Source organism: Gastrolobium bilobum, unplaced genomic scaffold (assembly GCF_033153095.1).
Source record: "Gastrolobium bilobum isolate Gb01-03AN ecotype WA unplaced genomic scaffold, APGP_CSIRO_Gbil_v1 utg21083, whole genome shotgun sequence".
NCBI lineage: Eukaryota > Viridiplantae > Streptophyta > Magnoliopsida > Fabales > Fabaceae > Gastrolobium > Gastrolobium bilobum.
Window position 1 is genome coordinate 1 of NW_026899431.1, and position 117,643 is coordinate 117,643.

The 117,643-nt window shown below is 37.1% G+C and overlaps 4 protein-coding genes and 1 non-coding gene across 7 annotated transcripts; 2 read left to right on the forward strand and 3 right to left on the reverse strand.

Annotated features, from left to right (window-relative positions):
- Window positions 1–25,406: 25,406 nt before the first annotated feature.
- LOC133290414 (protein FAR1-RELATED SEQUENCE 3-like) lies at window positions 25,407–47,413 on the forward strand. Of its 3 annotated transcripts, XM_061488495.1 has the most exons (7): window positions 25,407–25,757; window positions 26,810–27,450; window positions 27,532–29,128; window positions 29,210–29,299; window positions 29,843–29,992; window positions 40,594–40,710; window positions 46,911–47,413. In XM_061488495.1, exons 2-7 carry the CDS (start codon window positions 26,879–26,881, stop codon window positions 46,953–46,955), a joined length of 2,571 nt encoding a protein of 856 aa, XP_061344479.1. In that variant the 5' UTR covers window positions 25,407–25,757; window positions 26,810–26,878; the 3' UTR covers window positions 46,956–47,413. The 3 variants fall into 3 exon arrangements, with proteins under 3 accessions (XP_061344479.1, XP_061344476.1, XP_061344477.1); XM_061488492.1 differs by having other exon boundaries at window positions 26,810–29,128; window positions 40,573–40,710; XM_061488493.1 differs by having other exon boundaries at window positions 26,810–29,128.
- Window positions 47,414–52,293: 4,880 nt separating this feature from the next.
- LOC133290416 (uncharacterized) lies at window positions 52,294–52,794 on the forward strand. Its single transcript, XM_061488497.1, has one exon. It carries the CDS (start codon window positions 52,294–52,296, stop codon window positions 52,792–52,794), a length of 501 nt encoding a protein of 166 aa, XP_061344481.1.
- Window positions 52,795–63,220: 10,426 nt separating this feature from the next.
- Window positions 63,221–65,301, reverse strand: LOC133290415 (pentatricopeptide repeat-containing protein DOT4, chloroplastic-like). The gene has a single exon (XM_061488496.1). It carries the CDS (start codon window positions 65,291–65,293, stop codon window positions 63,314–63,316), a length of 1,980 nt encoding a protein of 659 aa, XP_061344480.1. The 5' UTR covers window positions 65,294–65,301; the 3' UTR covers window positions 63,221–63,313.
- A 20,237-nt stretch (window positions 65,302–85,538) lies between these two features.
- Window positions 85,539–85,644, reverse strand: LOC133290419 (small nucleolar RNA R71). The gene has a single exon (XR_009748663.1). It is a non-coding gene; the product is annotated as a small nucleolar RNA R71 (small nucleolar RNA).
- Window positions 85,645–103,699: 18,055 nt separating this feature from the next.
- LOC133290417 (uncharacterized) lies at window positions 103,700–104,572 on the reverse strand. Its single transcript, XM_061488498.1, has one exon. The coding sequence runs from the start codon at window positions 104,570–104,572 to the stop codon at window positions 103,700–103,702; it is 873 nt and encodes a 290-aa protein (XP_061344482.1).
- Between the last annotated feature and the right edge of the window lie 13,071 nt (window positions 104,573–117,643).

Genomic DNA, 117,643 nt, shown 5'->3' on the forward strand with positions numbered 1-117,643 from the left:
ACAATACCTTCATTAACCATAAAATGGCACTTTTCCCAATTCAGAACAAGGTTAGTCTCTTGGCACCTTTTCAAAACTTTAGACAAGTTAATTAAACAAGAATCAAAACAAGAACCAAAGACGGAGAAGTCATCCATAAATACCTCTAAAAATCGCTCTACCATGTCAGAAAAAATAGAGAGCATACACCTTTGGAAGGTGGCAGGTGCATTACAGAGACCGAATGGCATTCGTCGGTAAGCGAAGACTCCAAATGGGCAAGTGAAAGCTGTCTTCTCCTGGTCTTCAGGGGCTACTGGAATTTGATTGTAGCCTGAATAGCCATCTAAAAAGCAGTAATAGGCATGGCCCGCCAGTCTTTCCAGCATCTGATCAACAAAGGGTAGTGGAAAATGATCTTTCCTGGTAGCCGTGTTCAACCTTCTGTAATCAACACACATTCTCCAACCTGTGATAGTTCTAGTTGGGAATGACTCATTGTTTGCATTTTTGACAACGGTCACACCACCCTTCTTTGGAACAGTCTGAACCGGACTTACCCAAGCAGCATCAGAAATTGGGTAAATCATACCTGCATCAAGAAGTTTCACAACTTCTTTTCTGACTACCTCCTTCATGATCGGGTTAAGCCTTCTTTGCGGTTGTCTCACAGGTTTGATGTTTTCTGCCATAAGAATTTTGTGTGTGCAAATAGAGGGACTAACACCCTTTAAATCAGAAATAGACCACCCTATGGCAGTCTTATGAGCTTTTAGAACTTCAACAAGCTCCTCTTCTTGACCAGGAGATAGTGCCGTATTGACAATTACAGGATAAGTCTCTTCATTCCCCAAGAATACATATTTCAAAGTATCAGGCAGAGTTTTCAACTCAACCTTGGGTGGCTTATCTTCTATATCATCAGCTTTTTCTTTAAGCTCTTCCACAGCAACTTCTTTGCCTTCAAAAGGAACATGATCCCGGGCTCTCAACTCATAATCATTTTCTTGTGGACGCATCTTCTTATGTTGCTCTTGAAACACTTCAACTTGAAAACAATCATCATTCTCAGCTGGTCTTTTCATTGCCTCAAAAACATTGTAATTGAGTTCCTCATCATGCATCCTTAATTTAATCATTCCCTGCTCAACATCAATTAGAGCACGGGCTGTAGCCAAAAAGGGCCTACCTAAAAGTAGAGGCTTATCACTTCCTTCCCCTGTATCCAACACCACAAAATCAACAGGAAAGATAAACTTGTCAACTTTGACAAGAACATCTTCAATGATCCCGTTAGGTTTCCTTACAGATCTATCAGCAAGTTGAAGAGAAACTTCTGTGGGTTTCAATTCTTCAATTCCCAGTGACTTATAAATAGAAAGAGGCATCAAGTTGATACTAGCCCCAAGATCACAAATAGCTCTGCCAATGGCAATATCATCAATAGTAATGGGAATATTAAAACTACCTGGATCACGAAGCTTAGCAGGAATCTTCTGCTGAATGAATGCACTACTTTTTGCAGTAAGTTCAACGGTTTGGCATTCTTGCAGTTTATTCTTCTTCAACAGATCCTTCATGAATTTTGCATATCCAGGCATATTTGCTAAGGCTTCTGCAAAAGGAATATTGATGTGCAACTTCTTGAAGATGTCTAAGAACCTGTCATAATGTTTGTTAGTAACCTCTTTCTTGAACCTTTCTGGGTAAGGTGCTTGAGCCATTATATATTCATGGGTCAATGGGCAGTTCTTATCAAAGAAGGATGGTTTTTCCTTTTCAATGACGGCTTCTTTCTCCTTTTCTTTCACAATTACTTCAGCCTCTGGTTCAATTGCTCCTTTCTGCTTCTCCGCTTGTTCCTTGTCTTCCACACGATCAAGAATTGGATTTGCAAGCGGTGCTACAACTTTGCCACTTCTAGTGGTAATAGCCATGCAATCTTCCTTTGGATTGATAACTGTATTACTAGGAAAAGTACCCGGAATTCTGTCTGAAACCTGCTTTGCAAGTTGGCCTATCTGATTCTCCAGATTCTTTATGGAAGCACTTGTATTTTTGTTGTTGGCTCTTTGCTCCTCCATGAAAGCATTTGAATGTTGAGCCATCTGTGCCACTAGCTTTTCCAATTCAGAGGGTTCCTTTGCTTGAATTTGTGGAGGCTGCTGGTAGTTATTAGATTTGTAATCCATGCCAGCTCCTTGAGTTCTTCGCTGAAAATTTCCACCACCACTTCCAGCACCATAATTATTGTTCCTTGAAAAGTTTGACGGCTGAGGCCGCTGGTCATACCATATTCCATTCACCTGTACTTGTTGAGGTGAATCATCTGATAACGAATTAGAGCATTCGTTGGATTTGTGAGCTTCCTGAGGAGTTGATTGAACATGAGACACTTGGAATTTTTGAAATCGCTGCTCCAAGCTGTCAAACTTACTATCAATCTTTTTGGATAACAGTTCAGCGAGCAAAGTGTCATTGTTTTCTTGTTTTATCACTCCTCTTTTTACTGAGGCTGGAACACTCTCATTTTCATCTCTTGCCAACTTCTTTATCAGATTGAGGGCTTGCTCTGAGGTACTCTGCCGAATAGAACCTCCAGCTGCACCATTAATCACCAACCTTGTTTCAGGAGAAATGCCATTAAAGAAAATTGCTACCTTTCTGTCATTGTCTCCCTCCCATTGTGGACACTTCCGGATAAGTTCTTGGAACCTATTCCAAGTTGCACACAATGATTCTCCTTCAAATTGACGGAAATTCGATTGCATTCACCAGCTGATTATATTTCTCCATAGAAAAGAAATGGGCAAAGAATTTGTTTGACAAATCTTCCCATGTTGAGATACTATTTGCTGGTTGCCTTTCTATCCATTTGAGAGCACTTCCCTTAACAGCAAAAGGAAATAGTCGGAGCCTGATAGCATCAGCTGGCACACCATTGTGCTTCGTGGTGTCACAGATCATCAGAAATCGATCTATGAACTCATGAGGGTCTTCCTCATCAGCACCAGAATATTGAGCTCTTGCCACCAAAGAAATCAATGATGGTTTCAACTCAAAATTGTTTGCTTCCACCGTCGGCCTGACTATGCTTGAGTTTGGCCTATTGAACACTGGTGTCAGAATACTTTCCAACAATCTTGGGGGTGGATTGTGGCCTATGCCACCATCATCGTTGTTGTCTCCTTCCATCTCTTGTTTTGGTTGTGCAGGTACGCTTTTCAAATCTTCCCAAATTATCTGCCTAGCCGCCTTCCTCAGTCTCCTCTCAGTCCTTGATATTTCAGGATCAAGCAAAAAGTCTTTAGATGGAAGTCTACCTCGCATAAAACTCAGAAAAATTTGTTAATAGCACCTGTAAAATGCAAACAAGAATAGTAAAATAAAATAAAATTCAATCTCAAAGATCAAAGATTATTTATAATATTGAAATTTTCAATCCCCGGCAACGGCGCCAAAAACTTGATGCTATCCGGCAAGTATACCGTTTCGCATAAGTAGTAAAGTAGTAAGAAAGATCGTCTCCTCAGGGATTGAAAACCAAGTACTAAAATAATCAGTCACTCTAAGTTGAAAAACTTGATCTTTTGTTGGGAAAATTAAATTGAATCTTAGTAACCATAAAAGTAAAGACTTATTTTTGAGTTTTTGTATTTTGAAGAATGAAAAGAAGAATAATAATGGAGTTGGTTTTGAAAATATGAGAAAGAATTGCAGTTAGGGAACACTCTCCCTATGTTCCCCACTTATTACTTTGGATTGATACAAAATACTTGTTTATATAATTTCTCAGATAATTATGATCTCAATATATTAATAGTTAAATCCCAATCCCTTGGTAACTTAACCCTTTAACCTCACTTAGAATCCTAATCCCTTAGTAACCCCTCATGAGAATTAAGCAATGAACACAATAATTCCAACATCTGCAATTAAATAGACATCTATCCCTAGTATGCATACCAATAGTTATCTTATCTCCTTTCAAGATCAGAAACCTCAATATCCCTATTTAAGGTTCTAACCCTCAAACTATTTTCAACTATCAAATTGATCAGGTTTAATAAAGAAAATATCAAATACGCACAAGATAAGATAAAGAAATTTATGTAAACGAGTACAATAATTTAAATCAATCCGTCATAACAAGGGTTCACATAGGGGTGTGACCCTAACTACAATAAAAGAACTTAGCCAGACATAGTCATATCCGACATAAACAAATATTCAAAAGAAAGCATAAAAACTATAATTACTAGAAAGAATGGAGAAGAATTCTTGATCTTCAGTCCTCTACTGCTTGCTCTGAGTTGTGAATTGGTTCCTTGGTTGTGCTCCCAATCTCCTTATTTATAACCACCGGCATTGAGCCCATCCAAGAGTTTGTATTTGATTTAAACTTTGTTTCCTTTTTTCATGTAACAACCTTGGAGATTTGATTGATAAATTAGAATTTCAAATCTTGATTCAATCTTACCACAAATCATCTAATCTTATCTCTAATTTGGATAGAGATCTCATTGCTGAATCAAAAACTTGATTTTTAAATCTTTTTCTTTTCCAAAATTGCCCCGTTGCAAAACACGGGGTCTGAGAATTCGCAAACTGACGCTCTCAGCGTCAACTTCACGCTTCAAGCGTGAACGCTTCTGTCTGAAAAATTTCTTCCACGCTTTGAGCGTGGATTTTGATTTTGCAAAATCCTCGTTTTGCTCCAGTTTGTTTGCTTTTTCCTACAAAATTAGCATAAAATCAGTATTCAATCCTTGATTAAGATTCTGACAAATTAACAGTGATTCTTGCTCTTTTTCTCAAGATTTCATCAACATTCTTTCTCTTTTTGGTTCAGATTTCCTTATATGCTAGGCGCATATCACTTTTACATTGCCAATTAAAACTAAAGAGGGGATCTGGTTAATTACAAAAATCAGAGTACACAAAATTTCTTAAACTTATTAAAAATATAAATTTCCTGATAGACCTTGCTGTCTTTAAAAATTCGTATAAAATCCAGTTCAACGATTCAAAAATATATTCTTTGTAATCTGGAAACTAGACATCTGGGGCTTCACATTCATATAAAATAATAGTGATTTGGAGTTTGTTTGCCCCTCGAAACATAACTCGCAAAATAAGAGAGAAAATAGTGGAAATATCACAAATGTCCTGGCTGGTAAAATTCATAATAAATCGATCTTTCAGAATTTCTTTGCAAAGTTTATATATAATGAAACTAGACACCTGGGGCTACGCGTGCATATAAATTATAAGAAAATCGGAGGTCCGTAGCCCAGTACGACAACTTACAAAGTGCTCGCAAAGACTTTTCAAAACTCAGCATTTAGATAACATGTCAAGATCCTTTTCGCAAACGTTTCAACATCTGTTTCCAAAATACTTGCTGGTCATAAAATCGTAATGCAATAATAAAATCATAGTTCACAGTAATAAAAGCTTCTCAATTTCATACAGGCATCCATAAAATATCACATCAATAGCAGCATGCCCAAACAGTAGAAGCCAACAGCAAATATCCAAGTCCTCAAAAGCTTTTACGTCCTCCTGCCATTTTGTAAAAATAGCAGCCCCAAAGGGGTGAGAGAAAATCCCAGTAGTGTGGCAACAAAACCATAATGCAACAATATTAACTAGGCACAAAATCATAAATAGTCACTTCAAACATTTAGTCATTTTCATCATATATCATAACGCGTATATAACGCCCTTTTTCCTTTACGCTCATAGCACCGTCGTGCGCGTAGCATCACAGTGGGTATTCCTAATGGCTCCCATGAAGGTGAATCCCACTGTGGAACCTATGCGGACTGAAGCCAAGTGTCCCCTCTCCTGGCACCAGGCATGCCTATATGATGCATGCTCAGTCACATGTCCTCAATACAAATATATATATATTCAAGATGTCATGAATCACGTATACATGCCATGTTATGCAACCACACCCAACAGAAAAATGTATTATGATGTAAAATGCATGCATATATCATATCATCCTTTCATATTCTTACCATTGGCTCATCATCATCATAACATACATAGAACAAATGTGAGCAACACATCACAATTCCATACACTAGCCAATAGTCACATTAGGTAATACTGCCTACACATACCTCGTACGTCAAAATTTAATTTACCAATTCACAGCGAAACAGTCCAACGTCTCAAGTATTTTTCGTACCTAATTTTCAGTATAATGAATCAGTGTACGTTCAATTTATTCCGATAATATATCAACAAAATTCCAAGCTTAAAGTCCCTATATCATTCGGCCATATGCTTATTTTTCCAAAATAATTATGCCTTCACTGATGTCTTCTTTAATGTTAAACAGTGAGAATAGCTTACAGTTCCTTAATATACGAAGGTTCTGTTTTAAGGTTTCTAGGAGATGCTTAAAATTTTCTGACTTATAATAACTATCAATATCTCAAAACAGTCCTAAATATATGGCCTTTTAACCCCTAAACAGAATCGGTTTGGTCTTCAAAAGTTCTTCCAATTTTTTAATACTTTGCTTATGGAAATAATTTCTAGTCTAATTAAATACAGCAATGGTTTCTAAAAGATAAATATAACATGCTGCCTAGTAAGTTTTACAGTGAAACAGTGGGCAGTGGATCATCAAACATCAGCATTTTTCAGCCCAAAACAGTGAGTAGAAATTATATGTAACAATATTTTACAGCACATGTTCAAGCACTTTACAGATGGATTTACACGGTCTCTTTTATAAAGCTAAAAAAACGATGCAAGGTTTAACAATTAATTCTTGCAAGGGCTGCATGTATTTAGTAGTTAAGACATCCATAAAACTAATAAGATTATGGTTAACATTTTACTTGTCTTCTCATACGAAATGGCAGAACCAAAGATAGGTAAAGAACCACATCCTAAGACATGCATTTCGGTCTATTGCAGTGGAAAAGAATAAGGACTTAGTGTCTACCTCGCGTCAATACCCAAGGGCAAATCAAGTTAAATAAAGCAGCAAACTCAGCTGCTACGCGCGCAAGACAAGGAGGAAGTTTTCTTGTGTTAAGGCCTACATGCAATGGAACCTTTTTTTTTTATTATCCAAAATGGTGAAGAAGATACAGAAAATGGAGACTCATTATACCTCCTTGAGTGAGGATATGCGGCTGGACAGTGGAACTTGATCAAGAGCTTAATGATGTGAAGTTATCTCTTAGGTTGCTTCTCTATTGATGCTACGATTCTTAAGGTTGGAGGAGGAAAAGTGAATGATACTAAAGCTACTAAGTTGTGAGCCTCAAGAAAGGTGGTCACGGTTTGGTGGGTAGGAGGTGATGTGATTTGGAACTCTTGTTCCTTTCTCTTAGGGAGCTACGGTTCTAGGAAAGAAGGATAATGAGAAAGAGAAGTTGCAAATGCTCAGCTTGTTTCCTCACCAAATCCACGCCTAAATAGAAGGAATAGTGTAAGTAAAACACTTGCATTTTGGCTTTTCCTTGCACGCATAGAGGAGAAAAAGGTGTGCAGAAATTTGCCCAAAGAAGTAACATGCAGGCTGCCCTTTATGGTGTTCATTGGTTGCATGGATTAAAGTGGAAAAATTATGGAAAATGCAACAAGCTATCAGCCCCTTTTTACAGCACCTATGCGCACATGTGAGGAGAGAAGTCAAGGTGTGATGCTGTCCACTTTTGACCAGAATTCAGGCTATGATTTCAGCCTTGTGGATAAGTCCTAGGCGTACCAATGGAAGGGAACCAAGGGAGTCTAGGCCATGTGGAGATTCCTAACCAATGGGGCTTTGCCTTAGAGAATTCCTTAGGATAAAATCAAGGTGACAAGGGTCTAGGGCTGACTTGCAAGGTTAAAATTTGCAATAAAACATCAGAATTTGTGACACTCCTCAAGCGCACATGTGTAGGTTTTAACCCAATGAAGTGTTTCCTAAATGGACTACTAGGATGAGACACAAGTACAACAAAGTTAGGCAAATTTTAGGCTGAACCCAAGGTGCTCCTCAAGGCCCTATGATTCGGCCACCTTAGACTTTTTAGGGACCAATACATTTGCAACCCACAAGTGCTACTACTTAGCTCCTAACCTATAAAATTTTCGATCCACATATGGTCTAAGTAACATCATATTTTCTTTTATTTTCTATGGTATAGTGTATACATTCCTATACTTTATAATCAAAGTTTCATATGTCTAAAATAAGTCCCTACTTATTACTATAATTCAATAATTTCCTAACTAAATTTTAATCCTATGCTAGTTCTCAACAAAATTGAAAGCCAACAAGCAATCTATATATATATATATATTTATATTAAATTTTCCACACGTGCATTCTTATACTTTATGGTATTTTATGTATTTCCCTAATTACGTGGGATGTTACACTTAACATGCCAACTACTGGTGACGCATATCAATAATCAACATAAGATCCTAGAGTTATAGAGATCACTCAACTCACCAACGAATTGTACATGCACTGCCTCGCATATACCAGATCACGCGTGGCCTTGCCACAAATTCTAAGTGTTACACACTCAGTCTCCCTCAAGAGAATTTTACATCCTCAAACAGAGCACCATCACGCTTAAGTAATGGCGTAAGGCATCTTTCCTCAATACAACACGACCGACACTTCCCATGGAAACACGCTTGGTCGGAAGAAGTCTTTCGCCGAAAGACCCTCAGAACGCTACTACAACTCAGCCCACTCTGGTGGCGACATCCGGTATGTAGCTAATAACAAGGCCCCACACCAGGCAACAATTCAATGGAGAACATTATCTCCTACTGTGGCGGATACTCAGGAATCTCCTAAGGAAGCACCTCGAGGAATTCCTTCACCACATGAATGCCAGTGAGATCCTCCTGTGTCCCACTCACCAAACCTCCCAACATGACATAACCAATGTCCCTGCTCACAAGGCTCTCCTAGCCCGTAGCAATAAAAGGCGAAGAACTGGCTGTGGAATCACACGGAGACATCACCACTCGCTAGGCACAACAATCAATCATCACACAATTTTTTAGGACAACAAATCCATATCCAGAATGATTTCCAAATTAGCCATCGGCAATCCAATCAGATCTACCGAGTAATCACGACCATCTCACTGAAACACGACATCTCGATGTACAGTGGAGGTATCACACTTTTCTCCGGTGGCGGTGGTTAACCGCAACGGTGGAGAAAGTACAAACATGGGCAACTCAAGCCCCACAACAATCGGGGTTGCAACAACGAATACGTATCCCCGAAATCAAACAAAACATCAACAACGATCCCCAATGGAAACAGTATCTCTGACAAGGTTCGGAGCTCGGTCCGACTGTTGCCGCTCCAAAGTATAAACTCGCCTCGTGGTAGGTGGCACAACAGGTGCCACTGTACACGCCATAAGAATCATCTGTAACGGAACTGTCCGAACCGCTGCAACTCTCACCATCGACGACGGACAATCTCTGGAGTATTGACCCTCCTGGCCACAGCAAAAACAGATCAACTGACCCGTAGCACAACGTTCTGCATGCTCCTTTCCGCACCCCGAACATCTAGGAGTGGAATGAGGTATAGCAAAACCTCCCAGCTGTGAATAAGTCCTCTTGAATTGACTAGGTGCCTGCCTAGCAGCCAACTGCTCTCTTTTTCCTTTTCCAGCAAACTTCCCGTCTTTCCAGGAAGTGGAACTACCAGTTCCTTTCACATCAGCAATCTTGGCCCTCTTGGCTTTACTCGTAATGCAGACATCCTCGATGTCCTTAGACTGTTGTACCAGTGTACCAAAATCTCTCAATGCAGTTCCAACAATATGTTCAGCAATCACCTCACTAAGTCCTCTACGGAACTTAGCAGCCAAAAAGGTCGGAGTAGGCATAGCCATCCGAAAGTGTGCAAATTTCACCAACTCATTAAACTTTGCCAGGTTCTCGTCAATAGACAATGAGCTTGCACCAGACGTCAAATTCTCCTTGCTTCCGCTCCTGCGCGTCATAGGGGAATATCTCCCAAGAAAGCGATCCTCGAAGAATGGCCATGTCATAACATGACCCTGCATCTCAAAAGCAAGAGAGGTGTCCGTCCACCTCTCATGGGCATCACCCTCCAACATGTAGGTTGCAAACATCAGCTTCTGCGGGTCTGTGCACTGCATGACCTGGAAGATCTTGTCTAACGCCTGTAGCCATCTCGCCGCAGCAATAGGGTCATAAGACCCATCAAAAGAAGGTGGCTTATGCTTTCGGAAAGCATTCAGCCTACGGTCGATCACGTCACGGTCCTCAGCAGGCTCAAAGTAGGGTTCCAACACCCCAGTAATATGAGTAGCACTACCAATGTGACTCAGGCACTCAACCTGAACACTAGGTGGAGGTGGCGGCGGTGGTGGCAGTGGAGGTGGTGGCGGAGGGAACTGGCCAACATCAGACCAGCCCTCATCTCCTTCAGCATGATCATAGTCATGTTCGCCAGCTGATTCGCCTCAAGAGCATCCTCTGTGGCCTTCTGGTTCGCTTCTCTGGCGGCATCCATCATTGCCACGTTAGCCAATCTAGTGGCCTCCTGAATCTCAGCCAATGTAGTCAGGATTAGGTCGAGTTGACCCTCAACAGTCTCGCGGGTTCTCCTGTGTATTACCATGACTCTGCACAAGTTACACAAATCATGAGTTGATCAGGCCCATGCAGTGTGATCACATATGCATCATCATAATAACACTCAACGGAGCAAACACACAAGGCAGACACAACCAAGCATCCTAGTTATTGCAATACATACAGGCTTTCCCCCGAACCATTGCTCTGATACCATAAAATGTAACACCCAGTATGCATCCGATTTGTTAACATGTCATCGTATTAAGCCACGCTTAATTAAAAATGCGGAATATCTTTTTCTGTTCAATTATGACGTCATTATTCTTAGCCAAGTTGATTACTTAATCAATTTTCATAAAACATTGCTTGTATATAATTGCAAAAGACAACTAACTGAAATACCTCATAATATAGAATAACGGTGTGTATCTAAATCACGGAACTACAACACGTAGCCCGTACCATAATCCTGATACATTAATACAACTCGATTCTAACTAAGTCATAGTCAATCAATAAGGCATGGACAATCCCCATGCTCACCAAATAAGGCAACAAGACCCAACAAAGTCACAGCTCAACAGTAACAACATAATCATAATATGGAGCTAATAGCATAATAGCAACAGACATAATCCAGCATCCAAGCATAATCAGCATAAGCAGGTAAACATCAATCAACTAAGCTCCGGCCTCCTGCCGCCCGAGGTCTCAACCCCAGCGTTACCTGAACCTGAAATGTGTGCCCCAAACGTGGGGTGAGATCTCTAAAAAGAAATCTCAGTAAGACAAGGGGTCCTCAAGGACTCTTCCGCCCCAAGCTCACTTACAAGTATAATATAAGTTCAAAAACAGTCATTTCAATGCATGTTCATGTTAAGGCATTTATATCATGACAGTACAATCTCTTGCTCGACGAGCTAAATACTACAACTCATTAATCATGTGATGTATGTAAATGTGGTTCGACTGGCCAGGGAACAGGATAGGTATACACGTCTGCGACCTATCTAAACATAAGAGTCGCAGTCTTATGCCTTACACACCAGAGTCAGTGTCTGATCGTGTAAGTGACAACATCACTTTCATACACTACATGTCTTACACACCAGAGTCGCTGTCTGATTGTGCAAGTAGTCAACAATTAATTTAATACATATCAGGCATATATCAATGCATATTTCATCCTTCATAAAAGCATACCATGCATATAAATCACCCTGCCATGGAGGTCGGTGGAACAAACAACAGACTAAATCCGAGGACACGAAAGCTTACCTTGCAAGCTAACTATCCAATGCCAAGAGTCCACACACCGCTCAAGGCCCACAAACAGCACAATCACAATCTGTTTGTATCATAATTCATCATCAATAATCATAGCACATAAGCTTATACATAAAGACAACGCTTCTCTTTTATGTTTTACGTCTTAAGGCTTCTCACAAAGCCACAAGCCCTTAATCACTTGATTCTGACTTAGTTTAATTATTACAGAAGTTTAACTCCATCAATCTAGGGTCAACTAACCCCCAATGGCCTTCTGCATGAACAGTGTATCTACTGTTCTTCGAAAACCCAGAAGATCCGGATATTTGTCGGGGGCATATCCGGATATCCCATATCCGGATATCCTTATTCGGATATCAGAAGACCCCATATCCAGATATTTTGCGACAGAATGCAGTTCTGCATTTCGCGAGATATCCTTCCCAAAGGTGACTCATTTCATGATTCCAGAAAGCTTAAACATGCATTTAATGGTGTGTTTAACATTACCCAACGTTAAGTTATGATCTTTAACCCATTACATGCATCAAGGCTTCATTTTTAACTAAGCAAACTCAAGATCAAGGTTGGTGACACTTACCCAAGCTCAAAACAGAGCAACAATTGCTCTTGGAGCTCCCCACACAGCCTCAATTACTCAGGCTAAGTTGGTTCACGAAAATGCACTACAAGGTGGGTCTTTTCTTCACAAAGATGACCACTTGGTGCTCCCACAACCAAGACAAAGCTCCAACCACCCAAGCAAGGAAGTCAGCCCCAAAACTCTTCCCCAAACAGTACCCTCAACTCAGCAAAACTGAACCTCACCCTCACAAAACATCCACTCAAGTGTTTACAAGGTGAAAGAGGAGGAAAAACAAGTAAAAGGTGACAACTTGGTCTCAAAATGGTGAAGAGAAGGCAAGGAACAATGGAGGCTGACCAGCACACCAACCCACGTACAAATGGTTGAGGATCAGCCTAGGATTGTGTGTAAGTGGCTATTTATAGCCGGTTTAAAGTTAATCACACAGTATTAGCACTAATAGCTACGGTTAGTATTTTGATCCCAAACTTTGGAATCTGAACCTACTCAATTTTCTAAGATTTTTCATATTTTTATTTTATTTTTCGCAGCACCTTTTCGGTACGCGTTTTTCCATAACCAGTATCAATTCTGGCACCAGTCCTTATTATTTCGACTTGAAACTCGTTTTACTAGTCCTATATATTATTCTAGGAATATTCATGTACTTATTATAATTTTCTGGGATACTTCACCGGTACTCATTTATACCGGGTAGCAGAACCGGTATCTGCACTTTTCGTCAAAAAAGCGACTTTCAGTATTTTTACTCACTTGCCATAATTATTAAAGCCTCATAATAATTATTAGGGTCAATTATGGAATTATTTCCTAATTCTCATATTTAATTAATTTTTTTCCTTAATTAACGGTGCGGGTTCTTACACCCTTCTTTTTATTGGACTTTCCTTTTGGCTTGAGAGGATTGGGCTTCACAAGCTCTTTTCTTTTACCCTTATCCTTGGTCTTGTAAGACCCACCAATAAGAAAAGCTTGTGTTTTATCCTTTTTTATAGAACCTCAGCAGTAGTTAACATGCTTAACAACTTAGGCAGTGTAACATTCATCGAATGCATATTATAGTTTATAATGAACCCACTGAAAGAAGGAGGAAGCGATGACAGAATTAAGTCATTAATTAATTCTGTCTATTATGAAGCCTAGACCCTCTACCTTCTCAATGAGCGCTATCATCTTCAGGTTATGGCGGTTAAAAGACATGCCTTCAATCATCTTGCACAGGAACAATTCCCTAGAGGTCTCATACTTATCATGTCTACCCTTCTTATCATACAACTCCTTGAGATGAAGGATAATGGAGGGAGCATCCATATGCTAGTGTTGCTTTAGTAGCTCAGGCGACATGGATGCCAGCATGATGCTACAAGCCAACACATTATCATCCATGTGTTGCTTGTGGGCCCCGAAATCAAATTCTACGAACCCATCTTCCCCTTCCTTAGGCGCAACAAGTAAAGCAGCGTCAGCGACATAAGCAATTTTTTTGGCCCGCGGAATAATTCTGACGTTCGGATACCAGTCCCTGAAATTAGGATCGGTCATCTTGTTCATTTCGAGAATAGTAAGCAGAGACAAATGATCCGACATATTATGCTGAAAGGATGTAAAGATTAATACTGTTATAAATCAGACCATATTATTAAAGACTTCAAATAAATGGCCCCTCCCACTATTTTATCTAAGTCAATGACCCTTATCCTTATTGACCTAGGGCTATTCTTCTTAAGAATTTTCGTAGTGGGTTAAGAGAACAACTATTTTCTTTAATCCCCGTCTGAGACCGCAAGATCAAATTAAACGATGGATTGATCATTATCAACAGTATCTCATACATTCTCTTAATATTAGGTTGACAACTCCTTGTAGCTTAGTGGTGCATCTCATGCAACCGACCTGACACTATTGCCCCAAGTACATAAGCCCAACTGAGCCTGTAACTTATGCACTTGGTCAAGCACAAACCATCATCCTAAGTGTCTCTACACTTCAAGCACTCATCTTACCCAACGAAATAGTGGGTCCCAACTGAGTTGTAGAGCGCCACCACTTAGAAAGGATTCAATTTTTACCGACGATGGGAGGCAATCATGCACTTAATAATTGTTCATTTTAAGGGTTCTTTTATTTTTATTAGGAATTTACCGAGTCTCATCAAACGCGCATATTGTACTATCATGCTCGTCGTTGCCCTATGTTATACATCTACAACATACTATACTAGTCGCTTTTGGACATGCATAATAGAAACATACACACACAATTTTATGACATGCATACTAGTCACTTTGACGTACACGCATACATTTATAGGCATAATAAATCACATTTATTTTGGGATAGTCATGGTACTCATGCCATCTTTTCCCATCAAGCTCCTTAAGTCGCGGCTCCTCCATGCCTAAAACGCCACTATCCTAAAACTCCTCAATGGAGGTCACTAGACTCAAGAAAAGAGAAAAAGGTGAGTGGGGCCAATGGTAATCCCAAGAAAGGGAGAGATAGCCGCCACACTGATGTGTGTGTTGGCTAGGATTTTAATGGAGAAAATTATAGAAGAAGAGTTACGAAAAATAAAGAATAATGGGACTATATATGTGGCGCCTCATTAACCTAAAATTAGGTCAATATAGCGCTCTCATCAAATCCCAATATCATTGGGTAAATTCTTAATTTTATCCAATCAATCTAATTGATTGGTTTGCCCAATTTTAGCCAATTAATTTAATTTAATTAGTTTCTTTAATTGATTGATTTTCAATCAATCTAATTGATTGGTTTCCTTTATTTTCTCCATCTTCATTAAATCTAATTTAATGACTATATTTAAATTCAAATTTCAAATTTCAAATTCAAAATTCAAAATTAGAATTCAAATTAATTTTATTAATTTAAAATTTAAATTAATTAGGTTACATCATGGATCAAGTCTAACTTGGCCCATGATGCCACCTACCTTCTCTTAGCCCAACATGTGAGCTTTACCAACTTAGGCCCATTAACCCTTATTGGGACCAAATCACATATGCTAGAATTCAAGACAACTTAAGATGTTTGTGTGTGACCCATCATGCCCAACATAGCCACTGACATAAATGGACTTGGGCTCATTAGGCCCAATCCATCTAATGACAACACAAAAAACTAGCAATGTGTAACACCATGTATTCACCCGGTGTATTAAACATACATATGGTAATTGCAAAGCTAAATAAATACGGAAGCTAACTTTTTATTTTCCAATTATGAATATATTAATTAACCCAGTTGATTTACTTATTCTTCTCAAAATAACGCCTGTATGTAAATTGCAATAAATAACTAACTGGATAACCTCATGACATAAATAATATCAAGTCACGGAACTATAACACGTAGACCAGACAACATCCTGATACATAGTACAACACAAGTCTGAGATATATGTAACTTATACAAATGTGGCATGGACAACTCCCATGCTCACCAAATATAACAACATAAGAATGACATGTCTCAAATACAAAAGCCATCAAATAACAAAGTATGATAATAAACTAATCATGTCCATAAAGCAGCATGTATAAATCAGCTCAACTCCGGCCTCCTGTCGCCAGAGGTCTCAACCTCAGAGTTACCTGTACCTGAAAATGTGCCCTAACACGGGGTGAGATTTCTAACAAGAAATCTTAGTAAGACAATGGGTCCTCAAGGACTCTTCCGCCCCAAGCTCACTTACAAGTATATAATAAGTTCAAAAAGCTAAATACAATGCATGTTCATGTTCAGCAGTATAATCATAACATATACATATGAATGCTCAGCGAGCCAAGTGCTACAACTCATATCTCATGTGATGTATGCAAGTGCAGTTCAATTGGCCAGGGAACATGATAGCGTTTATGCACGTCTACGACCTATCTAAACATAAGGGTCGCAGCCTTATGCCTTACACACCAGGGTCGCAGCCTGATCATGTAAGTAATCAAAATCACATCCATACATTACATCAACAGGCATATCCACTTATCTCAAGCATATATCAATGCATATATCATTTTCATTAAAGCATATCATGCATATAAACCACCCTCCCATGGAGGTCAGTGGAACAAACAACAGATTAATCCGAGGACCAGAAGCTTACCTGTCAAGCTAAAACCTCAAGCTAAAAACTCTAGGTCACCAAACAGCAAGGTCACAGTCTGTTCATACCAAAGATATCATTAATATTCATAGCCCAAAGTTTCATCAAGGTCCTACATAGTGTTTAAGACTTCCTAACTTGTTTTAAGTGATTTTAGGCTCAAACTGCCAGAAGTATTCGAATACTCCTCGATAAGTATTCGAATACCTCATGCTCCCAGAAAGTATCCCAATACTTACTCTAAGGTATTCGAATACCACAAAGTATCCGAATACTTTTACTACAGTATTTGAATACCACAAAGTATCTGAATACTACCCGATAAGTATTCGAATAGCACAAGTATCCCAATACTTTTACTAAGGTATCCAAATACTTTCATTCCCAGAAAAGTATCTGAATACTCCTCGATGAGTATTCGAATACCTTCTGATGAGTATCCGAATACTCCACAAAAAGTATTCGAATACTTATCAGACAGAATGCAGAAACTCGTGCAGTTTCTGCATAATCTCCATTTTAAGGGTCCTCCCACGATTTTGAGTCCAATGTCTCCACAAACAGAAGTTCCTTACCACTTATTAGACATATATTAATGACCCTTAACGTAAATGATCAAAGTTTCCCTTTCTAAAGAATCTCACAAGCTAAAATCAAGAAATTTCAAAGGAGGTGAACATGGTTTACCTTAAGACTTGTGAAAACAGAAAAAGGAAGTGACTTTGTGATTTCTATCTCACTCTACTGTGCAGCAAATGTGAGACCATGAAAATGCTCCTCAAACTTGGCCCCTTACATCAAAAGATGGCTCCTTGAAGCCTTAAATGACATGAAAATGGCTCCCGCAATACAAACCCAAGAACTCAGCCCCTAAACCACCCCACACAGCAGCTACTATACAGAAAGCAAGAGTCTTTCTCCCACCCAAGGCATACTACTAGGTGTTTACAAGATTGAGGGGGAAGAATCAATGAGAAAGGTGATCTCTTGAGGGATTTCTATGGAGAGAAATGCAATGAGGTGGTGGAGAAAAGGTGGCAGCAGCCAAGAGCACCAGAAAACTCACGTAAGAATATTAGAATCTGACCTAGGGTTTTGTGCCCTTTAGTATTTATAGGTCCACTTAATTAATCCGCTAGTATTAGTTCTAATAGCTCCTCTAATCATTTTAATCTCAAACTTTATATTATGAACCTAGCCATTTTTCTAGGATTTGTCATATTTTTATTATAATTTTCACAGCACATTGCCGGTACGCATTCGGTATTAGTTCTGACATCAAAACTCATTCTTATGACTCCAAACTTGGTATTCTTAACCTAGATGTCATTCTAGGAATATTCATATAGTTATTATAATTTTTCGGGATACTTCACCGGTACGCACTTATACCGTGAAGCGGAACCGATATCTGTACTTTTCATCAGAACAACGATTTTAAGCATTATTTTTCCTTTTCAATAATTATTCTAATCTTTCTATATTATCTAAAGTCAATTATGGAATTATTTCTTACATTCATAATCAAGTTATTTAAATTCTTAATTTAACGATACGGGTTCTTACACAATGTTTTGTTGTCCCAGAGCTAGTTGAGTTCATCAAATGATCAACCTATTATACCTATTTGGTTACTGTGTGAATTGTCTTTTCATCTCGGTTATCCGTCGCATTGACCTAGGCCAAGGACAACGTATCAACCCCTACGGTCTAGGGTTAGCTTTTGCTGAAACATGGAATCTTCATTTACGAACTCTAAAGAGTGGGCCATCTCATAACTTCTTTACTATGCATAGATTCCTGAGTCCCGTCAATGTCATCTTTGTTGCACCGGTCTACGGATAACCTAATCTCTCACAAAGATTGACGAATTCCTTCAACTTGTCACACTAGCCCTAAGTCCTTAGGGCATGCCCAAGATCATACCTACGAGTCTCCATGTTTCAAGCAGACAAGGTATACATTCAAAGCAAGACTTGCAGAGCACAGGTCTATGTGACAACGTCAGGTCTAAGGAAAGACACACCCAAATAATAAGAGACATTACCTATTGATACTATCTGTGAGATTTTCTTGTAGTGTCTCTTTGTGGGTCAGTTCAGTTGAGCTATTCTTCAAAGGTCCACCCACGAGTTAGCTAAGATATCTCCATGTTTGTAGCTCACGAGGACTCTACCTTGCATCACCATACAAGTAGCTGAGTCGTGCTAGTCTTGATTACTCAGTCACATTTCTATTCTTCTTTATTACTACGAAAGATTTGTACTTCCATTATTTGTCTTTATTACTACGGAAGATATTGTACTTCCGTTATCCTTCTTTATTACTACGAAAGATTTGTACTTCTGTTATCCTTCTTTATATTTGTCTACTTTACTTGTCTTCTCTACTCTTTTACTTGTGATTTGTCTATTTATCTACCTGAATGAAACACATCACATTACAAATTCACATCATAATATCGTTGTACATAAATTAAACACATCATCAATATATCTGTCTATATGAATGCACATGTATGCATCTATACTATCTCACTGTCAATCATATATACAATTTAACCATCACCCTTAATGGAATTTGGTGGAACAACACGAACGAAGAAAATTCCAAAATCAAGAGCTTACCTGAAAAAGCTCAAATCCAATGCTTACTTGAATCTCGTTCTCCAACCTATTGTACCATCTAAAGTATAATTAATACCAATTCATGCCACCACACAAGTCATAGACAACTAGCCCAAGTATTCATATTTATTACATATTACTATTTTCACATGGATAGTTGGTAAAACAAGGTTTTTAATACATACAAGACCCAAATAGGACCTCACTCATTTTCTTTGTTTTAAATACTAACAATCATCATTAAATGTCCTATGGATCATTGTTTTACATAGCCAGTGAATTAAACACTTAATTTGCACATTTCTCCCTATGTGGCCGAAATGCACACTTTTATACAATATTGACATCCTGTACCATTTTACTCACGAAATCTTCATTTCAACTCCGATTACCCTGAATTTTTAATATGTTATAATAGACAATATAACTTTAATTTGCAACAAATCACGCTTCATTTGCAGTCCTATAGCTTCTGAAATGATTTTTCTAAAATAGCAGCTCCAAATTGACTTATAACCAAGCTCATGCATCATTTTAACTTCTTTTGATTTTTCCACTACTAAAATCTTAAATCCAATCGTACCATGACTTCAATTTCACTTTGAGATTATTACAATCACATGGTACACCCTATTTAACACTATATGGCTGATTGGTTCATTGAAGAATCACTAATCCCACATGCTTGTTTTTAAACTTTTCTATAGATAGTTTTACATAGATTTAATAAACAACCTCAAAACAAATTAAAACCACATGAAGCAACATCATTTAATCATGATATTATCATACCCTAACCAACTATAAAACACTTCACACAATAACTTTTAACCATAAAAAATAAGAGATGATACCTTATTAAGCTTCCTTGAAAGCTAGGCTACACTTTCAATCCAAATACTTGTTAAAACCCTAACTTTCTCTCTCTAGGTGAATAGTACCAGCCCTCTTTGAATGAATGTTTCTCTTACTACAAGGCTCCTCATGAAGAAAAGAAAGAGATTTTAGGTTCACAAGGCCAAAAGCTACAATTTTTGTGTAATAGGTTTTATCTACAAATGCCTAAAACCACTTGAACTCTTTTGCTCTTTCTCTCACCATGCTCACAGCCTCAAGGAGAAAGGAAGAAGAAGAAGTGTGTGTGGGGCTCTCTTGGAGAAAAGATGACCGGTTGTAACTTAGTGAAATATCTCTAAAGTTACTTAACTTTACAACTTTACACACTTGCTTAACTCCTATTGGTCTTTAAACTTCCCACTTGTATTGTCATCTTCCAATACAACATTCTAGAACTCTTAGTCATTAAGGAACCGTCACATTAGTGCATAGATGACTAGGCTTGCTTACTTGTCAATTTTTACACCTCTAGACTTTCAAACTTTACATTCATTGGTCCATTTGTTCAAGACTAGTCAAACTTAATTCTCATTGGTTGGTCTTCACTTAACTTTGACCTTCTTGAATATATAACATACAAGTCACAAAGAACTCACTCATCCATAAAAAATCATGTAAAGAATTCACAAAGTTAGGTCATGTTACTAACTTGACAACTTTGTAATAATCTTTGACTTAAATCAAATTCCATTGGTTTATTAATTTCCATACTTTGACCTATTTTTAGAAATTAATCTAGACATTGTTTGATCATAATAAGATCACTTTGAACCCTTGAAATTAACTGTAGAATTTAATTACATTATCAAAATCAAGCTTTGACCTCACCTTGGTCAATTACCAAACTATTCCTGAGTTTTTACATAATGACATCTATGTCCCCACATATACCTTATATTTATATTAGGGTCTTATTAGGCTTATCTGATATGAATTGTATCCTTGTATATCTTATCATCTTGATTTCATGATCAATTGATCATTATTTAACACAATTTGTCACAATTCCCTTGAACATACACTACTTGATTCCTTGTTAACTTCACTTGATTTTTTTAAACACTTGCTTGATTTCCTTGTTTAACCTAACTTGATATTAAAGGTTGTTATAGATAATGGTAGGACAATGAGCTAGAAGAAAACTCCTTAAATATAGAGCTTACCTGTAAAGTTCCCTATCATGCTACTTGATCTTCAACTTTACTTTTCCTGGTCACACAATATGATCACAAACAATATACCATTAATTTCTAAATGAGTGTCACTTATAATTTAACAACTTACACCTAGATATTAATTTATCAATTAAACTAGGTGACATAACTACATTCTCTTAATAACTCCACTTGAATTTAAACAACCTTTTAGATTATTAGTTCTTTGATGGTCGAATAGTGGCCCCACAATTTCCATATTAATTTCAAGCTTTTCATTCTTTATTCTATGTTCATTTCAACATTTAATATTAAGTAGTCATCATTTGAACAACTTACCAAACTTTCCAATGTAATTAAAACCACTTGATAGTCGAATTATGTGTACCCCTAATTACACATTTTCCATGATTTTTAATCATTCTTTAAAGATTCCTCACTATCAATTACCACTTAGGTCATTGTATATTCATTTTCAATGACATTTTTCACATTAACCCTAATTGTCCACTTTACTAATCAAGTGACCTAATTGGGTTTACAATTAATCCATTCATCATTTCATTTACCTTAATCCACCTTAATGTCCAACATTATTAATTCAATTGTGATTAGATATCATTCCCTCCAATTTATTTCATTGAGGCAAAATTGGCACATAGGCAATTCTTGAGTTTTGAAGTCTTTTTCTTACACAACAAACATTCCATTCATCTAACCACTTATTAAAAGTACCATTAAATATTTTAACATCATGATAGTAAATTTCAAAGTCCATTTGTTTCACATGGCCGAATTGACACGTGTGGGTTTTAATAATTTTTCATCCATCTAAACTCAAATCCAACCACTTCAAACTTTTCGATATACATCATTATTTGTGTTTTCATGTAGTCTTGAATTTAAGCACATGACACACTTGTTAAAGTATGCATGGTTGTGGCTCTACTTGTGTAGATATTTATAATTTAGTTTCCAATCAATCATGGATCCATCTATTCTAGGCTTTCATATATACTTATCTTTATTTATGATTCCATGTCACATATAATTTAAACACATCACATACTCCTTGGAGCATGCTTGGCCAAAACCTTATATAGGTAAATGTTCAAGATGTTTCTTCAACTTAAGCTTAAATCCTTTTACCTTAAGCTTGTAATTACACATCCTTGATTTATATATTTTCATGTATACTTTAAATCAACCACATGATACACTTTTCCAAGTGATCATGGCTGATACTTATATATGTCATGAGGTTATTCAGTGTAGTTAATTATTACAATTTACATATAGACGATATTTTGAAAAAGAATAAGTAAATTCACTTGACTAATATGAATGGTTTCATAATTGGAAAAATTTAGCTTCCGTATTTATTGAGTTGCTCTATTACCATTTATATGTTTAATACACCAGGGTACACACGGGGTGTTACACGCTTAATATCATAATCAATATTAACAATATCGGTACGTAATAGGTTGTTACAAGATGGGTGGTAGTAGTCCATTGGTTGGGCTTCAGTTCGAATGTTTGTTACTAGCCATGAGAATTTGGGTGGGATTAGGAATTTAGTGTTTCCTAGAGACAATGCCAAATGTTCATATGCGAACAAAGAAATCTAGCTAAAGTGCTGTTTGTATTTATGAAGTGGAGGTAGAGATGCTGGCAATAGGAAGCACAATACCTCTAGCCAATAGTTTGATGGTATGAATCAAGGGTTTATGTGTGAACACTTGGAGATAATGAGTGCTTTGGGAATAGATTAGGCTATATTCAGAATGTAGTATATGGGACTATAACTGTAAAAACGGGCCAACCCGCCTCGTTAGGCCCTAACCTGCGCGAGATAGGGTCAAAAAGCCCGCAAATGTAAAAACCTGCACAGGCTAAAACCCCATACAACCCTACGGATTAGGGCCAGCCCGCGAGCCATGAATTAATTATTTAAAACAAGAGTAAAGTCCCTTTTGGGTCCCTAACAAAAAATATGATCCTCAGTTTAGTACCTTACAGAAAAAAGTTGTCGTCTGGTCCCTATAAAATTCAAAGTGGACCCATTTTTGACCTTTTGAGGGATTAATGTAGGTCTTTTTTGAATTTATGAGGGATCATAATTTCAACTAAATAGGTCTACTTTGAATGTCTTAGGGATCTCAGTACTAATTTTTTTGTAAGGGACTAAAGTGGAGACCGTATTTTTTGTTAGGGACTCAAAATGAACTTTATTCTTAAAACAAAAACAACATTAAGTTTTTATACCAAAAAAAAAAAAACAACATTAAGTTCCTGCAATGTCTGAGCACAGTTATCCAATGGCTTGTAGTGAATTACTGTGATGAAACCAAGAACCCTTTGAATGTCTATTTTATATTTTATATTATTTTCTTACTATCCCACGTTCTTCAATAAATATGAAGCAATATGTTATAAGCTTTTTCTTTAACTCTATTTTTTAGCCAAATTTTTTTTATATGTTATGTTCCTATTGAAATTATACTCCAACAGCACAAGTACACACATTCAAAAAACAAGAAAAAGAAAAGAAAAGGAAAATACAATTCCACAACCTGAAGATCTTTCAACTTAACTCCAGTAGTAACCGATACCAAAAGCTTGTTCTTTGTGAGAAGCGCTGCAATTTCAAGACAACGTCCTTCTTTGCAACAACACAAAAACCATCGAGATAAAAATGCCAGTCAAAAATTTGAAAGACTAGTCACTGAGAATGAAACCATTGAAGTACCTAACTGCGATTTGATAGAGAAAATGACGACATTACTTTTGTCGAAGAAGAAAAAATTGGAAGAGCTACCAAATAAAGAAAAAGAACCAGGAGGAAAAAAGATAGATTTTAGAGAAATTAAGGCTGGCCCGCGGTTAACCCAACCATAACCCAAAAGATGAAAGGGTTATTAGAGCTAAGCCATTTTTGGCCCTACCAATTGAGGGCTGAAAAAAGATAGGGTTGAGAATGGGGCTTGAAAGGCTTTTAACCCGTATTGACAGATTTATATTGGACGGTTAAGGAGGTGCAAAGTGGCATGAGTGAAAGAGTGACATTCAGAAGATCGTGGGTCACAGACCCATGTTCGAGGTTGGTGGGTTTAAACAGACTCACTGCTAATTCGGCTTCCGAATGACTCAGAGTCCGTTTATTTTCCCTAACTTTTATCTCTTTTTTATTTTAGAAATTGTTTTTATAAAAGTTAAAGTTATTTATATTTTTATAAAAATATTTTTTGAAAAAAAAAATTAGCTTTTGACTTCTACTTTTTTTAGAAGTTAAAATTTTTAAAAAATAGGTTTTTGGGGTTTTTTTTGTGACTTTGCTTTTTTTTTTAAAAGTAGATATCTAAATGAACTAAAATTGAGAATTGCTTTTTTTCAAGAAAAAAAGTAACTTTTGGAAAAAAAAAGCCCATCCAAACGGACTCTTAGTTGGAAGCTCTTAGCCAAGAGTAACTTGGAGCCCATTTGTATTCACTTATCAAAAAAGTCTTTTTATAATTTTTTTATTTTAAAAGTATCTTCTATAAAAGCTACAGCTATTTAAAATTTTAAAAAAATATGTGATTTTTGAAAAAAATATTTGACTCTTGATTTCTGCTTTTTTTAGAAGCTAAAATTTTTAGTTTAAAAAAAACATATTTTTTATTTTTTTATGACTTCTATTTTTTTTAAAGCAGACATCCAAATATACTTTATTCAGGAAGTCCTTTTTTTTTTCTTAAAAAAAGATAGCTTTTGAAGAAAAAAAACTTATCCAAACATGCTCTTGGGCCTTAACGCCAGAAGTCCTTTTCGGGATTCTCCTTGAAAAATAATTATTGTTGTTAAAATCTTGATTTATCACGATTTTTTTTACATAATAATTTTTTAATTTTCTCCCAATTTTACTTAATATCTCGATGTTAATAACATTGACAATAATCCTTTTTATGTAAAGAAAAAATCATCATTGATTTCCCAAAAATAGAAATATAAAATAACTATATAAAAAATAAATAAAGAGAAGAAACGTGATGATGGAAATTAGTATGTTAAGGATGCCACACAAAAGAAATGATGCACTTGACAAATCCTACCACAAAACACGAAAAAGTTGAACCCACACCACTTTGACAAAAGGGAAAGGTGTTTGGTCTAAACCAAAACTAGCCGGTTGATCTATATCGAACGGCACATATCACGCGTGTACTTATGTCACATCGAATCTGTGTGACACGCACTCACGCTCCCCTTCCTCTCTTTCTCTTTCTCTTTCTGTCTCTGCAACTCTCGGTGGTGGAGAAACCCTAACCACCTGCAAAACGCGGTCGTTACGTTCCCGAACCTCACTGTTCTCACGAGTTTCCACCACTGTTCGGAAGATAAGTGCTTTCCAGGAATTCGATTTCCTTGGATTTTTCAACTCTGAAATTTGAAGATTATTGAATCAATTTGTCGTCAACTCCTAATAATTTCTGAGGGCTATAATCATTGCTGTAAGTTAGGGTTTCCAATTTCTACGTTGATTTGCGCAAAATCATTTGGTGAATGAATTCTGTAATTGTTCTCGTTTCTGGGTGAATTTTCAAGTTTCAAACTTATTTGTATTTGCTGGCCATAATCATATGTATTTGGGGCCTTATTAATTTTTATAGAATTGTTGAGATATATAGTCCCACGTTGGTTGTATGTGCAACTAATATAGAGTTTATAAGGCCTTGGTCACTCCCATCCTTTGAGCTAGCTTTTGGAGTGGTGTATCCCAAGGTTCTTTACATAGTATCAGAGCCTTACCGCCCCCCACTTTCTCTTGTGGCTTTTCTTAGCACAGGTAGGCTAGGCCTGTTGCATTGTCTCCTCTTCAAGCCCAATGGGCTCTCGTGTGATATATAGTCCCACATTGGTTGTATGTGCAACTAATGTGGAGTTTATAAGGTTTTGAGCTAGCTTTTGGGGTGATGTATCTCAAGGTTCTTTACAAGAATGTTTATTGTTTCTTGTTTTCTTTTTACAGAAGTTTTTGCAGTTTCTACAATTTTTAAATTGTCACGATTAATTTATTACTAAATCTGTGAATTTTAGTCATTATTATATTTAGCTTACACTTATTTGACATTGAAGTGTTGTGTTATTACTTATTGGCTTAGTTTGGGTATGTATAGGATTCCTTTTGGACCTGTGCCTGCTTTCTGAACCAAGTTGGTTTTGAATTGCAATTTAAACACATAGAAGACTGGGTTCTAATCAGACAGAATAATTTTATGTCATTTCATTTTCATGTAAGCTTAATTCGGTAAAATTTTATCTGAACAAGCTTACTTTTGGTAGTTTAGTAGTTCTTTTTCTTTGTTTACCTCCTTTTAGTTATTGAGAATGTACAAGGATAAAATGATTTAACATGTGCAGAGGAAGTGATGGAGGAGTTTTTATAAAGAAGCTTTGAGCAGTCTTTGGAGATCATTATTTAATCTTCTTGAACTGCATATTTTAATTTTGAATTTACTCGGAGCACATGAAACTTAGATAACACTTACTTTCTATCTGATAGGGTTAAAGCATTCCATACATTTACCCATGAAATACGCACACAGTAACATAGCGCTATAAATTGTTTCTAATGGAAGTTCAAGTGATAAACGTCGAAGAAGGATGTGGTCATCAAGCTAAGGCAGATGATGGGGATGCAGAACCAAGCGACAGTGATGTTAATAATGCTGAAAACTCTGGATCTCATATTGAGGTTGGGATTTCTGAGCCATATGTGGGTATGGAATTTGATTCCGAAGATGTTGCTAAGACTTTTTATGATGAGTATGCTAGACGCATGGGTTTCATGACTAAAGTTGGCCCGCGTAGTCGCTCTAAAGCTGATGGAGCAAATATGTATCGGGAGTTTGTGTGTGGTAGGGAAGGTTTGAAAAAAAGGTTTAATGATAGTTGTGATGCAATGATTAGGATTGAGTTAAAGGGTCATAATAAGTGGATTTTGACAAAATTTGTGAAGGAGCATGGTCATTCCATGGTGAGTTCAAACAAGGGGCATAACCTTCGGCCACGTAAGCATTTTTCTAGTGTTGGAAGGACAATGCCTGAAACTTATCAAGGAGTGGGACTTGTTCCAAGTGGTGTCATGTATGTATCTATGGATGGGAATCGCATTTCTACTCAGAATACTCGTGTAATTAGGAATATTCATGCTTCTGCTGCTGGGGATCCAAGCCACCCAGTTAATAATTCTACATTGATGAATTACACTGTTAGGCCACCTTTTCAAAACAGGACATTGGGAAGGGATGCTCATAATCTGCTTGAGTATTTTAAGAAAATGCAGGCTGAGAACCCTGGTTTCTTCTATGCTATACAACTTGATGAAGAAAATCATATGTCTAATGTCTTTTGGGCAGATGCAAGATCAAGGACAGCTTACAGTCATTTTGGTGATGCAGTTCATCTGGACACAACATACAGAGTAAATCAATACAGAGTGCCATTTGCTCCTTTTACTGGGGTAAACCATCATGGTCAGCTGCTTTTGTTTGGTTGTGCACTGCTTTTGGATGACTCTGAGGCATCTTTTTTGTGGCTCTTTAAGACATTTCTGACAGCAATGAATGATCGCCAGCCTGTCTCTATAATTACTGATCAAGACAGAGCAATACAGACAGCAGTTTCACAAGTTTTCCCACAAACTCGCCACTGCATTAGCAGGTGGCATGTCTTGAGAGAAGGCCAGGAAAAGTTGGCCCATGTATGTCTTGCGCATCCAAATTTCCAGGTTGAACTTTATAACTGTATTAACCTGACAGAAACCATTGAGGAGTTTGAGTCATCTTGGAATTCTATCCTTGATAAATATGAACTCCGAAGAAATGATTGGCTTCAGTCGTTGTATAATGCTCGTGCTCACTGGGTTCCAGCATACTTCCGTGATTCTTTTTTTGCTGCAATATCTCCTAATCAAGGATTTGATGGTTCTTTTTTTGATGGTTATGTCAATCAGCAGACAACATTGCCATTGTTCTTTAGGCAGTATGAAAGAGCTTTAGAGAGCTGGATTGAGAAGGAAATAGAAGCAGATTTTGAGACAATCTGCACAACACCAGTCTTGAAAACACCTTCACCTATGGAGAAACAGGCTGCTAATCTTTATACAAGAAAAATATTTTCAAAGTTTCAGGAAGAGCTAGTTGAAACTTTTGTTTATACTGCAAATAGAATTGAAGGAGATGGGGCAAATAGCACATTCAGGGTTGCAAAATTCGAGGATGTCCAAAAGGCATATATTGTCACATTAAATCATTCTGAGTTGAGAGCTAACTGTAGTTGTCAAATGTTTGAGTATTCAGGCATTCTTTGCAGGCATGTTTTAACTGTTTTCACTGTGACAAATGTCCTTACATTACCATCCCATTACATCTTAAAACGGTGGACAAGGAATGCCAAAAACATTTCTGGTTCGGATGAACGTGCTGTTGAATCACACGGACAAGAGTCTCTGACATCTAGATATAGCAATCTATGTCGGGAAGCCATCAGATATGCTGAGGAAGGGGCAATAACTGTGGAAACATATAATGCTGCGATGAGTGGTCTTAGAGAAGGTGGAAAGAAGGTTGCTGCTCTGAAAAGAAGTGTTGCCAAAGTTACACCTCCTAGTAATCAGGCCAGTGGGACTGCTTATGATGACAGGAAAACTGCTGCTTCAACATTTGATACAACTCCTCTTTTGTGGCCACAGCAAGATGAAATAGCAAGGAGGTTTAATCTTAATGATGCTGGTGGTCCTATTCAATCAGTTGCTGATCTAAATTTGCCACGAATGGCCCCAGTATCTCTTCATCGAGATGATGGTCCATCTGAAAACATGGTACTTAAAAAGAGAACCATTTTTTTATTAATGGAATAGGATTCCATGGCATTGATATGGTCCTTGGGTTCTTTCATGTAGGTGGTTCTTCCATGCCTAAAATCAATGACGTGGGTAATGGAGAACAAAAACTCAACTCCGGGGAATAGATTAGCTGTTATCAATTTAAAGGTATGCTCATATTAACCTCAAATTAGGGAAAAAACTATTGTTATATTCTTCATATAGTTTAACTTTAAAATTGGTTGAGATATCAGTACTTTATTTGCATGGGTATAAATATCTTTTGTAGCCTTTCATTTGGCAAATCACTTTGCTTTTGCCCTCTGACCCCCTCTCAACATATTTGATACCCAGTAACTAGATTAAGTCCTTTAATATATTTCTCTTTTTTTTTCCTCTCTAACTTTTTTTTGTTTTCTTTATTTTTTTCCTCTTATTTCTTTATTTTTTTTTCATTTTCTGTATTTTTGTTTTTACTTTTCTTTTTTCTCTTATCTATTTTTTTCTCTCTTATTTATATTTATTTTCACTTTATTTTTTTTTCTTTCTAATATTTTTCTTTTTTTAATTTGAATTTCCATTTTATTTTATTTCTAGTGTCTTTTTTTTCTCATCCTCTCAATCTTTTCTTACTTGTCATTTGGGTTCATCTGCTGCTAACTCCAACTAGTTCGAGATAAAGGTGTTGATGTTGACATGTTAATATTGCAGTTGCAAGATTATAGCAAGACTCCGTCAACAGAATCTGAGGTTAAGTTTCAGCTCTCAAGAGTATCTTTGGAACCAATGTTGAAGTCTATGGCCTACATCAGTGAACAGCTTTCAACGCCAGCCAATAAAGTTGCTGTAATAAATCTAAAGGTACGTGATTTTATTTTTTAAACTTACCCTGCTTATATATTCACTTTCTATAAGTTATGCTGCGTTATTGTTCTAATACTAGAAAAGTAAAGATCAATGTAGAGTTGGCAAAATGGGTTGAACCCGACGGGTCAACTTGCCAAAACAGGGCAGGGTGGATTATATGTTTCAACCCGCCCTGCATGTAGGTGGGTCAAAGTGGGGCAGGGTGGGTCAGTTTTTTTTTCCCAATGTAACTTGTCATCTTTATATATTTTATTGTTTCTTCACAAACATATTCACCTTACTAGTATCATCTATGTTATATACGACACATTTGACTTTATATTTGAATATGTTGTTGTTTTGTTACAAAATTGCAACATCTATGGTGGTCTCCCATGGTCAATTCACTATCATTATAACATAAGGTTGAACTGAACAAAATAAAAGACAAGCATTTTTATGCAAAATACTATCATTAAAGCAATTTTCTAATAATAATATTTGTACAAATTTACACACCAATTCAAACTTCTCATTTAATCCCACAAGTCATTAGATAATGTGGTAATCCCAATATAACTATTTTTTTTTAATATTAAATGACACATTAGGAAAAAAAATTTATTTTTTATTTTTTTAGGTGGGTTGACCCACCAACCCACCTCAGAATGTGGTGAGTTGGTGTTTTCAATCCACTCACCAATGGCAAATCAACCTATCCCATCCCATTTTTGGCGGGTTGATCCATTTTGCCAACTGTAGATCAAGCTACTTTAAACATCTGTGATAAAAATAAAGCAATTTTCTTCATAATAAATTGCTTTAGGGATTAAGATAGATGTACATGTGTTGATTTACAAGTAATAATTTTTGTTGAGGATTCCCTCTTAGTTGCTGTTGATTTGGTTATTAAGGAAGGTGATTACTTATTACATTAAATTTTCAATATATGACAAGGGACACACAACTTATTAATTGTATGTCAGGAAGCTGGTGATAATTGTTATGAGAAGCATATTGATATAGGCTATTAAAAAAGTGTTAAAACTTATTTTGTTTTCTTGATTTCATCAAGAATGTAATCTTATGGGATAAGCTAATTAAGGCAAATAAATTCAAACTCTTTCTTAAAGCATAAAACTTAATTGTTTGGCATTAATATCCTATAATTGGTTTCATCAAATTTGTGCAGAAAAATATAGAATATGAAGAGGAAATAATACTTGCACTTTTGGGTGAATTGCTTGGCTTAAAACAGACCAAGCACTCTACATCTATTTATATTCAAAAGGGAGAATAAATACAATAAATGCATCTGATATTTACAAGAGTCTTTCACTCTTCCTTAGTGATTATTTTCGAAGTATCTCCATTAATCATGCTCCACTATCTCCGTTAATCATGCTCCACTATCTATATTAATTACAAAAGCACCCAATTAATTTATTTTTTATAATTTCCCACACTCCCCCTCAAGCTGGAGAATAGAGATTTTCAATTCCTACCTTGGACACTAGACTTTGGAACGCAGACTGCTTAAATCTTTAGTGAAAATATCTGATACTTGATGTTCTGAAGCTACGTAGGGAGTAGAAATCAATCCATTCTCAAGTTTCTCTTTAACGAAGGGTCTGGCAACTTCAATATGCTTGGTTTGATCATGCTGAAAAGGGTTATGAGCAATGCTAATAGTAGACTTGTTATCACAATAGAGCCACATTGGTCCTTCCCACTTTACTTTTAAGTCTTCAAGAAGAATTTTTATCCACAACTATTCATATATCCGTTCAGCCATTGTCCTGAATTCTGCTTTTGCGTTAAACCTATCAACTACATTCTGTTTTTTAATCGTCCAATGAATGTGCAATACCCAATGGTAGATCTTCTGTCACTAGGCGAACCAGCATAGTCAGCATTGGTATAGGCTTCAGGTAGAATTCCTTCATTTCTTTTAAATAAAATACTTCTTCCCGGTGATCCTCTACATAGGTCCATGGTTAGCATTTTTACAGAGATCAAATTAGTGAATAGTTTTGGGTAGGGTGGCAAAATGTGTCGGCGGATCGGGTTCATGCTATGTCAAGTCTGACCCACAGGTCAAATTGTCCGACTCATACACATGTTTTTGTTCGTAGGTCAAAAATTGAAACTCGGACACGACCCGCCGTGAGTTGCTGGTTACACAGGTTGACTTGCAAAAGTTGAAAAATTGAATTTTTTTTTATGAAAAAATTAAAAATAAAAGGGAAAAATTGAATAAAATATGTAGTTGACCTGTGACCCGCAATGGAGTATGTCAGAATCACAAAAATTTTAACTTTTGTTTTTATTTTGACAAAAACATTTTGCGGGTTGATACGCGGGCCAACCTGTGACACGACATGACACTAATTCGTGTTATTTACCCAAACCCGCACATGACCCGTTTTATCCCACGGGTAGACACGTCTTGCATTTTGATGTGTCATGACACGGTTTGCCACCCCTAGTTTTGGGACCTGAAGAACTTTTTTCAAAACGATGAGTGGGCTGAGATGGACAGTTCCAATTCCAGCACCCCTACCCAAATATCCATCAGCAGTTGAAATTTTTCTGCTACTAGGACAAGGGACATATTCAAGACAAGGGAAGATAAATGGCTCGTATCATTTGTGGCTCCTGAATCCGGTATCCAGGAGTTAGATAGGATTGTCCTAGAGGCACTTAGTCCAAGGCTGAAGATACAACCCAAGTATGAGGTAAGAGTCAAGATAGTTGCAGCAAAACAAGGTTCCAAAATTGTTACAGAATATGCCAATTATTTTAATTCTCTTTGGCAAGAGCTAGATCATTATTGAACTATAAAGCTAAATGCTCAGAAGATACTGCAGTTCTCAAGAATTTTATTGAGCAGAATCGAGTTTATGACTTTCTTATGGGTCTAAATTCAGAATTTGACCAAGTTCGGATTCAAATCCTTGGAAGACCTGAACATCCATCTCTTAATGAAATGATTTCAATCATCAGAAGTGAAGAAAGTAGGAGGGGTCTAATGCTGGAAACTAAAATCAGTGATAGTGCCGCAATGATTGTTAATAAATCTGGATGGAAGCTGGAGGAAGGAAAAACAGGTACCACCAAAAAGGACAAAGTCGTGATAATTTATGGGGTACCTATTGTAAAAAAACCAAGGCACACTTGTGACAAGTGTTGGAAGTTGAATGAAAAACCCCCTAGCCAATAATAGGGATCCAAGAACAATCAATCTGAAAAGATCACAGGCATATGTTGCAACATCTGCAAAAGAATCATCTCAACCAGATTTAGAAAGTCTAAAATCTGATGAAATTGAAAGGATAAAAGCCCTCATCAATAGTCTTGAAAAGGCCAAAGGTAGCTGCTCCCTTGCATACTCAGGTAAGTCTTCAATGTACTCAGGAATTGATTATTGAAATCACTTCATTCAAAGATTGAAGTAATGGTCTTCCAAGGATTTGTGCAACACCCCGTCGGTCCCCAGTGTATTAACATACATATGATATTAGGCGCAACATGTTTAATTAAATAAATATGGAAGCTAATTACTATTATTACGATTTGCCTTGTAATAGTAAGTGAATAAACTTTTTCCTTTTTCCTTATGTTTTGCAAAATGCGGAATTAATTTAACATTAACCCATTATGCTATCCGTTGATACCGGTTTACTTAACACATTCCATTATGTAAGGTTTTGTTGACGTTCCTGTCCTAATTATCCTACGACATTTTCTCGGTAATTACATCATGGACAACTTACACAACCAAACATATAGGCATAACCTAGCCTATCAATCTATTGTGTAGGCTCTTATAACACATGAATATGTCCTGTCTCAAAATAATAAGCATGTAAATAATTACATTACATAACCAAAACAATATAAATACTCAGTACTATAAGCTTATACATGTTCTCGGGCAAAAGTAAACATGCTTATTCCAAAAGGCATAGACAACCCCTATGTTCTTCGTAAATATAACATAACATAATACTTCAGATGGCATTCATGTCTCATACAAATATATGCATATCAAATGAAGGCAATAAATGTCTCATGTCATGCTATAATCTCTATGTCGGCCTCTTGCCACGAGATGCACCAACATCATGAGTCTTAGTACTTGAAAATATAGCCCCCACATGGGGTTAGATAACAATCTCTGCAAACGAGGGTCCTCGAAGGATTCCTTCGCCTCTAAGTTCACTTCAGGTATAATCTTAACAAAAACAGTATAATCATAATAAAACAATGTATCATCATAAAACAATATAATGCGTCAACATATATATATATATATATATATATATATATATATATATATATATATATATATCATGCATGTGCAGTAATAAATCCTACTGGCCAGAGAAAATATATGGATGACTTACGCAACATCTTGTTACATACCAAGTATAAGGTATCACCTCATACCCCACACTCAGGAATTACCATCTTGTGTGGAAACATCCACACTTAGGGATTACCATCTTGTGTGAAAAACACACCAACATACATACATATGAATGCATTATACAATATCTCAATTTAAAACAGTATACCATATATATATATATATATATATTCACATATACCATCCTCCCATAGAGTTTGGTGGAACAAACAGAGAATTATTCTTGAGGACCGAAAGCTTACCTTTCACAAGTATATCCTCCAATGTATCCTTGGTACCCAAGAGATCACAATCATAGCAACCTATTTCAAAGATGTGAAGGCAATTAGCATATACACTAGTCTACCACATTCATTTCAACCTTATCTTTTGCCATCTATAACACTTGAGGCTTTTTCCAAAGCCACAAGCATATGTTACTTAATTTATGACTTAGACTCATGTTACAAAGGTCTATTCTAATATCTTAAGGGTCCTATATCATTTATCAAGGTTCTGTTTGGGAAAAATATAATTTCGCTCGAAAATAGTGCAATATCCGGATATTCATCGAGGGCATATCTGGATTTTTCGCGACAAATGTCCAGAACAACAAACCACGCAAAAATATCCATCAAGGTGCCATTTTTACTTTTCCAAAGATTCAATCTATCCTTTTCATACACGCGTTTAATAGTTATCATCTAAGTTAGCAAAGATCCCTACTTTTCACAACCCATTTCATGTTATTCTCATAGGAACACAAAGGGAATGATTGGGTATTTACCCTTGCTTCAAAACAGCAAAAAGATGAGTGATTTCAAGACTTTAGCCCACTCTCCAGGTCTGTCAGTAAGGTGTACGAAATAAGCCTTGAATAGGTTTGTTCTTTCACAACAAGAGACCTCAACACAAGTGGTGGAGATGGCTTAGCTCTCAAAATGAAGGAGTGACAACCCCAAACCCAAAAACAGCATGCTAAGGCTCCAAAGATGAGACCTTTCTTCTCCAAAACACCTAGCCCTATAGGGAAGAAGGTAGGTGAGGGTTTTTGGCTTGTTTCTTGGAGTTACGAAGAAACCCTAGGAAAGGAGAAGGAAATCAGCCATGAGAGTGAGAGGGAGGTGCTGTCCACTTGGAGAAAAAGAGAGAAATGAAGTGATACAATAGGAAGGAGGAAGAGTAGATCATTTAAGTGAGCCCACTAACCCTAGTAGGTAATTACTCACTTAACCCACTCATTAACTCTCTTCCTAACTTAACTTAGGCATTTTTATTGTCGTTATAATTTCATAAGATTGATGGAATAATATTCACTAATTTATTTCAAGATTCCGGGGAAATTTTTGCTTACACGCAATTTAACCCAAAATGACACTATTCACACTTTTCTCAAAAAGGTGCTTTAATTTAAGATAATTAGATTTTTCATCTAATAATTCTCATGTAATTATTATTAACTTTCTAAAATTTCTATTTAACGGTTTGAGTTCTTACAATTTGAATCCGAACTTAATTTAAGATAATTATTTTTAATGATCTAGCTCTTGCCAAAGAGATTTTAAATTTTAAATAATGGGCATATTCTGTAACAGTTTTTGGAACCTTGTTTTGCTACAATTATCTTGACTTATACCCCATATACTTGTGTTGTATTTGTAGCCTTGGAATATGTTTGTTCAATAGCATCCCAAGTGTCTTTTGCCGAAGAGAGAAACATGCATGTGTTACTTATTTTTGGAACCATGAAATTCCACAACCAAGCCATTATCATGGAATCCTCATCATCCCATACTGTGAACATTGGATCTTCAAGTCCAGGACCACCTCCTGTTAATGACAAACATTGCGTACTCATGATTTTAAGGATAAGATGCTTAGAGATGTAATGAAGTCCAATCACTAGGTTGCACTCATATGAGTGAGCATTATAATCTGGTCATAAGCTACCTAAGAAGGGTGTATATCAGACAAAGAAAGAACAGAGGCCACGCCACACACACAAAAAAAAGAGGGCAGGAAAAAAAATAGGGGCAAGAAAAAGAAGCCAGAAAAAAAGAAAAATAGAGGCAAGAAATAAGAAGAGTCCAAAAAACAAAAATAGAGGCAAGAAAGAAAAAACAGAACCCAGAAAAAAAAAATGCAAGAAAAAAAAAAAAAAAACAGAAGCAAAAAGCTTACCTGCAAATGCGAGAGAGAGTGAGAGAGCAAGGCTGAGGGAGACGTTTCGTTTTGTACAGAGGAAGAGCAGATGTGCGAGAGACATAGAGGAGAGAGTGAGACGTTTTGTTTAGTATAGAGGTAGAGACGGAGTGGGTTAGTGTTAAAACACAAAAAGACTATAATACCCTTAAAAGTTTTCTGTTACACATATAAAATAAGGGGGAAATTGTATTTTGCTTCGTGTCCACAACTAGCCCATGATTCAGCTGCGATTTTTCCGCAAATGCAGCCGCAATGGCTATTATTGCGTTCCGGTGCGATGCGGTGTGGGTTATAGCGGTGAGGAACTGCAACGTGCAAACGTGACTCGCGGCGCAATTGTCTATAGTGGGACAGACTGCTTACAAATTAGATTTAACTGCAAATTCCGGCATTCACCCCCTTTCCATGTCTCTTTGTTGAAAATGGCCCTGTCCACAAGCCATAGCCTCACCCTCTGCCCTCAATACTTTCCAAGGAATTGGAGCTTCTGGTGCAGCCTGAAGAGGTGTTGCACTATTGAGTCACTAGGGATGGAACTATGGAAGTATTGATTAAGTGGTTGCATCTGCTGGAATTTGAGAGCACTTGGGAATCTTCAGCTTTCATTCAACTTTCCCACATTCCACCTTGAGGACAAGGTGAATGTTTTGGATGGAAGTATTATAAGGAGACCTGTCCTACGGGCATACCATAGGAAGGGATGTGGAGGATCAAACCTCGATTAGTTAGAAAGAGTGTACTGTGTGTAGAATTGTAGGTCGTGGTAATTTGGACCACGTGTTATGTAACACCCCAAATTCTAACAATTTATAATAGCATAAATAAATTCAAGAATTATATAAATAACAGCAGAAGTTCAAAATAATCAAATTTGGGAAATGTTATCGCCGCGCTTGTACTATTGTCAAGCGCAAGGCTAGACTTTATTACATTAAAACAAAACTAAAACTAAAGTCAAGAAATAATTTAAATTTAAAAGCTTATTAAAAACACATCTTTAAATCCTAGAGCTAGCCAGAAAAGTCTGCTTCGTCATCCTCTTTCAGATAAAATGAGCCAATGCTGATCTTCATGTTCTCGGGACAATTTGTCACTTCATACAGCTTTTCCATGTCGCGAATCCAGTTTTCAAGAGCAACTGGATCGATAGTCCCTTTGTAAGTGGGTGGATGATGAGACGCCACTCTCTTAAAAATGGTATTCTCAGCATTAGCCTGATGGACATTTTGTTGTCCAAGTGCTAAAGCAAGATCTTCAATGGCCCTCAGACGTCGGTCCATTTCGTCAGCAGCAGCGTTGTTTGCAACCATTCTAGAATTATTATTTTGGAATAAATGGAAATAAAGAATAAATTTACTATTATGTGATTATGAAAAACTTTCCTAATATATGATTTGCAATTGAATTTGAAATTATGATACTTTCCAAATATGAGATTCATGATCATGAGATTTATGATTTAAAATTGTGATACCCTTTAAAGAAAATTTTCCAAATATATGATTTATGATTATGTGTGATTGTGATTAATTAATAGTAATCCTAATCCCTAGGTATTTTTAAATTATATTTTATGTGAAATTTGGTATGTGTAATCCTAATCCTTAGAAGTTTTAGGTTAATTTTATATGAATTTTGATAGGGTAATTATGATCCTAAATATATCATAGGGTTGTTTTATATAAAATATATTGTATGTAATCCTAATCACAAATAATTGTGTTGACCTGTATATATAATTACGTTTGTTATAAATTTGATTTTATTGGTAATTACTATCTGCATATATATATTCGATTACAAATGTTTTCTCAATTTGCTTTTGCCGAACTCGGTACTGCATGTATACACTTTGTTGCAAATTTCTTTCCTTTTCCTCGATTTCTGTGCAATTCTTTAATTGAATTCAAATTGTAATTGTCGTTGCTTTTATATATGTATATATTGTTCACAAAACAAAATTCTCCTTTCTCGATTTTTGCGCGTCACTTTCAATTAAATTAGATGTTCACCATCTGATTCGTTTCTTTCAATTTACTTATATTTGCAAATTAGTATGTTCTCGAGTTTTGCTTATGTGCATATGTTTGCAATTTTGTTTTTTTCGATTTACGTGATCAACCTATTTCAAATACATGTTTTCAGTTATATGAATTTAGTTCCAATTGTTCTTTTTGAATTATGTTCTTTACTCTATAAATTGAGGCACTAATATATATGTTATTTCTTATATATATATATATATATATATATATATATATGTTTTGGTAAATTGGAAATTAATTGTTCGCTGCAGAAAATAGATATTACATATATTTGAAATAAATTGGGAAATTTTGTTATGTCTGTATTTAAAAAAATTTAATAGTGGGAGGATAGCTTTGGGGTGGTACCTCCCAAAGTGATGAACACAACTTTTGGGCTTTATGCCTCCGATATATTTATACGATGTGAACAGATATTATCCGTTCTTTCCAAAGTGGTGTCTGGCAGGGTTTCCCAGGATACTAGTAGCAACTTTGGGAAGAGCTGTGCCCACTAGGAAGAGATGTTTTGATTATGGCCAATTTGATTATTTGTGACTGGCAGGGTTTCCCGGGTCACAGGGTAGACTGACAGGTTTCCCGAGTCTACCATGGTTCTCTTCCCACTAAATACAATGAACTTAAACATGAATAATAATGATATTTGATATTTGATTTGATTATGATAAATATCATTGAGTTGTGAATATTTTCATGTATGTAATATTATGATTAATGTTGTGCTGAATGTCTTAGTTGATGATTATCCTCACTAAATCCACTAAAGGAATTTAAAGATAATTTATAATAATATATTTAATATATATATATATATATATATATATATATATGAGATAAATATTGAAATTGTTATGTGATTACATTTTTGGTTTGATTATTATATTTGAATTATATAATTGTATTTTGATTAGGATTACTAGCTTTGCTGACTTTTGTGTTTGTTTGACTGCAATGATCTTTTCGGGGGAGTAGATTTTCAGTAAATCAGGTGGCAAGGAATCGGGCTAGCAGTAGGCAGTGAGGATACGACTCAGGATTTCTAGCTGTCATAAATATTATGTATTAAAAAAATCTGTAGTCTTAGATTTTTATTTGAATGTAATAGAATTAGCCTTGTACTTGTTCCTGTACAAGTGCTGCGGTAACATTTCCCCAAATTAGTTTTAGATTAGCTTCCGCAATAGACATAAGATCTTAATAAATAAATAAATATTATTTTTATTTTTTATTTTTTTGAAAATTTCTCTATTATAGGAATATTTTATTGTTGTTAAAATTGTTAGAAATTTGGGGGTGTTACATGTTACGCTGGAATTGCAACAGCAATGCTAAATATGGGAGGGGAATCATATTTTGGGGTAGGAAAGAATTTATATAGAACCTGTGGAGAGAACTCAGAGCCTCTCCAACTGCTCTGAGAGTGTTTTTGTTTTTTCTTCTGTAATCACACATACAAGACTGATATCTGGCTTTTTCACCCTTTTGCTCCCATTAATTATTTAATAATCATTTTGCCCCTCATTTAGAATTATCTACCAATCTGCCCCTCTTTAATCGATTAAGCTAAAAATTCAATCGATTAAATGGTCAAAATAAGCAAAAATCATTGACTTGAAGATTTAGTCGATTAAATCTCCCTATTTAATCGACTAAATCTACCATGCATAAGGTTATTCTTCTATAAAGAGGAAGATTTAATCGATTAAGTTGAAGATTTAATCGATTAAATCTTCATTTGACCATTTAATCAATTAAATATTCAATTTAATCAATTAAAGAGGGGCAAATTGGTAGATAGTTTGCAATCAGGGGCAAAATGGTTATTAAGTAATTAATGAGGGACAAAAGGGTGAAAAAGCGCTGATATCCAATATATACGTTCAATATATCAGTTCTATTTCATTTCCATTCTCAATCTTCTCGGTTCTTTACAGAAATGGTTGAAAATGTTTCAGCTTCAAGATACGGAGACAACTTCTGGTGAGTCTGAAGTAAAGTTTCAGGTGTCCAGGGATACATTGGGTGCTATGCTACGATCAATGGCGTATATCCGTGAACAACTATCTTATGCTGTAAGTGTCTTGTTCCTGTTATCTCATGTACTGGCTGCATAAGTTATAAAATTATTATAATTTATCTGAGGCTTCTTTTTCTTTTATGTTCTTCTACCATATATGTGTGATAGTTCTTCATCAACTGTCTAGTCCAAATTCACATCAGAGGCATTGTACTATTTGACATGACATATATCCATAAAGAGTGATTGAGAAACCTCATAACATGTCTAGTGCATTTATAGACAGAAGAAAAAGAATATTTATAATTTATTAGAAAGAGAAAAGAAATGGCACAAACAATGATGGTGATATGCTACTTTCCTTTAAAGAATGTTTTTTGTTTTCAAGAGCAAAGAAACCTAGCTCATATACCATCAGTGAAACAAAGCTCTCTAATCCCTCTGCATATCTGATAGGGAAACTCCCTTGAAGCAAACCATGTGCAGAGCACAAAAAAAGAGGCCATGATATTTTTTACTCCAAATAAATAATATGTGGGGGTACTAACACAATAGTTAAAATTTTGCTCTTCTGCCAATGCTTCTCAAGCCAATTAAATAATTGCTGAAGTTTGAAGGACACACTCGATCTTTAGAAAATATGCCAAACAAACTATTCCACAGGGAAGATGCAATTTTTTTTAACTTTTCTTTTTCTTTTGCGCGAGGGAGAGCCTTGGAGTAGTGGTAAAGTTGTTCCTTGTGAATCTTTGCAAAAATATAAGGATAAGATTGCATACAATCAACCTTCACCCTTACCTTTGCAAGTTAGGGAGCCTTGTGCACCGGGGTGAGGGGGTGTTTACTTCTTTCCTGTATGCCAAAAGAAGTTGGATTGCAATCTTTTTGCCTCCTTTCAATAGCAGTTACAATTTCTTTCAAATGCCTAACCAATTTAATTGATCATGTGAAAGGACAAATAAAAATAGCTCTGAAATAAATTTAGATGCTTAACATCAGTTTAGTTTGAGTATGAAAATTAACACGGTGGCTTGAGTTTTGTATTGTTGATAAACGAGCTAGCTTGTCATTAATATTTTTAATAAATATTGTTTTCAAAATAAAAATGAAACTAACATTCTGGCATTCGCTAGGCTCTTTGAAAGCTGTTATTTAAGATTCAAATATTTCATATTGTTGAGTCAAGTATATTGATAGATCAAATGAGAAAAAAAAAACTCGATCTAAGGCTGCAAATATTTTACAAAAGCGGGTTTCTTTTACTTGATGAGTTTTAAGAAAGTACATGTCTTGTTCGTGGAGTGAAATATTACTGATAAGGGCCTATCAAGAAAGCCACTAAGTATTTCTGGTTAAACATTTCTCGTCGAGGAATTCTCTTATAATATTGCTAGAAAGGAGTTTTTAGAATGCTTTCAGAAGATGCCAAAGGCCAAGGAGGAAGAGCAAATGTCATTAAATTAGGATCGCGATAGGAACTAAAATGTAGAAATAAGAAATAGAAGGAAAAACTGAAATGTGTATTGTTTATTGTTAGCCTTACAAACAGCAGGTACACTACTGGAATTGAAAGGAACACTTGAGGCATTGTGTGAAGCACGAGTTGAGATTTGATGTAGATCAATTCCATCAAATTTATAGAGACCACTATAGTCAAGAGTCCCTTCAAGTAAAACTTTGTGATCCCTGAGATTTGACAAGACAAACAGTAGGATGAAATTCAAAGTATACAAAGTTGTCTTTTGCAAATTAACTAACATTCACAAGGTTTTTCATAATTGAGGAAACAAGGAGGAGATTTTTGAGGTGTAATTGTTTGTGAGAATCAAGAGGTGCAGTGATATTTGATGAGCCAATGGCTGTGACTTTCAAACCTTGGCCATTTCCAATCAATATCTGATCAACACCACTCAGCTATTGACTTTGAATCAAATTTAGTGGATTGAAGGTGACATGATGTGTTGCACCAGAGTCTGGATACCACTCTAAAGCAGAAGTAGGTGTTGGTAGAATTCCATGTTGTGCAGCAACCATAGCTTGTGGTGTAGCTGGTATGTACTGAACATTTGCAGGACGAACATACTGAAAGGAGCGATCTGTTGAGGCATTGCATGCTGCTGAACCTAAGGGAAACATTGCGAATTAGAAGCATTATTAGGGGGAGGAAGAGTTAGAACAAAATTCTCATCATATCTATGCCAACAAGTTTGAACATCATGTCCAAACATGTAGCAGAGCTGACAGTAAACATTTGATCTTCCTCCACGTTCTCTTCCTCTGTTATTACGTCCTCCATAGCGTTCTCTTCCTCTGTTTGATGGAAATGAATGACTGGAATTATCAGAACCAATGTTTTGTTTCTGATCACGTAAAACAGGAGCAAATTGTTTCCATTATTATTTGTGATGCTCTGTTTTCCAAAATCTGACGCATGTTGAGTCAGATTCACGGTCACAGATTCAGAGATCATAGCTTCTGATTTGCTTCACCAACATTTGTTCATGTGTCATCAATTGAATACTCAGATCTTCAATAGAATATGCATTCTCACGTCCATGAACAGTCGTGACGAACGCAATATATTCAGCTAGTAATCCTCCAAGATTGATATCAATACGCTCTTCATTACTTACCAGACTTCCTATAGCCTTCAAGGATATCACAAATACCTTTGATACGAGAGAGATATACTTTCACTATCTTCGATCCCTTTTTGATGGAGTGTAACTCAGATTTCAACAATCTTGCCTTTGATTTCATCATTCCTTGAAATAACTAGTGTATTTTATCCCAAGCTTCATGCGAATAATTCACTCATAGAATCTCATTCATCACTGATTCTGAAATGGTTGAGAGAAGCCATGAGAGAAGCATGGAATCTTGCGTTATCCATTCGACATGATATTAAAGCTTTTGGGTTGAATTGGTTCTTTACATGGTATCAGAACTTCAGTGACCACGAGGTCACGAGTTCGATCCTCACTGCCATCACTTTCTAGTGGAATTAAATTAGCACAAGGCAAATAAAAAATTGGACCTGTGCAATATCCACGCTTCAAGCCCAAAGAGCTTTTGCGTGAGGGGGTGTGTTAGCATATAAAGGCCCTCACCCAACAGCTTAAACTTTTGAGTTGAATTGGTTCTTTACAATTATTAATGCTGCTAATTCAGCAACAACAATACAGGTTATGTTGGAAAACTGAAAAAAAAATATATTAGGTAAAAATGCAAGGAGGAAAAGATAGATTTCTAGAGCAATTTGAGAGGCTCCAAATGTCTCTCCCAATTCTGGTTTTGCAACCCAAGTGTCCAAAATTCTCTCCCAATTCTATACAATGATTCCCCACCCATTATATAGCAACTTCAGCCTCACCTCACAAAACACAACCATTACAGAAAAAGGAATATTAATAGGGATCGTAACAATAGTCCCCTCCCCCCAACCCTAAAAAAGACTTTCACCTTGTCCTCAAGGGGAAGGCTAACAATAAAAATATCTCCTCTGGGATGCCACTGTTTGAAATATAAAGACCAATTGATGCCTGAAGAATAATAACTTCTTCCACCGTGCTTGTCAAACCTTGTTGCTTTAGCACTGGTCTTACAATTTTTCTCAGCTTTGGCAGGGGAAATATCTTTCATCACATTTTCCACTCTTTCTGCAACTTCAGGTTTGGATGGGGCTAACAAGATGGAAGCAACATCAAAATCCAAAGCTTCTTCATGTTTACACAACTGTGCCAATGCTTCTGACATATAAAATGATTTATAGGAAGTATTTTTAATTTTCTGAGTAGCACAACAGTCACTTAAAGCCATATAAGCATTGTTTCTACACTTCCTATTAAGCGACAGTGTAGCACGAGTACAGGGACCCTTATGATTTACTATTGACCTAAAAGTATGACAATACCCATTCAATACTTCATTACAAGCCTCCATTACATAATAGGGTTTCTCGTCATCCATTAAATCAAAAAGCCCTTGTGCTTTGCTTTCATTACCATATTGCAAAAATGCTTTTTTCAGTAAGTTCTAAGGATCACAGTCATATAAATTCCATTATTAATGACATAGTGATACACCTAGCACCCCTAATTGAGTGGTCTCAATTTCCACCAAACAGATAACATTCCCGTAAAATGACAGTGTGTAGGCTGAAATTTGGGGCTTCCTTATAAAATTAGGCTCATAAGCCTATCCTCCAAATAAAAGTACAATTATCATTAGTTTGGATTGAAAACATTTTGGGATTAAATTGGGCCTTACCTATCGGGTCAGCAACTTGACCCAATATCCGTAAGGTCCTTCCTGACCTAATGCATTCCTTTCCCACCTTCTCACGCAGCTGCTGACTCCATCCATGGTTGCGCTTAGAGAATCCCTCTTCCCCTTTAACAAAGTTCAAGTCCGGCGGTTTTGGTACCGGAGGTGGGTTGGCGACCTCTACCATTGGGTGTGGTGTCTCACGTGTTCGCAAAACCTTAGGCAGCATCTCCATCTTCAAGGGCTCTTTTCTCTATTTTATTACGATCCTGTGTTTTGTCCGCTTCTTCCTAGCATAACGGTGAAGCTGGTGTTCATCTATTGCTACGATTTCTCCTCGATTTTTCTTCTTTTTTTGGGTACCTACCTTCTCCTCTACAACCTCGTTTTCCTTCATAATAGCCTTTGTCCTTTGCTCCTCTTCTATTGTCTCTGTCTTCTCATTTCCAAGATCGATCCAATTTGCATTTTGGGTTTTGAGGCGTCCAATTCTACATCGTCCCATCCAAGCAAATCTTAGGTTGCTATAGCTATAGAAATGCCTTTAAAAACGTCCACCAACTTGCATTTGGATTGAGCCAACTCCAGCATTTGTACCAACTGAATGCATGCCCTCTAAGCCCCCTCATTGCTTGATTCAACTTATCATCATGGATTTTCTCCGCCTGAAAATATTGTTCCAGATAGATTAACCATCCCCAAGCTTCATCATCTCATCCATAGAACATGGGAATTTCCTTTCTCCATAGCTTTCTTCTTAATAAGGCCATGGTTTATAGCTCTCTAGATCGAAGAGCTCTTATACCAATTGATAGGAACCAAAATGTAGAAATAAGAAATGGAAGGAAAAATTGAAATATGTGTATTGATTAAGGTTGGTAATTTAGCAACAACAATACAAGTTATGTTGGAAAACTGAGAAAAATACAGAGAAGAAAATCTGAGAAAAATATAGTTAAGGTAAAAATGCTAGAAGGAAAAGATAGGTTTTTGGAGCAATTCGAGAAGCTCCATATGTCTTTTCCAATTATGGTTTCCCGGCCCAAGTGTATCCAAAATTCTCCCCATCCTTTACAGTGATTCCCTACCCTCTATATAGCAACTTCAGTCTCACCTCACAAACCACACCCGTAACAATAAAAGTGAATATTATTCCCATAACTAACCACCTTCTGACTCAACACTTATCATTAGGGAGTGTAACAAATTGTTATCTGAATTTGATAATTTTGAATCAGAATAGGAAGATGAAGACAGAAGAACAAGGTGGTAGAAGATTATGGGTTTTGAACAAGCTTTTCTGTTGAGGAAACATGGCATGATTGCAAATATCAAGGAAATGTGTATCACGAATCTCATATTGATAATTTGATATTATGGCATTTTCACTCAATAATATCACATCATTGCATCATAAGATTATGTTTTGAGTTTTTGTGTCTAATCCTACACCTGGCTATGAGAATCAATCTTTACAGCATATGAGTAGCTAAAATGTCATCATGGAAAACGCATTAGCTAGCAGCAATTAGCTTATGAAAAAAACATTCTGAATAACCTAAATGGGTAATAGGTGTAACTTGAATCTCTTCTAATACATAGGTAGTGCACTTCTTCACCTTGAACTTATGTTTGCATTGAGGTTGTTTACAATCCTAGATGAAGGGGTCATATGATCATATTTTATCTACAGATATCGTGTCATGGCAAGATATTTGATTGCTAAGCTGGACAAAACAATGTCTTTTTAATAGTAAGGTATTGACCAAATTAATCATCCGTCTCTATCAAAAGAGGGCAAAACTAATTTTCAATAAAAGGGTTCGGTGTCTGTAGTTGTGTGTTACAAATATGCATTTTAATTTATTATCACTTGTTAGCGTATCCATTAGTGGCACAATTTACTTTAGTTTAACCTAAATTCTGTTTCACTATGGGGGATTGCATTTTGTTGATATTAATGCCCATTAAAATGTCAAAATTTGGCAGGGCGATGCACAGTCGGAACCTGTATTGAAAAAGCATAGGAAGTAAAGCATCAAATTTTCATTTCATACCCAGGTTGGTGTGGATATATTTTTTCTTGATGGAAGCGTGATGATCACTCAATACACAAAATGGCTTAGAAGTTGTAGTGTTTTCAGTGTGGTTAGCTTCTTTTTTAAGTTTGTTGTCTAACATATTTGTACATGTATCATATAGTAGGCAGCAGCGTTTATTTATGCAAAGCAGTTGGAATTTGCATTCCCATTCATCAAACAACCCCAAATAATGAATAGAACTGGGTTTAAAGAATTTGGCCGAAACAGGCAAATAGTGCCAAAATGGGGATAGAGTTTCAGTCAAAAAGTTATGGACGTGGTATATTATTTGGGAGGAAAGTTTCGGGCCAGTGCAATAAACCAATGTAAAACCGTTTAATGAATTGGTGATACTTCTAATTTAGGTTGTACTGGTTTAACCATTTAAACCGACTGGTTAAATGAGATGATCCCATAGGAATAATCTAATGTTAATAATAATTTTTTTTTTCGCTTCTTGTGGTTTGATCGTATTACATAGTCTTGTGTGGTTTTAAATTTGTCACAAAAATCTTGTGGTTAAATAAATTTATCACCTAGCACATAACACATTGTAAATACAAAAATATATCATTTAGGCCTGTGATGATTTTATGCATACAGATTTTTTTTTTATCTTATAAAATTATGACGTCATCAATTCAAGTCATAATAAATTTAAGTATTAAAGATTAAATTACAAATTATTTAAATTTATTTATTTTGATGATTTTACTTTAAAATTTAATATAAAATTTTTATTTATTTAAAAAATAGCTTAAAAGATAAAATATTATTTAAACAAATAATATGTATTATCTTATGTATAAAAAAACAAATGTATTATCTTTAAAAAAAATTATATTAAATTTATTTTAATTGATAATGATGTAATGAATAAAAAATATAAATAAAATAATATATGACTTAAACTTTTTTTATGATGAAAAAAAAAATAGATCTTTCAAATTTTTTTTATGATACTCAATAAATTTTAAGAAAATCTTTAAATAAATTATTAACTTTATAAAATTTTTTGATATGATTTTAAATGCTTAATTTGTAACATACTTTTAATTCATATTATTACACTAATACAGAATAAGATTTTAAGTGATATCATTAATAAATTGTAAAATAAATATTAAATTTAAATTTAAAGGACTTATTCATATAAATGAATATACTTTTGTGGAAAAAAATTCTAATTGACTTAAAAATATTTTGAAGTTAATATGCTTTTGATTTGTCATAAATAATATTTTTTAATTTTCAATATAATATATATAAATAATTTATTTATTAATTTAGCCTTTAAAATAATTTTTTAATAATTTTTAATTTAATTTTTAATATTTAATTGTGTCATAATTTGAATTTAAAATATCATAATAATATAAGATAAAAAATAAGAAATATATATATATATATATATATATATATATATATATATATATATATGACCATAAGGAGTCCAAATAATACATTTTTGTAATGATGAAATATTTTGAAATCACATGGGATTAGGAGATATACTTTTGTAACCACAATATAAAAATGTTTATGAAATATGAATTTTAAAAAATATATTAGTTGTTAATTAGTATAATTGAATGACTTAGCTGGTTTAACTAGGTTTTAGTTGGTTTAAAGCGGTAAAAAAAAAAAAAAAAGAAATAACACAATTCAAAATAAGAAATAGCAAAACGGGAATACTATTCAAAATATGGGATTTATTATTAATAAAGCGAATGTACATGTACTTCACTTTGATTTTTCTTATTGTTATCGACCTGACATAAAGACTTACATTCTAGAAGACTTAAGAAGGGCAAACAGTTAAGAGGAAAATAATGGATCAAGCATTGGACCTCCAAAAATCCATCAAAGGTCCAAAATTTCACTATTCACAGGTAAACTATATAAATAAGAGATAAAAATCTACATGTACGCACACTGAACTCTATACTCTCTTAGTTGTCACTGTGCACACATCTCACCCCTTGAGCTTTGCACAATTATTATTGTCCATAGTGATTTGCTACCTTTTGTGGACGTCTCTTCCATAGATCCTCGCGAAAGCACAACTCCAAAATATAATTACTAACCACCGGTTGGATATCCCGATCCTCTGGAATCGAACTTTGGCACTGTCTATGGGGAAACAACTTTTGCTTCATCCTTTCCACTAACCCATCCATAGAGAGTAACGTCCACTCACTTGTTTTCAACATAGAAGCTTTATTGAGAGAAAAACCTATCTTTCCTTGTGTTGGGAACCACTTTGAGGAAGGAGAAAAAGGAGGTTTTTGCTCCATTAAGACGTGGAACTTCACCTTCTTTCAACTCTTAGAGTAATAGAGGTAAGAACCCATAACTTCTGTGTTTTCATAAAGATTTTATGACCTAGGGTTTCAATAATTGGGGTTTTTGATTTATTGGTTGAAAGTTAAAATTGATAGTTATTTTATATGTTTTTGATGTTGTGGTATTGAAACTAGTGGATGTTGGGTGGAGGACCAACCATTGGGACCCTAATTGCACACATCTCACCCCATTTGGGGAATATGTTTTAGGTTCCAAGGAGGAAGGACTAGCTCAACAAGAGAAAAAAGGAGCATATTTAGCTTCTTCGAGTATTTAGAGGCATATGATGTGTTTTACGATATAGCACTTGTGTAACCATCGTGATAGAACTTGTATTTGGAGTTAAAAGCTTATAAATGTAGCATGTATAATTAGATTCAAGTTCAAATATTATGGTTTGTAACACAAGACAAGGCCAAAACATGTGCCGGGCGTGCGACCCATCAACCTACTAGCAATAAGGGAGAAAACACAGCATGTCGCAACAAAAGCTTGATTCAAGTCGTCTTTAGATAAAAAAATTAATATATATATATATATATATATATATATATATATATAAATATAAAATGCACTTATCCATGTCACTCATAAGCATTGGGCTACTCCTCCTTGTTCTTGCACAAGAGTTGTCGATGGCTCAACTTGTAATATCTCGTATGCACCCGGTGTATTGAATATATAATGGTAATAAGCGCAACTTATTTAAATGCAGAAACTAATTATTTATATTACCAACAATCATAATTCTATTATGTGACTTAACTTTTTCCTTATTAAACCTGATGTATTGCAATAATAACATCACAACGGAGGAAATGGTCATTTCGTTTGAGGAAAAAATAGCTCGGTACTGACTCAGATATGGCCGAAGAATTAGATAGATGGATCTCCCCAACCACTTAGGCTATCTGGATCCTCACAAAAAGCATCCAAACATAACAGCAGACCACTAGCAAAACTGCAGGAAACTCGACATAGAAAATTCAAAAGCCGAGTCAGAACATGAATCATGCGATACAAAAGAGAAGCCACTCAACATGAACCAAGATATGGCAGGGTCCTAGCAGCGGGTATCGGCAAATCTAACCTCGAACGTGTGGAACCAATGCACTCTATGAAAAGAATATAAAGGTTCAACGATTTCGATGATAACAAACAAGCATGGAAAGAAAGCTTCAAGGTGCAACCATAAAAAAGAGAAGTCTCTAAGTCCAAACTCAGAGTAATATACTGTAGGACTTAGGAGTATTTGTAAATTGATTCTTTACAAGAACGAAGCTCAAAGTATTTTTTGAAAAATACATGCATTAAATCATCGTTTGACATTCAAATAAATTCTTAACATGAAAACATACTTTTCAATGTTCATAAAATGTTTAAACAATATTTGAAAATGATGTGAATCAAGAGAAAACCATTTTAGGGTGAAACCAACCTTTCAACAGGTTGGTAATCGATTACCAAACAATGGTAATCGATTACCCTTCATGGTAATCGATTGCCCACTCAATGGTAATCGATTACCTACTGTACAGAGACAAAAATAATGGCTATAAAACGGCTAGTTTGCGAAAATGAGTAGGAAAAAGGCCATGGGGGCCCTCTATAAATAGAGATTATTGTTCTCATTGATGGGACACACTTTTTGATCATTATTACTCATTAATTCTCATTCTATTTGCATTATTCTTGTCTTCTTGATCATAAATTCCTTTTGAGCTTTATTCTTGTAAAAGTGTCATATACCCTTGTTCTTCAACTTGTGTTATTTGTACTTTGAGAGTACTTAGCCATTATTAAACACCTTCCTTGATTACTTGAGTAGCTAGGGGAGTGAACCCTACACACTTGAAAGGTCACCAAATTCCTAAGAAAATTTGGAGTGAAAAAGTGTAAGGCATCAAGAGCCCGAAGTCTTGAAAAGTTGTAGTGGTTTGTCAAGCACCCTCAAGCTTGATAGTTAGTGAAAAGAATTGATCGAGCGGCTTCAGTCTGGACGTAGGTCACGGTGGTGGTGACCGAACCAGGATACATCTAGTTTGCAATTTCTCTAACCTTAATCTTTTTTTTTAAGTATTAAAATTGCATCTTAGATTGTCTTTATATATTCACTTGCTTACTTTGTTGATCACTACACTTGCTTTTACTATTAGACATTTCTTTATTAAATCACTTTATTGAAGAAATAGTCTTTAAAACATCAAAGGAGGTACTTTGCGAAAAGATTTTGTAAAACTCAATTCACCCCCCCTCTTGAGTATTGAAGCTACCTGTCCAACAATTGGTATCAGAGCTTGAACTCTTGTGTAAAGAGCTTAACCGCTTCAAGAGAAAGGATGGCTTCTTTGAACCATGATATGCCCCTTGAGGGATCATCTAGTACTAGACCTCCATTTTTCAATGGCGTCGATTATTCCTATTGGAAGAGTCGGATGAAAACATTTCTTCAATCTAATGATTTAAGAGTATGGAGTGTAGTTGAAAAATGATACACACCACCTACTATAAAAAATGAGAAGGATGAAGATATTCCTAAAGATATAGATAATTACACTGAAGATGAAATTAGGAAAGGAAATTGGAATGCTAGAGCTCAAAACTTGATCACAAATGCCTTAGGTCGTGATGAATACTTTCGTGTTTCAAATTGTAAGAATGCTAAGGAAATGTGGGATATTCTTCAAATAACCCATGAAGGAACGAGTGATGTTAAATTTACAAAATTAAATGCACTCACTAGAGAATTTGAAATGTTTGAAATTCATGAGAATGAAAGTATTCAAAGTATGCAAAAGAGATTCACACACCTTGTCACTCATCTAAATGCTTTAGATAAATCTTTTACTAACCTTGAGTTAATTGCTAAGGTAATGAGAAGTGTGCACAATAGGGAATGGCAACCCAAGTTGACGGCTATTACGGAATCAAAAGATTTGAAAACCATGGACCTTGCAAACTTGTTCGGCAAGCTCCAAGAGTATGAAATGGAGCTAACTAGAATAACCTTGAAGGAACAAGCCATCAAGAAAAGCAAGGGAATTGCCTTGAAAGCCTCAACACCAAGCAAAGAGAAGGATGAGGAAAAAGAAGATGGAGATTCCGAAAATGGTCTTGACGAAGATGAGATGAGTCTTTTCGTAAAGAAGTATGGAAAATTCTTTAAGAAGAATTTTTCAAAGAAATCCGCATTTCCTCCTAGAAGAAGATCTAAAGATGAAGGATCCTCACAACTTACCATCACTTGCTTTGAATGTGGAAAAACCGGTCACTACAAATCGGATTGTCCAAATATTCAAAAGAAAGACAAATATGAAAAGAAGCAAGGCAAGGATAGAAGGAACTTCAAGAAGGCTTATCTTGCTTGGGATGATGAATCTAGTTCTTCCGATGATGACTCCAAGGAAGAAGCATTGGACCCTCGAAAATTCGCCAAAGGTCCATAATTTTAATATCCATATGTAAACTCTCTATAAATAGGAAATAAAACCTACAGGTACGCACAATGAACTCTATATTCTCTTGGTTATCACTGTGCACACACTCCACGCCCTGTGCTATATGCCATTATTATTAAGCACATTGATCTGCTACCCCTTGCGGGTTAGTCTTGCATATACTCCCGCGAGAGTACAAATCCAAAATATCAACCATCGGTTGCACATTCTGATCCTCTCGGATCGAACATTTATAAAAAAAGTGAATATATTATTTAAATAAGTGATTATTGTTTGTCCTTTTTTTATACATTGAAGTAAAGACAAAAAGCAAAGAAAAAGAAAACATAAAAAAAATTAAACAAGGAAGCTCCTAGCGAGTCTGCTCATGTCTAGCAAAAATCACACCTCTAATGTCAGCCTGAAGATGACACCATAGTCCTATAGGGGGTTCACATAAGTGAGCCTCATCAGGTGCACCAGCAGATAGTTTGCCAACCAATCTGTGAACTAGTTTCCCTCCTGAAGAACATGCATAAACTGAACATTCCATTGACGACTAACAAATTCTCATATTCAAGTCACTAAGTATGGTTCACGAGCTTCATTGACTTCCTTAGAAAATAATGCAATGACTATCTTCCTTAGAAATGTGCTTGGCGTTTTCAAAATGAAGTTAATTCTTTTTGGTCCCGTATGCTACGTGGAAAATCCAAGGTGCTGGTTGATCAAGTGCTAATCCCTAAGGCTGGATGCTCTCCTTTCTGGAAAGCAATCTGCAATATCATGCTCAATATGCAAGATAAAATAGTTTGGAAAATCGGAGACGGGGAGACAATATCCTTTTGGAAGGATAAGTGGGTTGACTCTTCTATCTGCCTCTTGGATCATGTTCAAAGCAGTATACCCAAAAATTTGAGGGACTGTCGCCTCAATCAAGTGGTTGGCCATGATGGTAAGTGCAACTACAATATGCTGCTACAACATTTCGATTCAGAGGTGGTTGAAAAGATTAAAAGTATACCCTCCAGATATGCATGATGGTCTGGATAGAAGCTTCTGGTTATTGGGTGGTTCAACAGTAGTACAGGTCAGTAATGTAAGATGCCTTTGTAGGCCATGAACATAAAAGAGGAAAAGATTAAATTTTTTATGCGGAAGAAGCAACCTTTGCCCACCCGCAATCATGTTTAACCCATGAATCATGCAATAGACATGTTAGGGTTTAAAGTAGATACTTTTATTCGGATTATTATTCCTGATCAAATGTGTTCTTGATCAATTCTTCAAACTTGAAGAACACAAGTCCTCCGATTGAAATCCACACCACCTTGTTGTCTTGTAAGAGAAGAACACTTCTTCGAATGCCCAATCTCCTTCAATGGAGGTTGCTAGACTCAAGAGAAGAATAGAGATTGGGTAGTGCCTTTGGTTATTCCAAGAGAGAGATAGCTGCCACACAGATGTGTGTGTTGGCTAAGTATTCAGTGGAGAAAATTAGAGAAGAAGAAGAGATACAAAACTAAGAAAGAAGAGGGGCTATATATAGATGTGGCGACTCATTAACCTAAGACTAGGTCAAATCAGCACCCTCATCAAATCCCAATCTTATTAGGTAATTTCCTTAATTTTATCCAATCAATCCAATTGATTGGTTTCCCCAATTTCAGCCAATTAATTTAATTAATTGATTTCCTTAATTTTATCCAATCAATCCAATTGATTGGTTTCCCAAATTTCAGTCAATTAATCTAATTAATTGATTTCCTTAATTTTGGTCAATCAATCCAATTGATTTGTTTTCCTAATTTCAGCCTTAAATTTGGTCAATCAATCCAATTGATTTGTTTCCAATCAATCCAATTGATTTGTTTCCTTTATTTTCTCCATCTTCAATAAATCTAATTTAATGACTATATTTAAATTTCAATTTCAGATTCGAAATTCAAAATTAGAATTTAAATTAATTTTATTTAAATTCAAATTTCAAATTCAAAATTCAAAATTAGAATTCAAATTAATTTTATTAATTTAATATTTAAATTAATTAGGTTACATCATGGATCAAGTCCAACTTGACTCCTGATGCCACCTACTCTCTCTTGGCCCAATATGTGGGCTTTTCCAACTTAGGCCCATTATGCCTTATTGGGCCCAAAACACATATGCTAGAATTCAAGACAACTTAAGGTGTTTGTGTGCGACCCATCAGGCCCAACATAGCCACTGACATAAATGGGCTTGGGCCCATTAGGCCCAATCTATCTAATGACAACACAGAGCATTAACAATGCTTTATTGTCCCAGAGCTAGTTGAGTTCATCGAATGATCAACCTGTTATACCTATTTGGTTACCGTGTGAATTGTCCTTTCGTCTCGGTTATCCATCCCATTGACCTAGGTCAAGGAAAATGTATCAACCCCTATGGTCTAGGGTTAGCTTTTGCCGAAACAGGGAATCTTCATTTACGGACTCTAAAGAGCGGGCCATCTCATGACTCCTTTACTATGCATAGATTCCCGAGTCTCATAAATGTCATCCCAGTTTCACTGGTTTACGGATAACCTAATCTCTTACAGAGATTGACGAATTCCTTTAGCTTGTCACACTAGTCCTGAGGACATGCCCAAGAGTATACCTATGAGTCTCCATTTTTCAGGCAGACAAGATATACAATCAAAGCAAGCCTTCCAGAGCACAGGTCTATATGACAACGTCAGGTCTAAGGAAAGACACACCCAAATAATAAGAGACATTACCTATTGATACTATCTGTGAGATTTCCTTGTAGTGTCTCTTTGTGGGTCAGTTTAGTGCGAGCTATTCACCCACGAGTCAGCTAAGACATCTCTATGTCTGCAGCTCACGAGGACTCTACCTTGCATCTCCATGCAAGTAGCTGAGTCGTGCTAGTCTTACCCGAGATAACCATTGCCCATTATCGGTATCTCTAGTCTTACCCGAGAAATTCCAGAAGAAGTCTGGACAGGTCGGAAAGCGGCCTACAATCAACTGAAAATGTTTGGATGCCGAGCTTTCGTGCATGGTGAGAGGTTGATTAAATCAACAGCTGTTTTGACGGCTTCTCCCCAGAATGATTTCGGCAATCCGGCATTGGATAACATGCTTCGGACCTTCTCTTCAATAGTTCTGTTCATCCTCTCAGCAAGTCCATTCAACTGTGGAGTCTTGGGAGGCGTCTTCTTCTCAAGTCGAATCTCGGCCGCTCTGCAGTATGCATCAAATGGGCCGCAATACTCACCACCATTATCAGATCAGACCACCTTCAATTTCTTGCCAGTCTCCCTTTCAACCATAGCATGGAATTCTTTAAAGGATTGGAGTACCTGGTCTTTAGTCTTCAACAAATATACCCACACTTTGCGGGAATGGTCATCAATAAATGAAACAAAATATTGAGCTCCTCCAAGAGATTTCTCCGACATGGAGCAAACATCAGTATGGACGAGGTCAAGAATATTCCTTCGTCTTCTTGGTTGATCCGGTCTCGCAAAGGAAACCCGGTGCTGTTTTCCAGCTAGGCAGTGCGTGCAACTCTCCAACGCTTGGCCTTTCAACCCGGTCAATAATCCTTTCTTGTTCAGGATCTGTAGCCCTTTCTCGCTCATGTGGCCGAGGCGCTTGTGCCATAGCTCCAAGCTAGGTTCATCTCGAACAAAATTGGCTTTTCCGCCATTGATTTTTCCTTGCATCACGTACAAGGAGCCTTCCTTCTTACCTCGGGCCACGACCAAGTTTCCCTTGGCCAACTTCCATCTAACACTACCAAAGTAGTTCTCTAACTCGGCATCGTCAAGTTTGCCTACCGAGATTAGGTTCAAACACATATCAGGTACATGCCTCACATCCTTCAACACAAGTCGGCATCCGACATCTGTGGTCAGAGTTACATCGCCGACACCAACAATCTTGTTGGTCACCTGATTTCCCATCTTCACGACTCCAAAATCACCACCTCGGTAAGAGGAGAAAAAACCTTTGTGTGGAGTAACGTGGAAGGAGGCACCGGAGTCAACAATCCAGGTGCAGTCATCATAAGCAACATTCAAATAATTATCCTCACCAAGGAGGAATATCTCAGCATCAGGGTTTGCAGCCACCGCAGTGGTGCTCTTGTCTTCCCTCTTCTTGGGAATAATCTGATCCGGCTTCACAGAGCCGTTCTTCTCATCATTCTGTAGGGTCCAGCAGTCTGGCTTCTTATGACCTGTCTTTTCACAGTAAAAGCACTTCAACTCATATTTCGGCTTTGACCGACCTCTGGACTTGTCTCGTCTGTCACGACCTCTACCTCGGCTTTTGCTTCTACCGCGGGAGTCGGATTTCCCTTTGTTCTCAGCAACGTTGGCCTCAGACGTACTCGAAGTACCTCGTTCTCTTCTCATGGATTTTTCGCCCAGGAGGCTGTCTGTCACGACATCCATCTTCAATTTTCCATCTGGAGTCGAGTTATTCAGGGTCACCACCAGAGTATCCCAACTTTCTGGCAGCGAGCTCAACAGCAGCAATGCCTGCAATTCTTCATCAATTTTCATATCAGCCTTTGACAGCTGATTCACAATACCTTTGTAGGTGTTCAGGTGTTCAATCATGCTCATGCCGTCCTTGTATTCAAGCTTAACAAGTCGGCGAACCAGGTGTGCTTTGTTCCTGGGAGTCTTCTTCTGAATCATGGACTCCAGCTTCGTCCACAACTCATACGCGTTCGTGAATTCGGACACGTGCTCAAAGAGGCTTTTATCAATATATTTCCTGATCGTGTCTACCGCCTTCCGACTCAGGATCTCCCACTCCTGATCAGTTTTGCCTTCCGGTCTCTCATCAAGGATAATGGGCTCATGCAGATCTTTGCAGTAGAGATGATCTTCCATCATCGGTCTCCAATAAGTGAAGTTGTCTGCGGTCAACTTGAACATATCTCCATCATGAGTTATGCCACTGGTCTCCATCTCGTCTCTCTCAGAACCCGTCGAACTCGGGCTCTGATACCACTGTTGGGAAAACTCGATTCCCTCAAGCTCGGCTCAGGGGCCTTTGTGCGGAAGTCAATCAACAAGATCCTGATCTCGGATCTCGGCAATACCTCAGCCTGAACTTCACCAGGTCAGGCAGTGCAGCGGAAAAATCAAAACGTAAACACAGGAGAGAGAGAGAACACAACCAGATTTAACGTGGAAAAACCTTCTCCAATGAAGAAGTAAAAACCCACGGGACCTAGTCCAGATCAAAAATCCACTATGAAAATAATGGTTACAAATAATCAAATACACCAATGTGGTGGTTAACTCAACCTCTCCAACAATGGTGATAATCAAACTACCCTAGAGATGTTTCACTCAAACTCTCTCTAGAGATCTCTCAAATGCAAAGCATAAAGCTTTACTCAAATAATCAAACAATTTTTCTCTCAAATTTGTTCTCTCAAATCTGACCTTGCCTCCACCCACAACTAATGAGTATATATAGAGGAGGTGGAAATTAGGGTTAGGGTTTTTAGGAAATCCCTCAAATGGGCTTGAGCTTAGTATTGAAGGAGGAAGCCCAACAAAAAGTTTGCCAACAAAAGATTGGATCAACTCATGCTCCATGGAGGACCCTATTTGCCCGACCTGTCAGCAGGAGAAGGAATGTTTGCTGAATATTTTTCAAGATTGTCTGGTGATCCGTGAAATTTGATATGATCTCTTGCCATATGATAGGGTAGCTTAGTTTTTTATGCCATTGGGATGATTGGGTGATTGATAATTAGAGTTGCGATATCATGAGTGTGGTTTGTTGTTGGTATATTTGGTGTCGAAGTGTTTGTCTTTTTGAAGGACATAGAATTGTGCCATTTTAGTCAAAATTAAAGTGTTTTATGGTGAAAGAAAGAATTACATTGGGTGCAGCTCAGTTGGTAACTTGGCGCTGAGTTAGTGGGGTTGGATATGTGTTCGATTCCCGCTGAATGCATTCTTGGGGAGGGGGCTGAACCTTTAGCCATCACTGTTCCCCCGCACTCCGGATTAGTACCGTAGCCGGCTCAAAGAGTCGAAGCTCGTGGGGATACCAGAGGGAGCCAACTCGTCTCAAAGAGATAATTAGGGTTGAGTAACTCCAAAAAAAAAAAAGAATTACACAATAGAAATTATGGTGGGAGAATATAAATTTTTTTAATTTAAATATTAAATAAAAAAGTCATTTTAATTAAAATGGTTGTCCTTTAAATGGACTAATATTTTTCCCTCCACATAATGGGTTTTTCGTGTCAGAACTAAGTCAAATATGCACAAAAGAAAAAGAAATAATGTATAAGTGTGAAAATGACAATTTATTTTAAAAACCAAGGAATTGTTCTAGTGGTGGTCAATGCCGATATAAGGAAGGTACTCTTTAATTTTTTTTTTTTTTTAAGGAAATTAGTTCTCGTAGAGAATTACTGACGACAGACTTAATTTCTTTAGTAAGTTGCAAGAGTATCAAATGATCAATTTTTTTTTTTTTTTTGTAACACAAATGATCAAATTTTAGTGTTAAAAAAAAAGGGACCAATGCATCAAATCAAAGTTGACTTATATATATACACCAGTGAAAAATGATTTTGGCCCTATGTATGGCAGGATATTCTTACATCGATGTAAGAATAATAAATCTTACATTCAATTTTAACCATTAATTTTTATAAATATGAAGGTTACAATTTATTAAGAATTGATATTTAATTAATAAAAATAACTCAATCAATCACAGTCATATGATGAACGGACATCAATGACTAAGATTGAGTGTAATATTTGTTATTCTTACACTGGTGTAAAATGATACTGACCTTATATAGGGCAGGATCTTCTTACATCGGTATAAGAATAATAAATCTTACGCCCAATTTTAACTATTAATTTTCGTAAATATGACGATTATAATTTATTGGAAATTAATATTTAATTAATAAAAATAACTCAATCAATAACAATCATTTGATGAATGAAAATCAACAATTGAGTGTAAGATTTGTTATTCTTACATTATTGTAAAATGATCCTGACCCTATATATATTGAGAAAATATATTAAAATAGGTAGTTACAAAATCATAACCGTTGATTTACCTTTGTATGGTTGTGATCTTCTCACATGACCATGTCATGTTTTTTCTCACATTAGAGGATCCATTTCCAAGTTACATTCTCAATCTTGATAATTGATCTTATTTACATATAACAGTTCTGATTTATTAGATATTTGAGTCATTAGATGCAAACAAATCAACGATCGAGCTTTGATATAAGACTTTTTATTCTTATACTGGTGTAAGAGTATCCTGCTCCCCGTACATATATATACGAGTATGAAAAAACTAAAGAAAAAAAAAAGATTTTTCCTTGCGTTTGACCTTCGAAAAGAACATTTACGAAAAGTGATTGAAATAAGTTTTGGAGCGTGTTGGACATATCTTTTTTTAATTTAAAGTTATTTTAAGTTAAAGTTAAAAACAAAGAGCTTAAAAAATAAAGGTAAAACTTGTTTGGTGATTATGTAAATGTGTTTTGAGGGTTTTAAATGAGAGGAGATGAAATAATTTCTTATTAGGATGAATTATTAAGATAAAGAGTAAAATTGGTAAAACAAATTTAAAATACATGTGAAATTGGAATAAAAATATAAAAAATTCTAAAAAACTAGTATATATCTTAAAAAAAACTCATTTGTGAGCTTTTAGCTTTTACTTTTTTTATTCATTATAACAAAAAGCTCTTTTTATAATAAGATATTTTGTAAATACATATTTGATTAAACTTCTACTTATAAGGATAAAAGTTCAAAATAATATTTTCAAAACAGGCACTTGATTATTACTCTTAATCCTATATTTATTTGATTTAAACTATGGGTTTTATTAGTGTTATGTAACATAATGTAAGTGTTATTTCCAACTCTCACATCAAAAGAGAGAGAAAGTGGAATGATGAAAGAGAAAGAAAAACATGTGGACCCCACCTCTTTAATGTGTGTGTAGGAAAGTAAAGTTATATTATGTTAAATGATAAACATAAAACCCTTAAACTATATTGCATCTTTTTCTTGCGTTCAAAACATCCATTCGTGGAGAGAGAGATCTTTCAAAGAACAAAACTTTATTCACGCTTTTTCTTTTCAAAGATCGGTATTTTGTATGTTTGTTTTATTCTTATTTTCAATATTAAAGAATAAATTTATTTATTAATTGAGAACAGCTTAAACTAATCTAATGGCTATACAAATAGGCTTTAATGTTTCTAAAGTGAATGTAGATAAGTTATCTACATTCGCTCCCAAAACGACGTCGTTTTGGGTTAAAAAATTAAAAAATTATAATGAAAAAGACTATTATAACTCTGAAATAAATTATAATTACAAAAATACCTTGATTTTCGCCTCAAAACGACGTCATTTTGGGCTCACTGTAGATAAATTATCTACATTGACTGTAGAAAAAGCAAACCCATACACATAATGTACCTAAAACATACATCTATTCTTTACTCAGCCAAAAAGAATATATCTAGATACATCAAGATGTATAAATATTGGGATAAGATAGTGTGACAACCAAGTAGAGTTACGACCAAAGTTACTACCAATCAATCTCGCCGTTAGATTGGTAGTAGCGATCCGACGGTCCGCATTGAATTCTTAAAAGCTCCTTCATCTTCGCTTCTTTCTCTCCACCTTCTCTCTCTTCCCTTCTCTCTCTCTCTCTCTCTCTCTCTTACACTCTGCCGCCGCTGATCTTTCCCATAGCCTCCGTCGTGACGGCGCCGCTGCCCATAACCTCCGTCCCGCCGCCGCCGCTGCATCCCGCGGAGAGCTTCGCCGAATACACGAGATAAGGTTCGATTTTTACCAGATTCGATTTTTTGAGCAGATCAATTATCGCGGTTCTAGTTCGATTAATATTTGAATACAGATGGTGAACCTTTATCGCAAAACATCTCTTTTGTGGTCTTATCAGCGAAGAACAGTTTGGTTTCTCCAATTCTGTTAAAAGGAGTTTTGTAATTGAACCCGAAAAACTTAATTGTGATAACTAATTAACTTAAATTCTGTTTGCCAACTTTTAAATCTTTAGTTTCATTCTCAAAAATGCTTGGATCATAATAGACTTACAACTTTTGCTTAGATATTTGATAAGAGTGTCAGAAAAACACAAAGGTATTTTAAAATTTCTATAACATCTCCAGACTTACATTTGGCAATTAAAATGTAATGCATCCAAACATAAGAGGGGTGTTGGGGTTATGAGAGTTGTGAGACAGCATCTGTTCTCGAATTCTGTAAGTCTATTATGTTGCGACAGAGGCTTTGGGCAAGATCGGTGGCGACAGAGTGTATGAGTGAGAGAGAGAGAGAGAGAGAGAGAGAAGGGAAGAGAGAAGGGGGAGAGAAAGAAGCGAAGACTGAGGGGCTTTTAAGAATTCAATGAGGACCGTCGGATTGCTACTACCAATCTAATGATTAGATTGATTGGTAGTAAAATTGGTTGTAACTTTACTTGGTTGTCACAATATCCTATCCCATAAATATTTAGATGATTTAAACCGCTACTAAAGAAATATGTATGTATTCTACAAAATTCATGATGCGGATAAAATATATTTATGTATGTATATTTTAATCTTATATATATATTATATAACTATATAATTGAGTAGAGGTGTGAATAAATCAGACAACATGACATAAGCTGAGTCTAGCTTAGTATTTGTTGTAAAATAAAATTGGATCAGTTTCTAAACAATATTCGTTTAGAAAATAGGTAGGTCATAGGCCTACATTTATAAGGCCTAGGCTTCAAGCCTATAACTGCTTATATCATATTATTTTTTCTAATTATTAAAGGTCTAATAGATTTAAATAGACTAATAAACCTAAGTTACACCTCTTGATTTTTAAATATAAGTAATGTCAGATTAACTTACACCAAACTAATAAGCTTAATTACGTCTCAAAATATTTTACACAACCTATTTAGACTAAAGTTCAACTTGACCAAACCCATTTCCACCTCTAAAGTTAAGGATATGCAGCAACAAACATACAAATCAAATAAATTTATATCAGAGCAAAAAAATCTTATCAATTTTAATATGAAATCATAAAAAATTATGGCTAAATCTTTATCAAAAATTTGTTCGCCAAAAAATGAACGGTGAAAATGGCCGTATTGATTTGCGTAAGCACTCGTAAATTTCTGTTTGTGTGTTGCTTGCTAAGGCGTGCATTTTAGCTAAATTTAATAACATTATTTTTCTGAAAACTGTTTGAAGTTTATCTTATGCTAAAAATGTGTAAGCTTACGAGAATTGTTGATTTAATTTAAAAAATTCAATGCTTTAACAAAGTTTAAAAGGTTAAACAGTAACTTTAATGCTCCGCATCAACTCTCGACAATTCAATTTTTGCACACAAGTGCGACCCCTACAGATAACTAGCACTATAATATCAAGATGATCAACTAAAGAAACCGAGCCAATGGTCAAAAGATAATCAACAAAAGTCCTCACATGTACAATGCCCGTCTTTAAAATGGTGAAAGAAATTTGGGTCCTTGAGGATGATTTCCCTCTTCATCATCTTGGATACAAACTTCGCAAAATCGTGGCAGCCATGACACACCCGAGAATTTTTGACAAGACGGATAGGTCCAGCCTGTGAACTGATGAGCCCAAAAGCAAGTGCCAGGAGTTCACTATGCCCAATCTGAATGCACTCCCTCTCTTCATCTACATCATGGAGACTGAAATCCCACTTTAGTTCAAGTCCTTTGGTTCTCATTTCCTCCATGAAACCCTGTAATGCAGAATATATTATCCCTGATCTTGGATGAGATACATCCCCAGTTCCAAATACATGAACTTTATTCCTGAACAATGTCCAAGTATAAGCCTTTTTCGGTTTCAAACCCATATCTCTAATTGTTTCTTTTAACTTGTCCACCACGTGCCATTTTGCACTGGCCGCATACCAATTCAGAAGTAGCACGTAGTTCTCAGCATTTAGAGGTTCCAACTCACAAAGCTGTTCAATGAGTTGCTTGCCTAGAGTATATTGACCATGAATCCTACAACCTTCTAGCAGTTTTCTCAATACCTCAGGATGCTTTCCTATCTTCTGTTCCTCGATAAAGATCCTTGCCTCATTGAAGAGTCCACAACGTGCTAGCAGAGACACCTTTAGAGCACAGTGTGCAATTGTGGGCGCCCTAATACGGTTAAAGTAAATCTTTCCTTCCTCAGCCATGCGTGCGGTGCTGCAAGCATGAAGGGCAGCAGCATAGGCGTGGTCATCTAGCTGTACCTTTGAGTTGTTCTCAATCTGTCTAAACAAATCAACTCCAAGCTTTCCTTGTCCATGTAAACTATATCCCAATATCATCATGGTCCATGAAATAGTATCTTTTTCATTCATTTCAGAAAAAATATTTGAGGCACAAGTGATAGCTCCTGATTTGACATACATGTCCATAACTGCATTCTTGACCTTGAGGTTAGAGTTAATCCCATTTCTAAGCAAGTAGGCATGAATTTCTCTACCGTGTTTAAGTGAAGCAATTCTTCCACATGCAGGAAGAATGCTAGAGATTGACAGCGAATCCGGTTTCAATCCATCCAAGTTCATCTTCCGGAACAATTTAAAAGCCTCATTGAATCCTCCTTTCTTCACATAAGCACGGATCATCATTGTCCACGAAATAACATCCTTAGAAGGCATCTGCTCAAACACCAATCGAGCTTCCCTTATACTACCACAATCAATATACACCTTCAACAGCGAGTTACTCACTAAAACATCAAACTCCAACCCACAATTCCTAGCAATCTCATGCACATTCCTACCATGCTGCAGAGATTTCATCATCCCACAAGCACTGCACGCCATTGATAACGCCACAGGATCAACAACCATACCTTGATCCACCATCTGATGAAACAAATCAAGGGCCAAACTAGGCTTCCCTTCATCAATATACAACCTAGCAAGCAGTGTCCAACAAACCAAATTCTTACTAGTGGACTTGTCAAATATTGTTTGAGCCAAATCAACACTACCGAGATGGCCATACATCTCAATCAATGCAGTTACAGCATATTGATCAGAGGAGAACCCGAGTTTCAGAGCATGGCCATGAAGTTGTTTGCCAATGGACAAATCACCCATGAGGCGAGAAGCATCAACAACCCGAGGAAGAGTGTGCCTATCAAGGCGAACACCACGTTGAAGCATTTGGGTGTAGGTAGAAAGAACAAGGTTGCAATCATTGTTTGCGAGATGGGTCTGAATGAGGGTGTTCCAAGCAAAGGTGTCCCATAGGGGAATTTCGTCGAACAGGTGGGGGCTGAGTGAGGTGGGTGCTAATGAAATTGCACGTCGGAGATAACGAGGGTTATTACTGATTTGGACGAAGGTGGGTGTGAATTTTTCTGATGGGAAGAATCGAAGAATCGTTGCGGATTGGAGAATGTCCATGTTGATGCGTTTGGGATCAGCTCAAGCCAACACACACTTGTTTTGGTATCATCACCGCCCAAAACGATCACGTTCAATGTTGTTTCGTTAGCTCAAATCTAAGAAACCGCGGGTTACATATCCTACTCATGCGACCTGTCGTTTGGGTCGGTGAATGATGCCATCTATTTTCTTGCATTTTTTTGACATAAAAGTTAAAAGTTAAATAATTTTCTGTATTTATTTAATGAATTAAAAAATAATTAAAATAATATGCAACAATCAAGTTTAAAAATTACAACACATTTTTCTTTTTATTTTTTTAATAATTTATTTCTAATTTACACATATATATATTTAGAATGACTCAATATTCTTTGTAATGCCCCATCTGCACCTGGTTAATTAACATTCACACGATAGTAAGCGCAACATGCTCAAGTTAATTAATGTGGAAGCTAACTAAATAAATTTTCTATTTTTTCTTATGTATTACAAATTTTTTCACTTCCATGGCCAAAATAAAACGAACACCATTTCGTCTGTATTTTGGATCACTTGAGATAATTTTCACCATGATAATTTTAACCTGATTGACAGTTTAATATAATTGAGGCATACCACAACATAGACAAATCATATTGCCCAGCCATCCATGGCCTAGGCTATCTCATAATCATACGGTCTCAAAATAATGTCCATCATGTTACTTATATAATTACATCGAATAAACAAATAAGATGCAATTAAATAAGTAACATAGACCAGAGCATGCATCACAAACAACATATACAGACTATTGGCATGACATAAACACTCTCTATGCTCTCCAAAAGAATAACATGGTATATATACATATCCAAAATAAAACCATGCCAAATAGCATAACAAACTAATCCAACTATCAAGTCAGGTAATATCTCTCGTTTGGCTTCTTGCCACGCGATGCCTCAGCATCATCAGCTCCTGTACCTGAAATGGTAATCCCCATAACGCGGGATGAGATAATATAATTACCTCAGTAAGCTAGGGACCCTTGGAGGGCTCCTCCATCCCTAAGCTTACTTCTGGTATAATAACAGTACATAAAATATCCATGCATACATTAGAATATGTATGACAATGCAGTGTACAAATAATAAATCCTACTGGCCAGAGAATATAACAAGTATGCATTACGCAAGGAAACACCGTCTTGCAACATACCATATAAGGAAACACTGTCTCATATTATGAATAAGCAAACACTGTCTTATGCCTCATACAAGGAAACACCATCTTGTTGAATCACAGGTCAAGAAGACTATGTTTATGAAGTTTTGAAGATAACAAAGCAACAAGTACCAACATAGCTCAACATGAAAGCTCTCCAAGAAAGGCAAGACAACAAGTTCTAAATGATACAAGAAGTCTATAACAAAGTGCAAACATGAAGAGAAGACTCAAATATGCAAAGTCAAAGCTCAAGTCAAAGATTTCAAGCTAAAAGGAGTACTAGAAGACTCAAACTATGAAAATCAATGGAGACTCAAGCACTTACTGGTTATATAGTACATTAAGAGTTTTATAACTTATTATGATTGAGTTTATTGAGTTTCTAACTTGCAAGTGCAAAAATAAACCAAAACCTCATATAGGTGACACATATTCACTTTGATCATGCATACAATGTTCACACACATCAAGACTTGTTATGCTAGTGCGAAACATGATCATACATATATTAGAAATCACTTAGAATCATTTGGAAGTTACTGGAAATCATAAAGTTGCATTAAATTTTGAAAAGTAATCGAATACTTGATGAACAGTATCCGAATACTTTCTGGGTTTGAAGAAGTATTTGAATACTCCCCGAAAAATAATCTAATACTTTCTGTTATTAGTGACTTAAACTCGAAGAAATTCAAATTTTTTGATGCCCAACGGCTATAAACGACTAATAACTCATTGAGCATCTATAAATACACATCTTTAGGGTTCTAACATTGAAACACTCAAAATCAAGAAATCTCAGAATTGAACCCATATTGGTTTGCTTTTGCACATCCTTGAGAAAAATCTCAACTACTTTCTTATCTCTAAATCTTTTTCAGTTCTTTCTTTTTTGTTTGAACGTAGAGAGGTGACTCTACATCTGTTTGGCAAAAGTGAATTGCTGTAATTGTTGGAAAGAAAATTGGAGTGACCCTAAAGGCTTAGGTTAAGTGTGATCCAGGTGTGATCATAGACTTGTAAAATTATAGTTGTAAAAAGGTTTCTTCAAGCACCTGTTGGAAGCTTGATGATAGTGAAAACGATCAACCTCAGTCTGGACGTAGCTCTCAAATGGTTTAGAGAGAGTGAACCAGGATAAACGCCAGTGTGATTCTTCTTTACCCTATCTCTTTTGATTTCTATCAATTAAATTTCATTTTGATTCTTGATATATGTCATATTGAATCTGTATAAAGGATTATGATCTTTACTTTTATGTTTTAATTCGTTCTTGCATGAATTCTTGAAAATGGTGAGCTTAAACATTGAAATTCTCTTATTTTCTCTTCAAATATGATCCGCTGCATATTCTCTCTGAATTGATGTTATAAGAATTGTTTTAATTCTGTTTTACATTGAGAAATAAGAATACATTCTGTTTGAATTGATTTTGGTTGATATACTTGTCAAAATTTGATTTTTGAATTGTTTCTTGAATTTCAAGTAACACACAATTCACCCCCCTTGTGTGATTGTTTAGCCATCTTTTCTTTTCACATCTTGTGTGGCACACCAACATATATACATATACATACAATATATAACAATTTATTTTCAACATACCATATCAAACTACCATCCTCCCTCGGAGTCTGGTGGAACAAACAAAGGAATAACCCCAAGGACCAAAAACTTACCTGTCAAGCACTGTCCTCCAATGCACTCCTTGTATCCAAGGATCTCTCATAATATTAATATGTGAAGACAATTAGTATATATATACTAGTCTACCACATTCAATTTTCAAGACTACACATACAAGACACTTACACTTGATTTTTAGTCCAATTCATCAAAGTGTTCTAAATGGAAATTTCATAATTTTTTCTTTTATGGGAACCAATCCCAAACATATTTAACAAAGGGACTCACCTACAAATTACCCTCCAACTACTTATACCATTTAATTTTCGAAATTGACATATAGAAAAAAATCATGATTTTCTATAGTGAGCTAAACAATGATTTCTTTCTTTTTTTTGTCCTTCATCGAGAAGCAATCATAAGCATATTTAACAAAGGAAGCTATATCCAAATCACTCTCTAACTATTCATACCATCAAATCCCAATTTATACAACCCTAAATCATGCATTTTCTCCAAAAACACAAGAGGGAGTTGATATAATTACCTTGGAAGCTTCAATCAACCCAAAGAGAAGCAACCCAACCTTTCTATCTCAGCTATACTCCTTCCCTTAGCTCAAATCCGAAAATGATTTCACCAAATGGGTTCCACTTTCTCTCACAACAACTCACTAATGGAGGAGGATGATAGGGATATAAAGAAGATGAAGATTAGTAGGTTGATCCTCTTGTTTCACAAGAATTTGCGGAAACACAAGAAGAAGAGAATTGAAATGCACACCTTCGGTTGAGAGAAAAAAAGAGTCGACGGGAATGAAAGTGAAATAAGAGAGAACGTGTTACTTTCTTCTTAAGTGGGTTTAAATAATCCAAGTGGATATAAATTTATCTATCCCGTTCACTTAACTCCCATTCTAACTTTACACATTGGTTCACAACATCTTTATGATAATATTTACCATTTTACTTTTCACTTTATGATAACTTTGCCTACCTATATTTTTATCCTTTAACTATCATTTTAACTTTTTTTTACCAAAAATGACTTTATTTCTTTTTCTTCTATTTTCCTTATAATTATTCTTCAATATTATGATTAAAATCATTAATTCATAATTAAATCCACTACTACATGTGAGGGTTAATATACTCACCCCACCTTTTTAGAATTTTGTCCACAAAATTATGATCATACCTAGAAACAAACTCAGGATATTGCCAGAGGTTCTCATCCTCACGCTCCTAAGTAGCCTCCTCGGGCGATCTGCCTTCCTACTGAATCTTAATCATCGAGATTGTCTTATTTCTCAATTTCCTTTTATCTCTGTCAAGAATTTTCCACCGCCCCACGGGAGTCTTAAGATTCTCTCGTATTTGAAGCTTGTTAGGTTGTACAACATGGGGTTAATCTTGAATATATCTCCGAAGCTGAGACACGTGGAATACATCATGAATACCGGATAACTGTGGAGGCAAGGTAAGCTGATAACCCACCGGTCCCACCCTTTTTATTATCTGATATGGATCGATAAACATGGGACTCAGCTTCCTTACACCAAGAGCACGCCTCACACCTGTCACTGGTGATAATCTCACAAAAATATGTTCACCCTCTGCAAACTCTAGAGGTCGATACTTGTGATCATAATAGCTCTTCTGGTAACTCTATGCCTGTTTCAATTTATCCCTGATCATTCTGATCTGATTAGAAGTGTCATGTACAAAGTTTGGCCCAATCATTTGCCTCTCCAACCTCGGTCATAGAAGTAGGTGATCTATACCATCGGCCGTACAATGCCTTATTTGGTGCCATGTCCAAACTGGAATGAAAGTTATTATTGTACAAGAACTCTACCAGTGGAAGGTACCTATCCCATGCCTTACCCTGCTCCAGGGTATAAGCTCTCAGCATATCCTCCAGGGTATGAATAGTCTTCTCTGTCTGACCATCAGTCTAAGGATGATAAGCCGTGCTCAGTCTCAACTAAGTGCCGAAAGCTTGCTGCAGTGCTCCCCAGAAGCGAGATATGAACTTCGAGTCCTAATCGCTCACAATGCTCTCAGGCACCCCGTGAAGTCTCACAATCTCCTTCAAATAGAATTGAGCTAACTGCCTGTGGTACAAGTCACCTTCACTGACAGAAAATAAGCAGACTTCGTAAGCCTATCAACAATAACCCATATAGAATCATATCCAGCCTGAGCCTTGGGCAACCCAACAACAAAATCCATGAAAATACAATCCTACTTCCATACTGAAATATGTAGAGATTGAAGCAAACCACTAGGTCTCTGGTGCTCAATCTTAACTTTCTGATATATTAGACACTTCTCAACAAACTTTGCAATGTCATTTTTCATACTCGACGACCAAAAAATTTTCTTTAAGTCATGATATATCTTATTAGCTCCTGGATGAATAGAGTATTGACCTTTGTGTTCTTCAGTCAACACATCATCCACTAACTGACCTTTGGGCACAATTATTCTTTCTTGATATCATTTGAAGCCCTGACTATCAATAGACACATCTTTCTGACTTGTCATGGCCACAATGTCCTTATCAAATTGTTGAGCCTCAAAGATTCTCTCAAATAATGCATTCTGAATGGCAACTTTCTCAACTTCTAAGATACCATCGCCTTTACTGACCACCATATTTAAATTTTTGAAGTTTTCAATCAACTAATATTCTTCAATCATCAAATTTGCAATCACAACAGATTTCATGCTCAGGGCATCAACTACAACATTAGCCTTACCCAGATGGTATTTTAGTTCAAATTTATAGTCCTTTAGGAACTCCATCCATCTTCTTTGCCTCATGTTCAACTTTTTCTGATCAAACAGATACTTCAAACTTTTATGATCGCTATACACTAAGAAATCAACACTATATAGAAAGTGTCGCCATATTTTCAAGGCAAACATTATGGCTGCTAGCTCTAGATCATGCGTATGGTAATTCTCCTTATGTGGTTTCAACTGCCTAGAAGCATATACAATAACTCTATCTTGCATCAGGACACATCCCAAACCTTTCCCCTAGAGGTGGCAAAAAGGGTCAGCTCGCCTCGACCCGCCCCGCCGCCAACCCGCCGAAAACGGGTTGGCCCGCCCTAACCCGCCGCTTGAATGTGGGTTGAAAACCCCAACCCACCCCATTTTGTGGTGGGTTGGCGGGTCAAACCGCCTAAAAAATAAAAAATAAATTATATTTTATTAATTTTATAATATTAATTATTTTTATTTCACACTTCCCTTAATTTTTTCAATCTCAAGTCTAAATGTATGCTAATATTCAATTAAACATTTTTTAGTAACTTATTTTTGTCTCCATATATAGATAACATTTGTCATAAATAAAGATTTTCTTCTCTATTTCTCTAGGGAGTGCTAAGATAAAAGAAATTGGATATGGCAAAAGCTTAAAAACAAATAAAATACTACCTAATAGTAAAAAAAAAAAATGACCCGACGGGCCTATCCGCCCCAACCCGCCGCCAACTTTTGACCCACAACCCGACTAGCCGGGTTGGTGGGATGGAATATGTAACCCAACCTGCCCTGTTTTGGCGGGTTGACCCATCGGGTTCAACCCATATTTCCACTTCTACTTTCCCCGAGGCATCACAATTGACCTTGAAAGTACGCTCAGGATCAGGAAGCGTCAACTTTTCTTTTAGTGCATGAAAATAATCTTCACACTCCTGAGTCCTCACGAATGAGATCTCCTTTCTAGTCAAGTGGGTCAATGCTAAAATCATTGTAGAAAACCCCTCAATAATTCTTCAGTAATAACCGGTTAGTCCTAGAAAACTCCAGACTTCAGAAACAACTTTAGGCCTCTCCCAATCCATCATGGCCTCTATTTTACTAGGGTCCACCGCCACTCCATTAGCAGATATGACATGGCCCAAAAACTAAACCTCTGACAACCAGAATTCACACTTGGAAAACTTGGCATACAATTGATTATCCTTCAACACTTGCAGAACAATCCTGATGTGGTCCTCACGCTCCTTGTTATTCTTAGAATAGATCAATATATCATATATGAAAGCAACCACAAATTGATCCAGATATGGCTTGAACAAATGGTTCATATAGTCCATAAACACTGCTGGAGCATTAGTGAGACCAAAAGAAATTACTTGGTACTCATAATGTATGTATCTAGATCTGAATGCAGTCTTCGAAATATCATCTGACTTAACCTGAATATGGTGGTAACTTGACCTCAAATCAATTTTTGAGAAGACACAAGCACCCCTCAACTGATCAAGGAAATCTATATGCGAGGAAGAGGATACTTGTTCTTTACAGTCACTTTATTCAATTGTCTGTAGTTGGTCACAAGTCTCATGCTTCCATCCTTCTTCTTGACAAATAACACTGTGCTACCCATGGAGACACACTCGGTCGAATGAATTGCTTAGCCAACAAGTCCTCAATTTGTGTATTCTATTCAGTCAGTTCCAGAGGATACATCCGATATGGAGCCATAGAAATTGACCCCACACTAGGCAATAATTCAATGGAGAACTCTATTTCTCTCACTGGTGGAAGATGTGGAACCTCATCCGAAAATACATCCATGAATTCATTTACAATTGGGATATCAGCAATCTTATCCTAAGTACTTCTCACTAATCTTTCCAACCATATATAGGCCAATGTTCCCTCCTCTAAGGCCCGTCTAGCATGATATATTGATATACAAGGAGAGAAGCCAGTAGCAGACTCCTCAAATAACATCACTATTTTCTTACCACAACAATCAATCATTGCACAATTTTTAGAAAGTTAGTCCATACCCAAGATAACCTAAAGACTAATCATGGGTAGACAGATGAAGTCAATTATATAGTCTCGGCCTTCATACTTAAATTCAACATTCTTGCACAAATAGGAAGTACTACACTTTCCCCCGTAGCCGTAGTCACTTTCACAGGAGGAGACATTTTATACCTTGGCAAATTCAAGCCCACAGCCACAAAATTCGATATACAAGAATGAGTAGCCCCTATGTTAAACAAAACATCTATATCAAGACCATTCATATAGATCGTAGCTTTTACCAAATTAGGCACTTTATCCGCCTACTGCTGAGTGATAGCATAAACTCGTCCCACCGTCTTGTGTGGCACACAAACATACATACATATACATGGAATATATAATAATTTATTTTAAACATACTATATCAAACTACCATCCTCCCTTAGAGTCTGGTGAAACAAACGAGGGATTAACCCCAAGGACCGAAACTTACCTATCAAGCATTGTTCTCCAATGCACTACTTGTATCCAAGGGGTCACAACCACAATCTCTCACAATATCGTAACCTATTCCAAATATGTGAAGACAATTAGTACATATATACTAGTCTACCACATTCAATTTTCAAGACTACACATACAAGACACTTACACTTGAATTTTAGTCAATTTATCAAAGTGTTCTAAATGGCGATTTCATAATTTTTCCTTTTACGGGAACCAATTCCAAGCATGTTTAACAAAGGGACTCACCTACAAATCACCATCCAACTACTCATACCATTTAATTTTCGAAATTGACATATAGCCAAAAATCATGATTTTCTATAGTGAGCTAAAATGTGATTTCTTTTTTTGTCTTTTATCAAGAAGCAATCCTAAGCATATTTAACAAAGGAAGCTATATCCAAATCATTCTCTAACTATCCATACCATCAAATCCCAATTATATAATCCTAAATCAAGCATTTTCTCCAAAAACACAAAAGAGAGTTGATATAATTACCTTGGAAGCTTCAATCAGCCTAAAGAGAAGCAACCCAACCTTTCTATCTCAGCAATACTTTTTCCCTTAGCTCAAATCCAAAAATGATTTCTCCAAATGGGTTCCACTTTCTCTCACAACAACTCACTAATGGAGGAGGATGATAGGGATATGAAGAAGATGAAGATTAGTGGATGGATCCTCTTGTTTCACAAGGATTTATGGAAGAATAAGAAGAAAAGAACTGAAATGCACACCTTCGGTTGAGAGAAATAGAGAGTCGACGGGAATGAGAGTGAAATAAGAGAGAGAACGTGTTACTTTCTTCTTAAGTGAGTTTAAATAATCCAAGTGGGTATAAGTTTATCTATCTTGCTCACTTAAATCTCATTCTAACTTTACACATTGGTTCACAATATTTTTATGGTAATATTTACCATTTTACTTTTCACTTTTGGATAACTTTGTCTACCCATATTTTTACCCTTTAACTATCATTTTAACTCTTTTTTCACCAAAGGTGGCTTTATTTCTTTTTCTTCTACTTTCCTTATAATCATTCTTCAATATTATGATTAAAATCATTAATTCATAATTAAATCCACTACTACATGTGAGGGTTATTATATTCTTTCTCTCTCTTATTTATATATTTTCATTCTTTTATAGCAAAAAATTATCATTTTTGAAGATATCATTTGGCTCAATCGTTAAGTCCTTTACATGTGAATATAAATGGCTTGCAATTAAATCAATTGGTAAGATATCATTTGACTCAGTATCTTTATGTGTGTATGTGTAAGTGAATGCGCGCGCGCGCACACACACACACATATATATATATGTATATATAAGTAAATACTTTTTTCGATCCTTAACAAGAAAACACGGAACCCATTTTAATTCTTAAAAAAAAGTATCTATATTAGCTCTTTTTAAGGGAATAATATGGGTATTCTTTAAATTTCTGAGGGATCATAATTTCAAAGAACTAGAATTTCAGAGGGACCACAAATTGAAATTTTTTCTAAAGGATTAAAATGGGTTTCGCGTATTTTTTTAAGGACCCAAAAAGGTATTTATGATATATATAGGCGCAAGATCCTTTGAAACCGGTGTTAAACTTTTAAGTTTGACACTAGGTTTTAACTATTGATTTTTGCCAATCAACGATCACAATTTTTTGGGTTAAACTTATTAATTAATTTGTAATTCACAATAAATTATAACCGTTGACTGGAAAAAATCTACGGTTAGGATTTGATGTCAAACTAAAAAGTGGTTCTAACTGTTGATTTTTGCCAATCATTGATCACAATTTTTTGGGTTAAACTTATTAATTAAATAGTAATTCGCAATAAATTATAACCGTTGATTGGCGAAAATCAACGGTTAGGATTTAATGTCAAACTAAAAAGTTTGATAACGCTGTCAAATGATTCTATCATATATATATATATATATATATATGGAAAAATGTGTGTCCTTTTAAAGGACACAAACATAGATCATTTTAAGAGAGAGGTATACACAAAAAGGTAAGACCCACACTTTTTTTTGTCTTTTTTTTTTTTTTTTTTTTTGATAACAACTTTTTTTTTGTCTTTAGTTTTTCAATAGGACCCACAACTTTTTGTGTCTATCTCTTTCTTAAAAGAATTTAAGTTTGTGTCCTTTAAAAGAACACACATTTTCCTATATATATATATATATATATATATATATATATATATATATATATATATATATATATATAATCATTTAACACCAATGTCAAACTAAAAAATTTGACACCAAATCTTAACCGTTGATTTTCATCAATGAAACAATTATAATTTATTAGAATTAATAATTATTTAATAAATATGACACATTAAATTAACCATTAGATTTACAGAAATTAATAGTTAAGATTTGATGTCAAATTTTTTAGTTCGACACCAGTGTTAAAAGATCCTTTTCATATATATATTGGTCAAGAAAACATGACTAGTTTAACCTTGCCCAATATTTTCATGTAATGAGAGGCCAAGGACAAAGTGGTCTTTTGACCATGGTTGAATGAGATACCCTTTCTTGTTTTGTTTTCTACCTTCTCACAGTTATCTTATTTTCCCTTTCCATTCATGCTTTATTTTTTTCGTCTTCTTCATCTATTCTTTTTCCATGGCTTCCACCCCTTTCTTTTATCACCAATCACAAAATTCTAGTGCATAACCTATTTAAGGCTGCCATTTCATTATCATTATACAGAAAACCTCCTTCTTGAAGCCAAATTCTAAAATTTTGTTCTTGTTAATTGATTCTCTTTTTCATCCAAGAGGTAACACCTTGTTCATGACTGGTGTATTATCATTACATATGATATTAAGCGCAGTTACAATCAGAGCAATTGAATTAGAATTATGGATAAACTTTTCCTTTTACTTCTATTTTCTGCTAATAAATTAATTTTGTAATCAATTAACTCAAATACTTTGACATATAAGTTAACTAGTAATGACTTGTGTTTTGGGCACGAATTGACTTATAAAATGTTAGAAGAAAGTGTTTGATATGAAAGTAATATGATGGAACCAACCTAATCATGATTTTCGCAAGTTTGATAAATATGTCAAGTGTTGAACTTTAGTGCTTAAGGCAACAGCCCTTTAAGTACCGGTATTGTTAACATTGATTATGATATTAAGCGCAGTTACAATCACAACAATTCATTTATAAAAATGCGAGTAAACTTTTTCTGTTTTATTACGCGAGTATTTAAAACAATAATAAAACGTAATAATTAAATGTTGTGATCGTAACTGAAAACTCTTTGAGGAATAATTAATTAAACTACTTAAATATCAGATAACACCTCTCTCAAGTCACTAAGGGTTCCCATAAACCCACTTAGCCTAAATCTCACTTTTACATTTACTACCTATCCGAACATGATGCGGTCTTTTAATTACTGCAAGAATCCGCATGCCGCGAACCTATCATCTTTTAGTATGTTATTCTAGACTTAATTACCTTTCTAAAGAGCTATCAAACGAGTCAGAAAATACTTGTTTGCTCCGGATATCGTCGTTTGATGTTGGACAAGCAAATCTGCCAGCCAACCCCAAACAGCACCCAAAACAGCCTTCGCTCTAAAACTTATTCCGGACAAACCACTCAACCAATTGCTCTCAAATATTTATACAGAAAACTGTACACCTCAAGCTTCAATTTGACATATCATGCATCTAATTTGACCAAGAAATGAAGCAAGAATAAATTTCTCAATCTCGCACCAGAACAGCCACAAGAGTAGTGGCGTTTTGAGCAGTCTGTTCTCTCTTCCTTCTACAGGACTACTTACAACTTCTATGACTCTAAAATTTTGACACAAGGTAGTTGACATCATAAGCTTAAAAATGGCGTATGACACATCCCTATTGGAATTTTTTGGAGGGAGATATGCTCTCCCAAAGTTCACCCAAATTCTGTCAATTTCTAGAAATTTCGCCAGAGTTTCCTTTACTTTTCCAATAAATCCCACCTTTGAAGGTGTGTTATCTAACCTCAATTTTATATCTAATAATCATGGGTGGCACTCAAGGACCAGCAAAGCCTTGGTGCTCTTACAACCCTTCCCAATTTATATCATTTGGCTTACTTAAAAATTCAATAATTTCATTATAAATCCTTTAACCATTTCAATCACATTAATTCCTTTGCATACAACTCTTTGACATAAAACGTAAATCGAATCCTAGAATAGGCCTATTGCTCTTTCATCTTATAGCATGCTTCAATGTTACATCAAGTCTCCATAATACAAATTACATTATCTCCAATGGACATATTATAATTTATAACTTTAATTACAAATATTACAACATAAATCCACCAAAATAAAACGCGGTAAACATAAGCTAAACTTAGACAAAACATGGCATGAACATCAATGATACAATGCATAATCTAACTCAATACGATGTGTTAGTATATGGATGTCCTAGAGACAATCTTTTAATTAGATTAGGACATATGTGGACTTTTGTATTGTCGCAAATAAATAAAAGCACTATTTATCATATTTCATATTTTGTCTCAATATTACTGTTAATATTTTATATGAGTAACTGGATAAACCCCTTGGAATAAAATAGGTATCTTTTGAGTATCTGTGATGAGATCATGATCATGAGGATTCAAGGATACTCGATATTTATTTTTAATTTTATGTTCCTAGTCCAGAGACACTGAGAATGGGGATCAGTGATCTCGGGTAAGACTAGCACGACTTATCTACTTGTATTCGGATGCAAGGTAAAGACCTCATGAGCTACAGATATGGAGATGTCTTAGCTAAAGTCGTGGGTGGATCTATAAGGGTATAACTCGCACTGAACAGACCCACAAAAGAGACTCTATGTGAAAATCTCACAGAGAGTATCATTAGAGTAGTCTCTTTATATTTGAGTATGTCTTTCCTTAGACCAGAAGTTATTACCTAGACTGTGTTCTAGAAGGCATGCTTTGACTGTATACCTCGTCTGCCTGAAACATGGAGACTTATAGGTATACTGTTGGGCTTGTCCTGAAAGAGCACAGGGCTAGGGTGATAAGTTGAAGGAATTCGTCAAATCTCTGTGAGAGATTAGGTTATCTGTAAACTGGAGAAATCGGGATGACATTTACAGGGACTCAGGAATCTATGCATAGTAAAAGAGATCATGAGATGATCTGCCTTTAGAGTCAGTAAATTGAAGATTCCCTATTTCGAATAAAGCTTACCCTAAACCGCAAGGGTTGATATGCTTGCTTACCCTAGGTTTTATGGGAAGGTAACCGAGACGAAAAGAAATACATAGGGGAAACAAAGCATTGCTAGTGCTCTGTATTGTCATTAAATGGGTTGTGGGCATGTTGGGCCCGAGCCCATTTATGTCAGTGGCTATGTTGGACCTAATGGGTCACACACTAACACCTTAATGTCATGATAATATAACATTAAAGGTATTGGGCCTAATAATGGTTGTTAGCCCAAGATGAAGTTTGGAAGCCCACCTAAGAGGGAGAGGGCGCATGGTATTGTTAATGGGCTTGGATGGTCCAAGACATTACTAATTAATTTGATTAGTTAAATTAATTATCAAATATTTAAATTTTAAATTTTGAATTTGAAATTTGAATTTTGAATTTGAATTTTGAATTTGAATTTTGAAATTTGAAATTTGAATTTTGAAATTTGAATTTTGAATTTGAATTTTGAATTTGAATTTTGAATTTGAATTTGAATTTGAAATTTGAATGTGAATTTAGAATTTAAATGTTTGAACGTTTGAATTTAAATGTTTGAATTCGAATTTGAATTGGCTATGAAAAGTTGTTTCATAACAAAAGGATAAGATGAGAACTTGTTGGAACAAATCCCTTGTACCAAGAGAAGATCTATGGAGATCTCCAAGGGCTGATTTGGGGCGCCATTTTGGTGGGAGATGAGTGTCATCTTGTCAAACCAACAAGCTCCAATCAAATTTGGTTGTTGAGAGAATCAGTGAGCTAGTTGGTTCAAACTTGAATGCAACAGCTCAAATGTATCTGGACCCTTTTTGGGATGAATAGGGGCGCATGAATTCGTGGTCATATGATGACCATTGGTTCAGAATTTTGACTAAATAAAGACCTAGTCTTATGAGGATTCAAAGGGGAGGTTGTTGGGATTTTTGAATTGCAACAACTCGACATTTGTCTCACTCACTTGTGCGCCACTTTCATTATAAGTTAAGTAAAATTCTGATTTGATACACTAATTCTCTCCCTCTCTTGTGCGCCTAGTTGGTGAGTTCCTCCTTAAGGTTTTTCAAAAGAACCTAGCCAATTCTTATATATACCATTCCCACTCTTGTGAAGTTTTCATGCTGGAGACTTCACTCTTCTAAACACATATACCTAGCCTCCTTCTTCACCTATTGAGCGCATAGCAAGCCTGTCTGTGGTGGTCAATTGGTGGCTTTCAAGAAAGCGTTCTTGCAACTTGACGTGGGTGGTGTGGATCAACGTTAGATGGTTTGAACCCTTCAAACCTAACACTGATCGTCTTGGAGTTTTGAACTCACAAACAAAGGTAACATCACATGCCATAAAGCATGATTCTTGATTGCATGTGTAATTCCGCATATGAAAAATTTTGTTTTTCCCTCTCACATGCTACGGCCTTCAAGGCCAGTTACTTTCAAGTGGTATCAGAGCCCGATCGTTTTACCATCGGCGGGTGATGGTACTTTGTTTGTCAAATTAATTTACTCACGGTCAAAAGGTCTTTTTGTTAAAGATTAATTCTTTGCATGTGGATTCTTTTTTTATGAACATGTTTAATATGATTATGGTGTTCATATATCTACATGACCTCATGGTTTTGTTTGTTTTGATTCTTTGTGAAAGTTTTCAAAAGAAACATTTTTTTTTGAAAAGGGAATATGATTCTGCCATGATGTGAACATTCAAATGCATTATTTTCTCCATGATTTTATTTAATAAAATTTTGTATATAATGATGTATGATTCGGCCATATGAGTTATGGTTGAATAAATTGTTTAATTTTTGTGATCTTTGAGAAAGGTTTGACAAAGATTTGAATTATGCATAAAGATGCAAAATTCGACCATTGGGAGAAAATTGGAAGATTTTTGATTTTGATTCTTGTTTTGATATTTTAATTGTTAAATTATCAAAATATATGTGAGGAAATATTTATATAATATTTGATATTATGTGCTTGCAAGCTGTTTAAATTTTCAGGTGCAATTTGGAAGGGGATGGTCATGGTGCCCGAAATTCGAATTTCAAATTTTAAATTAATGTGTAATTTTGCTCTATTTTAATTAGAGTTGTAATTTGAATTTTGAATTTTGAATTTTTATTATTTGTCCCTCCAAAGATGTTTTGGAGTTTCTTTAATTATATGTAATTAGAGAATTAGGCTAGTGGCGTATAGACGAGGAGGAGCCGATGCTTGAGAAGCAAGATGGACAAATGCACGAGCACCATGACCATCTCAAATAAAACTGTTTTATATGCATGTATGCTTTTATGTTTTGAACGACTAGTATGCATGAATTGGACAAATCGTGTTTGTATGTATTATTATGCATGTCCAATTACGACTAGTGTAATCCAATAGATGTTTGACATAGGATAACGACTAGCATGATAATAATATAAATGCGTTTGATGAGACCTAATAAACCCCAAATAAAAGGAACCCTTAAAGGAATAAATTATTAAGCATATGATTACCTCCCACCACCAATATTACTCGAACCTCCTCTACATAGTGGTGCTCCACAACTCAGTTGGGACCCACTGTTTCGTTGAGTAAGAGTAGTATTAGAAGTGTTAGACACTTAGGGTGCTGGTTAATACTTAACTGAGACATAAGTTGCAGGCTCAGTCGGGCTTATGTGCTTAGGGTAATAATGCTAGGTTGGTTGCATGAGATGCACCACTAAGTGACAAGGAGTTGTCAACCTAATGTTAAGAGAGGGTATGAGATACTGTTGATGAGGATCAACCCATTATTTAAATTAATCTTGCGGTCACAGACGAGGGTTAAAATAGATAATCACACTCTTAATCTCACTAAGGTAAAATCTAAAAGTAGATTAACCCTAAGTCAAATGGGAAGGGTCATTGACTTAGATAAAATAGTGGGAGAGACAAATTATTTAAAGTCCTTAATAATTTGTTTATACAACATGTCTAAATATATTAATTAAATCATCTTTACATCTTTTTCAGTTTTTAGTATGACTAATCCACTGTCACTGCGCTCAATACTCGATACGAACAAACTGACCGGTTCAAACTTTATGGACTGGTATCGGAACTTAAGAATTGTTCTTAGGGCCGAAAAAATAACTTATGTCCTGGATGCTGCATTACCCGTAGCTCCTAGGTAAGGGGAAGATGGGTTCACAGAATTTGATTTCGAGGCCCACAAACAGCACATGGATGACAATGTGTTGACTGTTTGCATCATGTTGGCATCCATGTCGCCTGAACTGCAAAAGCAGTATGAGCATATGGATGCTCCATTTATTGTCTTACATCTTAAGGAGTTGTATGACATTAAAGGCAAGCATGAGAGGTATGAGGCCTCTAGAGAATTGTTCTCATGCAGGATGTATGAGAACATGTCTGTGAGCAGTCATGTTCTTAAGATGATCGGGCTGATTGAGAAACTAGGAAATCTAGGCTTCGTGATGGATGCCAAGCTAAGTAATGACTTAGTCCTGACCTCGCTTCCACCTTCCTTCAGTCAATTCATTATGAATTACAACATGCATGGGATGCTTGTGAGCTTGCCTAAATTGTTAAGCATGTTAACAACTACTGAAGTGTCTATCAAGAAGGATAGGACACATGCTCTTCTGATTGGTGGGCCTAGCAAGGCAAAGGGTAAGGGCAAGGAGCCTGCGAAAGGAGACTCCCTTAAACCCAAAGGAAAACCCAAGAAGAAGAAAGGCAAAAAGAAGGGTAAGAGTGCATCCAAGGACAAAAGCGATGCTGAGTGCTTCCATTGTGGCAAGAAAGGCCATTGGAAGAGGAATTATCCAGACTACCTGAAGAGTGTGAAGGACAAGAAGCATGGTGATGCTTCTACCTCAGGTACTTTCATGATTGAGATAAATTATTCTTGTGCTAATCCTACCTCATGGGTATTGGATACCGGTTGTGGTTCTCATATCTGCAATATGTTGCAGGTGCTTAGGAGCCCAAGGAGATTGGAGAGAAAGGAGGTGGACCTCCGCGTTGGCAATGGAGCAAGGGTTGCTGCTCATTCTGTTGGAGATGCCGACCTTATTTTGCCTACGGGCCTTTTATTGCATTTGAATAATTGTCTTTATGTTCCAAACATTTCTAGAATTTTTTTTTCTATTTCTTGTTTAGAACAAGATGGTTTTACTTTTAGTATTAAGAATGGTACATTTTCTATCATTTCGAATGATATTGTTTATGGTACTGCTTCTTTAATAAATGGATTGTATGTTCTGGAAATGGGAACTGAAGTGCTCAATATAGCCGTGAAACGACCTAGGATAGATAATCAATCTTATCTTTGGCATTGTAGAGTAGGGTACATAAACGAAACAAGATTGTCTAGGATGCATGCAAATGGATACCTAGATTCCATGGATTTGGAATCCTATGGACAATGTGAATCTTGTCTAGCTGGGAAAATGACTTGTCACAAGCCCAAAGGGCTTGAGAGTCATAGGGCTAGTGAGTTATTAGAACTCATTCACACTGATGTTTGTGGGCCAATGTCTATAGAGGCTAGAGGAGGATACTCTTATTTCATCACCTTTACTGATGACAAATCAAGATTTGGGTACGTGTACCTAATGAGATATAAATCCGAATCCTTTGAAAAATTCAAGGAGTTTAGGAATAAAGTAGAGAAACAGCGTGGCAAGATGATTAAGACATTACGATCAGATCGTGGTGGTGAATATCTGAGCCATGAGTTTCAGGATTATTGATGAACCCTTAGTTCATCATGGTTTTTAGTAGGAATTAGGATCAAATTGTGTGATTAAATGATGAAAAACAAGGTTAATGTCCTAAGATGTCCTCAATTACAAGTTCAAGAGCTTTATTGGAAATTTGTATGATTCTTGTAGGAAAAGCAAGCTTGAAAGGCAACTGGAGAAGGAAGAAGATTCTGGAGCTCAAGAGGAGAAAAATTGCCTAAGTGTTGAACGCTAAAACGTCCACACTGAGCGTTTTAGCGCCCTGCTACAGGAAGAGGCCAAAACTTGCTGGTGATGAGCGCTAAAACGCCCACACAGAGCGTTTTAGCGCGCTGCTGCACTTAGAAGATGGAAAATTACTGGTCTTGGGCGCTAAAACGTTCTGCAATAAGCGTTTTAGCGCCCTGAAGTGGAAAAAGGACTCTGGTCTCCACCGTTAAAACGTCCAAATCAAGGGTTTTAGCGTTGGAGTCAGTTAAAGTCAGTTGAGCATTCACCAAGTTTGGACGCTAAAACGGTCATTCCTTAACGTTTTAGCGTTGGAGTCAGTTAAAAGCAGTTGAGCATACGTAAAGCATGGACGCTAAAACGGGCACTTATGGACGTTTTAGCGCCCACATCAGTTTTCTATTTTTAATTGTAACACTATAAAAGGAAAAGCCTTCACATTTAGAAAGGATCTGGATTTGAGGAGATCTGATATATTCTCTCTCTCTTAAACTTTAGTCTGACTTCTCTCTAAATTCTCTTGTAATAGTTTGGAGATTGAAGACTTTCAACATGGAAATGAAGTTTGATTCTTCTTCTCTTATCTATTCCTTAGTCATGTCTGAGTAGAGTCTTTGTAGTCTGAATGCAATAGAACTCCATGATAATATTATGTTGATCTGATTAATATGATGAAGTATTTTTCATGTGTTGATTTGAGATTTTCTGATTTAATTATTTCTATCAAGGAAGTAGTGTAGAACATGGATGTTTATATGACTTCTGTATCTGATAATCTCAACATCAGAATTCTAGTACTCAAGGGATTGATGCTAGAGTTCTGATGTAATCTTAAGACTTTAGTATGGCATGCATGTATTAAGAAAGAGATCACCAAGGGATTGGGGTTTCTGATTAATGTATCTATCAAGATAGTAAGGGATTACATCTTGATGATAAGTAAAAGGTTGATTAACATCACATGGAAAAGAATTCATCATATGATCAGTTTTTACATGAGTTATTATGGAGGAAAGTTGTTTTCTGACTACTTGTTGTTTTATTAATTATTAATCCATATTTATTTTGTGTCAAATTACTTACAATCAATTTTCTGGTGACAAATTATTCATGACTTTTACAAATTCTTATATGATTCAAATTAGTTTTCTTTGGTTTATTGGTGCTTGAACACAATTCCTCGTGGGAACGATCTTTACTCATCATTTTATTACTTGTATGACTAGTGCACTTGCTAAACTTCCAACAATTTTTTGGCGCCGTTGCCGGGGAATTTGTTTTTCAACACTAACTGATACCATAGAATTCTGAGATTGAATCCTTTTATTTTCAGTATTTTAGTTTATGTTAAGATTTTGGTCAATTTTGATTCTGGTATATGTGAGGTACACTTGATCCGAATTTGTTATTGTATGATCCAGAATTAGAAAGGACATTGAGGAAGCACAAAAGGGCAGCAAGGCAAAGGAGACAATTGCAAGAAATTGGTGAATCCAGTACGGTTAATCAGGAAGAGATAATGGCAGAGAATCACAGACCACCACCACCACCACAGAGGACACTGGGAGAGTACATGACTCATGCAGTGATTCCTCCAATTGGGAGTGTTGTGCGCCAAACGGTGGAGCCCAACAACTTTGAATTGAAGCCTGCTTTGATACATTTGGTGCAGAAGGATCAGTTTGCTGGAACCATTTCAGAGGACCCTTACTTGCACATAGAGAACTTTCTGTTGTTGAGTGATACAATGAAGATAAATGGTGTCACAAGAGATGCAATTTTGTTGAGACTATTCACTCATTCACTGACGGATGATGCAAGGAGATGGCTGCAATCATTGCCACAAGGAAGTATAACAACTTGGGATGATCTGCAAACCAAGTTCTTGCAGAGGTTTTTCTCAGCATCCAAGAGGGCCAAATTGAAGGATAAGATTACAAGCTTTAAGCAGAAAGAGTCAGAATCCATTTATGAGGCTTGGGAGAGATTCAAACTTTGTTGAGGAAATGTCCATAGCATGGAATTGAGGCATGGCAACAAGCAGCAATCTTCCTGCAAGGAATGACCACTAACACTAGAACCTTGGTGCATGCCACTGCTGGTGGATCATTGACTACCAAGACTCCTCAAGAAGCCTTGGATATCTTTGAGTCATTGGCATCTCAGGAATTTGATAATGGCCCAGTGGCTGACAGAAGGACAGGAATCATCAGGTTGGATGGGTATGATGCTCTGTTGGCAAGGAATGATCAACTGATGCAGACATAGAGACAACAGCAGCAGCAGTTGGATACCCTTATTAAGCAAATCTCTTCACAAAAGGTAGCTTCTGTGGAAACCAAGAGTGTATGTGCTATTTGTGGAAAAGGCCATGTGACAGAGGAGTGTGATTATGGGGGATCACCAGAACAAGCAGAGGTGAATGGAGTGTGGTATGATCAGAATAATCAAAGGAACTACAACAATCAGGGAAGGAATGTTTATGTGCCACCATGGAAGAACAAGAATCAACACCCAGGATTCAGCTATAGTTCCAACCATCAATTGAACCCACCATTACATCCTCCACCACCACATATGAAGGAGCAGTCAAGTGATCCTGCTGCATGGGAGAAAGCGTTTGCTCAGTTATCTAAGACAACTCAGGATTATATCCAGGGGTCTAATTCATTCAGGGAAGAGACAACTGCATTCATGCAGGAGACCAGAACTTCTTTCAGAAATCAGGAAGCATCAATCAGAAATTTGGAGACCCAGATTGGTCAATTATCAAGACAGATATCAGAGAGTCCGCAAGGGAAATTTCCAGGTGATACATTAGTGAATCCTAAGGAGCAATGTAAAGCAATTATGACAAGAAGTGGGTTGGTACTTCAACCAGTGAAAAAGAATGTGGAAAATAAAAAGAATGAAGAAGAGGTTGTGGTTGAAGATTTAGTCTCTGATGATGAAGTAGAGAAGATGAGAAATGAGAAAAGTGAGAAGGAAGTAGTTGTTAGAGATGTTATAGTTGGAATTGAGAAAGAAGAGGAAAGGAAGGACAATAAGAATGAAGGAGAGGTAGAAGTTGGTAAAAATGCTTCCCCATAAAAGATGATGAAGTGGGAAAAGAAGAAGATGGCTGACAAGAAAGAACAGCCAGTTATTTTATCTCCCTATGCTAGAGTTCCCTACCCTCAAAGGTTGAAGCAAGAGATTCAGAAACAGCATTATGCAAGATTTCTGGATATCTTCAAAAATTTACAAATTAACATACCATTTTCTGAAGCACTGGAAAATATGCCTCACTATGCAAAGTTCATGAAGGATCTTCTTACTAAGAAGAGGAAATTAAGTGATGGTGAGACAGTGGCCCTAACAGCAGAGTGTAGTGCCCTAATCCAGAAGAAGCTTCCAACAAAAATGAAAGATCCTGGAAGCTTCAGTATCTCTATTGCTATAGGAGATGTGGAGGTGGGAAAGGCATTGTGCGATTTGGGAGCCAGTATAAACTTGATGCCATTGATAGTATGTAGAGCTTTGGGAATCAACACCTTGAAGGAGACCAATCTTATTCTACATCTTGCAGATAAATCTATCAAGAGGCCTGAAGGTGTGGTTGAAGATGTCTTGGTCAAGGTAGACAAGTTTATTTTTCCAGTGAATTTTGTGATTCTTGACATGGAGGAAGAGGATACAGAAAGTCCTCTATTGTTAGGAAGACCCTTTTTAGCAACTGCAAGATCTTTGATAGATGTTGAACAAGGAAAGTTGTTGCTAAGGGTGGATGAGGAAACAGTCACAATTGATGTATTTGAAACTATCAAGCACCTTGTTGATGTGGGGGATTGTTTTAGATTGGATGTGATACAGGAGGTTGTGGAAGAAGTGAATAAAGAAGAAGAATTCTCAGTTCAGGAAGAAAGATCAGAAGAAGAGACAGGTACAGAAGATTACCAAGAAGAGCCAGAAGTGAAAGAGCTTGAGAAGAAGATTGATGACATTCCAAAAGGAGCACCTAAGGTAGAACTTAAAGAATTACCTTCACATTTGAAGTATGTGTTCCTTGGGGATGATCAAACATATCCAGCAATCATTAATGCAATGTTGTCTGATGAGGAAGAAGGAAAGTTGATTGAAGTACTTAAGAAGAATAAGCTGGCAATTGGTTGGCAATTTTCTGATCTCAAGGGTATCAATCCTTCCTTCTGCACCCATAAAATATTGATGGAAGAAGAGGTCAAACCAGTAAGGCAACCACAGAGGAGACTCAACCCCACTATGAAGGAGGTAGTGAGAAAGGAGGTTGTGAAGTTGCTTGATGCTGGGATGATTTACCCTATTTCAGACAGTGCTTGGGTGAGTCCTGTGCAGACAGTGCCCAAAAAAGGGGGGATGACTGTGGTGAAAAATGAGAATAATGAACTGATTCCCACAAGGACAATCACCGGCTGGAGAATGTGCATTGATTACCGGAAGCTGAATAAGGCAACCAAGAAGGATCATTTTCCACTTCCTTTCTTGGATCAGATGCTAGAGAAGTTGGCAGGACATGCTTTCTATTGTTTCTTGGATGATTATTCAGGGTACAATCAGATAGCTGTGGCACCAGAGGATCAGGAGAAGATTGCTTTTACATGTCCATATGGAATTTTCGCATATCGGAGGATGCCTTTTGGTCTATGCAATGCTCCTGCCACTTTCCAAAGGTGCATGCTTTCCATTTTCTCTGATATGGTAGAGGAATGTATAGAAATATTTATGGATGATTTTTCTGTATTTGGGTCTGATTTTAATGTATGTCTGAAAAACTTAGATTCTGTCTTAAAAAGATGTCAAGACTGTAATTTGGTTTTGAACTGGGAGAAATGTCACTTTATGGTGACCGAAGGTATAGTTCTTGGTCACAAGGTGTCTAGAAATGGAATTGAAGTGGATAGGGCAAAAATTTCTGTGATAGAGAAACCTCCTCCATCTGTTAATGTTAAGGGTGTGAGGAGTTTTCTTGGTCATGCAGGATTTTATAGGCGGTTCATAAAAGATTTTTCAAAAATTGCCAAACCCTTATACAAGTTATTGGTCAAGGACCAAGAGTTCCTGTTTGATGATGAATGTCTGCATGCATTTCATGTTTTAAAAGAAAAGTTGACCACTGCACCTATCATGATGGCACCTGATTTATCATTACCATTTGAATTAATGTGTGATGCCAGTGACTATGCTGTAGGAGTGGTACTAGGCCAAAGAGTGAATAAATTGTTACATGTCATTTACTATGCCAGTAAGATCTTAAATGATGCACAAAAGAATTATGCTACTACAGAAAAAGAATTGCTGGAAATTGTGTATGCATTTGACAAATTCAGGCCATATCTGTTAGGATCAAAATTTATTGTTTACACTGACCATGTAGCTTTAAAGTATTTGTTAAGCAAGCAGGATGCTAAACCCAGGTTTCTCCGCTGGATGTTACTGTTGCAAGAGTTTTGAGGTAGAGATCAAGGACAAAAAGGGAGTTGAAAACTTGGTGACTGATCACTTATCCAGGATTACAGAAAAAGAGCTTCAAGAAGGACCGGAAGTAGTGATCAGAGAAGAGTTTCCTGATGAACATGTTTTGGCAATATGTGCTGTCACAGAGATGGTTAGGGATAAAGTCTTATCTATCAGTACCCCACCATGGTTTGCTGATTTCGCCAACTATAAGGCTGCTGGATTGATGCCTAAGGATTTCACATGGCAACAGAGGAAGAAATTTCTACATGATGTTAAGAGATACATTTGGGATGAGCCATATCTTTTCTATAGATGTTCAGATAGTGTGATCAGACGGTGTATTCCAGAGGAAGAACAGAAGGATGTGTTGTGGCACTGTCATGGTTCTGCATATGGTGGACATTTTGCAGGTGAGAGAACTGCAGCAAAAGTCTTGTTGAGTGGCTTCTACTGGCCCACCTTATACAAGGATGCAAAGAAGTTTGTGGAGGCATGTGACAACTGTCAGAGAACTGGAAATATTTCTAGGCGACATGAGATGCCGTTGAACAATATCCAGGAAGTGAAGATCTTTGATGTTTGGGGTATGGATTTTATGGGACCTTTCCCTTCTTCCTACTCTAACAAGTACATATTAGTGGCAGTTGACTATGTTTCCAAATGGGTTGAGGCCATAGCTACAACAACCAATGATTCGGACATGAAACCAGGGAAGTTAAATGTTTGATAATTAATTTAACTAATGATTTGGAGATTGAAGACTTTCAACATGGAAATGAAGTTTGATTCTTCTTCTCTTATCTATTCCTTAGTCATGTCTGAGTAGAGTCTTTGTAGTCTGAATGCAATAGAACTCCATGATAATATTATGTTGATCTGATTAATATGATGAAGTATTTATCATGTGTTGATTTGAGATTTTCTGATTTAATTATTTCTTTCAAGGAAGTAGTGTAGAACAGGGATGTTTATATGACTTTTGTATCTGATAATCTCAACATCAAAATTCTAGTACTCAAGGGATTGATGCTAGAGTTCTGATGTAATCTTAAGACTTTAGTATGTCATGCATGTATTAAGAAAGAGATCACCAAGGGATTGGGGTTTCTGATTAATGTATCTATCAAGATAGTAAGGGATTACATCTTGATGATAAGTAAAAGGTTGATTAACATCACATGGAAAAGAATTCATCATATGATCAGTTTTTACATGAGTTATTATGGAGGAAAGTTGTTTTCTGACTACTTGTTATTTTATTAATTATTAATCCATATTTATTTTGTGTCAAATTACTTACAATCAATTTTCTGGTGACAAATTATTCATGACTTTTACAAATTCTTATCTGATTCAAATTAGTTTTCTTTGGTTTATTGGTGCTTGAACACAATTCCTCGTGGGAACGATCTTTACTCATCATTTTAATACTTGTACGACTAGTGCACTTGCTAAACGTCCAACAATTATTTGAGAGAAAATGGAGTTTTCTCACATTTTACTGCACCTTACACACCACACCAAAATGGTGTCTCCGAAAGGAGAAACAGGACCTTGTTAGACATGGTCAGGTCTATGATGAGTGAGACTCAACTTCCAAAATCGTTTTGGGGATATGCCTTAGACACAGCGGCATACCTTCTAAATAGGGTACCGTCTAAATCTGTTCAGACCACACCATATGAGATATGGAATGGTAAGAGACCCAACCTGAGTTACCTCAGGTATGGGGATCACCAGCTTATGTCAAAGCGTTGGCATCAGACAAGCTTAGTGCTAAGAGTACTAAATGTCTATTTGTTGAAAGTTCGAAATGGCCTTGAAGGCCGATGCATGCAAGAGGGAAAAACAAAATTTTTCTTTGCGGAATATACATGCACATCAAGATCATGCTTTAGGAAAGCATGATGTTACCTTGTTCGTGAAATCACCAGATGATCAAGGCCGGTCTGAAGGGTTCAGACCCTCTAACGTTGATCCACACCACCCACTCGTCTAGGTTCAAGAACTCCTTCTTGTGAAGCCACCGTATGATCACCACAAAGAGGCTTGCTAGGCGCTCTATGTGTGAAGATGGAGGCTAGGTGAAAGTGTTTGAAAAAGTGAAGCTCTCAATGTGAAAGCTTCACAAGTGGCGCAGGAGATAGGAGAGAATAGGCTAGGTTTTCAGAAAAACCCTTTGAGGAACAACTGAACTCTTAGGCACATAAGAGTAGAGTATTTAAAATAAAATACCAATCAGATTTTTCTCCTAAAAATTTGATCATTAGGCGCCAGATAGGAGAGAGAGAGAAGTGGAGTTGTTTTATTTCAAAAATTGCTAACAGGCTCCTAGAATATTCTCTTGAGAATTGGTTCAAAACCTATTCAAAATTCTGATCAGAAATCTTCATAAGATCAGCTATATGGTGCGCCCCATATAGCCCAAAAAGGTGACCAGATACATCTGAGTAGTTGCATTCAAATTTGAATCAACTCACTCAGATTTTCTCCCAACTAACTGAATCTTCTGGAGCTGATTTTGATGAGCAAATCTTGCTCACCAACAACCCAAATCAGCGCCATATATGGCCTTGGATCTTGTCCAAAAGATTCTCTCATGATACTAGTGATTTGTTCCAACAAGATCTCATCTTATCCTTTTGTTATGAAACAACCTTTCATAGGCAATTCAAATTCAAATTCAAATATTTGAATTCAAACATTCAAATATTCAAATTCAAATTCAAAATTCAAAATTTCAAATTTCAAATTTCAAATTTCAAATTTCAAAATTCGAATTCAAAATCCAAATTTCAAAATTCAAATTTCAAATTTCAAAATTCAAATTTCGAAATTCAAATTCAAAATTCAAAATTTCAAAATTCAAATTACGAATTCCAAAATTCAAAATTTAAATGTTTGATAATTAATTTAACTAATTAAATTAATTAGTAATGTCTTGGACTATCCAAGCCCATTACAATGAACCATGCGCCCTCCACCCCTTTAGGTGGAGTTCCAAACAACTTCTTGGGCTAATAACTATTATTAGGCCCAATACCTTTAATGCTAGAGCATCTAGACAATTAGGTGTTTGTGTGTGACCCATTAGGTCTAACTTAGCCACTGACATAAATGGGCTTTGGCCCAATAAGCCCACAATCCATCTAATGACAACACAGAGCACTAGCAATGTTTTGTTGCCCCAGAACTAGTTAGATTAAAGATTTGATCATCCTATTAAACATATTTGGTTGCCGTACATATTTCTTTTCGTCTCGGTAACCTTCCCATAAAACCTAGGGTAAGGAAGCGTATCAACCCCTGCGGTTTAGGGTAAGCTTTATTCGAAATTAGGGAATCTTCAATTTACAGACTCTAAAGGCAGATCATCTCGTGATCTCTTTTACTATGCATAGATTCCCGAGTCCCTGTAAATGTCATCCCGATTTCTCCGGTTTACAGATAACCTAATCTCTCACAGAGATTTGACGAATTCCTTCAGCTTATCACCCTAGCCCTATGTTCTTTCAGGACAAGCCCAACAGTATACCTATGAGTCTCCATGTTTCAGGCAGACGAGGTGCACAATCAAAGCATGCCTTCTAGAACACAGTCTAGGTAATAACTTCTGGTCTTAGGAAAGACATACCCAAATATAAAGAGACTACTCTAATGATACTCTCTATGAGAGTTCCTCATAGAGTCTCTTTGTGGGTCCGTTCAGTGCGAGCTATACCCTTATAGGTCCACCCACGTCTTTAGCTAAGACATCTCCATATCTGTAGCACATGAGGTCTATACCTTGTATCCATATACAAATAGATAAGTCGTGCTAGTCTTTCCCGAGATTACTGACCCGATTCTCAGTATCTCTAGACTAGGAACATAAAATTAGGAATGAACATCCGGTATTCTTGAATCCTCATGATTGTGATCTCATCACAGAGACTCAAGAGATACCTATTTTATTCCACGGGGTTTTTCAAGTTATTCATAATATATTAATATTAATATCGAGACATAATTATGAAACAAGATAAATAGTGCTTTTATTTATTTGCGACAATATTAAAAAGGTCTACATCTCTGTCCTTATTTAATCATAAGATTGTCTCTAGGACACCCAAATACTAACATTTGTGGGGTATCCCAAAGGTACTAAGGGATACTACTTTTACTCCATGGATGAACACAAGGGTTTGTGTCAAAGAATGCTGAGTTCCTTGAGAAGGATTTGATCTCTCAAGGAGCCAATGAGAGTAAGATTGATCTTGAAGAAGTTCAAGAACCACATGAACAGATTGAGGAACCCGAGTCTGCTCCGCAGGCGACGTTCTCCAATGGAGAAGTAAACACACAACTCCGTAGGTCAACGAGGGTCATCCATCCACCTGAGAGGTATGGGTTTGTGATTGAGAATCAGCAAACCGTCGAGGATGATGAACCAAGTAACTACGAAGAGGCAGTCAAGGATGTTGACTCTTCTAGATGGCTTGAAGCCATGGAATCTGAAATGGATTCGACGTATCAAAACAAGGTATGGACCTTGGTTCCTAAACCGCAAGGAATAGTTCCTATCGGTAACAAATGGGTCTTTAAAAGAAAGACTGATGCAGATGGCAACGTTCAGACCTACAAAGCTAGGTTGGTTGCGAAAGGGTATCGTCAAAGACAAGGAGTTGACTATGATGAGACTTTCTCGCCTGTTGCCATAATCAAATCTATTAGGATCATGCTTGCAATAGCGGCATATCACGACTATGAAATTTGGCAAATGGATGTCAAGACCGCCTTCTTGAATGGGTTCTTGAAGGAGGAAGTGTACATGACACAACCTGAGGGCTTTGAAATCAAAGATCAGGAGCATATGGTATGCAAACTTCAAAGGTCGATATATGGGCTAAAGCAAGCATCAAGGAGTTGGAATATTCGTTTTGATGAAGTCGTTAAGAGTAACGGTTTTATCAAGAACGAGGATGAACCTTGTGTTTACAAGAAGGTTAGTGGGAGTAATGTCGTCTTCCTGGTACTTTATGTAGATGACATATTGTTAATAGGAAATGACATCCCCACTTTACAAATAACGAAAAAGTGGCTTTCAAAAAGATTCACCATGAAGAATTTGGGAGAAGCGACCTTTATACTTGGTATAAAGATCTATAGAGATAGATCCAAGAGGCTGCTGGGTTTATCTCAATCCACGTATGTTGACAAGATGCTAAAGAGGTTTAGCATGGAAGGGTCGAAAAAGGGTTTTCTTCCTGTCAGTCATGGGGTACATCTTTCAAGGGCTATGTGTCCTAAGTCACAGCCTGAGAAGGATCGCATGAGTGGAATTCCATACGCTTCGGCTATTAGATCCATCATGTATGCCATGATATGTACGAGACCAGATGTCTCATATGCTTTGAGCATTACGAGCAGATACCAGTCGGACCCTGGAGAGGTTCACTGGACAACAGTCAAGACCATCCTTAAATACTTAAGAAGAACTAAGGATGCGTTTCTGGTCTATGGTGGGGTTGATGAGCTAACAGTGAAAGGGTTCACTAATGCTAGCTTTCAGAGTGACAAAGATGACTGCAAGTCACAGTCAGGGTTCGTATTCACCTTAAATGGTGGGGCAGTATCTTGGAAGAGTTCCAAGCAGGAGACAACAGCAGATTCAACGACAGAAGCTAAATATATAGCTGCTTCAGAAGCAGCTAAGGAGGCCGTGTGAATCAAGAAGTTCATATCTGAACTTAGGGTGGTTCCAAGCGTGGATGAGCCCATACAGTTGCTTTGCGACAAAACTGGAGCCATTGCGCAGTCAAAGGAACCTAGGTCTCATCAAAGATCTAAGCACGTGCTCCGCAGATATCACCTGAATAGAGAAATCATTGATAGGATGGATGTAAAGATGGATTATATTTCCACAGATGATAACTAGCCGATTCTCTGACAAAGGCTGTTTCTCAGAGAAAACATGATAGTCATTATGAGGCTTTGGGTATACGACTTAGGTCTGATTGGCTCTAGACCAAGTGGGAGCTTGTTAGTATATGGATGTTGTAGAAACAATCTTTTAATTAGATTAGGACATATGTGGACCTTTGTATTGTCGCAAATAAATAAAAGCACTATTTATCTTGTTTCATATTTTGTCTCAATATTACTGTTAATATTTTATATGAGTAACTGGATAAACCCCTTGGAATAAAAATGGTATCTCTTGAGTAACTGTGATGAGATCACGATCATGAGGATTCAAGGATACTCGATATTCATTCCTAATTTTATGTTCCTAGTCTAGAGACACTGAGAATGGGGATTAGTGATCTCGGGTAAGACTAGCACGACTTATCTACTTGTATTCGGATGCAAGGTAAAGACCTCATGAGCTACAAATATGGAGATGTCTTAGCTACAGTCGTGGATGGATTTATAAGGGTATAGCTCGCACTGAACAGACCCACAAAAGAGACTCTACGAGGAAATCTCACAGAGAGTATCATTATAGTAGTCTCTTTATATTTGGGTATGTCTTTCCTTAGACCAGAAGTTATTACCTAGACTGTGTTCTAGAAGGCACGCTTTGACTGTATACCTCGTCTGCCTGAAATATGGAGACTCATAGGTACACTGTTGGGATTGTCCAGAAAGAGCACAAGGCTAGGGTGATAAGCTGAAGGAATTCGTCTAATCTCTGTGAGAGATTAGGTTATCTGTAAACCGGAGAAATTGGGATGACATTTACAAGGACTCGGGAATCTATGCATAGTAAAAGAGGTCATGAGATGATCTGCCGTTAGAGTCAATAAATTGAAGATTTCCTATTTCGAATAAAGCTTACCCTAAACCGCAAGGGTTGATACGTTTTCTTACCCTAGGTTTAATGGGAAGGTAACCGAGACTAAAGGAAATACATACGGAAACCAAATATGTATAATAGGATGATCAAGTCATTAATCTAACTAGTTCTGGGGCAACAAAGTATTGTTAGTGCTCTGTGTTGTCATTAAATGGGTTATGGGCTTGTTGGGCCCGAGCCCATTTATGTCAGTGGCTATGTTGGACCTAATGGGTCACACACTAACACCTTATTGTCATGATGATCTAGCATTAAAGGTATTGGGCCTAATAATGGTTATTAGCCCGAGCCCATTTATGTCAGGTGCATGGATCATGTAATGGGCTAGGATGGTCCAAGACATTACTAATTAATTTAATTAGTTAATTTAATTATCAAATATTTGAATTTGAATTTTGAATTTGAATTTTGAAATTCGAATTTTGAATTGAAATTTGAATTTAGAATTTAGAATTTAAATTTTGAATTTGAATTTTGAATTTAAATGTTTGAACGTTTGAATTTAAATGTTTGAATTTGAATTTGAATTGGCTATGAAAAGTTGTTTCATAACAAAAGGATAAGATAAGATCTTGTTGGAACAAATCCCTTGTATCAAGAGGAGATCTTTGGAGATCACCAAGGGCTGATTTGGGCGCTACTTTGGGGGGTTATGAGTGTCTTCTAGTCAACCAAATAAGCTCCAATCAGATTTGGTTGGTTGAGAGAATCAGTGAGTGAGTTGGTTCAAATTTGAATGCAACTGCTCAACGTATCTGGACCGTTTCTGAGGCTGAAGGGGGCGCACATATGGCTGGCCATATGATGGCCATTAGATCAGAATTTTGACTAGGTTAAGACCTAGTCTCATGTGGATTCGAAGGTAGGTTGTTGGAAATTTTGAATTGCAACAACACCACCTTTTTCTCCCTCTTTGTGCGCCACCTCAATCAGTTTTTTAAGTGAAAAATCTGATTGCATCATGACTCTCTCATCACACTCTTGTGCGCCAACTTGGGTAGGTTCTCCTTAGGTTTTTTCACAAAACACCTAGCCAATTCTACTTCATTATATGCGCCACTTATGTGATGTTTCCTTGCTGAAATATCACTCTTCTAAATGAAAGTTGGAAATGGCCTTGAAGGCCGATGCATGCTGGAGGGAAAAACAAAACTTTTTCATTGCGGAACACACATGCATTCAAGATCATGCTTTAGGAAAGCATGATGTTACCTTGTTCGTGAAAACTCGTGATGATCAAGGTAGGTCTGAAGGGCTCAGACCCTCTAACGTTGATCCACACCACCCACTGCGTCTAGGTGCAAGAACTCCTTCTTGTGAAACCGCCAAGTGATCACTACAATGAGGCTTGCTAAGCGCACACTGTGTGAAGAGAAAGGCTAGGTAAAAGTGTTTGAAAGAGTGAAGCTTTCAATGTGAAAACTTCACAAAAGTGGCGAAGGAGAGGAGAGGAGAAGAGAATGGCTTGGTTGGTTTTTTAAAAACCCTAGAAGGAACATATATATATATAGAGGCGCACAAGAAGAGCCTATTTGTTAAAAACAAATCAGATTTTTAATCAATAAAAATCCCTTCCAAAAGGGCGCTCCATCAAAGAGAGAGAGAATAGGATTTGTTGCAAATCAAATCTCATCAAATCTTTCCAACAACAACATCTTATCATATCTTTATGATATATTAGGTTCAAAACCTAATCAAATATGCTTTTCAAAAAAAAAACCTAATCAAATATCTGATCATAAATCATCATATAATCAGTTATATGGTGCGCCCCATATAGCCTAAATAATGACCAGATACATTTGAGTAGTTGCATTCAAATTTGAATCAAATCACTCAAATATTCTCCCAACAGATCGTATCTTCTGGAGCTGATTCTGATGACTAACCAACAGCCAAATCAGAACCCCAAATCTTCTTAGATTATGTCCAAAAGATTTCCTCTTGATATGTTCCAACAAGATCTCATCTTATCCTTTTGTTATGAAACAACTTTTCATAGCCAATTCAAATTCGAATTTCAAACATTTGAATTTAAACTTTCAAACACTTAAATTTTAAATTCAAATTCTAAATTCAAATTCAAATTTCAAAATTCAAAATTCAAATTTCAAAATTCAATTTCAAATTTCAAATTTCAAAATTCAAAATTCAAAATTCAAAATTCAAATTTCAAAATTCAAAATTCAAAATTTCAAAATTCAAAATTCAAATTTCAAATTTCAAAATTCAAAATTCAAATTTCAAATTCAAAATTCAAAATTCAAATTTCAAAATTCCAATTCAAAATTCAAATTTAAAAATTCAAATTTCAAATTTCAAATTCAAAATTCAAAATTCAAAATTTAAACATTTGATAATTAATTTAACTAGTTAAATTAATTAGTAATGTCTTAGACTATCCAAGCCCATTACTTAGATCCATGCGCCCTCCACCCTATCTGTGGAGTTCCAAACTACTTCTTGGGCTAATAACAATTGTTAGGCCCAATACCATTAATGCTAGAGCATCTAGACAATTAGGTGTTAGTGTGTGACCCATTAGGTCCAACATAGCCACTGACATAAATGGGCTTGGGCCCAATAAGCCCACAACCCATCTAATGACAACACAGAGCACTAGCACTGCTTTGTTGCCCCAGAACTAGTTAGATTAGTGACTTGATCATCCTATTGCACATATTTGGTTGCCGTATATATTTCCTTTCGTCTCGGTTTCCTTCCCATAAAACCTAGGGTAAGGAAGCGTATCAACCCCTGCGGTTTAGGGTAAGCTTTATTTGAAATAGGGAATCTTCAATTTACAGACTCTAAAGGCAGATCATCTCATGATCTCTTTTACTATGCATAGATTCCCGAGTCCCTGTAAATGTCATCCCGATTTCTCCGGTTTACAGATAACCTAATCTCTCACAGAGATTTGACGAATTCCTTCAGCTTATCACCCTAGCCCTGTGTTCTTTCAGGACAAGCCCAACAGTGTACCTATGAGTCTCCATGTTTCAGGCAGACGAGGTGCACAATCAAAGCATGCCTTCTAGAACACAGTCTAGGTAATAACTTCTGGTCTTAGGAAAGACATACCCAAATACAAAGAGACTACTCTAATGATACTCTCTGTGAGAGTTCCTCATAGAGTCTCTTTGTGGGTCTGTTCAGTGCGAGCTATACCCTTATAGGTCCACCCATGACTTTAGCTAAGACATCTCCATATCTGTAGCACATGAGGCCTATACCTTGTATCCATATACAAGTAGATAAGTTGTGCTAGTCTTACCCGAGATTACTGACCCCATTCTCAGTATCTCTAGACTAGGAACATAAAATTAGGAATAAACATCCGGTATTCTTGAATCCTCATGATTGTGATCTCATCACAGATACTCAAGAGATACCTATTTTATTCCACGGGGTTTATCAAGTTATTCATAATATATTAACATTAATATCGAGACAGAAATATGAAACAAGATAAAGAGTGCTTTTATTTATTTGCGACAATATTAAAAAGGTCTACATCTATGTCCTTATTTAATCATAAGATTGTCTCTAGGACACCCAAATACTAACACTAAACACATTCACCTTACCTCCTCCTTCACCTATTGAGCGCATAGCAAGCCTCTTTGTGGTGATCAATTGGTGGTTCTTCAAGAAAGAGTTCTTGCATCTTGACGTGGGTGGTGTGGATCAACGTTAGAGGGTTTAAACCCTTCAAACCTGACATTGATCAACTTGGAGTTCGAATCACAAACAAAGGTAACATCATGTTGTCTTAAAGCATGAATCTTGATTGCATGTGTGATTCCGGTTGAGAAAAAATTTTGTTTTTCCCTCTCACATACATCGAAAACAGTGCCAAAACTCAGCACAAGACCAACAACACAGCCTCAAAGCTAAATCTCTCTCACACCAAGTGTTTAGGAGAAGATTTCATGAAGAAAATGGCCCTTGGCTCATGAAATGGTGAAAAGGACTAATTGAAAGAAGGGCTGAGTGTGTGAGTTTAGGTTGTGAGGGTCATCTTCTTAGTTTGTAGAGCTTCAAGAAGCTTTCTTTGTGAAGAAAGGACCAAGCTTTGTTGGCATTATCGTTTTCCTTGCTAGTCAGATTGTAGGAGCTGAAGTGAGAGCTCCAAGAGCACCTTGATGCATGTAACAAGCTAAAGATCATAACTTAAGGTTGGGTAAGCTTAAACACACCTAGAAATGCATGTGTTAGCTTCTGTAATCGGTAAAAATGGATCCTTGGGAAAGATATCTCGCGAAAATGCAGAATCTGGGTTCTGCCGCGAAATATCCGGATATTGGGTTGTAAATATCCGGATATGGATATTCAGATATTGATATCCGAATACGGGGTTCTGAATATCCGGATATTGATATCGGGATATTGCCAGACAAATATCCGGATATTGATATCCGGATATTGCCAGACAAATATCCGGATATTGATATCCGAATATGCCCCCGACAAATATCCGGATATTCTAAGTTTTCGAAGAACAGAAGTTGTTCTGTTCATACAGAACGATATTTATGGGTTTGTGGACCCATGATGGGTTATGTTGAACCTCTGTAATAATTAATTAAGTCAGAATCAAGTGATTAAGGGCTTGTGGCTTTGTGAGAAGCCTTAAGACTTGAAACACATAGAAAATGCGTTGTCTTTATACCGTATGCTTGTTGAGTATGAATATTGATATTATTGCTGGTCCAAAACAGATTGTGATTCTGCTATGTGTGGACCTTGAGCTTGTGTGGACTCTTGGCTTGGATAGTTAGCTTGCAAGGTAAGCTTTTGTGTCCTCGGTTTAGCCATTGTTTGTTCCACCATATCCTATGGGGGAATGGTTTATATTCATGATGTGTTTTCATGTACTGTTTTATTGAAATGCTATGGAGCTGTTAAGTGCAAAATGCTTATGATATGTATGTGGTGTTTCGCCTAGCAAGGAAGCCATGGGGTGGTACTGGGGGCGGGTACAGCATGGGCTGGTACTATGTGGGTAATAGATGCATTCTTGTACTTCTCTAATCAGTGGAATTGTTATAACATACATGACATGATTATCTGTTGCATTGCACTATTTTGAAACTTATACTGTGTAACTGCTTTTAGAACTTATATTACACATGTAAGTGAGCTTGGGGTGGAAGATCCTTGAGGACCCCTTGTCTTACTGAGATTTCTGTTTTGAAATCTACCCCACGTTTGGGGTACATATTTCAGGTTCAGGTAATGCGGGGGTTGAGACCTCTAGCGGAAGGAGGCCGAAGCTTAGCTGATTTATATGCTGCTTATGTTGGATGCTGGATATTGACTGTTGCTTTTATGCTTTTAGCCTCATGATGTTATTGTTGAAACTGATGTTGGGCTTTGTTGCATTATTTGGTGAGCATGGGGATTGTCCATGCCACAATGACTTGATCTTATGTTTTAGATGTTTCCAGTTGTAATTAATAATGTATCAGGATATCGTCCAGACTACGTGTTGTAGTTTCGTGACTTAGATACTCACATCTATGTTATAAGGTATTTCAGTTAGTTGTTGGATTGCAATCACATACATGCGATATTTGTAATTGGATTTTAATAATCAACTTGGCTAAGTATAATGACGTTATAATTGAACATAAAAAGTTATTCCGCATTTTTATATTAAGCGTGGCTTAATATGATGACATGTTAACAAACCGGGTTAACACGGGGTGTTACATTTTATGGTATCAGAGCACTTTCTAGGGAAAAACCTGTATGTATTGCAATAACTTAGGATGTTTGGTTTCAAGTCTATCTTGTGTGTTCTCTCTGTTGGATTTTGCTATGATAATGCATGTGTGACAACACTACGTGGTCCTGATCAACTCATTCTTTGTGTAACTTGTGCAGAGTCATGGTACTACCTTGGAGGAACCGAGACACTAGCGGGGATCAACCTGATCCTGTCCTGGCTGCATTGGCTGATATGCAGGCAGCTTGACTAGCCGACCAGGAGGCCATGAGAATGGCAAACCAGGCTATGCTGGACGCCGTCAGAGAGGCGAACAGGAAAGTCACTGAGGATGTTTTGGAGGCAAACCTCCTGGAGAACATTACTATGATGAGGGTCATGTTGAAGGAGATGAGGGTTGGTCCTGTTGTTGGTCAGTTCCCTCTGCCACCACCTCCACCGCCACCATCACCTCCACCTCCACCTAGTCTGCAGGACGAGAGCCAGAGCGAGATTGAGGGCACTGGTCCTATTATAGGGGTGATGGAACACTACATGGAGCCCGCTGAGGACCGCGATGTGATTGACCGTCGGCTTAATGCTTTCCGCAAGCATAAGCCACCTTCATTTGATGGGGCACTTGATCCCATTGCTGTTGCGAGATGGCTGCAGGCATTGGAGAAGATCTTCCGGGTTATGCAGTGTACGGACCCGCAGAAGCTAATGTTCGCCACATGTAAGAACCCGCACCATTAATTAAGGAAATTAATTAAATAAATATGAGATTTAGGAAATAATTCCATCATTATAATTATGAGAAGGCTTAAATAATTATGGTAAGTGATTAAGATTGCTGAAAGTCTCTTTTCTGACGAAAAGTGCAGATACCGGTTCTGCTACTCAGTATAAATGCGTACCGATCAAGTATCTCAGAAAATTATGAAAAGTGAGTATATATTACTGGAATAGTATATATGTAACACCCTCTCTTGTATGCATCCAAGAGAGTTGTTTGCTAAATTGTATTAGAGTCGTAGCGGTAAAGAACTCAATTTTTAAAAACTTAATCCTAACGTTGCGACAAGATGAAAGCTTATCCAATTTATCGGATTTCATCACTACCCGAATTTCATTAAATGTTCTTATTTTCTAAGGATCTTAGTCCATCACTATTGTGGTATAAAAATTTAGCGGCATAACTAAGTTATCAACACAATACTTGCCACTAACTTGCGAAAAAGGAATTACATTGATGAATAGTACTTTTGTCTAAAGCTCAGGGTTTACATGGCACTTCTAATAAGGTTCCATCTATGCAGCGGAATTAAGGGCACAGTTAGGGATACCAGGATTCCAAGGTACTACTTCTATTTGACATGCTCCCAAAAAGTATTAAGCTTGTTCCTTTATTCTGTAGCTATTGTCTAAGATTCTCTAAGTCCAAAGTAACCAAGTCTATCCTTTTACAATGTACTTAACAAGATTAGGATACCAACCAAATTATGGACTATTTCCTTATCTCTTTGAGTTCCATGAAACATTCTTCACAAGTATCAGTCCACTCAAAAGGCATATTCTTCCGAGTGAGACGGGTAAGAGGTTGTACTAATTGCGAGAATTTCTGAGTGAATCTCCTTAAGGGTTTGTAAAGCTATTCTCTAATCGTGGAATATAACCCCTACAGATTTATGATACGATACAAGATCCTTCAGTAGAAGTACGAATTTTTTTTTTCAACTCATAAGGTAAAGGAGTTGGGGTGAGACCTAGTCCAATTGCAGTGTGCCATGCAATAAAGAACTTAATGTTCCAGAATCAAGATAACAGAAAAGGGATGACCATTCATAATTACATTACCTCGGATCAAGTTTGGATGTTTCTGAGCTTCATTTGCATCAAGAGTGAACACTCTAGTTTGGGTAGGGGGTCGATTAGGATTCTGGGGGCAATCAGAAACAAAGTGTCCCGACTGTCCACACCTGTAGCATAAGTTGTTCTCGCGCCGGAAGACTCCAGAATGATACTTTCCACACGTAGCACAAGCATTGGAACTCTATCGTCCGGTTGATGATTGACCAGGAGCATTATTCCTCTTGAAATTTCCAGTTCGAGCTTGCATCTGCGGACCAATGCCTTTGTTCATTCCGGTATTCCTTCTGAAGAAACGGTCGTCTTTGCTTCCTCCCGGTGGCTGTACTAGTTGCTCGAACAGATTCTTTGCTTCATTGATAATGCCTTCCGCTTGCCGACTCTGATTGATTAATTCTGGAAGTGTACGGTTTGCAGAAGTCAGGATGAGCTTACGGATCTCTGGATGTAGTCCGCTTTCAAATTTCTCAATCTGCCATTCCTCGTCATAGATGTTCCGATCAAAGTTGGCATATTCCATCAGCTGCCCGAATTTAGTAATGTATTCATTGACAGTCATGTTGTCCTGCCTTAGTGACAGCAGCTCAGTGTGCTTCATTCTTCTCATAGTCTTCGGAAAATACTTGTCTAGGAAGACTCGTATGAACACGGCCCAAGTCAGATCAACATTTTGAGCTCGCCGCAGAGCCCTCGCACCGGTCCACCAAGTCAAAGCTTCTCCTATCAGCTGGTATGAGGCGTAGTCGGTCTTCTGTTCCTCCGGACATCCCATTCGCTCGAATATGTGCTCGATCATCTGCAGCCATCTTGCTGCAGCCTCAGGGTCATCTCCACCTTCGAATGTAGGTGGTTGGAAGTTGCGGAAATCTTTCAACCTCCGTCGGGCAATTTCCTCAGCATTGTCGGGCATTTGGGGTTGGTTCGGGTTCTGTTGCCGATATTCTTGCCATTCTTGGCTCATGTTCTGGACAAACGTGGCCAACCCCCTAACCGTAGTAATGAGTTCATCAGGTGCATTGCTTGTTCTTCCCTGAGTGGAACCGCGGGTACCTGCCATGTTTCTATACTCACAATATCATGACATGAGCTGATCAGACTCACCGCAAGATATAGATGACAGTAATTCCAAGTAGGTACTCGTGTTCTAATCAGATAAGTTGGCAATACATCTGTTCCTATTGCTATATAATCTTAACTTTTTAGTACATCTATTGCAACTAACAGGGATAGTTCGATACTTATCAGTCACATATCTTAAACAAATAACATGATGCAACCAGTAGACAGTTTAACAGTTATATTCAAGCAGCAACAACACAGCAATCAGTAAATAATTCAACAGTCAATTTAGACAGTCATATTAAACATCAAAATGTTCAGTAGCGCAATTTTAACATATAGCAGTCGACAAATAATTCTCACAATCTAGTTGAAACAATATTATATCTCAAACAATTCAGCATGTAGTCATACAATAACCAATAAGCACTCAAACAGTCAATTGCACTTAATTGCAAACAGCAGACAAGTCAGCAAAAAAGTACAAACTGCAAACAATTCAACAGTCAAACAAACAAAAACCATGAATCAAAACTGCTCTGATACCAATTAGTGTAACACCCTCTCTTGTATGCATCCAAGAGAGTTGTTTGCTAAATTGTATTAGAGTCGCAGCGGTAAATAACTCAATTTTTAAAAACTTAATCCTAACGTTGCGACAAGATGAAAGCTTATCCAATTTAAAAGTTTCAGGTTTAATTCTTCATTAAAAACCTTAGAGTGAAATTAAATTCCTTATGAAATAGTGGTAATTTCAAGAATAAACTGCTTGCTGAAATTTCTAAACTTTTCAGAAAACCTTGCTGTCTTATAAAATCTGTATAAAATTGAGTTCAACAGCTTAAAAAAATATTTAATGCTATGGAGAAAGTAGACATCCGGGGCTTCGCGTACATATAAATTATAAGCGATTCGGAAGTGAATAGCCCCACGAAACAGAACTCGCAAGGTGCTCGCGAATTCAGTGTATTTTTCTAAAAACCTGCTGACTTGCAAAAATCATAATAAGTCGTGCTTACATAGTTTGAGCATAATTTGTAAATAATCTGAAAGTAAACATCTGGGGCTTTACGTGAATATAAATTATGCCTCATTCGGAGGTCTGTAGCCCCAGAACGACAACTTGCAAAGTGCTCGCAAAATCAGTTTTCTAAAAAAAACAGCACTTAAAATAAACGTTCAGAAGTTATTTCCGCAAAACGTTTTCAGAATTATCCAAGGTACTAACTGATTAGAAAGTCTCAAAACAGTAACTAAATCATGCGTAAAAAAAATCCAACCTCTCAAAATATTTATACAGTCATCCAACAGTCAAACAGTAACAGCAATTGTTCAAACAGCAGCACATAACAGCGAAATGTCCATATAATCATGTCTTCAAATGTTCTTCCGTCCTCCTGCCATTTTATAAAAATAGCAGCCCCAAAGGGGTGAGAAAAATCCCAGTAGTGTGATAACAAAGCCAAACGCAACAGTACTAACCAGATACAAAATTACAAAACAGTCGCATCATCAGTTCAGATCCATCAAATACTAATCATAATCAAAGTGCGTATATAACGCCAGAAGTGTACGTTCATAGCACTACAGTGCACGTATCACTAACAGAACAGTGGAGAATCCTGGTGGCTCCTCAGAAGGGCTCCAACTGTACCTAAGCGGACTGGAGCCAAGTGTCCTAGAACCCTGGTACCGGGGTATGCCTATATGATGCGTGCTCAAACGTATGCTTACTTTTCATAATTATTTTGAATTTAGAATCCAGCATGAAATTTATGCATGAATATTATGTAATGGTCCGCACACAAAGCAACAGTCTAAAATTATGGTATGAGTATGCATGACTAAGTAGTATTTCATATAACATATATCTCATGGATTTCCAATATCAGAATGTTGTATAACAATTATTTTTCAAAACAGAATGCGAATAACGCATACAGAATTTAGATTCAGCATAGTATATCCATGAACAGAATGCGGGTCATGTTGGAGGAGATGAGGGCTGGTCCTGCTGTTGGTCAGTTCCCTTCGCCACCACCTCCACCTCCACCTAGCCTTCAGGACGAGAGCCTGAGTCACGTTGAGGGTGCCACTCCTATTACTGGGGTGATGGAACCCTACTTGGAGCCCGTTGAGGACCGTGATGCTATTGATCGCCGGCTGAATGCTTTTCGCAAGTATAAGCCACCTTCTTTTGATAGGTCTTTGGATCCTATTGCTGCGGCGAGATGGCTTCAGGCGTTAGACAAGATCTTCCGGGTTATGCAGTGTACTGACCCGCAGAAGCTGAAGTTTGCAAACTTTTGGATGGCTATGCCTACTCCGACCTTTTTGGCTACTAAATTCCGCAGAGGACTTAGTGAGGTGATTGCAGAGCATATTGTTGGAGCTGCATCGAGAGATTTTGGTACACTGGTACAGCAGTGTAAGGACATCGAGGATGTATGTATTACGAGTAAGGCCAAGAGGGCAAAGATTGCTGAGACGAGAGGAACGAGTAGTGCCACTTCTTGGAAAGACAAGAAGTTTGCTGGAAAAGGAAAAGGAGAGCAGTTGGCTGCTAGGCAGACGCCTAGTCAATTCAAGAGTACTTCTTCGCAGCAAGGGGGTTTTGCTAGAACTCATTCCGCTCCTAGATGTTCGGGGTGCGGAAAGGAGCATGCAGGACGTTGTGCTACCGGTCAGTTGATTTGTTTTTGCTGTGGCCAGGAGGGTCACTACTCCAGAGATTGTCCGTCGTCGACGGCGACAGCTGCAGCGGTTAGGGCAGTTCCATTGCAGATGGTTCCTATGACGTATACAGTGGCACCTGATGTGTCACCTGCCACTAGGCGTGTGTATACAATGGATCGGCAGCTGTCGGACCGAGCTCCGAACCTAGTCAGAGGTACTGTTTCAATTGGTGGGAATATTGTTGATGTTTTGTTTGATTCCGGGGATACGCATTCTTGTATTACAACCCCGATTGCTGTGCGGCTTGAGTTGTCCATGTCTGTGCTTTCTCCACTGTTGCGGGTGACTACCGCCACCGGAGAAAAGTGTGTTCTACCACTGTTCATCGAGATGTCGTGTTTCAGTGGGATGATCGTGATTTTGGTAGATCTGATTGGATTACCGATGGCTAAATTTGGAAATCATCCTTGGCGTGGATGGATTGTCCAATAGTTGTGTGATGATTGATTGATTGTTGTGCCTAGCGAGTGGTGATGTCTCCATGTGATTCTGCAGCCAGTTCCTCGCCTTTTATTGCTACGGGCTAGGAGAGCCTTGTAAGCAGGGATATTGGTTAGGTCATGTTGGGAGGTTTGGTGAGTGGGACACAAGAGGATCTCACTAGCATTCCTATGGTGCAGGAATTCCTCGAGGTGCTTCCTGAGGAGATTCCTGAGTGTCTGCCACAGTGGGAGATATCGTTCTCCATTAAATTGTTGCCTGGTGTGGGGCCTTGTTATTAGCTCCATACCGAATGTCGCCACCAGAGGTGAAGTAGCGTTCTGAGGGTCTTTTGGCGAAAGACTTCATCCGACCGAGCGTGTCTCCATGGGAAGCACCGGTTATGTTGTTATTGAGGCAAGATGCCTTACGCCATTACTTAAGCGTGATGGTGCTCTGTTTGAGGATGTGAAATTCTCTTCAGGGAAACTAAGTGTGTAACACTTGGACTTGTGGCAAGGCCACGCGCGATCTTGCATATGTGAGGCAGTGCATGTACATGTAGCTTGGGGGTTGAGTGGTCTCCATGACTCTAGGTTCTTTTGTTAATTATAAATATGCTTCGTAAGTAGTTGGCATGTTAACATCATGGGTAGTGTAAAGCATGACATGAGTACGATAAACTGTGGTAATGCATCAATGTTATTTCACTTTTAATTGACTCTCGATTTTGCAGATGCCATGGAGATTGAGGTATACTATTGCATTGAGTTTTTGATTTATTATGATATTGGAATTGAAAATTTTGCAGCTGTACGTGAACTAAGGTACGTCACTATGTAAATTAGTATGTTAACTAAGATGTATTGGTTGAAATGAAAATGATCATGATTTCATACTGTGAAATGAATTTGAATTAATTTTGAGGATATTAATTAGAATTTGTAAGTCTTGTCGAGGTTAGAGTCATGGAATACGACCAAACTCACTCAAGTCTTGTGTGGATTAGAGTTTGTGGGGTTAGGTCACCCCTATTGAGGAAGTGATTGGTGATCCCAGAGAATCGAATGACGTTTTTGATGTCACTGTGAAACTTCGAGCTTTGACGGTGACCTCTTTGTTTGGGGGTACACTTCTCGATACGGAGACTGTGAGAGTCGAGAATGAGCTTTTGGAGAAAAATTAGGACGGTGTGTCTTTGAACGAAGTGGGACGTCGTTGTTTGTGTGTCCAGATGTTGTTATGCCAGAAGGTGAAGAATGAACACCAAAAATCGTTTAGTAAGCTTCGACCTCTCGAGGTACCGCAATGGAAGTGGGAAAGTATTTCCATGAACTTCGTTGTGGGATATGCCTAAGACTCTGGCTAGTTGTGACTCTTTTAGGGTCATTGCGGATAGATTTTCGAAGTCTGCCCACTTTCTTTGGTGAGTTTCTCTTCATAGCAGTTGGCCAAACCAGTTGTTCGCGAGATCGTGAGTCTTCACGGGGTGCCCGAGTGCATCATCAGTGATAAGGACCCGAAGTTCACCACTCGGTTCGGGGAGGTGCTGCAGAGAGCTTTTGGAACTCGGTTGCTACTGAGTACAGCTATCGCCCTCAGAATGTTGGAAAGACTGAGCGGATCATCCAGACCTTGGAGGACATGTCGAGGGCTTGCACCTTGGAGCAGGGCCCAGCATAGGATAGGTACCTGGCATCAGTTGAGTTTTTGTGCAACTGTGTTTTCCTTGCTAGCCTGGGCAGGGAACCCTACGAGGCACTGTTCGGTAGGAGGTGTAGAACTCCTACCTATTGGTCTGAGGTTGGAGATAAAGAGTTGTTGTCTTGGACCTTGTCCAATTTATCACCAGTCGATTCAGATGATCAGAGGAAAGCTGAAGCAGGCGTCGGTGTTGTTAAGCATCGTCCACTGGAGTTCAGCAAGGGTGAGCACGTATTTGTGAGACTTTCACTGTCACCGGTGTTGTTCGGGCACTCGGAGTGAGGAAACTGAGCCCGCGATTCATTGGGCCATACCTGTTACGTAGTAGAGTATAACCTGTTGCCTATCGGTTTGCCTTGTCTCCGAACTTGACCAACACCCACGACATGTTTTACGTGTCTCAACTTCGTAAGTTTGTAGCGGATCCTTCGCACACTGTACAACCGGATGTTGTGGAGGTTCGGTAGAACTTGAAAACTCCCGTCGGACCACTCAAGTTTCTCGATCGTGGTGAGAAGCAGCTGAGGAGCGAGATCATTTCGATGGTCAGAGTATGATGAACAGGAAGAATTTCTGAAGGGTAATTCTGGGAGCGAGAGGACGAGCTTCTCCGGCAGTATCCTGCGCTTCGAGACAGGTATGTTTTCTGATTTTGAGGGCAAAATCCTAAAAAGGTGGGGTGAATGTAAGAACCTGCATCGTTAATTAAGGAAATTAATTAAATAAATATGAGAATTAGGAAAAAATTCCATAATTGACCCTAATAATTATGAGAAGGTTTAAATAATTATGGTAAGTGATTAAGATTGCTGAAAGTCGTTTTTTTGTCGAAAAGAGCAGATACTGGTTCTGCTACTCGGTATAAATGCGTGCCGATCAAATATCCCAAAAAATTATGAAAAGTGAGTATATATTACTGGAATAATATATAGGACTGTGATTTCAAGTTTCAAGTCAAAATAATGAGAATTGGTGCCAGAACTGATACTGGCTATTGAAAAGCGCGTACCGGAAGGGTGCTGCGAAAAATAAAATAAAAATATGACAAATCTTAGTAAAATGAGTAGGTTCAGATTCCAAAGTTTGGGATTAAAATGATAAGCGTAACTATTAGTTCTAATACTATGTGATTAACTTTATACCGGCTATAAATACCCACTTACACACAACCCTAGGCTGATCCGCCAGCCTTTATGCATGAGTTTTGTGTGTGCTGAGCAGCCACCACTATTTCATGGCTCCTCTTCACCATTTGGAGGGCAAGTTGTCACCTTTCCTTCTACTCTCTTCATCAAAACCTCTTGTGAGTGTGTGAGCTATCATTGTGAGTGGGTAGAGTACACCATTGCTGAGTTTTGGTTGTTGTCTTGTGGGTGTGAGGGGGATGAGTGTTTGAGTTTGGGTTGTGGGGGTCATCTTCTTGGCTTGTGGAGCTTCAAGAAGCTTTCTTTGTGAAGAAAGGACCAAGCTTGGTTGGCATTTTCGTTTCCCTTGCTAGTCAGATTGTAGGAGCTGAAGTGAGAGCTCCAATAGCACCTTCTTGCTCTGTTTTAAGCTTGGGTAAGTGTTACCACCTTTGATCATGTGTTTTAACGGGTAAAAGTGGAGTCTTGCCATGTTTAATGAGTTAAACATGTAACCAACTGATATATGAACTTAAAAGAGGATAAAAATGCATGCTTTAACGTTGGAAAGGGTTAAAAACCCAACCTTGGGAGTGATATCTCGCAAAATGCAGAAACTGTATTTTGACGCAAAATATTCGGATATTGATATCCGGATATTGGGTTCTGTGATATTCGGATATTGGGTTCTGTGATATCCGGATATTGATATCCGGATATGGGGTCTTGTGATATCCGGATATTGATATCCAGATATGGGGTTCTGTGATATCCGGATATGCCCCCGACACATATCCGGATATTCTGGGTTTTCGAAGAACATTAGCTTACTGTTCATACATAACTGATCTATGGGCTTGTGGACCCTAGATTGATGAAGTTGAACTTCTGTAATGATTAAGTAAGTCAGAATCAAGGGATTAAGGGCTTGTGGCTTAGTGAGAAGCCTTAAGACGTAAAACGTAAAAGAGAAATGTTGTCTTCATGTTTATGCTTATGAGCTATGTTTATTGATATGATTGCTGGTCCAAATCAGATTGTGATTCTGCTGTGTTTGGACTTTGAGCATTGGTTGGACTCTTGGCTTGGATTGTTAGCTTGCAAGGTAAGCTTTCGTGTCCTCGGTTTAGCCATTGTTGGTTCCACCATTTCCCATGGGGGATGGTTGTATGCATGATGTGTTTTCATGTACTGTTTTATAGAAATGCTAATGAGCTGTTAAGTGCAATTGCTTATGATATGCATATGGTGTTACACCTACAGGAGGCCAAGAGATGGTCCTGTGGGTGGGTGCAACAATGGCTAGTACCGTGTGGGTTTAGATGGATTCCTACACTTCTCTGAACAGTAGAATAGTTATAACACACATGACATGATTATATGCTGCATTGCACTATTTTGAGAACTTATACTGTTAAACTTCCTTTTGAACTTATATTGCACATGTAAGTGAGCTTGGGGTGGAAGATCCTTGAGGACCCCTTGTCTTACTGAGATTTCTTGTTTAGAGATCTCACCCCACGTTTGGGGACGCTTATTTTAGGTTCAGGTAATTTGGGGCCTGATGCCTCTAGCGGCAGGAGGCCGGAGCTTAGTTGATTTATATGTTGTTATGCTGATTATATTGGATGCTGGATTATGTCTGCTGCTATTCTGTGATTAGCTATGTTTATGTTGATGTTGTTGAGACTGCTGTTGGGCGTTGTTGCCTCATTTAGTGAGTATAGGGATTGTCCATGCCACATTGACTTGACCTTATGCTTTTAGTTTCGAGTTTTAAGTATTAATGTATCAGGATATCGTCCGGACTACGTGTTGTAGATGTGTGACTTAGATACTCACTTATTTATCTATGAGGTATTTCAGTTAGTTGTCTTTTACAATTTACATACAGGCGATGTTTTTATGAAAACGATTAAGTAATCAACTTGGCTAAGTATAATGACGTCATAATTGAAAACAAAAAGATATTCCGCATTTTTAAATTAAGTGTGGCTTAATACGATGACATGTTAACAAACCGGGTTAACACGGGGTGTTACACTACATACATGCTGGAGGGCGACGCACACGAGTGGTGGATGAGCACCTCTCAGGCATATGAGATGCAGGGTCATGTTATGACGTGGCTGTTCTTTGAGGACTGCTTTTTGGGCAGATACTTTCCTATGATGCGCAGGAGAGGAAGCAGGGGGATTGATAGATTGGTGCAGGGCTCGATGTCTGTTGACGAGTACCTGGCCAAGTTTAACAAGCTTGTGAAGTTCGCCCACTTTTGGCTGGTTGTGCCCACTCCGATCTTTTTGGCTGCTAAGTTCCGCAGGGGACTTAGAGAGGTGATTGCAGAGCATATTGCTGGAGCTGCATCGCGAAATTTTGGTACACTGGTACAGCAGTGTAAGGACATTGAGGATGTATGCATTACGAGTAAGGCCGGCCAAGAGGGCCAAGGTTGCTGAGACGAAGGGAACTGGTAGTTCCACTTCCTGGAAGGACAGGAAGTTTGCTGGCCAGGGCAAAGGAAGGCAGTTGGTGGCTAGGCAAGCGCCAAATCAGTTCAAGAGGACTACAACTCAGGGGAGTACAGCGAGACCTCCTACACCCATAGGCACGGGTGTTGGGAAGGTCCATCTGGGGCCGTGTGCTACCGACCAGATTATATGTTTTCAGTGTGGGAAGGAGGGCCACTATGCTAGAGATTGTCCGTCGTCGACGGTGAGAGCTGCAGGGGTTCGGGCAGTTCCATTACAGATGGTTCCCTTTCCACCTACAACGGCACCTGTTGTGCCACCTGCCACAGGGCGAGTTTACACTTTGGATCGGCAGCAGTCGAACCGAGCTCCGAACCTTGTCAGAGGTACTATTTCCATTGGTGGATCTTCGATTGATGTATTGTTTGACTCTGGGGCTACGCATTCCTTCATTGTTACCCCGATTGCTGTGGGGCTTGAGTTGCCCATGTCTGTGCTTTCTCCACCGTTGCGGGTGACCACCGCCATCGGAGAAATGTGTGATACCTCCACTGTTCATCGTGATGTGGCGTTTCAGTGGGATGGTCGTGAGTTCTCGACAGATCTTATAGGGTTCCCGATGGCCAATTTGGAGATTATTCTGGGCATGGATTGGTTGTCCAGAAATTGTGCATTGATTGATTGCTGTGCCAAGCGAGTTGTGATGTCTCCGGTGATGCCACAACCAGTTCCTCGCCTTTTATTTCATTACTGCAGGCTAGGAGAGCCTTGAGAGCAGGGGCTTTTAGTTATGTCATGTTGGGAGGTTTGGTGAGTGGGTCATAGGAGGATATCGCCGGCATTGCTGTGGTGATGGAATTCCTCGAGGTATTTCCCGAGGACATTCCCGAGTTTCCGCCGCAGAGGAAGATAGAGTTCTCCATTGACTTATTTCCTGGTGTGGGGCCCTTTTCATTGGGTCCATATCGGATGTCGCCACCAGAGTTGGAGGAGCTGAAGAAACACATTGAGGACCTTTCAGGGAAAGGCTTCATTCGACCAAGTGTGTCTCCATGGGGAGCACCGGTCATCTTCGTGAAGAAGAAAGATGGGACTATGCGATTGTGCACCGATTACAGGCAGCTGAACAAGGTGACGATCAAGAACAAGTATCCCCTTCCACATATTGATGATCTATTGGATCAACTGAAGGGCGCTTGTGTGTACTCGAAGATTAATCTCCGGTCCAGATACCATCAGATTCGGGTGAAGCCGGAGGACGTCTCGAAGACCGCGTTTCGTTCGAGATACGGTCACTATGAGTATTTGGTGATTCCTTTTGGACTCACAAATGCACCCGCAGTGTTCATGGATTACATGAACAGGATTTTCCAGCCGTACCTGGACCAGTTTGTGATCGTCTTCATTGACGACATATTGATTTACTCCAAGACAGAGGAGGAGCATGCTGAGCACTTGAGGATTGTGTTGCAAGTGCTGAAGGAGAAAAAGCTTTATGCTAAGCCTTCGAAGTGCGAGTTCTGGCTCAAGTCTGTGAAGTTTCTTGGGCATGTCATTTCTGTAGAAGGAGTTGCAGTGGATCCGAACAAGATTGAGGCCGTTCTTGATTGGGAGAGGCCTAAGACGGTAACTGAAGTGAGGAGTTTTCTGGGTTTGGCAGGTTACTACCGGAGGTTCATCCAGAGATTCTCCATGTTGGTTCTGCCAATGACTCGCTTTACCTGGAATGAGACTTAAGATGTTAGAGTTGAATGGTTCTGAAGTCCATTTTGAGTGGCTGCCTGATGGAAAACTGACTCTCAACCTTCCATGGATCGAAGAGGCTGGTGGAGTTTCTGATGTGGCCATTATCTTCTAGATTTGTTTTCTTTTCTCATGGTTCTCTTGTATACTGCGTGATTTGTTTTTTTTTTTTTTTTTTTAAAGAAACTATTTCCTTTTGCTATTGCATCACTTTTCTTTTTACATCAATAAAGCGTACATTTGTTGCTTACATAATGGAGCGATTTATAGTGTAGTTTGTGGCATTCCATGTTCCTTGGGCATTCCATGTTCCTTTTATGTTGATGCGGTGTTTCCTCGCGTAAACTAGCAAATCATGTTGTTCTCTTTGGTATCAAAAATTGTTTTTCTGATGCATCTTTGTTGATGGACTCTAGTTTATAAGATTCACCAAGCTTAATGGCAATGTTACTAATATTTGCAGATCAGTTAATAACGGGACTCTAGTCAATTTTTTTACACTAACAATTAATAAAGTTAAAACTATGGTTTCATATCGCCATTATTTCCATTGATAGCCCTATTTAATAATAATAATTGATTCCAGTGTACCGAAGATTCAAGACAAGTAACCCGGAAAAAGACAGTTGCATCTTTAATTGCCAATTTTCGTGTTGATAAGTTGTACGTGTTACGCTGAAATCTCAGATATAAAGGACACACAAGTTAGAAAGAATTGAGGAAACGTTAGCTTCGTTAATTATCTTGGGCAACACCTGTGACCCAAATGGCTCTATGAATATTCAATCGTATTTTAGCGTGCACAACGTGACGTGTATGTGCTTGTCCCTTCAATCTTGCCAGGTCGAGTCATCCGCAAAGCGTTGAGAACAAAATATATATATATATATATATGAAATCAATAGGATCAGTTATTCTATGTATCATTTTTTCTATCTATCTTTGCCTACCATTCTCTTAACTAACATTTATCTTTCTCTCATTGGAGGATGCAGAAATAATGGTAAGTAGAATAACCTATCCCAAAATCAATTGAAAATTTAAAGTACCAAAAAATTATCTGTTTCTTTGGTCGGTATTAATTCTAAGGGTGTATGCACTACAACGTTCCCGTAATAAATTATTATTTTTCAATTTCTGTATTTGAAAATAGAAATAGATAAAAAAATCTTATTTGTCAAAATTGATTTATTTTTTTAATCTCGGAATGAATTCCGGACACAAAATGAGAAACATTGTCTCTCTTTCCACCACTACCACTGTCACTCGTTGGCGCTGTTGCCATACTACCAGTGTCGTCACCATCACCACCTCCACTCATCACCACCGCCACCGCCACCACCACCACAACTATTATCATCATCACCACCACCTCCATCCCCACTGGAGGTGTTAACAGGCTAAGCCGGGCTGAACTTTGGTCATAAAAGGCTAAGCTTGTGTTTGTTTAGATGTATCTGGCCTAGCGTATCACTTGTTATGAATATAATTATCGGTCTGACCTGCTTTATTTACAAAAAATAAAAGATTGATTTAGCCTTGTTAGTCTGCTTAAAAAAATAAGACAAAAAAAATTTATCCAAATAAAATATATGATCCACAACACTAATAATTCCACAAAATTCATAAATTCAATGTATATTCAAACAACAGAATATAGAACAGAATCATTCAAAAAGTCTGTTTAACCAAAAAAATAGGCAAAATAGGTTGAGGAGAAAAAAAGGGTTATTATGAATAATACAAAAAATACAAAAATAAAATAAAAATAGTATACGCCTAAGAGACTTTAAGACCAAGCTTTTGAATTGGAGTTTGAGACCTTTTTATTAATATACAAGTTCAAACGTGGTTCAAACAACTTATTTTATACATGTAAGCTCATGCCTTCACGAGGCGAGCCAAAGGCCCCTGATTCGTTTAGCACCCCTAATCACCACCACTGCCACAATCATTACAGCCACTATCGTCACCAACCACCACCACCATCGCCGCAGCCACTGCTATCACCACCATCATCGCTGCCACTATCACGCCACCACCATCGTCAACAGTACCACCGCCACCGCCACCGACCACACTATCATAATTATTGTTGCAGCCACTGCTTTCATCACCATCGCTATGCCACCGCTACTACCATGACTATCATCACTACACCACCGTCACACTATCATGGCCACGACCACTACATCATATGGAAAGGAAAATGATGATTCAAATTTTTTTTATGTTTAATAAGAATTATTTTTTATTATATTATTTGATATGTTATCAAAAGCAATTTTTATTAATGGAATAAAAATAAAACATGTTATTAAACTTTTTTTTTTCTGAAAAATTGTTTCAAGACATAACAATAATGCAAATAAAATGATTCTCATCCGCACCCGATTATTAGTCGACTCAAATCTAATGTTAACTAACGAACTGATTCAATTTAATATTATATATAATTGGCGGCAAAAATCTTGGACGGAGCAACTTTTTGCTCGGAATTGACGGGTATTTGAGTCCAACGCTGAAGGATAACAATTTTTTTATTTTAAGTGTGTATCATTTTAAAGGACAAAAAATCTTAAGTGAGAGAAAAAAATAAATCATGGATGAGAAAGTGGGAAGAATTTTTTTTAAAATGTGGGTCTCACATCCTTGTGAGAGTGAAATAATATAAAGTGTGTCATTTAAAATGACAAACCTTTTTTTTCATTTTTTTCCCCTTCTGAAACATGAAATACTCTACTTATATTGGGCCAACGGATAAAATCTTTTGGGATAAATTTTCGTGGGACTATTACTTATTTAATACTTTTGATCCTGGGACTTTTTACTTAATGGAAAAACCAGTGTCCATCTGAGAAAACAAAATGC

Excerpts from the sequence above, each read along its gene's own strand:
- LOC133290416 (XM_061488497.1), top strand. The coding sequence starts at position 52,294 with ATGGACCTTGCAAACTTGTTCGGCAAGCTCCAAGAGTATGAAATGGAG.
- LOC133290414 (XM_061488492.1), top strand. The coding sequence starts at position 26,879 with ATGGAAGTTCAAGTGATAAACGTCGAAGAAGGATGTGGTCATCAAGCT. Across the intron at positions 29,129-29,209 it reads ATGGTCCATCTGAAAACATG|GTGGTTCTTCCATGCCTAAA; the intron begins GTACTTAAAAAG and ends TCTTTCATGTAG. Across the intron at positions 29,300-29,842 it reads TAGCTGTTATCAATTTAAAG|TTGCAAGATTATAGCAAGAC; the intron begins GTATGCTCATAT and ends TTAATATTGCAG.
- LOC133290417 (XM_061488498.1), bottom strand. The coding sequence starts at position 104,572 with ATGGCAGGTACCCGCGGTTCCACTCAGGGAAGAACAAGCAATGCACCT.
- LOC133290415 (XM_061488496.1), bottom strand. The coding sequence starts at position 65,293 with ATGGACATTCTCCAATCCGCAACGATTCTTCGATTCTTCCCATCAGAA.